A 108,428-nucleotide genomic window follows, 5' to 3' on the forward strand; every position below is an offset into this window, starting at 1 on the left:
GGATAAGATTCAAATTTAAACGGCTAAAATGAGTGCACGATTGGTTGTTGTCCACTCATGGTTAACGTAAGGATGTATCACAAAGGCATGCATAATTGGCCAGTCCTTTGAAGTAAGGAATAACAATAAGGCATTGAAGAACACTCTGCCGAGCTTTGAAGGAGGAAACTTAGTTGCTACGGCAATTGAATTATTTTCAGTTGTCAAGGCAATCGAGTTACCTCAACAATCAACTATTTAGACTTTCCATATAATTGTCATACCTCTAATCATGATAACCTAGCTTGCTCTTTTATTTGATCTCAGTCTACTTTTATTTACGTGCTTATTTATTTTTGTTTATTCAAACTCCTACTATTACCAATTTATTCCTTGCGAGAAGTTGGAATATAGAGTTACATCAATCCCTATGGAGATGACATCTTTTCTATACTATAACTTGTGACGTGTATACTTGCACCAATTGCGAAGCACTTATATCCTGCAACAAGTTTTTTGGCTCCATTGCTGAGGATTGACAATAGCGACTTTGATTTTTATTTCTTGCACATTAATTATTAGTATTACTTTTCTTCTTATTATTATTTTTTTCATTTCTTTTTGGATTCAAGGAGCTTATAATTTGTGGTTTCACATATGTGTATGACCAGGTCGAGACCAACATCACCAGAATATCCATTTGAACCTGAAATCGAGCGAGCTTTTCATAAAAAATGAGCAACGATGGGAGACCAACTTGTTGATCTAATTGGCGACCCTAATGTAATTGGCAACCAGATTACCATAAGGAACATGCCCATTCGAGACTACTTAGAGGAAGATCTTAACGATCTTAATCTAGGAGTTGTCACACCTGAAATAGAAGCCGCCTACTTCGAATTAAAATCATTAATGTTCAATATGATCAACACAATTGGTCAATTTGGCGGATCAACAACAGAAGATGCCAAATAACATCTCAAATTATCCCTAGAGATTTGCAACTCATTCAAGCAACAAGGAGTCTATGAGGATGTCCTAAGGCTGAAATTATTCTCCTATTCACTGAGGGATATGGTAAAATCGTGGTGGAATAGTATCTCATTCGAATATCTAGAATCTTGGACGGATTTATGTCATGATTTTCTTGTGAGAGTTAGTCCTATAAATATGACTGATAAATTACATAACAATATTACTTCTTTTCGGCAAGCAAATGATGAATCCATATACGAGGCTTGGGACGATACATGGAGCTTTTTATGCAAATGTCCCATGCACGGATTCCCAGTATGGACGCAAGTGACAATGTCTATAACTTAGTAAATACACCAACTAGGATGATGCTAGATACTTTAGCGAACGACATACTCCTCGATAAGTCTCTGGAGTAAGCAATGGAGATCCTAAATTGTCTCACCAATAATGATTATCAATTTTCAAATACAAGAAGATAAGGAGTCAGACGTAATGCCGTGATAAACGAACTTGATTCAACGAACACTATCTTCACACAGTTCGTTACCTTAACCAACTTGGTTAAGAATATGAAGAGACTAAACAATCCACAGGAGATCAAGGTAGTAAATTCCTTGTGTGAGTTATGTAACGATAACCATGGTTCTTTTGAGTGTCCACAGAACCCAGCATCTAGCTTCTATGTTGGAAACTGCAATCGAAACAACAATATGATGTCTAACACATACATACCAGCTTAGAGGGAACACCTTAATTTCTCATAAAGCAAACCGAACAATGCCCTAAATCATAACAATCAAAATTCACAAGAATCGGAATTCTAGCAAAACATGCCAAGGCAACATATGTCGCAACAACAATCAACACCATCTAGTTCTTTGGAAAATACTCTTAAATCTTTTATGCTGAAAACTGAATCTTACATGGTTGAGAATAGTGTTTTCATGAAAAGGACTGTCGCTTTCATTAACAGGACTGAGATGAGATTACAGACCCAAGAGGTAGCTTTGAAAATCTTTGGAGACACAGGTCAAGCAACTTCCCATAATTTTGAATACAAGACCACTAGGCGGTTTACCCAACGATACCGAGATCGCATAGGGAGTAAACCATGAGTAGTGTAAGGTAATAACCACTCCAAGTGGACGAAAGCTTACTAAAACTGATGCACAGCCTACGGGGAAAAATCAATAAGAACAAAATTTCATCTAAAAACATACAACCAACAGTAAGGCCTCAACAAATCCAGCAAATCCAAATGTCACTGCAGGTACATCCATCAAATTCCAACCAGACGAGAAGGACGAGGAGTTCAAAATTCCACCACCACTCCCTCAAAGGCTGAAAAGGCAAAAACAAAAATACCAGTTCAAGAAATTCTTGGACATCTTGAAGCAAGTCCACATCAATTTGTAGTTGGTTGAGATGATGAGAAAATGTCGAACTATGCTAAGTTCCTTAAATACATGGTCTTTAAGAGAACGAGGATAGACGAGTTTAAAACAGTTGTTGTGAAGGAGGAATGCATGGCCATGTTGCACAACGAATGCCACCTAAACTGAAGGATCTCGATAGCTTCACAATACCTTGTGCGATTGGTAACCACTACGTTGGGAAGGCATTATGTGATCTTAGAGCAAACATAAATCTTATGCCTAAATCGATTTTCCAAAGATTGGGTATCAGAGAAGCAAGACCTGCGATAGTTATGCTACAACTCGCAAACAGATCATATGTGCATTTAGATGGGAAAATTGAAGATATACTAGTAAGCGTTCATAAATTTATTTTTCCCGCTGACTTTTTCTGAATACAAGTTAAGAATGCCAAGTTTTTTGTATTATTGTTCAAAAACGGTAAAAATTTTGTTTCTTTTAAAATTTTCAAATCTAATCATTTAAACTCAAACTATTTAACCACATAAAGTCATAATGTAATATTTTAATTTCCATTTTACATTCAATCCCTCATAGTATCTAGGCAGTTTAATACTATTTCAAATCATAATCTAAAACTGCCTAATTTAAAACTTAACCAATTAATCTTATAATACAATATTTACTACCTTTATACATAACAATTTAATATATATCATATTTTCACAATTGTTTATTTCTTATACTATACAGTTTCCCGTTTGAGCACAATTTCTAGAATTTTCTTTTTACAACACTATACATAAAATATTTGTAACATCTATAATCAGATTTATTCTAAAACATATTTCTTTGGTTGTTGTCTACCACTACATGACCTCCCACTGACAACAACTTTTATTATATTATCTTTATTACACATATATACATATCATTTGTATGTAAATTCAAACCAATATAATTCATAGTCTATAACCATTCAATGTAATTTACATTATGTTTATAACATTTTACTGTAAAATGTAATAATTAAACTTGTATCGTTCCTTATCATACTTACTCTTTTTCCTGTACCAATCCTTTCCTTATATTATTATTTTTCTTGTATCGTTCATTTCACTGTAATGTTTTTTTCTATACTGATTTATTTATTGTATCTTTTCTTTTATTACATTATTTCTCTTATTGTATTGTATCTTTTACTGTTTTGTATCTGATGATGTACTATTTCATATAATATACCATGTATTGTACTATTTCTTTAATTTCATTTTATAGATCAGTACATAATCATGAGAATGTATGATACTCTAGTCTCATTGAGTGGTCTTTGCAATATTCAATTATCACTCCACCTCATGCACCACAAAAGTACACGAGTCATATGAGTGATCTGTACTGTATTCAATTATCACTCCACCTTATGCACTACAAAGGTACATGAGTCATATGAGTGATATGTATTGTATACAATTATCACTCTACCTCATGCACCACAAAGGTACAACAGTCATATGAGTGATCAGTACTGTATTCAATTATCACTCCATATCATGCACCACAAAGGTACATAAGTCATATGAGTGATTTATTGTATTCAATTATCACTCCACCTCATGCACCACAAAGGTACATGAGTCATATGAGTGATCTGTATTGTATTCAATTATCAATCTACCTCATTCACCACAAATGTGCATGAGTCATGAGTGATTTGTACTTATTCACTCTACCTTTTGCAATTAGCCTAGATGTAAGTTCTCACTTATCCGTTTTTTATTTTTTTTATCACTAACTAATGTATATATATAATGTAAAATTAAATCCTAAATATAAGATTTAGTTTATTGGTTAATGCAATCTTGATTACTAATTTTTTTGGAAATCCAATTAAGTTATTTTACTTTTTCTTTGCTTAAACTTTAACAAGTTATATATATATTATCTTAATAACAAGCGTGAGAATTAGCTCAGTAGTTAAGGCATACATCTTACCTTTGGGACCCAAGTTGGATCCCTTTGTGTGTTAAAAATCATTTTTATTTATTTTCACTTCAATTAAAAAGGTGACACGTCTAATTAGATTGTGACATGTGTCACAATTTGTTTGGAGAAATAAATTTATTAAATTAAATTGAAAGTGGGACTACAACATAATCAAGATTAAATTACATTAAATGAAAATCTAAGGAAACAAATCATACACAAGTAGTTAGCAAATGGAAGAAAACAAAGCAAAGTTCCAGCATCTCGAATACGTAACTTTACAAGGACTCGTGCCCTAATTTTATCAATTTTGTTAACTGCCACGTAGATATTTCTGTTAAGTGTTAACGATACATGTCTATATTGAAACTATTTAAATAGTTTAGTGGTCATATTGATGCAAATTTGAAAATGGTGGTCATTTCGTAATCCATCCCATAGTTGTGTGGCCATTTATGTAGTTTACCTTTTTTTTATACCGAATGTTTAGGAGTTTGCTTAATAGGGTGAAAGAAAACCAAAAGTATGAAGCATTATACGGGTAGAAAGAATGGATGATGAAAAATAATATTTTTTTATTCATTAAAGAAAATGTAATTTTATTTTTATTCATTAAAATAGTAATTTAAGTGATAGAACGATATTATTACCGTTTAATAATAAATATTTAAATATTTTGTAGTTGCTTGTACTCGAATTCGATATCTCTAAAAATCGTTTGATTCGTACTATTACTTAATAAATAAAAAATGAGAATAAAAAATTAATTTTAAAAAATACATGTATCAAATTAACTCGTAAAACTATAAAAAGTCACTCTTATAATTATTTTATTGGCAATCATTGAACTTTCAAATAAAACATCATCTGATTTCATAAATTAATTTTGAAGTTTCAGACTGATTATCATGGATGACTTTTAAAAATTTAAATTTCAATATAATTAATTTTTTCATATTTTCATCAATAATTTAATCTTAAAATTTTAAAATTATTTAATTCTATATTTTTTAATTTTATAATGTAATTTGTTAAATTCACGTCTTACATAAAATTTTATATTTATTTGTATTAATTATTAGGGATGGCAACGGGTCGGGTTCGGGCCGGGTATTGGTCCCCCCGTCCCCGTCCCGTTTAAAAAACCGATACCCGTCCCCGTTTAAAAAACCGCGGGGATTTAAACGGGATCCCCGTCGGGTAATCGGGGAAAACCGCGGGGAAACGGGTATCCCGTTTAGCATAAACGTTATTTAAACGGGTATTGGGCCGAGAATCAGGCCGGGTATATATATATTTTAATTAAATTATAAATATATATTTTTTATTTAAATTAAATTTATTAATATTATATATATATATAATAATTATTTTTAATATTATCGGTCGGGTATCGGGGGGTAATCGGGGCGGATAATCGAGTAATCAGGGCGGGGATTACCAAACCCGTCCCCCCCGTCCCGTTTAAAATAAAGAGTTTTCCCGTCCCCGTCCCCGTTTATCATCCCCGAACCCGACCCATTTAATTCGATTTTCGATTTTCTGTCGGGTTCGATATTTGCCATCCTATTAATTATAGAGCTAAAAGAAACCCTATTTTGCCACTTCGAAAGCTGATGACATGGCAATCGCATTCTTTAGTAATTATATATATTTATTTTGTCGACAAACAGAGGCCAAACCCTCACCGCTTATGGCGACGTTGCCCTAAGATACTACTTTCACAATCTCGCCGTATTAAAAGTTTTGAGCTTAGTACGCTTAGTGGCAAAGAGGGAGAATGGGGAGCCGTAATAATGGCGTCGCAGGCGGTAGCGGCAACGGGCCGCTGGATAAAGGAGCTGATTTTGCCAATTACTTCTGCACTTATGCTTTTCTTTACCATCAGAAAGAGATGCTTAGTGATCGAGTCCGCATGGACGCTATTACAATGCTGTTTTTAGGAACAAGCATCATTTCAAGGAAAGGTAACGCCCTTTCTTCTTTTGGCTTAAAGTTTAGAACTTGAATTCAAATTTGTATAAGGATAAACCCTTTATGTTTGGGTATCAACTTAGTGAGTTGGAAAAGTTATACAATGAACGAAAGGCAATTGGGTGTTGTTTTGGATGCTGAATTTTCTTTTTGTTTGTGGAGATACACTTGAGAAAGCAATGAAAGTTTAAAAGTTTGAAGCAGAAGCAATGGAGATGAGATAACCTGCAACGATTATAGACTAGTAAAGCAAAGACTATCAATAATTTTAGACAGGGTTGCTCAGTTCTGTCATTGATTACCTTGTTACCATTATATTATTGTTTTGGGAGGGATTGTTTTTGCAACTATGTGAAATACTGACAGAAACTAATTTGGTGAATCCTGGTGAAGACTGTGTTGGATGTAGGAACCGGAAGCGGCATTCTTGCCATCTGGTCTGCCCAGGCTGGTGCAAGGAAGGTCTATGCTGTTGAGGCAACTAAGATGTCAGAGCATGCCCGGACTCTTGTCCAGGCTAACAATCTTCAAGACGTTTGTTGAAGTAATTGAGGGCTCTATGGAAGAAGTTGTTTTGCCGGAGAATGGTGGTAACTTGATCGTCAGGTTTAAAACTTAGTTAAATCTACTTTGTTTTAAATGATTATTTATGTTTTTCCTCTGATCTTAAATTTTGGTTAATGGGAAGTTGATGTGATTATCTCCGAGTGGATGGGCTACTTTCTCCTGCGTGAATCTATGTTTGATTCTGTGATATGTGCTCGAGATCGTTGGCTGAAACCAACTGGAGTCATGTAAGGAACTCTTTAGAAGTCATTTCACCTTTTTATTATTTCAATTTTCTTTGGACGTCCTATGTTTTATTAGTTACGTATTTTTTGTTTATTTTATGAGGTTTGTTTTTTTTCTCTGTCCCTATATGACATGCTCTTCTTCATAAGCAACTTCCTATAAAATTGATGTGGCTCTGGCATCCAAACCATCTTGTTGGTTAGTTAAATTTTATCAATATGATAATACTTCCGAGGGATGTTGACTATAACTGGCTGAAATGCCTGCACATAGGCCTTCACTAAATACTAAGGTAAGGTGTAGGTTGATGTCTTGCCAACTAAAAATTCTAAAATGAACGTGTAAATGAGATATAGATGTGATGTAGCTTAATTTGACTCTGATAGAACCTTTACATTTCTGCTGCGTTAATGTACTATTTTCTGTAATGTAATATCAGCATTTTGCTTGAACAGATGCTTGTAATATTTGTTGAGCTCTTGAGCATTCTTTACAATTTTGCAAGCTTATTGTGTGACAAACAATTTCCATTTCTAGGTATCCTAGCCATGCACGCATGTGGGTAGCACCTATCCGATCTGGATTGGTGGATCAGAAGAAAATGATCATGAAGGAGCAATGGATGATTGGTATGGGTTTTTGGAAGATACAAAGGATTACGGTGTTGATATGAGTGTTTTGACAAAACCTTTCTCTGTAGAGCAGGAGAAATATTATCTGCAGGTGAGTTCTAAAAGTTTCTGATACCTTGGTGCACTTGATGATATTACATTCAGTTTATTGCTCAGACAACCAATATTGGCTGGTAAAGAAAGTACTTCTGACTCTTTAGGTGTTGAATCACTTTTTTGATGTTTTTAGGTGAGAGATAATGAGATCTATATATAGCTGTCATTAACTTAATTTCTTCTATTAGATACCCAAGGTTATTGGCAGTTATAATATCTTTAAGAACTGAGAAGGTTGTTCACTTGTTTGGTTCTTTGTCATATTCTTCTTTTTTTAATGAAATATATTCATTTATATAGACATCATTATGGAACAACCTCCATCCAAACCAAGTTATTGGGACATCAGCTGTTATAAAGGAGATTGATTGTTTAACTGCTTCTGTGACATCCTTCAACTCAAATCAAGTTTCTCATCAGCTATCAGCATGGTGCCACTCGCTTCTGTGGATTTGCAGGATGGTTCGATGTGCATTTCCGAGTAAGTTGATCCTTATTAATCTGGACTGATTGAATGATAGGGCCTTATGTGTGTGAGATAACTCTTCTTCTTATCTGGTGCAACAGGGAAGAGCGGGGATCCTGCTCAACAAGAGATTGAGTTAACAACTGCTCCTAGTCCAAATATGGCACTCATGGGGACAACAGGTCTGAATTGCTCAAATCCACACACATACTTCGGCTATAAGTATGCAATTGCTAAAACATCTAGGATCAATTTTAAAATCATGCATTAGAATTTCAGTTCTAGAAAGCCTGATCAAGCAATTATTACTTAGCCTTCTGTCCTAATTTATCCATGGATTAATAGTTGGTGCTTTTTTATATACAGGGCTTTGGTTTGGCAGTGTTGCATAATGTTTTGGAATTCTAGTTTGTGCATAAAGCATGCTCGTGTTTTTGCTTCTTCATTTTCGTAATGGTTCTTTTGTTGCTTTTTATTGTTGGAAAGGTTTTTTTCTTCCATCCTCCTCTTCATGTTGATGAAGAGACCAACCTCAATGTTTCTTTCTCAATGAACCGTTCCAAGGAAAACCATAGATTAATGGAGGTTGAGTTCGATGTGAAGATCAGCAAACCTTCCAATAAAGTACTTCCTTCAATTAAAGAAGTTCTACATAGAGTGAGAACATCACTGAATTGATGATTTCAACACTATGTACGGTATGTCTCGACCATAATCTGGGCTAAGATCACAATCATTATACTTTTCAGATGATAATGCATGAGTAGCTGGTACTTTTGATCTTGCATGGAAGAGCTTTCGAGTGAATAGATTCATGTTTTATTCATTCTAACAAACACGTTAGAAACTAGAAATCCACAAATTGTACTGGAACTTGTGAAGTTGTTGAGATGAACTTTTTGGTGCTAAATGTGTTATTCTTTTTATATATGAACATGGGTACAATTTGTAGATTTCCCCTCATTACTGTTCTCTCTTTTTACTACTAAAGAATGAATCAGGAACACCTCTCTAACCATGTTTTCTTTTGCCTGATTTTTTTTCAGTGTTTGCATGTGAGGGCACAACTTTTGTATGTCTAGTAATGAGGAGTGCTGACTATATATGATTCTCCAAATTCCCGTATATTGAATATCAGGGGCACTTTGATTTATCATTTCGCTTGAATATTTTGAGTAGTCCCATTGCAATTTTAAGTCATGTATCTAGTTTTAGAGTGTGTAGTAAGTCGGCTTTCTTTCTGCAGTTGCATTTAAAACTTGGATTCTGGTTTGCATACCTGCAATGTTGGTATACAGCAGGTATGGCTAGATTTGCGGCTGAAATTCCCTTTTTTTTAACCAGGATTTTCATACAGCGTGTGGAAAACTAATATATTATTGTTTCTGAATCATTTTTTGTCTCTCTCCGTAAAACTTAGTCCATTATTCTGTACGGATTTAAATCCAACGCTCTTCAATTTTGTTTAATATACTCATCGTCAACATTGCTTATAGTTTACTCGGTGGCTTCTGGGAAGTAATCATATCTGGTTGCCTGCATGATGCAGTGCAGGCGATGCTAAAATCCACCAGAAAAAAACTGTGGTCAAGTTTTGTCCCCAGCCAATTTTATCATTGTCAGTTAGGGTAACGAACAAGAGAGCCTTGTCCGATGCCAGCCCTACTTGATTTATGTGCTCGATCCTGTTCTTTTAAGAACAACCGTGGGGACCCGAAACAGCTTCTTTGTCATAGTCGCAAAACATTGAACAAGTTATTCAGCCGTCGATCATGTTACCATCTAACGTGAGATTCCATATCCTTGTTTCCCCCACTATCTTGTGAGTTCTAACAGGTAGAAGTGAAGCTTACTTTCGTTCACCGAGTCATTATGTTCTTATAATTATACCGTGGGACTAGAATCGGACTACCATGGAATTTGAAGATCATAGGTGGTAGTAGGTAAATATGAACAACCGAGTGTCAAAACAATCTACTCATTGGCTTATCATTCAGCCTTCCCTTAAGAAAATTAACTCCTCTGCCATTGTCTCGTTTGCAGCTCTCAACTCCCATGTGATCATGTCTTCTCAAATGGGAGACACCGATCTCTTTTCCGTTGACCCCTTCTCTTTTTCTTCGATTCTTCAAATTTCCATGCCATGAAAGCATTTATTTTCTTCCAAGAGAGGAAGTGGGCATGGTGATGGTAGAAAGGGGATTATATTCGTCCTATCATTCCAAGAACCCAATGCCCATTTGGTGTTGAGAACATCAATCAATGGCAGACCAAAGCCAGCTCAGGAAAATAGCATTGGTATCAAAGTAACATATTAATTGGAGACATCTGGGATTAAAACAAGGCATGTTTTCATAAAGGATATTACAAATGATCGAAATCTAATGGTTTACACTGCCTAGGTGTCTATCTATCTATCTATATCTAATTATTTATTATTATTCTTTTTTTGAATAAAGATGAGGCCATGGCCATTACATTAGTGCCATTTAAACGTGCATTGGAAGGACCAGAAATATCCCTAAAAAGTAGCCTAGTCAGAGCTAATGGGGGATCAAACAATGACAAGGGAACCATTCGTGTGGGTATCAAGTTTCGCCATAAGATCAGCAGCCATATAGGCCCCGCGGCGGACAAGGATAAAGTTCACGAACCACGCTTTGGCAAGAAGAGTTGAGATGGCAACCAATGCACGAAGACTCGTGAGAGAATGATTAGTAACATGCTTGCAAAATTTGTAGCTAACCCAGTTTACGTATAAATAAATTAAGAATTTGAATTTGGAAACATGCTTGCAAAATCTGTATATGAAGACAAGTGAAATGTAACATATAAACGCGATGTAAATATTGGGTCCACTGGAATGTTGATTTCGTGGTATATGGGTAAAGGTAGGGGGAGACATTTGCCTAGATGTCAATGTTGAGGGGCATGCATAAGACAAGGCACAAAAGAACAAGAGAAGCCCTCCGTTTACTATTAAGCCTTGGTTAACTGCTAATCAATAGAAATAATATTATAGTTTCCATTAATCAAATCATAGGGAAATGAGAACGTAAAACATATTATATTTTTTTTTATGTGTTTAATCATCAACCAAGTTTGAAACACACTTCATCAGAGATTAAGGTACGTACAAATCACTCGATTACATTAGTAATCTTATATAATACTAATGAGAATAGTAATCCTATATAATACTAATGAGAATAGTAATCCCGACAATCAAGTCATTAGCATCGTGGTAAGTAAGAGTGCATAATTAACTGAGTTGTAGATATTCTTAATTGATTGCAGAGGTTAGAGCATGAGAAGATCCCAAAAGTAAAGAAAATTTAAATAATACTTCTCTACATTACAACTCGGAAGACCTTAAACCTCGTAAAATACTATTGAGTAAATCAACTTATTGTTTTAAAAAGTGCATTTGCGTGATGGATTAAAGCAACCTTGCTCAATGGAACACTTGATGTTTTTGGATTCCGTAACTGTTGTTTCATTTAAAACATTCGTAGTAACCAAAAAAAAAAAAGAATCCTCGATTTGGTTCCTCTTAGAATAAGACAAGAAAACTTTGTAGTTGATATATGGCTCACAGTTAGGGGGACGCAAATCTTGTTATTTCCCATGAAATATCTCTCTTAAAAAGAATGTCTGGATTACAATATATTAGTTATCATTGTTTAAATTAATTAAACCTAAAATTAGGGTGTGAGCAGCTAATTCCATGTGCAATCATAGATACCAATATCATGAATTGCATGATATTACAAAACTGTGTTGCAACTTGCAAATATATTGGGTCAGTTCATCAGTTGTACGCAAGCCGAAAGGAATTGGCAAGATTTTTGGTGATACCTTTTGTCTTCATTGCTCTGATTTTTCTATACTCTAAAGGCAACTGGAGATGGGGTATTCTTTTTCGTACACATACGAGATGGGATGAAATCAGGACCGTTGATTCTGAGGTATAGGGATTCCGGCAGAGGTTGAAAGATGGGTGCTCCATATTGTGGGTAAAGCAGCATCAGAACCGTTGGTGCATGTCGATAAGACGGGCCAACCTGAAGGAGAAGCGTTGAAGCATGATAGAAAGAAACAACTTGGCCTGTAAGATGGCTAGGTTTTGCCCGATGCACGTGCGGACCCCGAGCCCAAACGGTATGAACCAACAGGATGTTTTGCTGCACGTGCCACTCCCTCGGAGAACCTAGCCGGGTGAACTCGTTAGCATCGTTCCCCATAAGGCTTGATCATGATGAACGGCCAAGATGGGTATCAAAAGCTCGGTCCACTAGGGATCACGTAGCCACCCAGCTCTGCATCAAATTTGGCCCGCCTGATCGTGGCTATCGTTGGTGGGTACAACCGCAGGGATTCATTTAAGATCATGGTCAGCTGCACACCACAAGATGTGAACCCAAAGTCAGAATGTTTTACTGATTTAGACCCTTTTTCTGAGTTAAAACTATGCTTAAACAAGGCAAAGAGACATTTCCTTCAATGCAAAGGGAAGGGGGGCTTAGGCTTTTTTTTGTTGAGAAAATCGCCTCAGTGACCAAAAATGTCTTATAATATACGATTTTAATCAACTTTTTTGGATTTGCCAAAATGACCAACAAAATCGCAATGCGAAACAAAAATCGCAACGCGTTTAGAAAATCGCCAATGTTGAAAAGAAATCGCAACGGTCAAAAGAAAATCGCAACGCGATCTTCCAAGAATCGCAACGCGATTGAAAATCGCAACGCGATTCCAGGAATCGCAATGCGATTGAGAAATCGCAACGCGATTCCAAGAATCGCAAAACGGCAAAAGAAAATCTCAAAAGCAAGAGCTTAAGAATTTTCTCTAAAAAAATAGTATCCGCGCGTACGTGTCGAAGACACGTATTACCACGACCACGACCACGACCACGACCACGACCACGACCCGAGACGAGACGGCGGCGGCGGCGGAGCGCGAGAGTCCCCCTTGTTCTCTTTCACTCAACAAGGAAATGAGAAATTCAAACCTTAAATACACTTCCCAATAGTATTTCAATACTATGTGGGATTGAACATTACCAACAATCTTCACATGTCAACCTATTTGCTAAGAGCTTGAGTGTGACTATAAGAGAGATTAGTTCATTTGGTATGCCAAAATTGTTTTGTTTAGTGAAAAAGGGTGGGTTTGCCGTATAAATATAATTTCTACTCGGTTATGCATACATGTGGATTTATACACAACAATTCTACATTCAAGACTCTCCTCATAGCTGATCAATTTCTTGTAGATTTTTTGTTGCTTTGTGATATTGGAGATAAGTACAAGTTATGATTTTAAATTCTCTACTGGATGGAACTGGAAGCATAGTTCAAGTTTTATTACAAGGTCCAAAGTTCCACCAAAGGTTGCAGGGACATCATTTCACGACAAATAAAAGCAATTTACTTGGCTTATGGTTTTATTAGTTACACTTCTTCAAATGAACTAATCCCAACAATTTTAGTGAATGGCACAGTCAAATTAAGCACACAAAATAGGTTGACATGTGAAGGTTGTTGGTAATGTTCAATCCCACATAGTATTGGAAACACTATTGGAAGTGTATTAAGGCTTGGATTTCTCATTTCCTTGTTGAGTGAAAGAGAACAAGGGGGACTCTCGCGCGCCGCCGCCGCCGCCGTCTCGTCTCGTCTCGTCTCGTCTCGTCTCGGGTCGTGGTCGTGGTAATACGTGTCTTTGACACGTTCTCGCGATTTGTTGGTCATTTTGGCAAAAAAAAAATTGAAAATCATATATTATAAGACATTTTTTGGTCACTGAGGCGATTTTCTCTTTTTTTTTTTACCGTCTTAAGCTTTACAACATCATCTTTGGAAGGTATGTCACGTGATCCACACACCCTTAGCACCTCATCACGTGCTTGCACCCACTGGGATGCATTGCTAGAAGAACGGTGGTCCACGTCAACAAATTGGATGTGGTCTGTTTGCCGGCAAGAAAAAGCTCTTGCACTCTCGATTATGTCATGGACTGTGATATTTGGACTCGATATGAGGCCTGCATCATTAATCCAGCAAATCCTCTGCTCCTTTCTCTTGCACTGTTCCCCAAGTTCTCTTTCCGTCGTTCGATTGCTTCTCAGTGACTTTTTAATCTCCCTGTCCAATTTCCAAAAGCTTATGTTCCTCTTGGTCGGCAAAAATCTGGATATTACAACACCACAAACTCATGTTCCGTCATTTGATACGTGGAAAAACTAGGCAATGGATGAAAAACTAGAAATTTGAACATTACCTATAACCGGGGATTAAAAACTTTTGAAATGCATCGGCTGCCAGCACCATTTGTTGGGCTTGTAGGCGAAAAATGGCCTTTCCATCTTCATAAAATGGTCCCGAACGCGGTACATGTAATGACATCTTCGGTGAGTGTTTGAAACCATTAGCAAACTTCGATTTCAATCTCGCCGGAGCCGGTCGACATTACCGACCATTTGTCGAGCATGTCGGTTACTCTTTGTGCCACCAATGGAACTAGCAACTACAATAAAAGCAAGAGTTTTGTTTTAATCAAAAGTTGATGTGAGAAACTAATGAAGTAATGAATGGTTATTAATTTTTTGAGATTCTCCATATGGACTTCAACCACTGCAAAACACCCTCCATTTTTCTTCAACATCCAACTAAAAAGAAGAAGAAGAAGAAGGGAAAGAAACAAATAGCTTTGGCTTCTCTCTTTTCGCACGGTCTTCTTCCTTAGTGTGGAGCAGCCTTTTTTTGTTTTTGCTTCTTATCTGCTTTAGATTATGTTGGTTTACTTGCTACCCTTTGTTGGCCTTTTATTACTACAACGAAAAGAAGAGAGAGAAAAAATGTTTAAGTATTTTAAAAAAGAAAATTACAAATAGGGTAAACTACAAATTATACTATTCAACTTTTATTTTATTCCTTCTTACATCATTAAATTTTGAAAAAAATCAGCATAATCATTAAACTTCCAAATTACTTTTAAATGCTTAATTGGATAAATAATTAAATACTACTAAATTAAATCTTGATGTTGAATTTAAAAAGCAAAATATATATTCATATAGAATCAAAACATCTGAGACAATGTTACAGTTGTTCTTTTTCATTTAGTATCTAGGTTTTCTTTAATCTATATTTTTAGGATTTATAGGTTAATTTCTCACTAAATACAATAGACTTTATTATTTCATTATAAGAAAAAAAATTCAAAATATTAATATGGATTAATATTAAATTTATCAACTGCTAAATATATAAAAGAACAGTCAAAATACGAAACACTCACCAACCTTGCTTTCCATTCAAAGGCTACAAGTCTTGATTTCCCCATTGGAAACCATAAAAAGATTAGGTCAGACTTCTAAAAAAAGGAATTAGGTTAGATTTAAAATGTTTTTAAATTAAATAGTTTATTTATCACAAGCTCTTTCCTAGCTTGGTGGATTTTTCTAATATTAAGGCATGATTGAAGGAAAACAAAGATGATGCGCGGATTTATTGTCTATATGTTAATGCTTATAGGCGTCTATTGTTAGAGTTTTGATCTTCTAGGTAATTGCAATTATTTTTGAAAATTAATCATTTCGTTTTGGTGGTAACTTAATTATATTTTGTTATTGTACGAACCAACATACCTCAGTAGTTAAAGTAATCGTTGTTGTTCTTAGAGGTCACGAGTTCGAACACCAACAATTGCAGCAGGGTGATTGAGTATTCATTGTCAAATGGTTTAGAATATTTAAAACATATACTACTTGTAATCACCTTAGCTTAATAATATATATATATATATATATATATATATATTATGTTACCATTTGATCTTTTAACATTATTTATATAGAAAAAATTAATATATAAAACGTGTAAATCAAATATTTATTTGGATATTATTTGTTTTATTTAAAGTTCAAACTCTAAATAAAAATAACATATGTTGACGTTGGGTATCATATTTATGATTTATACAAAAATAAAGACATGAAAAAGGCACGTATCGAACAGCATACGAGAGTAATTGATAACGTACAAGCAAGTCCAAAGTATTGAAGAGATCACATGCGGCTGAGAAGTCGAAAACTTCAATTTTCTTGATAGTTATGATAGGCATTGTCACGATGATGGGTTTGGAAAGATAGATCGAAATGTCCCATAAAAATAGATTTTGGAGAGTTAAAGATTGGCTGTAGACAAAACAAGGAACATAAGTATATATGTAATAATCTTCCCGTCTCTCGAAATTTTCAACTTTATTGGTTAGAAAAGAATTTTGATTTTATCCGATCCAATTACACGTATAAATATAGCGAACCAATAATAAATATATATTAGTATATATGTAAAATAAAAAGGTTTGTAAGTGAAAGGGAAGGATATATATTGTACCCAAAAAAATGGAAGAATATATAAAAAATTCCAAATCCTAGTTCCCAAAAAGATAGAATTTGAGGGAAGGAGGGGCACAAAGGGGGTAGTCAATTTGGAACGCTACTATTAAATCGACTCACATGGAAACAATGGCTTGTCTATTTTTAGGGTTCCCCCAACTTTGGTTTAGGGTCAGCTCATGCTTTTCCTTCACTCAACATTTGGGTACCCACTCAAGCACTCTCTCCCTAATCCACTCCTAATACACCCACAACATGTTGGGGCCATACGCTATAAACGAATATAGTTCAACCCTTAGCACTGTTTAATTGAAAGCTTCTTCTCCTTTTTCTTTTGGACAAAGGGTGTCTTGTCTTAAGAACACAAAGAAACAAAAATTGTTTGTGAGGTTTTTAATTTCATGTTTTATTATGAGTTTAGACACAAACGAACCATTCAAACATATATATATTTTTTAAGACAGCTTGATCCAATGAGTTTGCAAAGGTTTTGACCGATCCGTCTTGTAGAGATGATGTTTGTATTTATATCAAATCCTTTTTCGTTGGAAACAGTAGCAAAGATATCCTTTTGTCCACAAGTACATAGATGGTGATCATTCAACCATTTTTCAAGAAAATGTTATGGGGACATATAACATCATTTTTTCCTTGTCTAGAGTTAATCCAGAATAATTGCACACAACTCAACTATAATTTAACTTAAACCAGTATAAACCTATAACTTAGAGTGCAACCTAGCCAAATAAATTTGAGCACTCGTATCTAAATCCAAATAAATATGTGGAACTTAACATCAATTCATAAATTAAAAAATATTATATGAATTTTGTCTCACCACGTTATTCACAGTCTCAATTAATAAATATTACATTTTTAAAATTTTTCTTCATATCATTATTTTCAAGGATAAAATCTTCACTTTTCTTCTCCATGTAAACACGAAGTGGACAATTACTTAAAAGTTAGTTTTGAGTGAAATAATGACATTGAGGGGGAAAAAGATTTAAGCAAGTGGTTTTCATTGATCAAAACTATAAATAGCGTGATAAGAAGAAATCATGAAATAATTGATCTACTAGCTCGTAACGAAACTTAAATCTTAAATCTTGAAGTTACAATAATCCCAACCTTGTCATTAAACTGTTGGAAAAATAATAGATTAATTGAGTGATATTGATGATATTATAATAATGATTTTTTTATTATAAATATGGTTTTAAAAAAAAATCATTTCTCATTATTGAAATATATTATATTTAGAACACGAGTTATTATTTTATGTTCTCTATAAACCAATACAGTAGTAATAAATATGAGTTTAAACTAATGAATCTCTTCAATTTCAAATTGAATAGCTACAATAAGAATTCTAAGAGAGGTTTTATTTGAGGACTTGAGATAGTATTTTTTCTTTTTTAAAAGGTGAAGTTGTAAATAATGATTTTATTTATTACATTCCTGCATGACAAAGATACTAATGGACAAAGTTGTTGGAATATAAAAAAAAAACCTGCAGTACATTTGCTTTTTTTTATTTCATTAAAGCTGCCAACTTCTTCCATCTAATAACTTAAAAAAATAATCTACTAGTATTTCTTCAATTTTTGAAGAAATAATACATGAAATTACTTTTATTTTGCTATTAAAAAATCAAAATAAAACGAACCCTGACACTGGTATAGTTATGAAAATCATGCACTGACATGAAATTTGGAATATGATCAGACGGAGTTTATGGAAGAAAATAATTGAACACCAATCATAATTTTGGACTCATCTGCCAAGAAAAAAATAATTGGAGTAGACTGCTCGTTACTTTTTTCACCTCATCTCTGTGGAAGAAGTGAAAATAAAATAAAAGAGTATACCTATCCATCTGAATTTATATTTAACGATTAAAGGTATTTTGTTAAATTTAATATCATAATTGGTGAAGTAAAGAGAAAAGAAGGGATTTGCACATATGATTTGGTAGCAAATCCCTTGACAACTACCATATATCATATCATTAACCCTAATCCCTAAATTTAGCTACACAAATAAAAAGGGGTTTTTTCTACCTTTGAAGAATGGACACATGTAATTCCATTTATGGCACAATGTGAGGAAAATAGAAAATATAATAAATAATAGATAAACATTTGATATATCATAATTAAAGCTCTGAAGAATCCATATATACTCGATGTCAAATCCAATTTGAAAGGGAAATTGGACCTAAGCTTTCATCATGGTGATTTTCATTAATATTTATATTTATAATTTTTTTTTGGATAATTCATCAATTTTATTACCCAAAGAAGCATAAAATGCTACAAAAAAATACCGATCTCAACACCTAATGTACAAACTACATACAAAAAACATCAGATCGGTTCTAATATAAACCCCATGAAGTACAAAGGTTAGAGTTAACTCTATCAGTCCTATTAATGTTTCCCCCCCTAAGCTTGATTCCTACAAATTCTTTGATGCAAATCAGGAGATCATCATTGGCTCGGTGGTAACCTCTAAATATTTCGTCTGTTACGCTCCTCCCACAAAAGGTATAAAGAAGCACACCATGCAAGCTTAAGGATTGTACATAAGAGAGACTTTCCTTTCCAAGATCTAGAAGCCCAAACTAGCAATTCCTCCCATGTTGAGCATTGTTTATTGATGCTGCTGAGAAGTAGAATATTTTTCCATAAGAATGAAGCAGTATCGCAGTCAAAGAACAGGTGGTTTCTAGATTCCATTTTATCATTGCACAGCACGCAATTCCCTTCGGTGATAATTCCCATTCGCATCAGTCGGTCTCAGGTTGGCAGTCTGTCGAGGATTGCCATCCAAGCAATGAGACTATGCTTAGGAATATGTTGTGGGAACCAAATCAGTGAATGCCAGGGAACTTTGATTTCCTTCACCCTAATCTCCTGCCAAATGTCTTTATAGAGGATGCCCATTCGAATAGGTGTGGTGCTGCACTGCGTAATTTGAGGATACGATTGAAACTCCAGCTGAAACTGGCTCTGTTTTCCATTTGCCACAGATTTCTACCCTTTATTACATAAGCATGATTCCAAACAATCCATAGAGAACCCTCTCCAGCCAGTAGATTCTTTAAGAGTTTGATCAAGCAAGCTTTATTCCAATCTTTAGGTTTTTTCAGCCCAAGACCACCCTCAGATTTAATTGACAGATTTTAGTCCAGCTGACTCTTGCACCCGTAGCAGATTTATCTGAGCCTTTCCAGAAGAACCTAGAGCAAAGTTGTTCAATTTTGCTTATTATGGCTTGAGGAAGGGGAAGCTGCCGGCACCAGTAATTAGCAATACTGAACAAGACTGCTCGAACGAGTTCAAGTCTTCCCGCGTAACTCAGATTTTTACCAGACCATAGAGCGAGCCTAGCTTTAATACTTGCAATGAGGGATTCGCAGTCATTTTCAGAGAGTTTGCGAGTTATCAATGGTACTCCAAGGTATCGAACGGGTAAATGACCATAAGTGAACCCTGTAGCTTGCTTGATATGCTCGATGTGACTAAGAGAAATTCCAGCAGTGAAGAACATACATTTTGCAGCATTTAAATTCAGACCAGACATCTCATAGAAACTTTCAAGAACAGTAATGACACCAATTACTAATTCAACATTACCCTTACAGAATATCAGTAGGTCATCAGCAAATGATAAGTGAGTGATTCCTACTTTCTTGCATTTAGGATGATAATTAAAAAGTCCTCTAGTAGAAGCCATATTAAGCATGGAGGAAAGAATATTCATAGAAAGAACAAAGAGGATAGGTGATAGAGGGTCACCTTGTCGAATGCCTCTTGCTCCCTTGAAATAACCAATAAGACTTCCATTGAAAGAGATTGAGAATCGAGCTTGTTTAAAGCAAGCTTCAATCCAATCGATAAATCTTTGAGGAATATCCAAGGCTTTAAGAACATCAGATAAAAAAACCCCAATGAAGAGTGTCAAATGCCTTTTGAAGGTCAATTTTTAAAGAGCATCTTGGGGAGATGACTTTCCTTCCATACCCTTTAACAAGATCTTGTGCTAGTAAGGTGTTGTCAACAATGCTTCTTCCTTTAATGAATGCAGTTTGATTTAAAGAAACAATTCCTGGAATAAGGGGAGTCAGTATTTTACTAGAATCTTGGTAATATACTTGTAAATGACTGAGCAGCAGGAGATTGGTTTGAAATCTTTGATTTTACTTGGATTTGGGACTTTAGGGATAAGAGCAATTGTGGTAGCATTAAAAGCAGGAAGCAGTGAGGAATGCTGGAAAAAAATACTTGATTGCTCTCACTACATCTTCACCTACAATGGACCATGTCTTTTTGAAGAACAGTGGAGTGTATCCATCAGGCCCCGGGGCTTTGTCATTGCCTTGTTCAAAGATAGCTTCCTTGATTTCTTCTGTGGTGACATCTTTGATGAGATTTGAAGAATGCTCTGGAGGCAGTGAATAACTTAGAATATTTTTCAAGAAATTATAGTCACAGCCTTTGACGTTAGTATCTACGCTCCCAATTAGATTCTTGTAGAACGCTATCACCTCGGAGGCCATATCATCGAAGGATTCTAATCTTAATCCTTGATCATTAATGAGCATTCGAATAGTTTCCTTCTTGTTCTTTACAGCAACAGCAGAATGGAAGAATTTGGAGCATTTATCCCCTTCTTTTATCCATTGAATCTTGGCTTTTTGTTTCAAGAACATTAGTTCTGCTTCTTCAAGCATGAAAAGATCTTTTTGAATCTGGAGCTCTTTGTCAATAGGATTCGTTCCTTTTAAAGAGAGCATTTGTTGTTGTTCCAACTCAATTCTCTTAGACTTGACCCTATTGGATATCTCACTAAAGCAAGAGTTATTAAAGCTCTTTAGACTTGTCTTGAGGCGCTTGAGCTTGAGGAACAAGATTAACATCGAATTTCCAAAAATAGTAGGGTGCCAAGACTGTTTTACTACACTCCAGAAAGTAGGATGTAGTGTCCAAAAGTTGAAGAACTTAAACGGTTTGGGGAGGTTAGTAGGAGCATCTTTAGAGAACCATGCAATTACCATACAGTGGTCGGATACGCCCTATGCTAAGAATTCAACAGCAGATTTTTGAAAAATAGTAGCCCAATTGGAATTAATAAGAACTCTGTCCAGCTTCCTTGCAAGGTACAACCCGTATTGCTTATTGCTCCAAGTGAAAATAGGTCCTATGTAAGAATGATCATGTAGGTCTAGCTCATAAAAAACATCTTGAAAATCTTTCATTTCTGAAGTGGGGCTAGGACATAAGAATTCATAGTCGAAGATTCATCAGGATGTAAGATGTTAAAAAATAGCATCCAGGGGAGATGACCAATGTTTCTCTCCAGGAAATACAGCTGCTGCCATAGCTGTCTTCGAATAATGATGTCATTACTACCATAAATAGCAGATAAAACAAAAGGGGCTCCTAAAAAAGAGCCTTTGGCAGTAATGATCTGATCAGACGCTTGAAGGATAGATAATTCAATATTTTTCTTCCACAGTATCCATATTCTCCCATTGACAGCAAAATCATAATTCGAACTAACATGCCAATTTGACAATTTAGAATCAAAAATAGGAATGGATTTCTCCTCTTTAACTCTAGTTTCCAGCAAACATAAAATATCTACTTTATTTTGAGAAGCTCGAAGAAGTACCTTATCTTGCTTTAGAGGATTATTGAATCCTCTAATGTTCCAGAAGCTTACAATCATTGTGAGGGAGAAGTTAGAGATGGCCCTGCACCCCCTGCTGTTGAACTTGTAACTTTTCCTAGCTTGTTCTTCTTTTTCACTTTGAGCTCTTTGACTAATTCAGCTACTCCCTTAGATGCGGCTCTGCTTGTTCTAAGAGGCACATCAATGTTTGCAGCTTTTTCTTCAACAAAGTTTAGGAGTTCATATCTATTACATGAGCCAGTAAAAGAGGCATTTTCCTTGGCTGGACGTCCTCTAGCTCTTTTAGGGAGAGAGTTCTGGGGATTACATGAATCCTCTTTAGAAGGAGGAATATGTTCGGTTACAATTTCATTGCCAGGACTGCCATTAGAAGGTTCTGTAGTTTCTGCATTAGCATCTGCGCAAGTAGGTTCAGTAGCAGTTTCAATATTTTGAGGAGCTTCATCAGGAATTTCAGAAGCAACATGAGTGTGGTTCTTATCAGATCCTTCTGTGGAGTACGTAGTGTTATAATCATCTTTTTTCTTCCAGACTTGTGTTAGGCTAGGATTGGATGAAATTTTTACTAGGCAGTTCTTTTCGTTATGGCCAAACTTTCTACAATTCCTACATTTAGGAGGCAACCAAGGTATTTCAATGTAAATCGAAGTGGTAACATTTCCATTGAGGACTACATCAATAGATTTAGGGATGTCATCATCAACACTAACTTCCACACAGATTTTTACAAATTCCAGTCTGGTCTTGGAGGCTGTTACTGAATCCATTGAGATGGGGACACCAATACCACTTGCAATATAGCTTAGACCCGCTTGGGAATAAAGTTCTAACGGTACATTGTAGAGGTGAACCCAGATTGGTATTTTAGATAAATCAAAATGCAGACGTTTAAGACTAGGTTCCCATTTACGAAGAATTAGGGGTTTGTTGTGTATATGCCAGGGGCCATTTTCAATAATCCAATCCCTAGCTGATTCAGATGAAAAAGAGAAGATATAAAGATTACTCCCGGCTAGACTCACCTGAACTCGGGAACCTTGCAGAGCTTTTGTCCACAATGAATCAACAATCTGCTGCATTGTCGTAAAATTTGGTGTTGGCCCAAGGAACTGCCCCACTAATGATAGTTTCCATTCGGAAATTCCGGCTTCAAGGATCTCTGGGGGAGGATTAATTGTTGGAATCCCGTCTTTGATTATGGGAGGATGGTAATCTAGGGATTGGCTTGAAGAGCTCCCGAAAAGTTTCCTCCGGTCCATCCAAAATGTTTTTTCTTTGAGCTCAAATTTTTGAAATCTCTATAATTATAATTTTATTAAGGTCTGAAATGGGCACTAATTAGATGGTCGTGCAATCATATAAATAATCTTTTGACTATATGAAATTTTTGCATGCTTATGCGCGTACAAGCTATATAGCCAAAAAATAATACAAGTTTCAACTTTGTGATAAGGATCTTACAATAACTCCTAGAGATCTCCCCCTATTTATAAATCGTAATATTCCATTATCTATAATCTTTAACTACATTATTATTAATATAAAATTTACCACGTGTCAAATAATCATTTACCTGCACCCCAATGATAAAAATATACGATTTAACACAACACTAGATTAACAATCAAGACCCATCAAACGATCTCATTGACTAAAGAAAATATTATTTTTTAAAAGGTATTGAGTTCAATTAGTCACGTCCAGTAGCGAATGGAATCTCAAGTTAGGATGAGTATGTGCGCATCTTGAAATATGAATTTCTTTTAATTCGTGACATTTTTTTATTGATTGTGCTTACTCCACACAAAAAAATTGTGTAATTAATATATGTGTCTATCTCAGAAAAATTTACATACATCACTAGTTATATCTATGGAGTATGTGTAATAACAGTTTAACAACATGGGGATACTAAGATCATATACAAGTAATTGTTCCATTTTTTTTAATTATGTTTTAAGCATAACATATCCTAGTGTTAAAAAATCATGATATTGAAATCCAAACCCAAAAAAAAAAAGGAAATGCAAATACACTTTGTTTTGGAGGAAGTTTGGCGCATTTGTCTACTTATTATTAATGGTAAAAGAAATTAACATCAATGCTAAAACCGAGTACATTTGTTTATCTTGTGAAAAGAAGTTGCCATCAATATCAAATTCCATCACATCTCTAGTTCCATGTAAAGTTTGAAATTTGACAAATTCTAATCGGTGTTGGTAATGTCTCAAATATTGTCCAAATTCAGACACTCTGATTATTAACGAATGTATGTAAAAATAATTTAAAATTCTCATATAAATTTCTAGAGTCACCTTAGATGGTGATGCCTAATCAGATTGACTGAGGCACAAAGCTGACAAATAGCCAACTTTTAGGAGAGAGAGAGAGAGGAAATCACATGAATCTAAAAATAAATTAATAAATATAATATTATTTGGGATTACAAAGATAACAACCTCTGGCACCGATAACAGAAATTATCCACAGACCAAACCCGTACTTTTGGTTTCAGCCCTCGTGAATCCAGGGTGAAGTGCACAAACAAAATATTTCCTTCTGAAAAATAATTCAATTATCGAGTAACCCCTTTCTTCTATTCAAACAAATGGTAAACTGTATAAATGGTCTCCGACTATAAGATATTATTTTGTTGAGTCTATTGACGATTAAAAATTACAAAATAGTCTATAAACTATATAATGCTGCTATGTTGAGTTCCTCAGATATTAAAAGTTATAAACTGATCACCTAACTATTCATTATGTTCCAAACTCATCGTTCTCCGTTTTAAAAAATAATGGCAGTCTCAGCTAGATGTTAATATGTTGTCTAAGATACGATAGTCGTTTGAGATTCTGTGTTCAAATTTTATCAAATCTTGTACAACAGATTAACTTTTAACTCAGACCGCCGTCAAAATTTTAACAAAAAAAGGACGAATTTGGAACATAATGAATAGTCGGTGATCATTTTATAACTTTTAATATTCGAAAGACTAAAAAAGTAACATCTTATATTCAAGGATCATTTTGTATTTTTTTAATAATTAGAGAATTCAACAAAACAACACATATAGTTGGAGGATCACTTGCATACTTTACCCCAAAAAAAAAGCCCTTTTTCGGAAAGTTTTCTCTTTAAATAGTTCAAGGTGAATATGAAGTTGTAATATTCAAAATATTTTTATTAGTCGTTGATAATATACATACCCAAAAACGTAACCGCTCAAATTCAATATCTCTTATAATAATAACACTAAATTGTACATTTAAACAAGAAAAGTACTTTTTTTAAAGGAAAAAACACAAAGTTGTACATTTCATGCCATGTGTTTTGTCCCTTTAAAACCATCATAGTCTATTTATGTGTCTCTCAACGGCCATGTCCCTGTCTGCTTGTATTTTCCCTCCCATAAATGAGCCTTTTCCCTTCAATTATTCTTCAAAGTTTAAACAAACCAGCCTCATCTTCCTCTTATTATTACTTAGAATTACATCATATAATTTTGTATTACTAATACCAACACTAATAAACTTTTCCATTTTTTTTATATTTACTTACTAATAAACTTTTCCAAATCCGAGCAACCTATTAAATTTGAAATAGATTTAATATTTTTTAAAATATTCGAATGAAGATATTAGATAAGAACTTATTTAAAAAATAAATTTATTTAAATCTTATTTGGTTGAGTAAAAATAAAATTGTATTTTATTTTAATATTTAATATTTAATACCAAACATATCAATTGAAAGAGAATAATTTTCATCCTTTTATTTTTCTACCCTATAATCTTTCATCATATAATTTTATTTCCACTCTACCAAGTAAAATATAGATGGAAGGCGGTGGCATAACTATTCAGTGCTTGGGAGGGGTTTTGGATCTCTAATTTTAGGTCAAATGACACTTTTGATCATTGTCGCTTTAAGTATTAACCAAATTAAATCATGGTCTCTAAATTGTTGGGTTTAAATATATACTAGATTATTGTTCTTTTGAAGTTAAGCAAATTGGTGGCCCCTAACAATGTTTAGTTTTAATTTCTTCCCTGATCAAATGTATAATAACTAGTTGATATAGCGAGATGAGATATTAGGTTCTTCAAACATATTCATATTTCAAATAGTGGAGGGAGTCATCTCCGTAATAAATTTTTCTGTGTTTGATATAGACTAATCAATTAATAATTCAAATATCATAATCATAAGGCAAAAGAAAATCAAAGGCTTGCAAGGGAAGTATTCTGTTATTAATCATATGAGACACGAGTTTACATCAAATTTTTATTTTCTATGAATATTATTAAAAAATATATTAACTACAATAATTATGAACAGTCTTTTGTGTGTTTTATTCTCGGAAACGAATGTTTATTGTCAATGTTGCAACCATTGCAATACTTTCAATCTTGTTTTCTTTAATCACTCTTTAGATGCTCCGTGGAATTTCAATGGCAAAACGACATAAACGAGACAATTAAAAAAATAGTTTTTCATTTGAATTTCTTTTTTTTTTTTTAAATTGACATCATGTGGAATCGATTGGTTTTTCATAGTCCTGTCACTAGGTAGCATGGAAATGGGTGTGTCAATCCATGGAATAACAGACTATCAGTAGATCCTGCACTCTTCTGGTTAGCAACATTTACGTAAAGGATCATTTATATTATGATGGTAAAATTATAATGATACTCGTTTAATAATCAGGGTTATTTTTCTTAAGGTATAGGCATCAAACAAAACAAAGAAACAGGGGAATAGAAAAAGGACAGTTTCTTCCTTGTTCCTGCCCCGATGTATTGATGTCTGCTCCCAGTTATGTTGAAGCACTTGTCGCATTGCACTTGCACTTCCACAACATGTCGTGTCTGTTCCGAGTTTACATTATTCCACACACCATACTTTCTCAAAACGTTTTTTACTTTTCTTCTTCTTTCACCATTCCTCCCTTACCCTACATTCATCTTCTTTGTGCATTCATTTTCCCACATGCATGTTAATTGAATTTCGTTTAGGATGATGGTCGCAATCTGTAATAATTGCTCCCCCCTCCAAAATGAAATTACTTTGACGCATTATATTCGAATTTTACTTTCGAGACCAATTAGGAATCAATGAAATGAATTAGCGATACCGAGTCTGAAACTGTCTGCATACATGCACAGACAGGCATAATGTTGTATGTCAGGTCTTTTTTGGTATCATGCACATCTATTCATGTTGCTTCTTCGATTCTACAACCATAGTGAGAGAAAAACAGTGAGGAGTTATGAGAAGAGGAAAGGAAGGACATATGACAAGAGCAGGCCTGGAATTCACTCGGTAAGTTGGCCCAATCTGACCATACGATCGAGAGTAATTGCACACCTCCTGTCCGGCTGCCCCTAGTAGCTAGAAATTAACCCAATTTGGGAGTGGGGGTGGAGGGCAATTTAAGATGGGGTAATGAGCCCCTGAAAAATGGACAGTGTCGTTTTGAGCCCACCCCACCATGCTGGCAATGGCTAACCAGCTTTCATTTGCCCCACTCTCGGTTGGAATGTTGTGGATTGCCAGGTGGGCATAAATAGTGCCTGACCACAGTTTAACCCGATTGGTGTGTCTGAGCCGACACCGACTGAGATACTCCTTATCACTTGGGTCTAACTACCCAGTAGGGTTCCTTTTATAACCGAGGGAAAGGGCCCAGAGGAGCCTTTGTTTTTTTGTTGTTGTTGTTAATGCTTGCTATCACATGTCCGAGGAGATATGGTTGACTAAAATATTGTTATAAAGTTTATAAGACTCGTACGGCCACCCATTGATGCACCAAAAAAACCGAAAGGTGATTAATACGAGGTACATACAAAATAATAGATATTTAAACGCTCATATTTTTAATAATAATGTTGTTTGAACTCGACCATAAAAAATAATAATAATTCATTTATCATCGATGTCGCTTGATTCGTATTACGATGTGGATTAATTTAATTTGAATTTTATCAATCGTCTTGGACTTAATTTGACCCATACAATTTGGGCTAAATCCCCCCTTTTTTTCCCCACGGTTTCTTCCATTGGATCACTTGGACAATTTGGGATAAGAATCTGACAATGATCTCATGGTTGTTGTTTGATTCTGAATGGAAGGTTTGAATTGGAGAGTGGATAGGAGGAGAAGAAAGGAACATTAAAAGAGAACATTTTCATTATTATTGTTGTAATAATTTTTATTTATTAAACCATAGTTTATACATTTTTTATTAATGAGAACATGAACATCTTTAATCATTGGCTAATTAATAGCTCTCTCAAATATACCCTCTTGACTAGTTGTAACTCCGCATATTACATAAACGAATCTCTAGACTATTCAGCAAAATGAATAAACTCATATGGTACATAGATTATTAGTTTCTAACGAACACGAGAAAGAAGGTAATTTCCTTCTCAACAACGGAGCACATTCCTATTTAACATTCCAACATAAAAAATATGGTGTGCATTGCGATTTGCATATTATACTTCCATATCCTCAAACCCAGCAAACGGAGAAGTTGTAATCGGAAACATGTTGAAAATGGGGATGAGGAGATTACTGTTGGAATTCTATGTTGATAGAGTCGCAGCTATGTTGGTAATCCACTAAAAGATGTCTCGGAAAGACAATGGTGGTGGATTGAGTTGAAGGCGGAGACTGTGCAGTGGGAGCATAGTCGATGATCTTGACTTGGATGGTCTGGTCGGGAACACAAGTCCCAGGCTGCGAAGCACTGATGCACCGTACCAGGTATTGTCTCCTGCAGGATGCTCCAATTGTCCCATATCCCATCTCCAGCTGCCGCGAACAAATTGCTCGATGGAAACTGGGATGTCATGATAACTGTAACAACCCGGAATAAAATTTAGAGAAAAAAAAAATTTAATTAAGTAATTTGGCAAAATTTGAGGATTAAATCGAAAGTTTTCAAAATTGTAGGCCATTTTAGAAGTTAAAGGAAATTCAGGGACCAAGCCCTGCATTACTCCTTTTAGTGTCGGCAGAAAATTTCATTTAAGCGTATGAATGGTTTTCTGTTTTCAAAACAGAAAACAATTGTGAAATTCCTCCTCCCGCACTCTACTTCAAAGCCGATTCCGACGCCGTCCGAATTCCGATCGTTGTTTTGAACCACGTTGTTCATCATCGAGCGAGGAACAAACCCTTCAAATTAATTGAAGCGAAACGCGGCCAAACGTCGGGAATTTCCAGTCAAAGTAGCGACGGTTTTGTTAGCTCTATCGCCGAGGAAATCTTAAATTCACCGCTGATCGTGCTCTGTTTACGACACCTCCCGCACCATCGTGTTCCTTGTGCCTTCCGAGTTCACCGGTGTCAACCTTGTCCGCCGTAGATGGCGGCGCGTGAGGAGGTGGTGCAGTCAAGATTCGGCCGTTTGAAATCGAGCTCTCCGCCGTTCAAAAATTTGAACCGATCGTTGTAAGTATCTTGAAATCGCTCAAAATAATTTTTAGAAATTTTTCCGGGATTTTTAGGGCCCCGAGGACGCCTCACGCGCCACACGCGCCGCCGCAGGGCGAGTGGCTGCTGGAACCGGTTTAACCGGTTTTCAACCGGTTCTGACCGGTTTGACCGGTTTCAACGGTTCGAACCGGTTTGACCGTCTGAATCGGTTTGACCGGTCCGACCCGACCCGACCGTTGACCCGACCCGACCCGACCGTTGACCCGACCCGACCCGACCGTTGACCGTTGACCGTTGACCGTTGACTTTCTTTGACCAAAACTTAAAATGGCTTTGACCGAGCATTAAACGACCGTTATCTTTTCCGAGTATACCTATCCTGATAGTGTTCGACGTGCCGAATCCGTTTCCGTGGTCCGTTTTGTCAAATTCGAATCCGAAGGTCTCCAAATCTACGGTCAAAGTGGTTGACTTTGACTTTGACCAAGAATTTGAATTTTCGAAAAGTCATACTTTAGTTTTTCGACGCCCTGATTCCGATTCCGTAATCGTTTGGCCAAATTCAGACTCGAAATACCTCAAATTGATAGTCAAACCCTAAAAATGCGTATATACTTAAGAAGTTTAGCTTTGAACAATTAAATAGGATTTGAGACTGATAAATATTATTGTTTGAAGGTACAAGAGACTCTCCGGATCGTTCGACAGCTCGACCCAGCTCTTCTAGATCAGTTTAAACCACGTGTGCCAGTATTTACCCGTTCGAAACTGTAGCAGAGCGTGGTGAAACCAGCAATCAGTAGATTTGTTATTTGAATCTATTGTCGAGGTGTGTTCCCTACTTGTTATTGAACTGTTTTATTGGTTTTAATACGTGGTACACCGAATTCATTGGCTATTGTTTTATGGATGCACCAATTTAATGTGACAATTTATGGAATATGGCTGCTATCTAATTTTTGTTTTGAAATGGTATATGATTACCATTTTTGGATTTATGGAGTTTATGTCACGGTGCAATTGAATTTGGAATTGAAATACGATGGAATAGCTCTGATCAAGCTAACTGGGCCTAATGTGACTCTTGAGGGCCCCAAGATGTTTCATTAGGTCGGCTTTCCTTTGCTGTGCTTAGGGTAAGCTATATGGACTTATTGACTTGGGCTTAAGGATACAAGCTTCAGAGCCTATCCTTAAGTCGCTTCTTTTTGCTATGTGCATAATTAAGCTATATGGAAATAATTTTGGGAACTACTGATGGTGTACCAGAAAAGGGTTTAAACTATGATTTTCAAAAGTTAAACTCTTTTACAAATTTGTGAGATTACTGGAATATGATTTGTACCTATTGTGATTTTATGGAAATGTTGGGACACACTGAGCCTAGCTCACCTTTTGAAAATGTTTTCCCCTTTCAGATACTGTTGGGTAGATACCTTGGTTCGAGCACTTGGAGGATCAACATATCTCTTGAAGTAAATCAGATTGTAATGTTTTATCTGGCAAGTTTACTTTATTTTGGTGACATGGACCTTATTTTAAAATATCGGATTTTATAATGATAACACTTTTGCTACTACTGCTCGGTTCATTGTGATTTTGAATTTGAAGACATGTTTTAAATTAAATTATTATTAATTTGTACTATATTTACAAGTGGATTTTGATAGTATAAATTGTTTATAATTTCATGTTTTATAATGTGATTTTATATTGATGGAATAACGGTTGCGAAAAATGTCTTTAATAATTATAATGTGATCCACTAGACTTAGTCGAAACGCATAGGCCGGGTCTAGGGGTTACATTTATTGGTATCAGAGCTTTTGGTTTTTAACCCTCGGACTGTGTATGAGTCCACATTGAAAATACGGTTTTGAAATATTTACAAAACGAGTTACTAAGGCCATGTCACAAAGTTATTAAGATTTTAACTATGTTTGAGACTCCAAGTGCTTATCTAACCCTAAGTTTTATCTTCTGTAGTAAACTTGAGATCCATCAAAATGAGTGCTAGACGTAGTCGTCGAACTAGCCGTGGACGAGTCGAGTGGCTAGATTCGCAGATCCGATCGATGAGATACGGGTAGATCCCCACCTCCGATAGGTGATCATGCTCCTACGACCCCAACGGATCTGCCTCCTGCCGCTGGTATTGGCATGACTACACCGATAATAGGAGCGACCGATATTGAGTTAGAGTCTACCGGAGTTGCTTTGGATGAGAATTTTGGTAGACATTTCTGCAGTTAATACAGGAGCAGTCAGAGCTACTGGTGTTGTATCTGAGGTTCCTATTTCGCAGACTTTGATTGCCAATGGAGTTAGAACTTTTGGGGGACAGATAGTGGAGCTCCTACTGAAGCTGAGGATTGGCTCCAGGATACAGAGAACGCATGGATCAGTTGGGTTTGGACTCAATTAAGAGATATCAGGGTGCTGTGGCGATGTTAGATGGCAATGCCTACACTTGGTGGGAGTCAGTGACCAGTAGTGTTCCTACCGATCGTTTGACCTGGAATTTCTTTAAGGATCGCTTTCGGAGCCGTTTTCTGGGAGAGCGCTACTTAGCTCAGAGACGACAACAGTTTCAAGACCTGGTTCAGGGAGACATGACTGTTTCTGAATATGAGATCGAGTTCCTGAAATTGCTGAAGTATGGATTCAGTATGGTACCTACGGAGAGAGATCGATGTCGTAAATTTGCCCTTGGACTCAGATACGAGCTGCGTAGACAAGTTGTAACCCATCAGGATGAGATATTTGATGTGCTGGTGGGCAGAGCCAAAGATGCGGAAGAGGTGGAGTTTTTAGCTTCTGGTAGAGCGTGTTGATCAAGATCGATCTAAGAAATTTTCAGGCCCGATGGAGTCATCAACACAGTCCGGAAAGAGGACTCGTACTTCAGCTCCTCAGAGAAGCAATACACGTTTCAGGCCTGCAGCATCCTCACCTTTAGCTGTCAGTCGAGGCGGTTCCTTGTCGTATTATAATGGGCCCCTTTGTGAGTATTGTGGTAAACAACACTCAGGAGAGTGTCGTAAGAAGATGGGTCTTTGCTATCAGTGTGGATCTAGTGGTCATTATCGGAGGGATTGTCCTCAGTTAGTTTCGTTTGAGCAGACCACTACCCAAACTCCTGTGCGTTCGCAGACTACAGTACAGACCCCAATTAGAGATCGTAGTCAAGGAAAGACTCGAGGATCAGCGTCCAGGACAACAGTAGAGTCCGACCTCAGCAAATAGAGGGCCAACAGCTTCTGAGGCTAGACAGCCAGCTTTGGTTTATGCAACTAGACGTCGTGATGACAGAGATGAGCCTGAGGTTATTGCAGGTACATTTACTATTTATTATATCCCATACTTTGCATTACTGGACAATGGCTCCACTCACTCCTATGTATCGAGCTCAGTATCTCGAAACCTTCAGATTCCGATAGAACACTGAAAATACTGTTACAGTTACGAGTCCAGTAGGACAAGCAGTATTAGTGAATAAAGTATTTCGGCGTTGCCCTCTCGAGGTTCAGGGAGAAATTTTTCTCGCTGATCTTATGGAGCTTCCTCTAAGGAGTTTGATCTAATTCTTGGAATGGATTGGTTGAATAAACACAAGGTAAAGCTGGATTGCGAATACAAGCGGGCTACTCTGAAGACTTCAGATGGTCGGACTGTTGTGTTAATTGGGGAACGGCGTGGCTATCTCTCCAATATAGTTTCAGCGATGGAAATTGATTGTATGATCCGAAAGGGATATGAGACCTTCATTGCTTGTATTTTGAACACCAAAGGTGCATTGTCCACGATCGAGGAGATTCGTACAGTTAGCGAGTTTCCTGATGTTTTTCCGGAGGATTGCCTGGGTTACCTCCTGATAGAGAGGTAGAGTTCGAGATTGAGACTTATCCAGGATCTTCACCTATTTCTATGGCACCTTATCGTATGGCTCCAAAGGAACTTAAGGAGTTGAAAGTCCAATTGCAAGAATTATTCGATCGAGGATTTATCCGACATAGTACTTCACCATGGGGAGCTCCAGTTCTATTCGTGAAAAAGAAGGATGGGTCGCTAAGATTATGTATTGACTATCGGAAATTGAACAAGATGACGGTCAAGAATAAATACCCATTACCCAGGATGACTTATTTGATCAATTGCGAGGAGCTACTGTATTCTCTAAGATTGATCTTCGTTCGGGGTATTATCAATTGAAAGTTAAAGGATCTGATGTTGCAAAAACGGCCATTCGCACTAGATATGGTCATTATGAATTTTTAGTGATGCCTTTTGGTTTGACGAACGCTCCTGCAGCTTTTATGGATTTGATGAATCGGGTGTTCCGACCATATTGGATCAATTTGTGGTGGTCTTCATTGACGATATTCTGATCTATTCGTACGGAGGCAGAGCATGACGAGCATTTGAAGATCGTTCTGCGGACTTTGAGAGAGCATCGTCTATATGCCAAACTAAGCAAGTGTGAGTTTTGGCTTCAAGAAGTGTCATTTCTGGGGCATATTATTTCTGTGCGAGGTGTTCAGGTTGATCCCAGCAAGATAGAGGCTATTATGAATTGGAAACGACCTAAGAACGTATCTGAAATCCGCAGTTTCTTGGGCTTGGCTGGTTATTATCGACGTTTTGTTGAGGGCTTTTCGATCATTGCTTCTCCTTTGACAAAGTTGTTAAGGAAGAATGTGTCGTTTGACTGGGGTGAGGCACAACAGGAGAGCTTTGAGAAATTAAAGGCGGTTTTGACTCAAGCACCGGTGTTGATTCAACCACAGTCCGGGAAGGATTTACAGTGTATAGTGATGCTTCACATTCAGGACTTGGTTGTGTTTTAATGCAGGAAAGTAAGGTGGTGGCTTATGCATCCCGTCAGCTGCGACCGCATGAGTGTAATTATCCTACTCACGATTTAGAGTTGGCAGCAGTAATTTTTGCCTTGAAGATATGGAGACACTATCTTTATGGAGAGAAGTGTTACATTTTCACAGATCATAAGAGCTTAAAGTATCTTCTGACCCAGAAGGAACTTAATTTGAGACAGCGTCGCTGGTTAGAGCTTCTAAAGGATTATGATTGCGTGATTGATTACCACCCTGGTAAAGCTAACATTGTAGCAGATGCTTTGAGTCGAAAGACGGTATCGGAGTTGAGGTCTTTAATGGCCAAGATGAATTTATATGACGATGGCACTTTGTTAGCAGAATTGCAAGTTAAGCCGACCTTGGTTGAGAGATCAAAGCTAAGCAGCCCCTTGATAGCTCCTTGCTTTCCATCTTTGAGCAAGTAGAGCAGGGGACAAACACAGATTACGCAATTGATCAGGATGAAGTTTTATGCTTTAAAGGTAGATATTGTGTGCCTGATGACGCTGAATTGAGGCAGACTATCCTTACTGAGGCTCACAGTAGTCCATATGCTATGCACCCCGGAGGAGATAAGATGTACCGGAATTGAGAGAGAGGTATTATTGGACTGGTATGAAGAAAGACATATCTGACTTTGTGGCTAGGTGTTTGACTTGTCAGCAGTTAAGGCAGAACATCAACATCCATCAGGTTTGTTACAGCCTATCAAGATTCCTGAATGGAAATGGGAGCGTATTACTATGGATTTTGTTACTGGCTTGCCTATGACTCCTTTGAAAAAAAATTCAGTTTGGGTGATTGTTGACAGACTTACAAAGTCAGCTCACTTCATTCCTGTGCGAGTAAAGTATACTTTGGATAAGCTGGCAAGATTGTATATTTCAGAGATTGTCAGATTGCATGGTATTCCATTGTCTATTATTTCTGATCGAGATCCGAGATTTATTTCGAGATTTTGGAAGGCGTTATACGGCTTTGGGAACAAGATTGGATTATAGTACATCCTTTCATCCACAAACTGATGGTCAATCTGAGAGAGTAATTCAGATTCTGGAGGATATGTTGCGGGGTTGCGTAATCGATTTTCATGGTAGTTGGGAGAACTTTTTGCCGTTGGTGAATTTGCTTACAATAACAGTTATCAGACCAGTATTCGTATGGCACCCTATGAAGCACTCTATGGGCGTAAATGTCGCACTCCGATCTGTTGGACTGAGTTGCGTGATAGGAAAACGTTGGGACATGAGTTAGTGCGAGAGATGGAGGACACAGTCAGATTAATCCGTGACCGTCGAAAGAGGCATTTGATAGGCAGAAATCTTATGCAGATCAAAGAAGGAAGGATATACAGTTTGAAGTGGGAGATCGGGTCTTTTTGAAAGTTTCACCCTGGAAGAAAGTATTGAGATTCGGGCGTAAGGGTAAATTAAGTCCAAGATTTATTGGACCATTCGTATCTTGAAGAGGGTAGGACCTGTAGCATATCAGCTTGAGTTGCCTTCTGAGTTAAGTCGTATTCATGATGTTTTTCATGTATCAATGTTGAGGAGATACCGTCCAGATCCAGGTCACATTATTCAGGTTGAAGAAGTGAGCTAAGACCTGATTTGTCATATGAGGAGGAGCCCATTCAGATTTTAGAAAGAGATGAAAGAGTTCTTCGGAATAGGCGAATTCCAATGGTCAAAGTTCAGTGGAGTAATCGAGGCCCCTCAGAAGCTACTTGGAGACATTGGAGTCAATGGAGGCTCAGTTTCCTCAACTATTCTCATAAGGTAAATTTCGAGGACGAATTTCTTGTAGAGGGGAGAATTGTAACAACCGGAATAAAATTTAGAGAAAAAAAATTTAATTAAGTAATTTGGCAAAATTTGAGGATTAAATCGAAAGTTTTCAAAATTGTAGGCCATTTTAGAAGTTAAAGGAAATTCAGGGACCAAGCCCTGCATTACTCCTTTTAGTGTCGGCAGAAAATTTCATTTAAGCGTATGAATGGTTTTCTGTTTTCAAAACAGAAAACAATTGTGAAATTCCTCCTCCCGCACTCTACTTCAAAGCCGATTCCGACGCCGTCCGAATTCCGATCGTTGTTTTGAAACCACCGTTGTGTTCATCATCGAGCGAGGAACAACCCTTCAAATTAATTGAAGCGAAACGCGGCCAAACGTCGGGAATTTCCAGTCAAAGTAGCGACGGTTTTGTTAGCTCTATCGCCGAGGAAATCTTAAATTCACCGCTGATCGTTGCTCTGTTTACGACACCTCCCGCACCATCGTGTTCCTTGTGCCGTTCCGAGTTCACCGGTGTCAACCTTGTCCGCCGTAGACGGCGGCGCGTGAGGAGGTGGTGCAGTCAAAGATTCGGCCGATTTGAAATCGAGCTCTCCGCCGTTCAAAAAATTTGAACCGATCGTTGTAAGTATCTTGAAATCGCTCAAAATAATTTTTAGAAATTTTTCCGGGATTTTTAGGGCCCCGGAGGACGCCTCACGCGCCACACGCGCCGCCGCAGGGCGAGTGGCTGCTGGAAACCGGTTTAACCGGTTTTCAACCGGTTCTGACCGGTTTGACCGGTTTCAACCGGTTCGAACCGGTTTGACCGGTCTGAATCGGTTTGACCGGTCCGACCCGACCCGACCGTTGACCCGACCCGACCCGACCGTTGACCCGACCCGACCCGACCGTTGACCGTTGACCGTTGACCGTTGACTTTCTTTGACCAAAACTTAAAATGGCTTTGACCGAGCATTAAACGACCGTTAATCTTTTCCGAGTATACCTATCCTGATAGTGTTCGACGTGCCGAATCCGTTTCCGTGGTCCGTTTTGTCAAATTCGAATCCGAATGTCTCCAAATCTACGGTCAAAGTGGTTGACTTTGACTTTGACCAAGAATTTGAATTTTTGAAAAGTCATACTTTATGTTTTTCGACGCCCTGATTCCGATTCCGTAATCCGTTTGGCCAAATTCAGACTCGAAATACCTCAAATTGATAGTCAAACCCTAAAAATGCGTATATACTTAAGAAGTTTAGCTTTGAACAATTAAATAGGATTTGAGACTGATAAATATTATTGTTTGAAGGTACAAGAGACTCTCCGGATCGTTCGACAGCTCGACCCAGCTCTTCTAGATCAGTTAAACCACGTGTGCCAGTATTTACCCGTTCGAAAACTGTAGCAGAGCGTGGTGAAACCAGCAATCAGTAGATTTGTTATTTGAATCTATTGTCGAGGTGTGTTCCCTACTTGTTATTGAACTGTTTTATTGGTTTTAATACGTGGTACACCGAATTCATTGGCTATTGTTTTATGGATGCACCAATTTAATGTGACAATTTATGGAATATGGCTGCTATCTAATTTTTGTTTTGAAATGGTATATGATTACCATGTTTTTGGATTTATGGAGTTTATGTCACGGTGCAATTGAATTTTGGAATTGAAATACGATGGAATAGCTATGATCAAGCTAACTGGGCCTAATGTGACTCTTGAGGGCCCCAAGATGTTTCATTAGGTCGGCTTTCCTTTGCTGTGTGCTTAGGGTAAGCTATATGGACTTATTGACTTGGGCTTAAGGATACAAGCTTCAGAGCCTATCCTTAAGTCGGCTTTCTTTTTGCTATGTGCATAAATTAAGCTATATGGAAATAATTTTGGGAACTACTGATGGTGTACCAGAAAAGGGTTTAAACTATGATTTTCAAAAAGTTAAACTCTTTTACAAATTTGTGAGATTACTGGAATATGATTTGTACCTATTGTGATTTTATGGAAATGTTGGGACACACTGAGCCTAGCTCACCTTTTGAAAATGTTTTCCCCTTTCAGATACTGTTGGGTAGATACCTTGGTTCGAGCACTTGGAGGATCAACATATCTCTTGAAGTAAATCAGATTGTAATGTTTTTATCTGGCAAGTTTACTTTATTTTGGTGACATGGACCTTATTTTAAAATATCGGATTTTATAATGATAACACTTTTGCTACTACTGCTCGGTTCATTGTGATTTTGAATTTGAAGACATGTTTTAAATTAAATTATTATTAATTTGTACTATATTTACAAGTGGGATTTTGATAGTATAAATTGTTTATAATTTCATGTTTTTATAATGTGATTTTATATTGATGGAATAACGGTTGCGAAAAATGTCTTTAATAATTATAATGTGATCCACTAGACTTAGTCGAAAACGCATAGGCCGGGTCTAGGGGTTACAATAACTGCTACTTACGTAAATAGGGTGGCGTGTATCGGGCAGCAGTGCAAACATCGGCATGGGAGAAATAAAAAAGCTGTGAAAGAATAAAGAAGTAAGATACAAGTTGAAACACCGGCCATTGGCGGGTGTGCATCTTTGCCAACTGAAGATGGAAATGTATTTCCTGCTGGTAGGCCAATTTCACTCTTTATGACCAACCAAAAAGAAAGATTCGAGATGAACTTGCAAGTACCGAGGGGTTGAGGGCTTCTGGATGGCTTATATGATGGGCTTGAATTGTCAAACCACGGGGAGTACTCATCACGCCCAACGACATAATAAAGGCAGGCCATTGCATGAAAGTATAGTTTGAGGTCTCATTAATAGCTGTAAACACCACGCTTAATCTTCAAATTGACCACGCGCAAATGACTAAGTAATTTGGATAACCACGTGAGGGACGAAGCGATGACTACGGCGAGTCTGACGTGAAAATGACAGAGGAAGCTAACCCGGAACAGTTGATTGGGGCTTTAAATATTATTAGGGTAAATTACCAGCATGGTCACTTTCATTTCATAAATACCCACTTTTAGTCATCAAATTTTAAAATTTAACCATATCATAGTTTACCCGTATTTATTACATTAGACATCCGTCTAATCTAGTAATTACTAATACTTAGTGAAAAAATAATAGCTTTTTGGTTTTTATATATCCAAACAGGGTCTCTCTCGATGTTCGTTGAAATTCATGGCTTTGTGGAGGTGATGGATAGATGAGCCGGGCCTTTATCATTATTGTTAATGAGTTCCACAATGTGAAAAATCTGAATGGGCTAGTTCAATTTTCCCCTTAAATTTGTTAAGAAAAAAATGACTCCAGGGAGTCTTTCACTATAAAAGGAGACAAATAGCAGGATTTTATGTGCGCCTAGCCCCAATTTGGTTTTCGTCGCTCTGTGCCCAACTTTAGATTTCCGTAAGAACAACTGGTTTCTTTTTTCTTCTTAATTCCCTTTTTTTTTGCATCATCCGTCATAATCTTGCTCAGAGCTCAGGGTTAGGAGGTGTGGACTAACGCGATCGATTCCCAAATCTCACTAATCATATCGTCTTTCCCACCTGTATTAAACTACCGCCATTCCCTTTTCTCTTCGTTAAATCTCCCTCTCTCTGCGCGTATATTCTGATTCAGAAAAGTACCCAGAAAAAAATAAGTCCGAGTTGTGTTTTTTATTTTTTGGGGTTTGTGTAGATTTGCTAGAGATTAAGCAAAAAATTGTTTTCTTTTTCTTATTTGTTTTGATATTTTGAGTCGCGAGAAGAAAATGGATAAGAAAAAGGTTGTTGTCCCACTTGTATGCCATGGCCATTCACGTCCCGTTGTGGATCTCTTTTACAGTCCTGTCACTCCAGATGGATTTTTTCTCATCAGTGCCAGCAAAGGTAATTGCTATTTATTTGGTCCAAGACCATCGTTTTTTTTTCTTTTTTATCCGTTTACTTGCTCTTGAGAAGTTGTGATTTTTATACTGTGATCTGTTATCTTAAAATTGCTTGTTCTCATCTATTTTCAGGCTTACTTATGGTCTATATTTCATTGTTAAGATTTCATTTTATAAGTCTTCATATACATACGCAAATGGTGGGTATATATTATCAATGCTGAGACCGTGTTTTCCTCATAGGAGTGATATGTACTTCTCTGGAGGGATAATTTGGTGTTGATCTTATGCTTATATGAATGGGGTTTTAATTGTCTGGTTTAGATTCCAGTCCCATGCTGAGGAATGGAGAAACTGGAGATTGGATAGGAACATTTGAAGGACACAAGGGTGCAGTGTGGAGTGTTTGCTTGGACACAAACGCTTTGCGTGCTGCTTCTGCTTCTGCTGACTTTTCTGCGTATGCTATTTCATTTTTGATCGTTTTCTGTCACAAATCACAATATGGCTGTTGTTGTAATCCGGAAGTTGTTTAATTGTTTTTTAGTCAGTTTCTTATTTATATATGCAGATTTCGTGTTTAATGATATCAAATGTCTTGGAACACCTCAAGTGGCTTGTGTAAAATTCTTCATATTGTTGCACTTATGGAGTTATTTATTGATAAAAGGTTGACATATGCTGTGACATGGCCTTTATATGCAGGAAAGTGTGGGATGCACTAACCGGTGATGTCTTGCACTCATTTGAGCACAAGCATATAGTTCGAGCCTGTGCTTTTTCAGAGGTAAAGTTGTTTCTTACATTCTGTTGAAGCTTTAACTTGGGGGAATTATGGAGGCATATGTATTGTGGGATATGCTAGGAATTAAAAAGATAGATATGGTGTTTGAGATGTGTAACAGCTTGGTTTACAAACAATCCATTTTTGGTAAAATAGTATCTGTATGATAAAATAGCTAGGTTATTGAACATCTTTCTTGATTACTTTGGCTCTCATTATTAGCGTGCCAAAAGTATTTCCATTTCTTCTGGCAAACCCTGTTAATTATTGGGAGTAGAAATTCCTATTTCTAAATCAAAGCCAGCATTGCAACATTTTAGTTCTTAGTGCATCTCTTGATCTTTATTTTCGTTGATTGTCTTGAGAATTAAACCTTTACCATGTCTGGCTTTTGATGGCCTGATCAATTTGTAACAGGTGGTTTCACAACTATTATTGTACATATGCTTTTCATTTGTATTTTAATGAGGAGATGCTGACTACCACAACAGGTTTTTGAATTATGCCTTTAAATTTCTGCTCAACACCGAGGAAGTAATTCCTACCTTCTCTGCTATTAACAATAGAGATGGAACTTTTTAATATTCAATAAGGTCTTTATCACTCGTGATTTGGATTTACTTTTTTTCGTTAACAATCAATCAAGCAATCATTAATTTTTAGGATCGGGAAATAAAGACTATTCCAAATAATTCCAACCGAGCTTAAATATATCACTTCATCTTGTTGATAAAAGTTCCCTGCCCTTTGGGGTGGGAATCAGATAATCTTTAAGGCAATGATCTAATCACTCATTGATCTAAAGATCATTGACACATAGGATGGTTGAGTTCGTACCAAACATGTAATCACTCTCGTTGATCTAAGATCATTGGCACATAGGATGGTTGAGGCCGTACCAAATCTTGGACCATAATGGATTTGAACTGACCACTGCTAACCAAAATCCACCGATGGAATTGTTGGCATTTTGTACCCTTTGTTCATTTTTGGTGATCTATTTATTTTACATTTTGTTTCTTAATTTTAAATCTCATTCAAGTTTTCTGATACGATTGCAGGATACGCAGCTTCTATTAACTGGGGGAGTGGAGAAAGTCCTCCGTATTTATGATTTGAATCGTCCGGATGCGCCTCCAAGAGAAGTGGACAAATCACCTGGTTCAGTCAGAACCGTTACTTGGATGCATAGTGATCAGACAATATTAAGTTCTTGCACTGATATGGGGGGTGTCAGGTATCCATTTTCCTCCATGTTTGGGTGTTCTTTTGTGTATTTTCATGGTTCATTGTTTTTAAAGGTGAGCATTTTGTGTACGTTTTGATTATTTACTATCTATTACTATTATGTCTCTGGATACCTGTTCTTCTCTTATAGAAACTGTATGGTATTGCCTCACTTTTTCTCTTCTTTCTTTTACCACGACACATATGGAGGTTTTGAGATCAAAATCCAGGATACATTAATATCAGTGGGGATAAGGGTTTTGTGATGCTTGCTGTGTTGTTGATTTGGTAACTTTATATTTGATTTAAAAGACTTTTGTTAAATTGTTGGGGTAAACTACGCATTTAGTACCTAAACTGTCAGTTTTGGTCCGTTTTAGTACTAAACTTTCAATTTTTTCAAAATCATACCTAACGTTTGGTTTTTGTTTCATTTTAGTACCCACCATTAAAAACTTTACGCGTTATCAGTTTTAGTCCATTTTAGTAACTAAACTTTCTATATTCTTTCAAAATTTAACATTAAGTTTTTAACTGGTACTAAAATGAAACAAAAACAGAACTTTAGGTATGGTTTTGAAAAAAATGGAAGTTTTGTTACTAAAACGGACCAAAATTGATAGTTTAGGTACTAATGCGTAATTTACCCATAAATTGTTTGTAATATCTATTTTAAGTTTACCTAAAATGTCTGATATGAACCCGGTCTGATTCTTGTCTTGGTTTTCTATAGCGTTTCTCTCTCTGTTTTCCTATTTCTGGTTTTCTTTTGAGACTGCAGATTATGGGATGTAAGGAGTGGTAAAATAGTTCAAACGCTAGAAACCAAGTCATCTGTGACCAGTGCAGAAGTTAGTCAAGATGGTCGATATATCACGACTGCTGATGGATCTACTGTTAAGTTCTGGGATGCGAACCAGTGAGTTCTGATTTCCGAGCCAGATTGGTCTTTTGTGCTGGAATTTCTTTTATTGATTAGTGCCGTGTGTTTACTCAGCTATGGGTTAGTCAAAACCTACAACATGCCATGCACGGTTGAGTCAGCTTCCTTGGAACCGAAATATGGAAATATAAGTTTGTTGCTGGAGGAGAAGATATGTGGGTTCGCGTTTTTGATTTCCATACTGGAGATGAAATAGGTATGTTCTCAAAAACATAAGTTGGACCATACTCTATGATTTTAGTGTTGTGAATTTGGTGCCTGAATCCAGAGATGGTAGCATATTAGTTCCTTAAATGCTAGAAGGTATGTAGCTGTAGCTTGAATTCAAATGGACTTGTACACGTGCGATATTGTGTTTCTGATTTCTGTCATTTTTTACGTGAAGTTGGTAACGATTGATTTACATCTTGTTTACAGCATGCAATAAGGGTCACCATGGTCCTGTACATTGCGTACGTTTCTCACCTGGAGGGGAATCGTATGCCTCAGGATCCGAGGATGGAACAATTAGAATATGGATGACAGGCCCTTTGACTCATGATGACACTGAACCTATCGCAACCAATGGGTCGGTTAGGAAGGTAAAGGTAACTGCAGAAGACGTTTCGAGGAAGGTTGAGGGCTTCCGTATTGCAGAAGAGAGTAAGACCAAAGAGAAAGAAACGGGAAAGGAATAATATGTAACAAGGGGGATGATTTCTTGCTTTATCTTTGCAGTCGATGCATGACCGCATTTATCTAAGTAATTGAAAATAGTTTTTCTTGTCAGAGATAGAGACTATACCATGCTGTAGTTTTTGTATTGCCTATATAGTCTTCATGCATTTAGCATCAGTCATAAAAATGGCACCGATAGTATCATGGTGCGCTTTAATTAATGTTGGTTAATAGTCTTTCAGCTGTTGGACCATTTATTTCTGACGTATTCCTTTGCAAGTGGACTACTTTTGTTCTATAAGCGAACTTTGGCTACATTCATAACACTGTTAGTAATAGCACATATATGAGATCAGGAGCATCAGTCAACGATGCCATCCATAAGTTAAATCAGCTGCAACTTGCAAATCACAGTCTCAAACTACTTCCATTATAACTTAGAAACTAGACTACCTAATGCAAACATCCATGGGTCTTCTGGAATTTAGATGGTTGAGACCCTTGGAACATCGACTGGGAAATTATGGATCTCATCAATCCATGGGTTCTTCTCCTTTGCCGGATTTATCGTCCTCAAAGCTTTCCACACTGCACTGTTACACTTGAATCCTGAACCAAATGCTATTTGCCATGTCCTGTCACCCCTCCTGATCCTACCCTTAGCTTCAGAATAAGCCAACTCGTACCAAAGAGAACTACTCGAAGTGTTCCCAAATCGGTATAGAGTCATCCTTGATGGTTCCATGTGCCATTCGGACAGCTGCAAATTCTTCTCCAATTCATCCAAAACAGCTCTTCCTCCAGCATGAATGCAGAAATGCTCAAAAGCTAGCTTGAAATCTGGGATGTATGGTTTGACCTTCATTTTCAAAAGTTTCTTTCCGACCAATGTAGCAAAGAAAAGCAGCTGTTCAGACATTGGAAGAACCAGAGGCCCCAGTGTGGTAATGTTGGTCTTTAAAGCGTCACCAGCAACTGCCATGAGATCCTTCGACAATGTAACACCAATCTTGCTTACAGAATCTTCTTCCTGGGTAATACAGGAAAAGCATTTATCATCTGCACCCCTGTGAGTGCGAACAGTGTGAACCAACTGGTATTTGGACCTTCTTTTGTCAGACCATTTGTTAGAGAGCAAAATTGCAGCGCCTCCCATCCTGAATAAGCAGTTTGATACAAGTTTTGAGCGATCGTTTCCAAAGTACCAGTTCAGGGTGATGTTCTCCATGCTGATAACCAGTGCATAGGAGTTGGGGTGTACTTGAAGAAGATGTTTCGCAAGATCTATTGAGATCAACCCTGCACTACAGCCCATTCCTCCCAAATTGTAGCTTTGAATATTCCCTCGAAGCTTGTAATGGTTGATAACCATGGCAGACAATGATGGTGTTGGATTAAACAAGCTGCAGTTAACGATCAAAATTCCAATGTCTTTAGGTTTTACAGAGGTCTTCGCCAAAAGCTCATCAATAGCACCAAACATGACAGCCTCGGCTTCTTTTCTTGCTTCATGCATCGATGGGTTAGGGGGAATGTTGAGGACCGCCTCCGGAAGGTATGTTGAATCTCCAAGCCCTGACCTTTCGAGGATCCTACGCTGAAACTGAAGATTACCATATGTGAATGTACCAGTCATTTGTGATTGATCAACGAACATCCTTTTCGAGCATTTACGAGATTCCTTCGGTTTGTAGCAAGCGAAGTTGACAAGGTAAACAGGGCGAGGGCGGGTCAGAAAGTAGAGGGTCGACAAGAAAACAAGAAGCGTCGAGCAGATGATGACAGAAATGAGGTTGTATTGAAGATGCTCCCAAAGTTCATAAAGATCCTGGACAGAAAACGTGGAGAGCTGTGCCGCGATTATAACTACAAGCGGGGTAAGGAAGAGGTACATCCCATGGGTGATTAGGTAATGGTATCCAAGCTTCACATACTTCAGTTTAACTGATTTCTTAAAATCAGGAAGGTTCCTTGATGGTGGCGGGGTCAAAGGTTGGTCTGGTTTCGAGTCAGCCATACTTTCCCTGTGAACGATTCAACTCGATGTGTTAAATCAAGTGCAGAAAAGGAATCAGAAGTAAAGGCAGTTTAAAAACCAAGGAGCAAATCCAGCAAAAAAGAAAGAAAAGTAGGCTAGTTATTGATTCTGAACCTTTCAAGTTTCAAGTGATGAACTTTAAGGCTATCCAGGCCTCAAAAAGCTAAATCCTATATTCAGAATGATAAATCACACATCTTCTGATGTTTCACATCAAATCTAACTGGGATTTCGCAAACCCAGATCAGCATTTGCATAAAGAAACACTAATTATTTTCCATAATTCAGATCAATCGGCGAAAGAAAAGATCACACAACCAGATCACAATTCATAAGCAACTAGTAATGGATTTTTTTTTTTTAAAAAAAAGAAGACTCCGTATTTATAAACTCACCTGGATCTCCAAATGCAAATGAAGCTTAGTTGAATCTCTCCTTAAAGAACGGCCGCGGATACAGAGAAAGAAGAGACTATAAATACGAGGAGAGCGTTAGTGCGTCAAAGAAGAGAATAAATAACAAGATGAAATATAAAAAAGCACTAAATAATCCAATATGTTTTTTTAAAAAAGAAAGCAGAAGCTGCTGGAAAAAAAACCGAAATGAAAGGAACGTGACAAGAAATGGGAAAATGATGAACAAAGCTGAAGAAATGGAGATTGGAGTGTTGGAAACGCGTTTTGTGGAAGAGGCAATGCCGTCTGTAATCTCTCTCGGCTCGGGGATCTCGGACCAAGCACAAGTGTCGTTTAAAGCATCAAGGCGGCTGGATGTTTCAACCAATTTTTTGTTTCCACGTTTATTTTCAAACACATTGGTTTTTTTTTTAACTAATACCAATATTTAGTTTTGTTAAAAGAATACAAAATATAACAAAATCACAAATCTTAAAAAATCTATAATGATATAAATTAATTTTTAAATAATAGAATATGTATACAAATTAAAAATATATTATTTTTTTAAAATACAAACAATTATCACTATAGTGATAGTAGATAAACACCATCAACACTAATATAAATATTTATGTTCAAAACCGTCACTTGATTTGTGTTGATTACCAGCTTTAATTCACATGGATTTGTTCTCTTTCTTGTCTTCTTGAAACATGGCTCTTAAGGGTCCATGCCATGAAAACATGCCTGCTTCAGTTTTCTCTTTTTATCCATGCAACAATGGCTGAATGACAGTAGATATATAACGTCAGCTTCTAAGCTTGCATACTGTAAGTAAGGATAACGATATCTCATGTTCTACAATAAAGCAAAGGCTTTGCTGCTGGAGAATGTATACAGATGGGCTGATACTTCTAATCGGTCCATGGTATTGATCAGCTTTTACAAATTTCATTCCTGGATAGTTTAATTAGCTACATGTCTCTGACCATCCGCAAGTATAGAATTCTTTACATTGCAGGTTGCGTAGGTAAAGGAGATGTTCTTTCAGAGAACCAATTCTGTTTCTTCAATTACTGCCAGTCGATTCGAGTAACGATCCGTGGCGAGTGTTCTTGCTAATCCAAAGAGAATTCTTCAAGCCAAATTAGAATTTCATTTCTCTTCAATGCAATCAGACGAAGAACAAGGTCGAGATGGAATCAGTAACTAAGATGAGAATAACGTGTAATACAGCGACAAAACAATGTTACTGGAAAGTGCCTAAACGCATCTTAGAGTAACATGTACTAAATTAAAACAGGGAAAAGTGGACTGCACAAGTTCCTCAAGTCAAACAAATGGCATTTCCTTAGAATGCTTGAGAAGCATAATTGTTGAAGGAAAGTCGAAATCATACCATTGTAAAGCTCCATGTTCGTCCCGGATCATTGTAGCGTGCAAGCAAACAGCCTACCTTTGGTTTAAGACCATCTTTAATAAGACGAGCGCAATGATTTCTCTTTCTCACGAACAACATCCTCTGTCGGTTTTCAGCTGAACTTCGATGCCGCAGCAATCCCTCCTTCCACCTTTCTCAAGTTAACTGTTTCTTGACTAGGATCTGGTAGACTACACAAGTAAAATCACACCGCAGATATCTTTATCCAATTCGGAAATACGAAACTGTCTCCTGATGTTCCGGATCCCTATAAAACCGAGAAACCTCACCTGCTTATATCTTTCTCCAATGGAAGAACAATTTGGATGGATACATCAGACAATTCAGGATCAAGTGCCTGTGTGAACACGGGAGTAGTCATCGGTATCTTCTCTGTTGTAGAATTCTTACCGAAGATGTACCTACGCCAATGGAATCGATCGACCACATCAGGCATAAAGGAAAAGGTAAAACTTAGAATTGAAACCAACATATGAATTGGATTTTCCAGAAAAATACCCAGCAACAGCATTAAACCCGGTTGACTCAGAAAGCTTGCCTCCATTTGTTTCTACGACTATGAATGGTGCATATTTCCTTACCTACATAACACCTAAGTGCTACTCACTATAAAAATGCCATTTTGCAGAACTAAAGAGCCATACCTGCCTAAACACATCCCATAAACCTTCTAGTGAAAAATACTCATTGTTCTCTATAGAATCCCAAAAGTCCTACAGTACATTACATTTAACAAATCTCACAAAGACTGGACATCAAGGTTACCAAATGAAGAATTGTTTTTTTGGAGAAAGTAAAAGACTCACCACATGGGTACAAAACTTTCCATTGTTTGGGTTAATGCCCATGACAGAAGTTCCAGTAAAGACCAGTTCAGGCTTCCAAGGCAAAAGCATGGACTTTATCACCATAGTCCACCTCGTTGTTATCTCATAAGGTCCTGTCTATACCAACTCAACCAGTCAAATAAGCAAATACCCAAACTAAAAAAAGTTATGAAATTATAGGAAAAAAAGGTTATAATGAATCGAACCTGCTTGACCCAATGCAATTGAAACAGAGGCCTAAAGATATTCTTCAAGAAAGAAATGTTAAACAAATAACCACTAATGGTATCATGCTTTGTTATGGGGTCTCTGAACTTCACTTGGTCTTCGTATGCCGTCCGATCAATTCCTTGATCATCAAACAGATGGGGAAGATCATCATAAAAGAAACTAACTAACCCTTCAACATCGACAGTTGGTTTTGGAGGGCTGCTTTGCTCCACCTGGCTTAATTTACGTGCCCACTTTAACTTTTGGTTCCTCGGATTGAGTTCTTCTCTTGTCTTGAAGATTATTGCAGGAGGCGAAGGAGAAGTAGAAGGGACAACGGTGGTGGTAACACGTCGGAAACTGCAGCAGACAGGATGGATTGGCCGGAGAATTTGAGTTGAAAGGTGAGCGGTAGCCATTTCGAGTTTTTTTTTTCCTTCAAAATGTCAGCCAGGGAAATGATTGGTTGCCATTGGTTCAGGCCTCAGAGTAATATCAAGATTGGGCTAAATTGGGCCGTAAAGCATGTCTCATGGCTGTGTTTAAGCTAAGCCCGAAGTTGGGCAAAATTGATCCAGTACTTAGGCCAATACGGCACTAATTTTTTAATTTTTTTGGAAACTATTGCCATTGCTATAGTAATTTGGAACTCCAACATCACAAAATTTAATAAAAAATATATTTTATAGAATTCGTCACTTCCATGTGATGAATTTAAATAAAAAATATTATTTTGACAAACTCGTAATTTAAGCTTGACGAATTTTTCATGTACTATATCATTTGCCGTATATAATTTTGGAAATGACCGCTATTTTTTTTACCCACATGACATGGTGGGTAAAAAATAAAACCCAGAAGTTGTCTTGCACCACCAGCAGTGTGCATGGAAAGAAATGGCGACCATGATGACAGAGACCATGACTATGCCCCTACAGCTTCCCTTGAGGGTGATGATGGCAGCTATGATTATGCCCCTACTGCATGAGTAGATAAATATTAACAATATCAAACTCTAATTTAACCCAAAACTTTTACAGTTCTTTTATGGAGTAATGTCTGTCCGTATATGCAGGAGTGGTACCCCATGAGTAGGGATGGCAACGGGCCGGGTTCGGGCCGGGTATTGGTCCCCCCGTCCCCGTTCCCGTTTAAAAAACCCGGTACCCGTCCCCGTTTAAAAAACCGCGGGGATTTAAACGGGGATCCCCGTCGGGTAATCGGGGAAAACCGCGGGGAAACGGGTATCCCCGTTTAGCATAAACGGTTATTTAAACGGGTATTGGGCCGGGTATTGGGTCGGGTATTGGGCCGAGAATCGGGTCGGGTATATATATATATATATATTTAAATTAAATATATAAATATATATTTTTTATTTAAATTAAATTTATTAATATTATATATATATATAAATAATTATTTTTAATATTTATCGGGTCGGGTATCGGGGCGGGTAATCGGGTAATCGGGGCGGGGATTACCAAACCCGTCTCCGTCCCCGTCCCCGTTTAAAATAAATGGGTTTTCCCCGTCCCCGTCCCCGTTTATCATCCCCGAACCCGACCCGTTTAATTCGATTTTCGGTTTTCCCCGTCGAGTTCGGGTTTTTTTGCCATCCCTACCCATGAGAAGATTTGAAGCACCTTATGATGGTAGGTTTATGAGTAATATTAGTTTAGACATGCACCTTATGATGCATGAGTGGTCCTCATGTCTATCAGTCGTCTTTTACATTTAAATATTTACTTTAATTGAAATATCTGTTTTGATTTGTCGGATTCTGAAGATTGTATCTTCAGTCTCAGTAGTTAGAGTGCTGAGGATCAACGAGAGTGATGAGTAAAGTTGCCATAACAAATAACCGAGGATGAATTAGATCTAAAGTTAAATGGCGTGGTCCTGCTCTGAACTGGATAAAGGCGAATACCGATGGAGCTGTGGGTGTACCAGGGAATATGGTTGCTGATGGAGGAGTGTTGCGAGACAACCGAGGTGCGTGAACTTTTGGGTTCGCTCGAAGCTTAAGCAATTGCTCTGTTCTAACCACCGAAATGTGGGGCTATTAAGGATGTCTTATGTTATGCTTGGATTCAGAAAGATTAAGGTGGAAATGGATTGCGCTTTGACGGTTGAAATGTGGGTGTACCAAGGAATGACGGTAACGCAATTGTCATGTTTATATGCGAGATACTTCAAAAGGACTGGGAAATCAAAATTAGACACGTTCATCGGGAAGTTAATACTGTAGCTGACAAGCTTACAGCTCTGACGAGGGGCAATAGGATTGGGGTGGTGTTTCAACATGTTGTTGCCTGGATGTTAATTTGTTGATTAAGATATAATAAAATCATATATTAATTATATCTATTGATACCGTCGTTTTTTAGTCTCCGACTATTAAAAGTTATAAAATTGATCCACAAAATATATCTCAAATGATTATGAGATTAAATTTTATCATATCTCAATTAGCATGTTAATGTCCAGTTCAGACGACCATCAACTTTTCAAAGAAAAAAAATTAGCTTTGAATATATAAATAGTCAGATGACAATTTTATAACTTTTTATAATCGGAGACTCAATAAAACAACGTCCCATAATCAGAGTATCATTTGTGTACTTTACCCTAATTTTAATAATTTCAATCGATAATAATAAATATAATTTTCAACCTTCTATATATTATGTTAAGTTGATTATTTGTTTATTAAATAATTATAGAATGTGAATTATGTATTAAAATCAAACTATTGATTATTAGAAAACATTCATATTTTATAAATGATATCTTATCTAATTTTAAAATTTAAAATCATTTTTCTATCTAAAATTGACCGTAAATATCTACTGGGGGGGGGGGGAATCAAGGAAGGAATAGCCATCCGTAAATGTCCGCATGTAATATTGATTGTGTCATAGGCGCATAGTCAATTATCAGAGCACGCTCAGTCTGAAAATTCTGGAATCGTTCTTCTCTTGGTTTTTAATTGAGACGTGGGAAACAAGCGGCTCATTCCGCCTCCGCCTCCGCCTCCGCCTCTGCCTCTGCCTCATTGACCGATGTTCCTCTCACGATATCAACTAATCAAACAAGGGGATTATTCGCTACGCCTCTGCTCTTTCACAGCTAATTTCTATCTCTTGTTCACATCCTGTTATAATTCCCATTAATTCATATTCCATTGTCTAGTTTTTTCCGAGATATATTGATTGTGTCTTCAACATAAAAACATATCCTTTTTTGGGAAAAGAAAAATGCCGGCTATTCGATTTGATTCCACTAAGCAATATTATGCTACAAGCAGTTTGGTAGTTGTGCGTTTACATCGTGTTTTACAATTTTTGGACGCCTCGGGTTCAACGTAGAATCGAGCTCGGTATGCTGCTAGATGAGCATAATATGCCGGGGGCACTGCATAATGTAAAAGAAAACAGATTTCTTATGCTGTTACAGAAATTTAGCAAACTCCCTAAAGCAATATGAAAAAAAGAAAGTGATAGCAAGCCATGCAAATATGTTCAAGGATGTTATGAGGTTATGCAAGTGCTAGACTAGAAGTTACCAACTGAAACAAATCGTGTGCACCGAGCATACCTGCAGCAATAAAACGAATCCATTAATGTGAATACAACGAAAAGGTTGACCAATCTACCATCGAAACAAGTTGAAATTCTTATGTGTGACAGAGGTTGTTTGTTAGAGACAGGATTTCATCCGCTGTGAAGTTATTCTCATCCCAGAGAACATTATAGTGAGCCGGTCGACTTGTCCCCTGTTGATTTCCAGTTTCAACATAAAAAGTATTTGAGACATGAAGTGCTTGTGCGTAGTAGTATACCAACCAAAAAAACCCCGAATCTTAGGCTAAAGTATCAGTTTCTAATTCGAAACCATACCTGAATTCCAGCATGGCTACACAAATAGAAGTCGAACTCTTCCGGACGACAGATCTTGGAATCTACCACAGTACCTACAATTGGAAACTTCAAGTAGATATTCATCTTAACGTTTAATTAATCAAACCTTGAACCCCGAAAAGAACAAGAAGCATAAGCATTTACCAGGTAATATATTTCCACTCTTGTCGTTGCCGCGTCTGTCAGCAAACAACCTAGTATGATGCCTCTTCTGAACCACAATGAATACAACTGGAGGTTGGTAAGTGGATTCCAGTGAAGCACAGGCCTGGACATTAACACGGTATAAGCCTAGGATAAATACGGAAACCGGCACCAAATGCCTTTATGTATAACCAACCTTTCTTATGGCATCGAGTTCGTGTAGTAGAACCTAGTAGAATTGTCCTTCACTCACACCATCTCTAAACAATTTTTGAACAACATTAGAAAACCTTGAACTTATCAAGATGCTCTTTTTAATCATCACGGAGTGTACCTGTAAAAGATTATCCTCAGCGGCTTTTGTCCGGTGGCAGTGTTGAATGCAAGTAAGAGCTCCCTGCATTTCCATGAAGTTAATAAATTGACTTCAGTATACTTGTAGTTGCTCTCTCTGGAAATCAAACAAATGCTGCAGATTATGGTGCTTTGACTCTTCATTCCATGCCGACATATATATAAGATGGATATGATAAAACCATGTAAATGTGTAATATGTATTTAGAGAGTGATCGTGCTGATAAAATCTTAAATGAACAAACCTGATCATGCCTCCTGCAACTGTTACTCGCTGTGGATCCTGCCAGGTCTTGAATAGATCTTGAATAAGTTCTTGCCTATGAGACTGAGCACATACCAGGCCAGCATACTTTGTCACTTCCGGCCAGTCTTGTGAGGCCACAACCTGTATTTCAGCAAACATTAAGGGTAAGGTGTGGACTTATTATCAGGCTTTTAATATACAGGATTTCACTTACTTACAGCAGCTATCGATGGACTACAGTCCTCTCCAGACGCCGGATGGGTTACATCAGCTCCAAATATTATCGTTGGGGTATCATTAACCAAAGGAATTCTCCAACTTAAAGCGTCTAAGAGCACGTTGTTTCTTCCCCCCATCTTAAAAATCATGAAAAGCAGAATAAATATCATGCTTAATTAAGACAGTAGATTGTATAATTTATGACAGACCTTGACGTTTATTTTAAGCGAGAGATTTGCCAAGTATTGTCTGTTAATCTTGAAGACGTGCTTTGTGAGGCAGCATTGAGAAATCAAACCCAAATCAGTTTCATAAATTCGTTTAAGGTCACCTGAATGCAGGACAAATTGTTCTTAGTGTAGACAACAGCAGGAGCCTAGAGGGCATCGGTTTAAACCGAGTGAATGAGAATGGTGTGTAAAACTTAATGCTCAAAATGTTAATTCTCTACATTCACGTGCAGCAAAAGATGATTTATTCAAACAGTGTATATAGTTTCAAGAAGGGGCATACCATATAAGGAACCATTGTTGTCTGGAAGAATGGCGATGAGTAATTCCAGTTCTTTTCCTTCAAGTTTGTTTGCTGCAGCATGATATACATATCTCAACGCGTTCATAACTTGATCCGGCCTTGCTGAATATATTGGAATCTCAGGGTCTCAATTGAATCCCTGTATTTGGCAAACCAATTGATCAAACTGAAGGGTGTCCGTTCAAAGAAGTTGTAGAGATAAATCATACGACAGAATTCACCATGCCGGACATTTGGCACACTTGAACCAACTCCTGACAAAAACCAGATGCAATTCTTTCTTGAACACTTCGGGAGAAGATGATACAAGCCCAGTATGTCACAGTGCTTCCATTTATCACTTTCTGCACCACGCCAACAAAGAATTGCCTTTCTTTAAAATAAAAGTAACATGCAGTTGATATATAATGACATGCCATTACTGCTGAAAGTCTTGGTATTCTTTCACCCTTTTATATAGGCTAACCTTGTTCATCATATTCCACTGATCAAATTGGGGCAAATATTCTTTTTCTTTTCCAGTGTAGCTATACTTTAGCTTTAAAAGAAAAGAGGATAAAACCAACAAATTGTTAACAGATAGAAGCTGAATCAAATAGATCCTTTAAAGGATTGACAGTGACCGTACAGAGGGGGGAAATGACTAAAGAGTGATTTCAGCATTACCCATGGAGCAGGAAGAACCCGAGCCTCAATCGATGCAAGCTTGCCGGCTATATTAATGCTAAACTCTTTTGCATAAGGATAATGATCATGAGCATTCAGTTGAACTGTCTGTAAAGACACCAAATAACAGTTAGGTTAAATCCGTATCTGAGCTAAAGAAAACGTGCACTTTTCAATTTGTTTCATACGAGTATGATACAACAAAGGATGGAAAGATGGATATTATATCGGCATAGACCGATGATTTCAAAAGAAATATATGACTAATGGTAGCCTTTACATCCTATCAGTTTCATATGCATCTGTTTATATGAAAAAGACAGCAAATACTCCAAGGAACTATGTTTAGGACCTGTAAGATGTCCAATTCTTGTTCGTGGGGTCTTTGGCATGAAATTTTCAGCAGAGAAATAATCTGTTCCCTATTCAACCCTTTCGTGTATCTCTGTCCTCCAACTATCTTGCAAGCCTGTGATAAGATATACATTACTCCGGATGGAACTATAAATGCTTCATGCAAAGCTTAAAGAGAACTGGAATATGCATACCTCCATGGGGAAATACTTCTCCTTCTCATTTCCTACTTGAAGGCAAGGTAAGTGTGCATATCTAATGGCATATCCATACTTCTCTTGAAAGTAGTCAATGTTGAAAGTCAAGCAATGCACCAAATTAAAATCAAAGTTTGGCACCGCCGAGTATGCTTGTTTCAACAAAGTTTGGCAACGATTATGCTTGGTTCAAAGTTTGGTATAATTTTGTTGAAAATTTAAATAGGTTAATTATACTTTAGTCATTGGATTTTAGGGTATTTTCAAAGATTAGTCCCTAAGCTTTAACTATAAATACCCTAGCTCATTTAACTTCAAAATTATCCCAAAATCATTTCTTTTTCCTAATATTAGAGAGTTTTCTTGTGAGTGGTGAGTGTTTTGTAAACACTTGTAAATTTTCACTCTTAATAAAAGATCTGCAGCAGTCCGAAGACGTAGGCACAATTGACTGAACTCCGTTATCAATTTCAAGTATTATTTTTTCGTTTTTATTTCGCATTCTCACTAATCTAGTTATATGGAAATTACTCGTATACAGTTTATTTCCCAACAGTCATCAACTGATTTCATGTTCATATGGTTGTCGAGTGGGAAACTGATGAATGGAAACCATAAAAGTTAATTTTCCAGGAAAATGTCTGGAAGAAAAGAAGGAAAACTTCCAAATCTAAGAAATGGGAGGTAAAGTTCAAGAAATATATATGGACAAACATTAGCTCCCTTGTTGGCTGAGTTGTTAAGCCTGAAATTCGGTATTTCCTGTGAAAATTTACTCTGTGAGTCACTTCCACTTTTACACCTCTAAGTGCTTTTTTAACCTATAGAACATGGCCAAAAAGTTTAGTTTGCAAGTCTTAGCGAAGGATTGATTTAAACTTACATGTTAATGTGGTTTCAAAGTATCAAATTGTTTTCTTGAAAGTTAGAAGAAACCGGGAAATGCTGCTGTAGCAGTCATCAGTATTAGACATGATGTTGTTTTCTTGTTGTAAGCCATAACTGAATCCAGATCAGCAAAACCAGATTTTTCACAAGTCATTTAGTTTTGCGAATTGTGTTATAAATACTACAGTGTTTCAATGTGAAAAATACAGGACCTGTGTATGATTTTCCATGAATACCGATTGTGATAATATATATAGCATATCAAATAGTGGGACCACCAAGAGCCATAATATACCTTAACACGATCTGAACCTGACATTGGCCTTGAACAAACATCTTTACCCAAAATTTGAGCAACAAAATCAATTACAGACAGTGGTTCAATGAAGGCAGTCGTCGACATATCTGACACAAAATCTGATATTACTGGTAACGATCGGCTGATAAAGCAATGAGTCAACCAAATGAAAATGTTTAGCAGGGTGTTTTTACCAATATTCAGTGACAATCCCATCTGAGTAGGCCTTATACTCTGGTAGAAGCCACCCCTTGATTCTAGGCCACCACCTAATGCCCGTGGTTTTTTTATATCAGGAGAATAGAGGCACCTTCCAACTGATAAGTACCTGCACTCATCAAATTAATCGAAGAGTAACCAATGCCAAGAGTGAACCCCAAAAACAAGTTGAAACAAATAAGATTGCTACCTTTGAGACGGGAGTTCTCTTAACACCGTATCAAGAATTTTAAGGGCTCCTTGAGGGGTGTCAACTTGTTTCTCAGATAGAAGGTTGCACAACTGTGGCATACTAGCGACAGCTACAAACTTTATAGTCACTTTAAATTCTCTTTTCCTGATTAAACGGCCATATTTGCACCAAAATTCTCAGTAGCTTGAAAACTGATAAATTGGATTAAGGACACAAGTAGTATGAAACAGTTTTCATGAATGAGTTACCTAGCATTGCTTGTTTCTTCATCTTCCTCGGTCAATATTACATTGAATTCCTTAGAGGTAAAAGGCAGCGATCCGGCGGTATATAGGTTTTCCCTTCCATCATAAACAGGAAGCTTCAACCCCATGTCACTGTTTCTATAAAGTTTAACCAGCTCTTTCATTATAGATTTGTCCAGTTGACGAGAAGCAACTTCTGGGTTTATTTCTACCTGTTCCAAGAAACATTACACAACAATTATAAATTTATAATTCTCATATTTCAGTCTCAGCATTTCGAATTCAACCTAGTTTACTGTAGTATTGTATATTTTACTTACTCTATAATGACTCAAGTCAGATCCTGGTATCTCAAGAAGAAAATGGTTGGCTTTAACGATACACTTGGTTCCCAGAATGCCATAGCCTGGCCTTCTATGGAACATAAGACTCTTGCATGGGGTGCTTGGCTCAAGCTTCCCATCTTGTAGCCTATCTAATTTTTGCCATCGGCCTCTTCTTCTTCCATTTCTCCTTGCAAAACTCTTCTTGTCATCTTCAAATCTTTCCCCACTTTCGATGATCATTTGGGGTGATTTCTTCTGATTCATGGAACCCTTTAGAATGAGAGCACTAGAAAATGAGAGGAAAAGGAAAGGAAAAAAAGAGAAAGGGATTGCTGCACCAAAAGACGAGAGAGAGAGAGATCACAAAGTTTTAGGATGAGGAGCTAACTGATTTGTTATTAAGTTTGGTTAACTGCTGTTATATGGTTGTTAAGAGTCAATTTTACATCTGTTATCCAATTTTACTTTTCTTGATCTTTCTACTTGCTGACCCTAGCCGTTTTACATCTGTTCCTTAGCCTTCTTCTCCTTCTTCAGTTCATTTCTTCTTTCTCCTTAATCATCTGATCTTGACAGTTTATAGGTTAGTTCCACACAAAGTTGCTAAAAAGACTAAATTTGAAAGGTAATGACATAACATTGTACACATTTTCTGCAAGAATATTACTTCAAGGGATTCGTTTTAGACACCTGTGCGCAGCAAGCAGTGTATTTTTTTACTTATCCAGCTGCTGCTCTCAGATTTCCCATCCTCAATGCTCTCGGATCGGTCTCCTCCTCCCCTCAGGTAGGGCTCCGGTAGGCTATGGGCCTGTGAGGTGGCCTTGAACATGTGGAGTTGATGCTGGAGGGTGTGGTGGTGCAGCTGGGGAGGATTTAGAACTGGTGTTCCAGAGGCCGCCGTAGTGTAGAATTCTTGGGTCACAGGTGATGCACAGTAGTGAGGAGGTGCATGGGAAGCAACCGGGTGGTGAGCGCCATAAAGAGTGGATGCCCCACCGTGAGCGGCTGCTGCGGCAGTGGCATACTCTGGAGGAACCCAGATACCACCAAGGACTACAACCTGCTGTGTTGGGGCTCCTGGCGCTTGCGGACTTGGGCTTGGTCTCCTCGTATGCAGCCTATATTTCTGTATTTAAAAAATGTAAAGGAAAATTGTTACCACAAGATCCAAGGAGTCTTATCGGTAATTTTTTGTAGTGTTGTACTGTATCTGGTTTAGTACAAGTGCTCTCAGTTACCTGTAGATGAATTTTCACTTCATCATTGGTCAAACCTTCAACCTTCATCTGCTCCCTTATCTGTTTTGGTGAGGCAGCTGCGTGTAATCATCACCATCAGAACCAATGATTTTTTATATTGAGTCAATTCAGTGGTATTATTTTTCAACAACGATCAAATCAAAACAAGTAAACTTGATGGATACCTTGAGAACCTCCAAGCATCTGGAGAGAATTGACAAATCTCCTACGCATATCAGGTGACCAGCACCGCCTAGCCTTCCTATGAGGTTGACTACCATTTGTAGTAGCGTTATTATTGGTTGTTTGCACATCAGCTGCGTTAGGCATGGTTTCTTTGCCAGTGTTCTCTCTCCGTTGACAATCACTATCACTCAAGCATTTCTTGTCTTCCATATCATTATCGACAGATGTAAGAGCTAGCTCCGGAAGAGCGTGTAAAGTCGAACCAGGGCACGAGTTTGGGTCTTTGGAGAATGGAAGGAAAGCTCCTCCATTTCTCTGCTTGGTATCTAAGGCCAGCTTGGGAGTAACATTAAAACCAATATCGGTTTCTTCAGGGGATGTGATTGTGGGTTGTGGTTTCGTTTTGTTTCCCTCTTGGCTCCATAATTGTGCACTCGTCATCCAGTTTGCTTTATCTGATATGTTTTGCGATATGTCTGAGTTCTCGGAGCTGGAGTTTTTTAGGGGCATGAATTCTTCAAGAACCGCCCTTGATCCTTGATTCGCTCGGCATGCATGTAGCTGCTGCCTTGAAGCTTCCACAGTCCACAGCTGAACCCAAAAAAAAGTATAAACAAATGCTTTTAGTTCTTTAGAAAATGTATGCAAAGGTCAGGACCCTTTAAATTCAAAGATATTGAACTAACAAAAAGAAAGCGAGCTCTAACTTCTACAAAACAAAAAGGTAGGAGCTTGGAAACTAACACCTCAGCCGAAAGAACATGAATATCCACCAGTAGCTAATTAGAAAATACTATCTATTTGTAATTTCTTTGTGTGTTTACTAATGAAGATGAATCATTTAGTAAGAAAATACAAGTTATGATATTTACCATTGGTGAGAAGTTGCATGCAATAGGGAAGCTCACGCTTGAAAGCATCGATCTTAAGGCGTTCTTCCTCGAGACGAGAAAGGAAATCTTCAAGCTTCTGGGTTTGATCAACCTGCTGATCTCCAAATGATTTCAACAGCATAGAATAACTGTGGGGTTTGCAGTCAAGGGTAAGTCCAGAAGGCGATGCCATGGTCTTTTTTCTTTAGGGTTTTATAAAACAAGAAGAAACTGATATTTGGTTTTTTTTCTCAGGAAAAGTTGTTGTTTTGGAAGGATATCGGTCATGCTATAATAGCAACAAACGATAAGATTTGTTTGTATGCAAAAACAAACAAACAAAACAGAGACAGGACCGAGAGCAGTGTGGTTTGAGAGAAGGGGAGAAAGGGAAGTTATGTTGTGTTGTGAACACAAGGAGGATTCGTGTTGTTTTTTTTTTTTGGGGGGGGGGGGGGGGAATAGGGTTTTTAGAGAGAGATGGAAAAAGATAGTTAAGAGAAGGGGAGAAAGCACAGGGGTATGGTTACTTCTTGCAAAAAAAAGCATAAAGAAAAAAACATGAGAGAGAAGAGAATCAAGGTGGTCTGACAGCAAAAGGATCATGTGTTTAATCTGTGTATCATATTCAATACCACCATGTACAAAAGATGGCTCCTCTTAATACTATTTTTGCACTTTAATTTTTTTAATTTGTCACTTATTATCTAATAACCTTTGATTCTTATCCTACTTTATCAAAGAAGAAAAAAAGAAAGAACTTATATTTGATCTTGTTTATACTTAATTTCATTCGAATTCATTGAGCGATCTTATTAATAAAATAAAATATTATTTCTTATTAAAAAATAAGTTTAATTAAGAAATATTTTGAAAAGATATCATTCAAATTATTTTAAAAAAATTATATCCTTATTTTTTTAGTAATTTTTTAACCAACCATATTGAAGAGAGAGAGAGAGAGAGATGGGGGAGAACGAACATGAGAAGTATGAATCCAGCAATGCGAGTATGCAACTTTCTTTGTGGTTTAAAAAGGTTACATATCGGCCTAATATTGAGTGCAAATGAACACAGAGGGGAATATCTAATCTGAAAAACGAGACATTCATGGCGAAAGAATATAATAAATGGGGGCTAAGGAAGGAATATTTGGTTGCTTCACTTTTCTTGGCAGCTAATGTAAATATATTGTAAAAGGTCAAAAGTAGATATGTAACTATAACTTTATTGAGTATATACGTTATATGTGTCATATTGAATAGTAATTTCTTAAACCGGATCGATGAAACTCTTATTCTCATTAATTAATTGTATAGTAACATGATGCCATGCATGCATGCAGCGATGTGAGAGGGAGAGGGGAGGGTATCATATGGATGGAAACCACAGTCCACAAAAGATCCGGAATAAGCAAGAGAAAGGAAATATAATATGAGTTGATCAATGGGTATAAGAAATCCTTTTTCTTTATATCTAAGTAAAAGGAAAGTTGATAGAGTAAGAAAGACTGCTGCTGCATGCATCGAATTCCCTTGGCAGCAAAAAGAGAAAAAGGTTGTAATTACATGGATTAATACTAAAATAAGTGTTCATACCGCTTCTCAGGAATAGGTGCTTAAACTATTTTTTGAATCTTCCAAGTGTCTAACGTTACAAACATTATCATTTTAGGTACTTCGGCCGTTAAAAGAGCCCGTTAAGTGACACGTGTCATAATCTAGTAATTTTAGAAATTTATTTTAAAAAAAAACTTACAAATATTTTTTTAAAACCCCCAATTTTTTCTTATATATATGTATGTATGTATAACCAAACTCTCTAAAATTTTTATTCTTGTACTCTTTACTTCAACTGTCGATCATCTCCAACTATCTATCCGCCATCGACCGGACATAACATTTGCTATCATCTCAAAACTCAAAATTTTCAAATCTCTTACCCCTAAAATACCTAATCTTTTAAATCTCTTTGATCGATCGTGATAATTGACCTTTTATCAGGTTGTTGCAATAGGGCCCCTTAACCATTTGGTCGGTCGTTTGACTATAGAAAATGAAATCACGAGCATTGTAGGGGAGTGGAGGGAAAGGGGAGGGGTGCAACGGGTTGGGGTTTATTATTATTATTTTATTTTTTTAGTAATATTTTTATTTTTTAAGAAAATAATTTTTAAAAAAATTTAAGATTATGACACGTGTTACTTAATGGAGTTTTATAATTATTGTTACGGTCGGCACTTTAAGTGATAACATTAGTAACACTAAATATCTAAATAAATCAAAAATTAATTTAAGCATCTATTTACGAAATTGACACTTATTTTAATTGTAAGCTTAATTATAATGATGGGTTTAGGGTTAGGATAGTCGGACAGTCTCTTTCTAAAAAATCCAAAGGAAGAGTGTGTCTTGTGGTACAAGACTCCACTCCAACCCATGCCTTTTCTCTTCTATCGTTAACGTTTCCATGGGAAAAAGAAATAAAAAGTAAAAGGAAAGGAAAGGAGATTCTCCACGTGACAAGTGTCGCTAATATTCCTTCTGAATATCCCTTTTGTCTGCTGTTTTATGCATTTCTATATCATAATTACAATTATTGTAAACCCCACCCTTTCTTTCTAAGCGTCTCTCAATAAATATTGATATTCCTAACTTATAATAATACCCAATTTTGCAACTGCAAAATGCAACAAAAAAATGTAATTAATAATATTTATTGAAAAGAATAAACCAAAAAATAAAGTACTTTAATACGCAGAAGATAAAAAAAAGAGCATAGCAGTGTGTGTCTTTATCCTTTTAATCTTTACTTTTGTATCACTTGTGGCATGTTACTATATAGTATATAATAAGTTAAATACTTGTTGAAATGAAGATGAAGATGCATTGGTTGTGAAGTTGGAGACTCAAATGGTATGGGTTTGGTTTCTTTGTTGTATTAATTGGGAAACAGCCTATCCCCTACTTTTTATCATACAATTAGGACCGCTATATATATATATTTTTTTGGAGAAAAGGTTCACTTCAAAGGCAAAGTTTCCAATTGGGTACTTGGGAATAAACAAAGCTTAAAACTATATTAATAAAATAAAAAGGGGTATTAAAATTAATTAAGGGACTCAATAAGTCAGTAATCCTGATAAAAGTTTATTGTTTTCCTTTTATGAAAACAAGAAGAAGACCTAATTGATGCCGATGACTACTCATTTAAATAAACAATCTAATCAGTCGGAATCTACAGTGGAGTTCAGATACTTGGAAATTGGAATATAATAGGAAGAAGATCACCAGTATAAAATTCCATTCTTCGTGCGCTATGAGTACGATTCGAGAGAAGAATTCAAAGTTCCGTTCAGCATGGTTGATGAAAATAATGAAAAAAGAAACAGCGACGATGAACTGCATTAATTCTCTCAAAGCTTTCCGGAAAGCCGCAAGGTCTTGTTGTTTTTTATTAAAAGATGGAATCATGGAAATGGGATTGTTCCCCTAATTCACTTAAGGATAGATTCGTCGTCCTCTGCTTTAGCATCGGAGACTTGTTTATTGTTTCTGTATATATTGGCAGCTAGCTGTATGGATCTACATTATCTGGATTCTGCCTGCAAAGCTCATCTTCATGCATTAAAAGTCTGATTTTCTTAGATTTGTTTTGATCGTCTTTTAGACGATGAGAGCCGTAAATATACAATTCCAGATAATAAAAAAAATTGGAAAATTAAGAAAAATTTCGACAAGCCAATCGAGTTTAAAATAACTCAATCATCACTCATTTTCAAACAATTATCATAAATTGTATTTCAAACAATTTATTTATTCTCGTTTTTATTTTCGGAAAAACAGTAGTATTATTTTGAAAAAAATCAATCATCACTCATTTTCAAGAACTATTTAGATGGTACCATAAATTAAAAACAGAGAAATAAAAGAAAGAAATGGCATTAGCATCCGCAGCAAGAGAGTGGTGGATGGAATTAGAATATCTTCGGTTGAGTTAAAAAGGCAGGAATTAAAGTGTGGTTGAAGACAGGATTTTTTATTATTAATTAATACAAATCAATTTTGTTATTCTCCCAAGCGTCAACACAAAATACAGTTCCTTTCAATTATGAAATCTCCAAAATTTCTTACCCAACTTAGATCATGTCATAACCTTGGGATTTAGTTTAAATACTCTTTGGAGTTTCGGCCTGAATTTGTCAAAGATAAAACCTTAAAACCGAGAGGACAACCAAAAGAATTGAAAACTTTGGTTATATATAATTTTCAAATTTAAAAGGAGTTGTGTTTAAAGGTTAAAGGATGAAAAGTTTGTTTCTGCGGCTAAATCTTGACCGGTGGTAGGGAGTTTACATTTTCGGATATCGAATATTACTCGATTCAAAAATGTCAAAAAATTAAAGGCCGGATCAAATATATGATTTTTTTGGATCAAAACAACAAATCCATAGATTGGGTCGGTTAGATCATTTTTTTTTTTTTACACACCTCTAACCGGTGGGCTACGGGATTAAAATGAAGGCACAGGCAACAGGCTAGTCGGCCCTGTCTCGGTGTCCAATTATAGGCCCGTATTGAATAGTCGGCTCATCGTTAATACCAAAAAGGGTTGGATTTCCTGTCCATTGCTCCGTATTGGATTCCCCGTATTGAAAATTTATTTTTATCCGTACTAAAAATAAAAACCTTTAAATAGGCGTCGTGGGCCCAAGGCTCAATTCCATCACAAGTTAGATTGGTGGATAAACTTATCTTCTCCATTTGTTTAGTGAAATGAAAGAGTTCGTTGATTTCTAATGACAAAACTAACCTTCCCGCTTCCCCTTACAATATCCATATCCTCCCTCTTCTTTACTACTGCCTGCTTGCATGGCGTCCCTTTATTTCACAACCCCGCATTTCTCTCATTTCAAATCAGCAAAACCAATCAAATCTCTCAATTCAAACGAACCGATTCATCTCACCCAATTCAATGGATCCACCACGAATCATCAAACTTCGTACAAATCTTACTTTCACGCCATATCTTCACTTTGCAAAGATGGCCAAATCCAACAAGCTGTGGACTTACTCACCGAAATGGACTCCAGAAATATACCAGCTGGACCTGAAATATACGGTGAAATCCTTCAGGGTTGCGTTTATCAAAGAGATCTTTCCACAGGTCAGCAACTCCATGCTCAAGTTCTAAAGAACGGTGCTTTCTTTGCAAGAAATGAGTATATTGAGACAAAGTTGGTAATTTTTTACGCAAAGTGTGGTGCTTTTGATATTGCTAATGATCTGTTTAGTAGGTTGAGGGTAAAGAATGTGTTCTCTTGGGCTGCCATTATAGGACTGAAATGTAGAATTGGGTTAAATGAAGAGGCTTTAATGGGGTTTCATGAGATGCAAGAAAATGGGTTATTGCCTGACAACTTTGTCGTCCCTAATGCATTAAAAGCTTGTGGTGCTTTGTTATGGCTTGGGTATGGGAAAGGGGTTCACGGGTTTGTGGTGAAGGTGGGTTTCGATGGGTGTGTCTTTGTTGCAAGTAGTTTGATTGATATGTATGGCAAGTGTGGGGCTTTGGAGGATGCCAGGAAAGTTTTTGATGGTATGATTGAGAGGAATGTAATAGCTTGGAATTCGATGATCGTTGGGTACATTCAGAATGGGATGAATGAGCAGGCTATTGGGGTGTTCCATGATATGAGAGTGGAAGGTGTGGAACCTAGTCAGGTATCCATATCGAGCTTTTTATCTGCTTCGGCTAATTTAGGTGCAATAGGTGAGGGAAAACAGGGGCATGCCATTGCTGTCGTACGTGGATTTGAATTTGACAGCATTTTGGGTAGTTCTGTTCTAAATTTTTATTCCAAAGTTTGTTTGATTGAGGATGCCGAGCTAGTTTTCGATAGGATGCTTGAAAAGGATGTAGTAACTTGGAATTTGATCATTTCTAGTTACTTGCATTGTGGTTTGACTGATAAGGCACTCGATATGTGTCATCTGATGAGATCCGAAAATATGAGATTCGATTGTGTGACTCTGTCATCTATATTGGTTGCTGCTGCCAATTCGAGCAATATAAAGCTTGGAAAAGAGGGTCACGGTTATTGTATTAGGAACAGCCTTCAGTCTGATGTTGTTGTTGCTAGTAGCATTGTAGATATGTATGCCAAATGTGGAAGAATTGATTATGCCGTACAAGTATTCTGTTCCACAACTAAAAAAGATATCATACTATGGAACACATTATTGGCTGCTTATGCCAGAGTTGGCCATAGCGGTGAGACCTTGAAGTTGTTTTATCAGATGCAGTTAGAGAGTGTAACACCAAATGTAACATCGTGGAATTCTTTGATTCTAGGGTTTGTTAGGAATCGCCAGGTAACTGAGGCTAAAGAGTTCTTCTCGCAGATGCAATCCCTTGGTGTCCACCCTAACCTTATAACCTGGACGACTCTTTTAACTGGTTTGGCTCATAATGGTTTTCACTATGAGGCGCTAAAGATTTTTCAAGAAATGCAAGAATCTGGGATCAAACCCAACACTATAAGCACCAGCAGTGCACTCTCAGCTTGCACAAATGTGACATCATTACAGCATGGGAAAGCAATTCATGGATACGCTATAAGGCACGACCTTGGCTCACAGATCTCTATTTCAACAGCTTTAGTTGACATGTATGCTAAATGTGGATGTCTAAGTCGAGCAAAGATGGTGTTTGATAATATCGCAAGCAAGGAATTGCCTGTTTATAATGCAATGATTTCTGCTTATGCATTACATGGTCAAGCTGGAGAAGCTCGTGCAGTGCTTAGAAATCTAGAGGAAGCTGGTGTAGAACCGGATGGTATAACATTTACAAGTGTCCTATCTGCATGCACCCACACCGGGCTTGTAAATGAAGGTTTGGAGACTTTTGTTGACATGGTTTCTAAACATCATTGCTCACCAAGCATGGAGCATTATGGATGTTTAGTTAGTCTTCTTTCTCAATCAGGACGTGTAGATGAAGCTTTCAGGCTTATTCTCACAATGCCATATGAGCCAGATGCAGAAATAATCGGAACACTTCTTGCTAAATGCAGAAAGCATAATGAGATTGAACTTGTGGAGCAGTTATCAAAGTATTTACTAGAATTGGAACCAGATAATTCAGGTAATTATGTGGCAATTTCAAATGCATATGCTGCTGCAGGAAGGTGGGACGAAGTATCCAAAATAAGGGATTCAATGAAAGAAAAAGATTTAAAGAAGAGCCCCGGGTGCAGTTGGATTCAAGTAGGTGAAAAACTTCATTCCTTTATTGCTGGTGATGGATCACACCCCAGTACAGAGGAAATACAAGCTACACTGGATTTATTGGGAACTGATATGAATTCCAGTGCTTAAAAATCAGATTCGTAGGTAAATATTAAGTGCTCCAAGGAGACTCAAAAGAGGGTCAGATTTAACTGAAAAGAAGCAAACAACGGGTACTTTTGCTTCGCATCAAGAATTGACCAGAATGTTCAGCCTGGAATGCGTCACCGAGATGTTGATGCAGATTCATCTGGATTACCTGGCTGGATAGAGCTAGCCGCACTAAACATGTTGAAAGGATGGAGAATACACCTCGACTCAGTTTAATCTGTACAGCAACTTGCAAAAAAACCCAAGGTGTTTCTGTTCATATTCAGAAAAGCACAGTACAATGAATAATATAGCTGATCAGCAGCTAGGCTTTTTCAGTTTCTGGCTTTTCTATTAAAGAAGGGCATTGGAAAAATGACATAATTTGAATTCAAATAAAATTCTTTATACATTTTTCATGACCGTATAATTGACTACATGACTGCTTCAGGGCATTAATTTCCTCCCCATAATCTACAACTTCTCCTCTGATCACCTCAACAACCATAAGCATAAGCATAAGTAATTTCCCATGAAAGTGAAAGAATGCGGCTTTTGCTTCAGCACTGCACCTAGTTTCACGGGCAAGGGAAACCCAGAATGGAAGTTGTTTTCACAAGGCATCACATCAAACTAAAGCTAAATTATGCCCCCAAAAGAAATTAATAATCATCAAGCATATAGACTTAAAGATGTATTTGTTTATGAATATTAACTTTTTCTTTATGATCAATTAGATGTTCTGCAACGACCTTCTTTGATGGACTAGTACACCATATTATTATTATTAATTATTCAACGAATCCACTAATTTTGATTTGATCTAAATGAACTGGCGTTCAGTTACTTGCACCCGACATACGAGGCCGCTGGGGTTGGTGAGATTTCAATGCGTGCTCGTTTGTCTAACGAATGACATTTGTGAGAATATTATTATATTAGACCTATGAGGAAATGAACCTGGATGGAGTAAAAAAGTCATCTTGTCTGATCCAACAGAAATAGAGTTTAGGATATTAAAATTCCATGTTAGAGATGATTACGGTTTTGACTGTCATACCAAGTAAAAACTGTTAACCCAGCCAGCTTTTGATAGGGATTCAGAAAGATAAACTTAGAAGGCAAGAAACTACTTGGCTTGGGCTTTAAGATAACCATAAAATATTGCATTATATGAGTTCCCTCCCCCCCCCCCCTTATTTGGTTTCTTAGCAGCAAAGACCGGCGCACTAAACTAAAAAAATGGATGTAAATGTGCCCCTTAAAAGACCACAAGGGGATTTCATGAATAGGGTAAACGTTTAGAGGAATTGTATTTGTGAGGAAAAAGGAAGATTAGGTCAACTGAATGAATACTCGTCATTGTAAAATAAAGATAGCAATGACCTGTAATATTGGGTGGTGAGAGCAGCAATGGAATAAACTGGCCTGATGCTGTAAATCTGCATTGAAGGATGAGGAATCCAATGCCCCAAAAGAACATTCCTCTCTGGAAACTCAAAACAGATATATATCACTATTTTTGTTTCTGATCAATCTTTTACCATAGTAACATAAACTACACAAGTGAGACAGATTTGGGTTTTGATATTGCTTTCAAGGTGTCTTTATATCAATGCGGGTCCAGGGGGCCACTAAATAATTGATTTAAGCTTTCAATGCTCAATGGGGTTAACTAAGGTGCTTTCCTTTTCTTTGATTGAAATATCAAAGTATAGGGGTATATACCGAAATTTAAATTTGAATCAATTAAATAATATATTTTAAAAATATTTAATTAAGTTTTGAGTTTATTTTTAATAAATTATGTTTCTCTCAATCTTGACGATAGGCATTTTATTTTCAATGATTCTTCTCCCTTGGGTAGTCGATTTCGTTGATTATAAAAGGGCCCTTTTTATCCACTATTCTTAGCCTTGCATCTTTGGTAAAATGATGTGTCGCCAGGATCATTCACGGTGCTCATAATTTGAATATAGTCTGGGAACTTTAACCACTGTAACTTAATTTATCTGAAAACCTAATAATGTTCTAATGGACTGAAGGGCTTTGATCTCTACCGAAGTTTTCTCGAGTCAAAGAGAAGTGATGATAAGCGAAAGGAAATGTGATGGGATCTTTAACAATAAGTTACACACTTTATATGACCCACATGCTTTAAAATGCTTTAGGGTTGTGTGTGTTAATTAAAGACTACCGAAAGATTAGGTCAAACGTTAAAAAAACGAACAATATGTCGGAGGATCTTTTTCTTTTGTTTTGGCGGTAGTAATGAATGAGCAGAAAAGGCAAAAGATTTAGAAGAGGCGTCCGGCTAAACTCTCTCCATCGACTTTCGGTCCACCGAACTCTCTTCCGACGTGGCGACTGCCTATCTATATTTATTACCTCCTTATGTTACATGGTTTTGTGTTAAAATATTATATAATAAACATGTTATTATTAATTGTAATCATAATTTAAAATATTATAATTTTAAAAATAAATTTACACTGGAGAAACACAGGAACAAGAAGCCAAGCCTATACAACGTGATCCCATCAAATAGTACATACATCAATCGTCATGCATACATACAGACCAGCATGGCCACGACAAACATAATCTCAGAACAAATCCCCTTTATTTTATTTGTTTGTCTGGAAACATTAAAAAATAAAACCAGCCGGGCGGTCCCCAACTTCCTGTTTCTTCTCTCCGGCTCCATGGCCATGAACAGGCAACACTTCTCCACAGTGAAATATCAAAATCTCATCTGCTCATCGTTCGTCTATTGACCCTACACGTGTCTCTGATTACGGTTGGTTTGTTTATTCCATCATTAAATATGTTTATTCCATCATTAAAAATGTTTATTCCATTGGCGGCGTGCTGAAAGTAAAAAAAATGCATATTTGCTTTCTGCTTTCCTACATTAAACCTGTTTATTATGATGTTAATACTGATTAAGTGTGCTAATAATCGAGACTAACTCAAATCTTATAATGGGTGTAAATCTATGACAAGGCCTAGAGTTGATTTTTTTCTTTGTTTGAGATACAATTAGAAAGGAAGGACTTTTTTATAAAAAGGAAGAAGAAACATAAAAATGGTCAAATTCCGATAAGTTCCTAAGCACCAAGCTTCAAAAACATTTCAGATCCCTTTCAACTTCATCTATAAAAAAAATTGCAAATTGAAAATAATAAAAATAAGAATAAACCCAGGAAAAGGAAAAATAAGCACAAACTGGGGGGCGAACATTAATTACTTCCCCCAATCCACTGCGCACTTTATGACTCTTACTTACGCTTTGTGCACATTTTAAGGAGAACCTAAAGACCCCATTCCCCACTCTCCTTTTGCTTTTTCTTTTTCTTTTTCTTTCCCCTTTGGTTGTTGACATCATGCACGTTCAAGGAGTGGCAGACCTAGGTGTGGTCCTTGACTCCGTTGGGGGAGTCTGCCCGTCTGATCCTTTTGAGGGATCATCAGACGACTGCCGCAACCCATCGTCTGTTTCTACTCTATTCATTTCCTCGATCATCCGTACAACTTCTGGCAGGGAGGGCCTTTGATCGGGCACGGTCGATACACATGTCATTGCAATTTGTAACAGCTGCACCATTTCCTCTTCAATGCTGTGGTATCTCATCAGCTCCACATCGAAAACCTCGGCCGTCCATTCCTCCCGAACCACGGATTGCACCCAACGAGGAAGATCAATCCCTTCTTCTCCTAACGATGCTTGATTCGGTGCTTTCCCGGTTAACAACTCAAGCAACAACACTCCGAAACTATACACGTCGGACTTGAAGCTAACTTTCCGAGTTTCGAGTACTTCAGGTGCTCGGTAGCCCGCGACACGGCTAGGTGGGGTAGTATTGCCGAACAGAGGGTTCAGACCAAAGTCAGAGATGCAGGCTTCTTGGTCCGGTCGGAGAAGGATGTTGGAAGCCTTGATATTGCCATGGACCACCTTGCCTGAAACATGGAGGTGGGCTAGGCCCCTGGCGGCGCTTAACGCTATTCTCATGCGATTGTCCCAACCTAACGGAGTACGGCCTGAGCCTCTACTACCTGCATCATCACATAACCCTTCACTTCATTACCAAAAACGAAAAGCAATCTGCCTACTTGAGCTGTAGTTTTCATGATTGGCCAATATTAACCTACTTGAGCTGTAGTTTTCATGATTAGTGACCAGTTTTGCTTTAAGATTATACTAATTTAACTTCAAATAGTGCTCTAGATATATTCAGGTTCCTTAAATTGAAAGGAAAGTCGAAGAAACAACTCACAACTACAAAGGAATGTTGATTACACTGCAAAAAGAGAATACATGAGAGTATAATTTCAGGGAATTTGGTGAAAATAAACAAGGTACAATGAAACGATGTCGGTGGATCTATAGATGAATTATGAGAATGCTGGTGGTGGAATGTAAATGAAGACAAGAAAGACAGCTATTACTTCATAAGCGTAACTCATACTCTTGTAAGAATGTTTGTACAAAGGAATCCATAACCAGGACGCTTCTGTTTATTTAATTGGAGAAACATTTTAAAATTTCTCAAATGATTAAGTTCCCCCACTGTACCCTCAAGAAATTAAATATTATATTATCCCAGCAACATTCCACTAAAAATAGTATTATCACAGCGTAAAACGGGGAGGAAAATAACATAAATGCAGCAGCTGGAGTTCCAGTATAGACAAAATTAACTGTCAGGTTATGTTCTTAGTAAAATATGTTTGAATTTTTAAGAATAAATTTGCACGGATTATTTGACTCTCTAAGAAAAAACCCAGAAAAAAGAATAATGAAATACTGAAATGAAACAGTTTAACTTACCATGAAGCAGGGAAGACAAGCTACCGTCGCGCATGAAATCAGAAACCAGCAATTTCTCGTCCTTGGAGTAATAAAACGCTCTCAGAGGAACCACATTTTCATGCCTAATCTTACCCAGCATTTCCATCTGCATTTCGAACTCCTTTTTACTGACCGCCACGTCTTTTAACCGCTTAACGACCACCGTCGTCCCTTCTTCTAACACAGCCTTGTACGACGTTCCGACACTACCTTTTCCCAACACCTCAGCTGAAGCCCTCAACAAATCCTCCAGATCGAAGCTATAAAATCCAGCTTCGAAGAACACCAGCTTATTCCTTTCCCCTTCTGTTGACGCTCCAGTTATATCATCTTTCGACGAGGAAGTTCCCACCTCCGCCGGCGGAACCACCCTTGTACCAGCCACAGCAGACTTCTGCTGCTTAGACGGTTGCCGTTGCCGCTTACTTAGGCAAAGAATGAGGAATAATAGCAACAGTAACGCAACGATTGCTGACCCCACGGCAATAGCAATAATGGCGCCGGTGGAGAGATTTCTGGACTTTCTGCTCGAAGTTGTGGGCGAAATGGGCTCGGAAGGAGACGTTGCCGGTGAGGGAAAAAATGGGTTACACGGACGGAGTGGGCCACCACAAAGCCCAATGTTTCCGGCGAATGAAGACGCGGGGGTATTTTGTTAACGTATCGGGAATTGAACCGTTCAGGCTGTTATTAGCAACATTGAAATCATCCAAACCATCGGAGTCGATGCTGGGGAGAGAACCGGAAAACTTGTTGTTTTGCAAGTATAACCTGGTAAGATGAGTCATATTGTTTACCCCGAAAGGGATAGGACCGGAGAAATTGTTAGAAGAAAGATCAAGACGCGTCAAACGAATTAAGCTAGTCACACTGGGTGGGAACGAGCCGGAGAAGGCGTTATCTTGCAAATAAAGGCTACGGAGGAGAGTCAAATTAGAAAAGTCAGGTGGGATCTCACCGGCCAAACCATTGGCTCGGAGACTTAAAACTCGGAGATTGTTTAACCGTCCGATTGTGTTGGGTGGAATGGAGCCTACGAGACCCACAGCAGGAAGCCGAAGAGTGTAGACAAAAGAGCGGTTCGCATCGCATATGACGCCGACCCAATTGCAGGCTGAAGTTGATGAGTTCCATTGGATCCGGTTCGAGTGTTTAGTCTGTGAAAGGAAGGCAATGAGAGCTTGCTTATCTTGAACTGGCTCTGAGTTCACTCCCAGACTTAATAATATCACAGCTGAAACTAAAACAAACCAACCAAAATTTACAACCATTTTGGGATTTTGATTTGAAGAATGGAACACACAATAAAAAAAAAAGGAAGGATGGTTGGGTTTTGCGCTATTAGTATGTTGCTGTTGTCGGCGGCCCGTAAGACCCAAATACGATTTCCCGGTGAGAACCCATAAAGGAAACAAGAAATCGGAGAGACAAGTGCGAGGTTTCCTAAAGAAACGACAAATAAAAACAGGGCATAGTTAAGAGAGAGAAGTGTTCCTATGGCTTTGCTGTCGACTGGTAGCGGTGGGAAAGCGTTTTATTTCTAATAAATTTTCCTTCATGTTGGTGAACTGAAAAATAAAATCAGCGTTTCTCTCTTTTTCTTACCTGGTTTCTTTTAATGAACACTCGTTCGGAAGCGCGTGGAGTTTGAGAAATTTGATTATATCTACTATTTTTTTTATTAACATGACAAATGTATAAAATAGTATTTAGTTATATATAATTTTTTATTATTTGATATTAAATATTTATATTTTTTAATATTTGAAACCGATATTTTAAAGATTAATAACAATTTTTTTTATCATCCACGTTACTTAGTTCATAACGATGATAGCTACTCCTTTGATTGCTCCATGTGAGAGTGAATATTTGGATTTTAGAGTGAAGCAAGGGGTGGGTCCCCTGTCGTAAACATTTGCATGTTTACCAATCGTATCAGTTAATGTAAGGTGATTCCACGATTTTAAAGAGAGAGTAGGTTTGTTTTGTCGATATACGTATTTTTTGTTTTGCCCTTTAGATGGTGACACCTTTTTTTTAATCTCAATTCTAAGGAAAACTTTACTCCTTTTCTTTATGGAGTATATGATATTTTTCTACAGCATTTTTTTTACACAGACCGCCACCCAAAAATAGTAATTACAGTTCCAATTCCTATTCCTATTCCTATTGCATTATAAGAACTTACAACACCTCTATCTACATTATTAACTATACTAAAAAGAGGCGTAACTGGGTTTTATTAAACACGCCGACGAACACTGATTCAAAAATTGGAGAATCGAAGTTTCATTTTAGTTTGATTTTTATAGGATAGTTTGCATAATAATTACAGCTTAAATGTTGGACAATCGAAGTTTCATTGACCGTCGTACCTTGGCTGCCTCTGACAAGTGAGCTGAACGGCAGCGGTCATTTGCCATTTTTTCATCGTTGACAGCATCCATCATAAATGAAATGGAGTTAGATTTACTCGTGCCTTAAATTTGTAAGCAACGTTTCTAGACTTTAAACCCTATTTTGTACTTCAAATTTTATCCTTAGTTCCAGTTATGGATTATAATTTGATTTGTTTTAATTATTACATAATTTTTTGAAATTCTAAAATCACCTTCTTTTAAACATTAACAGGTGTTTTAAAACCCTCCTATGTTCTAAGAACAAATACAAGGTCCCGTGCGTAAATACGGTTCATTATTTTATTTATGGTCATTGTTCGGAAATTTAATTTGTTTAATTGAATGGAAACTCATTCATTAGTAGTAGGCGGTTTATATTTCAAAAGTACAAACGCTTACGCGGAGGACAGCAACGTCTTAATACATATTTAAGAAAATATAACACGCCGTAATTTATTTACTTCCTTTCAATAATAATTGAGAAATGGGTTGAGAAGGGCCGGATTTTTACTTGTTCACGTCGGCATAAACATCGGTAGGTTCAGCTGGTTCATTTATGTTAATTTGAATAAAAAAATCATGAATAATAATCATCGTAATACACATTTTGAGAGTGAATTAATATTTTAGGACTGGAAGAAGAGAAAATCCTGATAAATAATCACAAATATATTTTTAATGTAATTTAGGTTAAGCACTTGTCAATTTTATTACTTCCACGCTTATTTAATACTATTAACTTTACCCGTCTCCGTTCATTATAAGTAAATCATCCTTCCAAAAGGGAAGGAAAAGAAGCATACCATGTCAAATCCATGAAGGATTGGACTAAAGTAAATTAGCTCTAAGCAAGTGCCATAATACTAAATGATCAATCACCTTCCAACTATATTTTCCTATAGATTGTCCGATTTCAGGGATACGACAGATATTACCTCATATTAATAAAAAAAAAAATTCTAATTAACATATATTCTGTGGTAACTTTAGTATTTTATCCATGAAACTCAGACTTGTATTGAAGAATAAAAGAAACACCAGATTGAGGTTTTTGTACGTGTGTCGCTCTTTTAGGCCCAAACCTTGAAGTTCTGACCTAGCCTAGTCCATTGCCATACACCTTTTTGTTTTGTCTTAAAATGCCATCCAGTGTTGGACTATTGGGTTTAACGCTTGAAAACCTTCAACCAAATTCAACCGACTCCATTTATAATATGGTTCATTGACGAGTTGGTATGAATTGTCTTTGATTAAACATAGAATAAAATAATTGAATTATATTTGCAACCCAACAACTCAATGCCTCTGAATTTTTGCAGGCAATAGCAATGCAGTAACACCAATAATTTTCAGCCCAGCAACTTCATCTTTAGATACAAATATAAACCCTACTCGATCACAACTTGACCATGTTGAAGAAAGCAACATCAAACACTGCAATCCGAGCACCTATATATATTTTATACATGCATCTATCTATTGCCAACAACAGTTCCTCGAAGTGGTTAACAGGCAACGTGGGGAGCGGCTGGTTGTACGGGAGGGATAATGTTAGTAGCCGGAGGTTTGAAAGCTTGCTTCCAGCCGTTCCCATACTAGCTTCCTCTTCTGAGCTGATTCGATGGATTGAGAGTTTTCTAGTTTTCTTCCTCCAACTTGCGCCGACAGGCAAGCAGAAGCTCTTCATCCATCTCACTGAACATCTTTCGAATGTTCCGCGTCAGGTTAAGCACTGCCTGATTCCAATGATTCTGGGAATTCCACTCGAGGGATGGAAAGATAAGAGGGAAAATCGCATGGCGGTTGTGTAACAAGATTATGAGCTCGTTGTTCCAAAGCAAGTGAGCTCGTTCGGCCACCTGAAATAGTCGGAAATAGAAGTCGAAAACAATTTCACGTTTCATTCGACCACATAACATCCATCAACCATTTCTATTTAAGAGTAGATATACCACTCAAAAGTATCATCAAACGGTCACATAATGATATTAAGGAAATTTTACCTGGTAATGGGAGCTGTTTGAGCAGCATGCAATACACCGAAACACTGGAACCATGATCTTTTGGAACTCGACCATATTAGTCATCTCCAAAATCTCTTCTAACTCATAAAGATCAACTCCTTCAACTTCTTAGCAAGTGTGTTCCACCCCCCCCCCCATCCCTCACAAAACTCTTTTTAGGTTATTTTACGAAATCTTCAAACATAGAAGTGACCTCTCCTGAAGCTTCATCAATGAGGAGACAAAAAACCGCTGGAGACGATATCTGTTCCAAAGTCCGGATCAATGATTTGAGACAATGCTTTTAATACGTCGCCCTCGGCTGTTCCAGTTGTAGCAGCAGAACTAGCTGCCATCAACCAAAATTAATATTTAGATGACAAAATAGGAATCTAGAAGACACCTCAAACAATAACAGCAATTTTAGGAGCAAAAAGATGGGTTGGAAGGTATCTTTGTGCAAGCAATAACAACCAAGAAGGCGAAAAGGCGACTAACATGATAGGATCTAACCGCAAAAGGATGACATAAGTATTTTATTTATTGAATTAATTATTTCACTTTAAGTAAGAAACCAAATTAAGCATGAAGACATTCAAGCTTTACAGGAGCAATTTTAGGTTATAGATTTCTAATCATTTGACATTAAAATCTTGTACCCTAATATTTTAGTGCTAGAACTCGAGATCTTAATGAATAACACAAATTCATTTATCAATGAACTCGTTTGGTTCATACATTATTTATTTATTTAAATATTGGTTGACGGGTCGGTGGATTGACGGATCGGGTATTTTTGAACACCCCTAAATAGTATTGACAAAAACCAATATTTAAATAAATAAATAATGTATGAACCAAAAGAGTTCATTGATAAATGAATTTGTGTTATTCGTTAAGATCTCGAGTTCGAGCACTAAAATATTATGGTACAAGATTTTAATGTCAAATGATTAAAAAAAAATCTTCCCTGCTTGAAAAGAAAAGCACTACACGTTGGGTTTTTTACAATGAAGGAAAGGCGAGAAAGGTTTAGCCTTCCCGGTTTTAGCTTTGGATAAGATATGGAGTATTACCGTCAACTGAGGTAGCTTTGGGTGCAAAGAAGCTAAAAACGGACAGTTTATCCGATACCCATATCGACCTTTCCAGTTTTTGAGGCTGAAAGAAGCAGTTGGCAGTTGACGGTTGAAGACATTTCTCAAGTGAAAGCAATCCTACAGTAAAAGAAACAGAGAATTTCAAGTGAAAAACTGAAAATAGTTTCAGCTGTTGTTACCAACATGAAGCTTTCGTTGCAAGAAGAAAAAATACCTCTAGAATTTCGGTTTAAATTTGGAAAAGAGAGAGAGGGACAAGGTGGAGCGTGAAGAAGTTGCATTTTGGAGAATACTGAAGAAGATAAAATTTTTCGGTGTTAACAAAAAGAAAGCATAAGAAGTTAGCGGTCGGCTGTTGTGAGCCTCATGTTTCTGTTGCTGGAGTGATAAAAATTAATGGCTCAAAATCTAATAAGTTGCTCACTTGCCCCCCCCCCCGCCCAAAAAAAAAACCCCCACAAAACACACACACACAAACCAACAACAAAAGGGAGAAAAACTGTTTTGCCTTTTTATACGAATTCATTAACGACCATCTTCGGTTTCGTTGATTTATTACACTGAAGGTACCGTCGTCCCCTCAAAGATGCAATCCGTAAGTGTGCTTTTCTTGGTCTGAACCAAAAACCGCTCGCTTCACAGAGGTTCTTGCAAGTCCAACACAAGTAGTGATTGTGATAGAGGTAAAGAGTGCTAAAATATCATATCTTGGATGCAATGAATACTCGAGAATAATCATTCAAATTCTAGTATGAAAGACAATGAGAGAGGGACATCATGCAACATGGTTATTAAAAAATCACCATGGAAGGGTAGCAGCAAGTAAATCAGAGGACAAATGGGTGACTTAATTCATATACCCTTCATTGAATTTCAGAAGGCAATATTAATCTAAAGGATTCATGAATAAATATATATTTTCTCCATGCTTGAAAAAGTACTTGACCCCCACCCCCTTACCGGTAAACATGGCAGCAATCAGCGAACCAACAAAGACTAGTATTTAGAAAGTGGTCAGGGTAAAAAGAAAATGCATGTACAAGGTTGGTGAAACAATCAGGGGTAAGGGCGTAAGGCTATCACAAGGGAAAAGAATAAATCCAGGAGCAAATTGCAATGCTGTTGTTTTAGAATGGCCTGCACTAATTTAGTGCCATAGCTTGCTACAAAATCCATTTCGCATCCTCTTGCTAGATATGATATCTGAAAACGAGTCAACTAACTGCCCTGCCAAGCTACTTGGATCATCGATCAGGGTTTGAATAAATGTGTTTACCACCCTGCGTTCTTGCTCTGTCGACCTCAAGCTAAACCATGTTAGTAATTTCAGTCTGAATTCCTGGTTGATATGACCCTCGCATTCTAGTGATCTGATTACCTTCACACAGTACTCGAAATTCTCGTCCAAGGAACCTGAATCATTGGTGACTCGGAATGGTGAGCTATTAATAAGAGTGCTATCACAATCATGTGTCTCTTCATTCGAGTGTGTTGCTCTTTTCCTACACAACTCTGTATGGGAGTCAACAGCAGGCACTTCCCCCCTTGGCCCATTAGTCCAGGTCTGGGAATCTCCACTACCATGTGATCTTGCAAACCCGTTCTTCTCTATTTCAGGTGAAGCAGCATCATCGTAAGCCTCAACAGTCCGTTCTAAAGTGCAACCATTATCTTCATCCCTGGAGGACTCGAATGGAGGAGTTAGTTCTTCATTTAGATCAGGCACCGAGACAACATTTAAGTCAAGCCCACGGGAAACAGGTGGCATATGATCCTCTTCTCGAGTTTCAGGTTTAATCTTTTTTATTGCTCCACAGCATTTTTCTAAATCAGCACTGCGAAACCCTTCAAAGCAGCCTTGCTGCTGAGCCAAAGCGAGACACAGGATCTTTCCAAGCTCTCGAACCTTAAATCCAGAAGAACCAAGTGCTGGGAGCTCCTTTGAACCTAAAGAACTTCCTTCAATAAGGTTATTTTCATTCTTCCTATTCGTCACAACAGTTGAATTAGGATTTTTGTGAATTATTTCTACACTCTTGGTGAAACATTTAGCCTCAGAATGGCCCAAATCACCAGCTTCAGTATAAGAAACAATTCGAAAGGTGTACTCAGTACAGGGCTGCAGATTAGATATCAAGATCCTTCTCTGGGTTCTTGGAAAGATAGAGATAGGTTCGTTTGTATGTGTCTCATCTCTACTCTTGAAACACCAGAGCTTGTAGCCCTTAATGTCGTCAGACAATGCAGTGGACAGTTCAATTAGAATAATTACAACAGATGATGACTTCACTTCTTCAAATAGAAACTTGCAAGCAGCAGGACGTGAATCTGTGCAAAAAGGGAGAACAGGTTTCTCATACAACTAACTTCAAAATAACCAAAAAGAAATAAAAGAAGACATTGTTGGTTCTAACCTTGGCACTTTGGATTAGTGTTAGACATGGTAACCAGCAATTCATCTGTTTTTTCAATTGCAAGAGAGCATAGTTTCTGTATATCACCAGCAACAGAAAGCCTGCTCACTATTCCCCGTGCCATTTTAGCAGAAACTCCATTCACAGGACCCACTTCTGTTTCTAGTTTGGCCTTCGCATTTTTCACAAACTCATGCAGTTCTTTAAAGCGAGAAGTCTCCTCTAGGAGCCTGTAACTCAAGTATATCCTATAACAGAGTACATCCAAGCGGCGAGCCTCCCTAGCTATCATTAGCTGCTTCTTCCAACATCTGTCAGGAGCAAGTAAACCACATCAATCCCATCAGCCCAAACCTGAAAACCCTAATCAGATATAGAGAAATAACATTTTTCACCATATTCTCTGAAACTTTGATTCATCACATTTGTAATCATTTTCCATATATAGAGAAATAACAGTTTAGGCAGAAATAAAACAGGAGTTTGTTAGGTTTGGTAGAGAACAGAACGGAAAGCTGAATGTGGCATGACCTGCAAGCCAATACTTACCCAAGCATACCCGACACTTTACCACAAGAAGCACAACAATAACTACCGTCTAGCTGCATCAATTGTCCAAGATCAACAACCCCCACCTTCTCATGTTGAAGAGCACATTCAATATGGCATGACAACCCACAATAATCCCCCTCACCAGATTCAGAAGTGCATACCAACCAAAGACTCGGGTCCTTGTTGTCATCAAATAAGTGACAGATACAACATGAGCATCTCTTACAAAATGTGTCATCTATGGAAAGAACAGCTCTACAGGCAGAATTTTTACATATCCATGAGTTAGAAAATCCATGGTCCGAAGGCTGCTCAGTAGCCGGGAGCATTCTCATTGGGTTCTCCCCCTTCCTGTTTTGCTTCCTAGCAGAAGACTGACTGTTTGCACTGGCTAAAGCTTTTCTTGAGTCCGACTTTTTTATGGTTTTGTTACCTAACTTCGATTCAGACATTTTGCTCTTTGAAGAAGCTGAAGTTTTCATGTCTTTATGAAAACAGGTTCGGAGAAGCTCCTTTCTTGGACCAGATTTCAGGAACTCTTGCAAGAGTTCTGGACTTTTTGAAGCATCATCTGAATGACCATTTTTCTCTGGAGTACTTTGCACACTGGAAGAAAGACTTTGTATGCCATAAACTGCATTATTGGAAAAAATCATGATGGAAGTTGGTATCAGAACTCATTACCTAAATTAACTATTGAGAGTTGCCAATAAGTCTAACCACAAAAATGTTGAGAAAAATAAAAAGATGAAAGAATCCCATATTAACATCTCAAAAGGCACTTGATGCATGTAAAACGAAGACGAATGCTTATGCATTAATCACAACAGTTTTCATTAAAGATTAGCATATGAATATATCTATCTGTGATCAATTGATGTTTGCAATGTATCCAATTTCCACCCAAAATTAACAGAGAAAGGAAGATGATGGAAAAAGAAAGAAAAATACAGACACAACAAACAATTTTAAATAGGAATATTTGATAGCATCCAAGTGAACCAGATATTCATTGTATTTAATAATTTAGAATAATGTATAAAATGATAAAAATCTTGAGATGAGAAAGTGAGCCTTATTAAGAAAAAAAATCTGCTAAGAAAAAAGAAATCAGATATTTTAAAATTGAAAAAAAGAAAGACAGCAACATGCACATATATGTTGCAACAAAAGTTTGCAAGAAAGATAATTCTATTATGCAATTAAGAATAGATACAAAATTTTCAGTCCAATTAAAAATGACCAGCAGATACTGGTAGACAACAGAACCTTATATAGAATGGAAAGAATGTGAAAAGGAAAACAAGTTAGAAGAATCACACACTGAAATAGCATCCAGGGTGACTTCAGCAGAGGTTCACGAAGCAGCCTGAGTTAAGTTTTTCAACATAGTTAGGGTTAAAAAGAATATCTTATGTCTAAATGCTTCACAAAAACAAAATATCTATTTGGACTAGATTTTAATGGTACTGGATCTGGTGATGTAAAGATCCATATGCAAATAGTCAATGGTTCGAACAAGTTTCAACTATCGTTCGAGTCAAATCAGTAACCTAATTGATGACAAAAATATCTGATTCACAATAGTGTGAGAACATTCTACAAAAAATAGAATCATAGAGAAATATTAAGCAGATTACTTGCATAAACAAGTTGCTTTAAGTTACTGGTAAACATGCATACCTTCAAACTTTAAATCAAATAAAAGAGACGTAAGTGAGATATTTCCAAGGAATTGCCCGAAAGAAAATCCCCCAACTCAAGGTGGCAAGAACTTAAATGTGATTAAATCTATAACCACCCTTCTTACACCAGCAATTTCCAATGTATCTATGGTTGGTTTGATTCATCCACTCATGTACCTAGTGTATCTTGTTTAAAAGGCGATTTAGAATCCTGATTTGGCATTAAAATTAGTCATGATATTTTCCCCTCAAAAGCATGGAACTTATTGAGAAAGTAGAAGCATTTGCTAACACAATTAGATTAAGGTTCATCCAAAATATAGGAAGTATCCTTTACCAATGTTTGAAGTCAGTTAATGGTACTTCGAAGTTCCATCACAACTTGAAGCAAGAGGTATACAACTATCTTTTTACTGTGGATCAACATATAATCACTTCTAAGATCAGGGGTTCGTTGAGTAACAAATACAGATAAAAAAGGGGGAGGGGAGGGGTTAGTAAAATGAAAAAAAAGTAGTAGATATGAATATCATACCTTTAGCAAGGTATTTATCCTCTAAATCCATAATTTAAATTCCGAAAGCCACAATGCTTAGCTCTTCCCCTTGTCGAAGTTTACCAGTGTTGAATTCAGCAGCACCTGCAAATGAATTATCAGTACAAGACGTATTCATTAAATCCCAACTGACAGAAAAAAATCAATTTCCGCATTGTAGAAACAAACAAGGAAAAGATAACAAAACAAAAGCAGTAAAAGCTTTCCTACAGTCTGCATGTGGAAGAAAATTTCATATTCATTTAAATCTTATTCTTCCATTTCTTGTCTCTGCAATGTAGCTCAGTATCAACCCAAAACATATATACAATAAATACCAAATTGAAAACTTCCCACCAATACAAAAAAATACATTTTTATCCATAAAAACAGAATACGAGCCAAAAGAATCCTTTCCTCCTTGACCCCCCCCCCAAAAAAAAAACCTTGCAAGCTCCATTCAACATTAAAGAAAAATAAATTGACTGCAAGTAGAAAAGTAAATAATAAATTCCAAGCAAAAAAGCGTATCTAAAAAACAAAACAACACCAGTGCCTGCGAATGTAACATGACTAAGTTAAAGGAGAAAAAACAAACAAGTAAAAACCAAATAATAATTGAAAAATATGGAAAATCAAATGTAGGATATAGAAAACAGCGTAAATTTAAAGCTGTTAATGTACGAGAAAAAAGGAGTGTATTTTGACAGAGCCAAAAGCAAGTCAAGAAGGGAAGAGCCAAGCCGAAACAAGGACGGATCTGAGTAATTTAAAAATCAAAAAAAAAATTAAAAGAGAAAAACAAATCTAAGAGCAAATGAATACCTTCGCGTAATGGGAGGAAACTAGGGTTTTAAGGAAGCCAAAATAACAGCAAAAATAGAAAGAAAGAAAAAAAGTTTGTTTTTCTTTGAATCCAAACAGAGAGAGAGAGAGAGAGAGAGAGAGTATCTTCTTCGTTGTGAGTTGGATTTTGAAGATAGAAAAGAGAATGCTTGTACGAGTTGCTAACACTTTGGAGGTAAAAAGTTCAGGGGACAGTCACGCGCGAACGGGAGCACGTCTTGTTTTGTTTGGTATTGAGCTGTAACTTTTTATGGTTGAGCAGAAAAAGTACGTTAAAAAACTGTTACTACTTTTCTTGATTGATTCGTGATTCAACAGTTACCGGCTTAGCGCGTGATTGGTTGTTTCATCAGTAGGGTTCGCTGTAAAAAAAATGATAAAATCAAAATCCTTGGACGTTTAGGACCGTTGGATCGGTACTAATTTTTATTATTGAGTTGTTGACTAAATATTAATGGTTTTTAATTATTGGCCCATTAAATACTATGCGGAAGGGCTCCGTAAACATAAAACGTAAAATCTCTTAGATTCTGTACGAATTTTCGCATATTAAATATTCCAGTTTTTTATAATTAAAAACAATTAATTTCAGCATACTGGAATATATTTTTATTAACTTTTTGTGCAGTGTTGATATTTTCATAAAATAAAGTAATTATTTATGCCTAAACCTATTTAAAATTTAAAAATAAAAATAAATTAAAACATTAACAATAATATATAATAAAAAGAAGTCAATTGTGGAATTTAATGATCTTTTGAGATTGAGAAGCCAAATAACAGGCCGCCATAGAATCTTCAAAACAATGAAGCCGAAAAAATCAGTCAACTAAAATCTGCCACGTCAAATACATGAGAGGAATTCGATAATCAAAGTTAACGGTGTTAAGTGTTCATTTATTTTTATTAATATGGGGTAATATCTTATATTTGGTATTTAAATTCAAAACCTTAAAAAATAACAACAATTTATTTATTACTGAGGTCGCTCGATTCGTGTCAAGTCTTTAGATTAATTAATACTCCACATTCCAAAAGTAAAGGAGCCAATTTTATAAAATTAAACTATAAGGATCATATCCCAAAATTAAGTATAATAGAGGTACTAAAGCCATAATCTGACCACAAGTCATCAATCAACTTTACTTATGTTTCATTATTAATTGGGTAAATGCAGGAAGTTGTTGGAGATTAATTAGGAGAGGTTTGGAAGTAGGACATTGTCCAATATTAGGTCGTTCAAGTCCTTAAGTAGACCTAGAAAACTTAATTTTAACCCGATTACCTTAATCGATTTATTCGACCTAATATATGATATTAACCCGAACATAATAATTAAATTTGATCTGATACCCGAACCAAACCATACTCGATCCAAAATTTAACGAAATCGAAATCAACCCAAACCGAAACCGAAATTAACTCGAACCGAATGAAACCCAAACCGAATTTTAACCCGATCCGAAAGTAACCCGAATAGAATTTAACCAAACCCGAAAGCAATCCGAACAAATTGAGTTTGATAAAAGTTATTAAACGATAAAATTTATTTTTAATAATAAATTAATTTAAATAAAATTGATAATTTATTTAAAATTATTATATTTATAATAAAATAATAGAAATTTAAGATGGTATAAAAATAAGAATCTAATTGTAAGATTCAAAACAATAATAAATAAAGTTTACTTATCTTACTTGTTATAAAAATATTAGATTTATAATAAAAATAATAGAAAACAACTAAAAAAAGGAAATAATATTAGATTTATAATAAAATAATATAAAGTTTATTTATTTTATAACTAAAACTTAACAAATAAAATTATGTATTATTTTTTAAAAATTTAATAAAAATATTAAATTTATAATTAGAAATAAAAATTTTAATAAAAAATATTTCTTTATTATAGTTCTCATTATAAACTTTTCATACAATATCAATATAAAATTTTGATAACAAATTCTAACAAGTATTATAGGATCGTATTTGTGTCAAATTATTGATTTATCATCTCTAAATGATGGTTTAATTCAACATGTTGGACGATTGAGAATTGAAATTAAACTTGAATGATAAAATTAACAAATAAGAAGAAATATTTTTACAAGCATATATCAATTATTCTATATATTCTTGATTTTGACTAGACTCATAACCAATTCAACCCGAATTGACTTAATCTAAAGGTTGACATAAACCGAAAATCAATCGATCTGATATTGATCCAACCTGAAATCTAATCGATCCGATATTAAACCGACCCAAAAATCAATCGATCCGGTATTGACCCACCCGATATTGACCTGATCCAAAAATCAATCGATTTGATTGATCCGAACCGGAAAAAAACCGATCCAATAATCACCCGATACCCGACCTGATACGATTCACCATACACCCAAACTAGATCCGAACCAGATTCGATCCAATCTGAACAAAATTAAACCAAATTTAATCTAGACCCGAAATAACCCAATCCAAATGACCTGTTTGTTACCTCTATCCTTAAAAGAGTAGTAAAAAGGAAGGATAAGACAATGTTGTTCTTTATTTTTTAGAATTTTATTTGTATAATTAAAGAAACTCATAAATGATTAACCAAAATTTTTGATTTTAAATTAAGAAAAGATGGGATTATGGTCATATTTTCGATGAGAGATTCGGTGATGGTTAAAGTAGGGCTGTAAATGAGAGACAGATCGCGAGTTACTCGAGATCGACTCGATCAAGGCTCGATAAATACTTGGATCGAATGGACTCGACTCGAGTTCTTAACGAGCCGAAACGAGCTACTCGATATTCGACTCGAAAAGCTCGTGAGCTACTCGAAAAAATTTTATATTATAATTTTAGATTTTTTTAAAACTACATTATTAAAAATATATTTAAAATACATTATTGATAATTATAAAATTTTAAAAATATATAAAAAATTCTATAATACAACTACCATCAAATTTTATTTTTTTAATTAATCACCCCAAGTCCAATTGTTACATTGTATATTACTAAGAGAAAAATAAAAGTCCATTTAATTAAGCACATGTTAAATTACACGTGTTTGGTTGATTTTTTTCTTTCTTTTTTTAACTTTTTACTGCACAAGTACTTGACAACGTAGAAAAATAAAATAATAAAATAGAAAACAATAGAAAAATTGAAAATTGTTAAAAATTATTTTTGAATAAATATTCTTATATTTATTTTAAATTAATAAAAAATTATTTGTCTAATGACAAATATTTAATATATTTCTAATGATAATATTTTTAATAACTAATTTTTTAAATTGTTGTTATATTTTGAGGTTTCGGGTTCAAATATCAAGGGTTTGAGCATTTAATATCAAGATAATATATTGTAGTTACCTCATAAATCATTACCAAATCGATTAATTAATGTATTTGACTTTTTGTAATGAGCCTTAAACCCTAATTCCTAATTCCTAAACCTTAAACACTAAACCTTAAACTGTAAACCCTAAGTCATAAATACTAAACCCTAAGCTCTAAATCATAATCTTTAAACCCTAAACTATAAGCACTAAACCCTAAAACCTAAACCCTAAACTCAGTATGATAGGGGTTAAGTTATGCACATGAAGGTAACATACAAATTATGCAAAATGATGTTATGTGACTCCTAAATAAATCATTTGCATACTTATACATAAATATATCAACATGCAAAATAAATATACACAACTTGCTGATTGAGACATGATTTTATCATATCTTAATGATGACTATCGACATTGTTTATAATCGTCTTTTTATTTTAAATTATATCTTTCAAGTAATTTCTATAGATCTACCTTATAAAAAATGGCCGAGAAAGCTAAAACCAATTAACCGGCTTTTCTCCATGGAAAATACGAGCTTGGTCGAATGCCATGAACTTTGCCATGAAAGTTGTCATGAAAGTTTTCTACAAATCAGTAAGGAATCCATGTAAAACAATTAAATGGATTAAGATCTACAAGAGAATCAATCTAATAACTTACGTGGAAGGAGCCTGCAGCAAGCAATAAGCAAGAATAACTGCAATCATTGCCCATACACCCCTATAAAAAAGCACATGGGAGATACTTGATATATGTCAGCAAGTAAAAGGGCTAAGACATTACAATGGCATTAGAAATATATAGAAACCTTTTACAGATGTTACAAGATCACCAGATTCGTTTCTCTCAGGATCAAGGGCTCCACTTGCCCAACTGTTAAACATATAGAGACCAAACAAATGAGTCTTAAATATAATTTAAATTTAAATTTAAAGGAGAGAAAGACGTTTCTTCTTAGAAAAAAATGACAACCAAATGATTCACACAACTCAAAACAAAAACATAAGCACGAATTCAAACCAGGAAATAAGAATTCTAGCAACAAAAGAAGATTTTGTGTGTTATTAAAAGATAAGTGACCAACAATATAAATGATATATGTAAATCGAAAAAGGGACAAAATGCAGAATTTACAGTCAACCATATGCTAAAAGGAAGTATATATTAAGCAGGGAACTTACATAAGAAAGCATGCACCAATGAACCGGCATCTTCCGACGAGGAAGAGCGTTGCCATGAAAGTTGTCGGCAAAGAGAAGGTGATTAGAGTCGGGATGATGATTCCGTCATGAAGATGGTGAAACATCCATGTGCTGGACAAAACTGCCACCGCCAATAATGCTCGGGACCTCGCGAACCAGAGTACCAGACAATCCATGGGAGATTTTTGAATAAATATTCTTATAGCTGCTGACACCTTTCTTTTTCTTCTTTATTGCAATTCATGGGAGATCAATTGGAAGTGGAATGTTTGGAACCAGGATTTATTAATTCAGAGCGTTGAGTTTCGGGAGAGAAGAAGAGGAGGAAGAAGAAGATGCACAATATACTATATTTAGCTTGAAAGAGGGATATCCCACATCGATAGTTTTGGGGAATAAGGGGTAAAATCGAGTTTATAAAAGGGATGGGTTTCAGCAGTTGAAATTAACCCGTTTTTAAACTTGAATCGAGCTCGAAATCGAGTTTAAATTGAGTTTCGAGTTTTAATTGAATTCTTGATTTTTTTTTTGAATTCGAGCTTTTTTGAGTTCGAGTTGAGTTTCAAAAATATATTTTGAGTTCGAGTCGAGTATAATAATTTTTAACTCGTGAGTTTTTGAGTCGAGTCGAGCTTGCGTTTAAAGTTTTTGAGTTTGAGTCGAGTTCAGCAATATTTGAGCTCGACTTGGCTCGATTGCTAAAGTATGAACAACCTAACCATAACTTGTCTCTCTGTCCTGCTTTACTACAATTTAGTGTAGTTGCTGTTGAACGTTGAGTCCTCCAATGTCCAGAAAAAGCCAACGTGTAAGGCCTAAGTGCGCAGCAATCTCAGCCGAGATGCATCGCTGTACCTCGATGGATGCCTTCCTGCCTGCTTCTGATCTGTCAGTTGAACAATAAAACATAAACAACTGTTTGTAGCTCAAGTATATTTATTCACCTTCCATTCTGCTAATAGTTTGCATTTCTTCATTGTTGAAGATCATACTTGCAAATGATAATTAAAAACATGGGAATATACAACATTCTTGAAGAACTTATAATTATCTTTCATAATTTTAAAAGTTAAATCATAGTCTATTTATAAACGTGATCACCAAAAATTCTACGGCAAAAGAGATGGCAATCGAGTCATTTGGATTGGGTTCGGGTGGCGTCGTTTCGAGTTACTTCGAGTTAGGATTGCATTCGATTTGGATTCGGTTCGGGTCAAATCAGGTTCGAGTTTAATTAGAGATAACAAAAATTCAAGTTGGGTCGGGTATCGGGTCGGGTCAAAATCGGATCGCTTAGTGTTCGGGTCGGGTTAATCCCAAATCGGTTAGTGTTCAAGCCGAGTCAATATCGGATTGGTTGGTTTCGATTCGGGTCAATTCGGGTTGGATTCGGATTGGATCAACCTTTAGATTTTCGGGTTGGTTTTGATTCAAATCAACCGTTAGATTTTCGAGTTAATTCAATTTGTTTCTGTTTAGGTCAACCGTCTTCACTCTTTGTCTTCTTAATCATCGGTGTTGCTCTTTATAACTTGTAATTCAGAAAATTTATGTGACTATATATTGTCACATCCCAAATTCGAGGCTAAAAATTTTATTTTAAATGAATTAAATCAAATTGAAATATTTGAAAGTATAAAAACAACATTATAAATTATAATAAATTTTAAGATTGATTGTAGTATTAACTTTACTTTTGTTATAACCAATTATTATTTATCATATTTAAAAATACATTATATATATATAAATATTTCAATTTAATTTTTTATATTATTTTACTAAAAAAGTAAAAACAAATTACATATACCCAATTCTTAACCCCAAAATTAAAAAATTACAATCTTTAGTTGGCTAGTTCCTCACGGCCAATATAAAATAAGAATTAAAAAAATATAACATTCTACTATTGATCTAATTACTAAAAATAGATAATAATAAAAAAAATTATTTGTTCACTTAAACTCAATTATCGGGTTAAAATCGGGTCAAATTCAGTTCAGATCAGATATGGATAAATTATATTTGGTTTGCTTTCGGTTTAAGTTATTTTTCAGTTCAGATTGATTTCGGATTAAATTGCTTTCGATTCGATTACTTTCGATTCGGTTAATTTCGATTAAACTATAACTGAGGACGATTTTGATCTGACTCAAATTTTTTGAGTTTCGGATCAATTTTAAGTTATTATATTCAGGTCTATATCGATTATGGTTCGGGTAATCGGTTCTGAGAGGTCTGTTTAAAAATTTAAATGCTGGATCCCTCTCTCACTGAAACCTCCTTTTTGGAAGTACGAATTACAAACAGAAGTTTCCTGCTTTGGTTAATTATCTTTTTCAAAGTTGTAGAAGTGGCCCCATTTCCTTTAAAGTGTCAGTACCAGAAAAGTCCTTTCAATAAACTCTCTCCTCAATAAGTAGGAAAAAGAATGCAAAATGTATATGAGGCCTTGTACTTAGAAAAAAAAAATCAATGTAGTCTTTCACTTTATTTTTGCACCTAATGTTAGCTCTCTAGGTCAGAAAAATTCAATGTGATCATTTGATCAATGTTGTGATTAACGACTCTGTTATTTTATGTTGACATGGCATGTTAAGTAAGCCAACATATTATTTTTTCTCTCAATCTGGTAATCAAACCCAAGAAAATAACTCAATTAAGCCCTTTGATTTTTCTCTTTTATTTTGGTCACTAAATTTTGAAATTTTCAATTTAATTACTCAACTTTTGAATTTCTTCTATTTTAATCATCATAATTTATTTTATTAATATTTATGCATAATGTGTCATTTTTTTCTTTTCAACCAAAGATTTTTTTTATTTCATTAACTGATTCAGTGAACCTAGATTGAACTTGCAAAAAAATTAAAAAAAACTAGGGATAAGTTACTTGACCGGTAATGGAAGAAAAAATAAATCTTTGGTTAAAAAGGAAGAGAAATGAAATGAGAGGATAAAGGAGACAATTTTTCTCTTTCTATATATCCAAAAAGCAATGGTTTGCTTTAGAAATACTCTCATAGAGTGTTGACTTGAGTTGAGAGAGGAGTAGTATCACAAAGTTCGCTCCATCTTTCGGGTGTATGAAATTTGGAGAGCCGTGTTAATTTGGGGGTATCCGTCTATTGTAGCGATTACATACATCGGGACAAATTTACTTCTAAGGCAGTGAATTACCACGACACTGTTATCATTCTGATTGATTATTTTATTTAATATTTTACAGTTAGTGCTACGTCTCGTTTTACAGCTGTATATTTTTCCAACATGTGACAACAAAAAGTCCTCAACCAGCCAACCATGCTTTTAAATATTTGCTATTACTACTACTATACTATCAAATTTATGAAAACTCTAACCAGAAAACTACAAGCTATGTTGGTTGTAAAAGCAACTCAAATGCAAGCTTGTGTTTTTTCCTGCCCGACACATTATCGGTAACTGAAAAAGAGGTTGGGAAAAATTATGTCAAAGAATCCCTGTGACTGGAATCTTTATCTTTCGGTTATTTTTTAGTGTTTGGTGCAAATCATGCTTAACAGATGGAATATCAAATGATTTGTCATGATAGGCATACTTTTTTTTTTTTTCTATATGAGTTGCTTAATTGAAAATAGTTTTTTTTTGTTTGTTAGCAAATCGAGTACACCAAAAGAAAAGGGAATTAAGGAACATGCATCTACACTAGTGAACATAGGAAATGATCACGTGCGACGGTCTTAATATACGATTAAAAAAATATTATCGGTTTTTTTATCATTTAAGTAACATGACCTCCCAATGTCAATAAATTTAGCCGTTGGAGAAGTTATTCTACGAAGTTGAATATCTGATTAGTATATGTTTTATAAAAGCGCCGTATGAAATATAAAATACTGACCTGAATTATGGAGTTGAGGAAAATAAAATTAAAAGGTTTATAGTGATATTGTTGGTGAAGCTGAAAATCAGTGCATGACAGCAGGAATATGGTGTGTGGATGAGTTGGTGGCATTGCCACCTGGCCTCAGCTTTTATATGTAATTGCATATTTGGAAGTAGAAGGCTGACAGCGTGTAGTTTGAGGTTGTTCAATCACCTCTAAACCAAACAACCTTCCTAATCCAATTGTCAAATTGCAATAAATAAATATGGTTCACTCAAGTTCTGTATTTTTGTGGGCTTTCTATAAACCTTATCAGATTGAACACATGATAATGATAACAACAATTGGGCCTTCTGCAGGGCATGGCATGACTATTGATGTATATAAAATACGATTGAATTACAAGCTGAGTAGACGGAAGGATACAAAATCTATAATATTTTTCCAACATAACTATTATCTCATGTTGCTCATCCTTTTACACAATAACAACTACTTGGTCTTCCATATAAGCCAGCCTTGTCTTTTAAACAATAGTTTGGGCGCCGTTTGAGGATTCTTCCATGGTCGTTTTGTTAGAAAGGAGTGAAAACCGACAACTTTGGACTGCATCTTCAATAGACAAGTAGAAGGATTCCTTCCCAATGGCGTCTGTGAATTTCGCCAACGTCAGTTTCTCCATAACTTCAAGCCTGGGGTTCACAATTATTAACTGCAATATTTTTTTTAAATCAAAACGCAGATTCCTCGTTCAGTTTCTTCCTTACGTCTAAAACTCCAATTGCTTCTTCGATGTAATTGGAAACATATTAACATGCAAGTTCATGTTTACCTTGATACCCTTTGAGCCCAGAATTCTACGTAACTCGACAAACGTTTCGATACCCGTCATGTCAATGGATGAAACCCCTGCAAACCCAGTCACTGTCATGTTGCATGTACTCGCTTAACATGGATATGATTGATGCTTAGTTTTACCTAGATTTTCGGTCGTCGATTTTAGAGGGAAAATTAACTCACCTGACAAATCTAATAAAAGATGCTCTATCACATCTGTTTTAGAATCTGAATCACCCTGTTCCTCCTGTATGTACCTCATAACCCTGTTCGAAGTTCACTCGAAACAAAATAGAAATTACCATGATTGATGGCCATGTTTACCAGGGTTCTAATTATATCTTGTATTTATTATTGTACAAAGATGATAAATAAATAAAATATATGAAAACCTTTCTCTTATGTAGGTGGAGTTTGCAAAATAAATAGGGGAACCAAGTTGAAGAACAAGGATTCCTGGTATTGGAGTTGAGCCATGGTACTGTTGTGTGTCACGATATAAGCTGGAGTTTGGGATTTTTCCAAGCTTACAAGCAGCAGGCCTTGCCACATACAATAGTGCTCTGAGTAACGCAAGTCCCACCTGCGATGAAATGATACAATACACTGGCTGACTCGGTTTCAGAAACAAGAAGCATACAGTACTAGTTAGTGGAAGAATATCTTACGGAAAGCATGAGGCCGATATCCATGCTAATGAAGCTGACACCTAGGAAAGCAGCCATGCAGATGACGAAGTCGAATTTATCTACTTTCAAGAGGTGAATCATCTCCTTGTAATTGATCAGTCCAAGCATTGCAGACATGATAATGGCGGATAGAGCAACGAGAGGAGTGTAACTGAAGAGAGGAGCCAAGAAAAGGAGTGTCAGCATCATGCAAAGCCCCATTATGACATTTGACATTGCCGTCCTGCACCCGGCTTTGAAATTCACTGCTGTTTTCGAGAACGGCCCTGCCAGTTCAAACATCAAAAAACATCAGAATGTCCTTATATAATTCATTCACAAATAGTTTTTTTTTTTAAAAAAAAACCTGAAATAAGTTAAACTTAAACATACCCGTTGTCAAGTAGCATGAAGTGAAAGATCCAATAATGTTCATGAAACCAAAGGCTATCATTTCCTTGTTCCCATCAGTTTGTTCATTTTTCATTATGGCAAAGCTTCGTCCTATTGCTATCCCTTCCTGCAAGTTTCATTTTAATGATGATTCAATTATCTGGTTTTCACAGCTTATATAAATATATATATATATATATATATATATATATATATATATATATATATATATTGAATGATGAAATGGTTGGGATTCTTACAGTCATTGCAATAAGACCAGTGACAATACCGGCACGCACAGTTACGGGAAGGTATTGGCGATCGAAGTTCAGATATTGAATTGAGGGAGGATTCAATCCCTTCTTCAAGTCACCAACCTGATACCCCAATAAACAAAGGTTAATTTCCCGTAAAGATCAATCTGTGGTTTGAAAAAAAAGAAAATAATCAAAAAGAGTTTGTAAATTTAGTAGTAGAAGTGATTAAAAGACGAACTTACGATGTCGATTCCATGTTTCTCTGCATGGGCAAAAAATGCAAAAAGACAACCAACCACGACAACCACCATTGGACCAATAGCTGACACCCAAAATAGTGTTGGCCTTTTTTGTCTCTGGAAATACATGGCAACATCTTTACTAACGGGCAGAGAGCTAAAGAAGCGAGGGAGTTGTTTTCTGAATTAATATGGCTAATTTTTTTTTATATAAATGATTCAATTATCTTTGTGAATTCACATATGGTAATTGATCATCATATGGTATTCTTCATACTATAATTGCATCACAATCTTTGATATTTGATTTATTTTCTGACTCAGTATTACATCAGATGATAACGATGATTATATATAAGTCAATATAAAGATTAAAAAAATCATCACTTCTTTCCTTAATGGGAATGGGCAAGCTCACCACGTATCGAGTGAATTGGAGGAAAACAAGGAAGATGATACCAACCACAGCACTTTGCCACCTCCACTGCTCTCTCAAATATCAGTTCAAAATTTATTAGAATTTTCAAGCATTAATGGTGTAATTAATGGCCTACTTAATAGAATTTAATATCGCTGAAACTAATGTTATCCAAGATCACCAACCTCGTCCCTGTGACGAAAAACTGCTTGAAGAACGGACACAACATCGGTGTGAGTGGTGAAATGTTTTACACCAAATATGCCTTTCAGTTGTTGGAGGCAGATTATTATAGCCGTCCCTCCCATGAAACCAGTGATGGTAGAATGTGATAAGAAATCAACCAAAATTCCCAGCCTGAAAACCCAACAAAATGAAAAATTGAAAGAACGAAATCAACTAGTATTGATGAATGGTTATGGACTTATCATGTGTTAACCTCAGAAAGCCTAAAGCAGTCTGGAAAACCCCGGTGAAGAAAGTGGATGTGAAAATCAAGTGAAGATACAATGTGGGATTATCTTTCGGTGATGCTTTGGCTCCAATGGTTTCAGATAAAAGCAGTGAACATGCCGCCACTGTTCCCACTGCAAGATGCTTTGAACTCCCGAAAATGGCGTAAACAAAAGGCGGTATAAAGCTCGAATCTGCATTACATAAGCATCGATCCAACACGTTTTTCTTCTTCTCAGAAACATTTGAACAAAGCGGTTTTATAAAGAAACTGAAAATTAAAAATACTAACAGAGGCCGTAGATTGGAGGAATATTAGCGAGTTTGGCGTAGCTAATGCCTTGAGGGATTGCAAGGGCGGTAATGGTGATACCGGCGAGTAAATCGTATCTGAACAGACGTAGATTATAGTTGGGTAACCATTCAAACAAGGGGATGAAGTATTGGATTGTTTTCTTGAGTTTGCTTAAAGGCTTTTCATGTTTCGACTTATGGAAGGGGTCATCGGGGAAGAATGTTTCTTTGCAATCGGCTTTCAGGGCAGCGGCAAACCCTCTGGGGGCCGCGAAATTCACCGCCTGGTGCTGGATGGGATTCGTCATGCCTAGCAACGATGAGAGAGTGGTGGTGTGATAAGGGAAAAGAGCGTTGCGTTTATATATACACACCAGTCATCCAAAAAGTGCCAAAACGGTGTAGAGTAAACGGCAATTTCACAAAAACAGCTTCGGATAAAGTCTTCTTGATGGTCAACGTTGTTGTAGATTTATGGCTCAAAATTTTCACAACCAAGTCTATCCAAATAGTACTCTCCATAATTACAACCATTTAATCTTTCATTAACTTGTATCGTGCTAATTTAGCTAATTTGTTTTAAAAAATTGATTCGGATAAATCGCTTCGTAAATTAAATGTATTAAAAACTAATCAAGTAATTATTTTTTATTAAAATAAATTTTATTTGACACCAAATTTTCATTTTGATCGTTGGACGATCCTTTCCTTTTTTATATTTTCATTACTATTTTAAATCAGAATCACTAATTAACAACTAATGTATTTTAATTTACAATTAAGTAATTATCATAAAAGTAATAATATATTATTTACATATGTACGTAAAATCAATATGACAATCCAGGGAGCTGGATGTTTGCCCTTTTTTTCTTCTAATCTTATATAGGGATGGATCGAGGGACCGGTTGGGGGTATTTGCTCTCCCTAAAAATTTAAAATTATCATATATTTTAGATTTTTTTTATATATTTTCTATTGAAAATCTGTTTTCCTCCAAGTTTAAGTTCGCCCCTAATATAAAATTGTGTGTTCATCTTGTAAAATGGCAGTCATGAGATTCGGATCGGAGATGTCTATATTAAAATTTTAATATTGAGAGATTGTTCATGCACATTGCATGCTTCACGATTTTGTTAAAATTTTAATAAAATATATATGTTTGAATATCTTTTTTTTTAAAAACTTGATTACAGATATTTTCATTCACTTATTTAATAATTTGAATACAAATTAATTTCGTTATAACGAACGAGGTCATAGAAAGAGGATTACATAACCCCCAATGATGTTTGATGTATTTAATAAGTTTCTGCTTTGTTTTTGTCAGTTGTCAAGAATCCAACCTCATCGTGTCTCCTTACATGTCTCAATATATGTTTAATCAAAGATAAAAGAGAAGTGAATGATTTGGTATATCTTCCAAAACATCAAATTGCTTGTTCGGGGAGGATTCGTTTAGCTAATCACCGTTGAATGAGATGTTAAAAGCTCGAAGCTTTTCTGGGGATGGTAACAAAAGGGGGAGGGAAGACGGAGGTTGTCTATCCACAAAGTTTAGGTTTATGCATGTCAATTTCTTTATATGTTAACGATTATCCTTAACTTTAAAGATGTGATTTTATTTAACTCCACATAAACATTTTCCAAATGAAACCTCCCTCAGTTATCGATGGCACAAGGCTTCACCTGCTTCACATGGTGACAATGTGCAAAACATGAGTGGACAATCGAGAGAGAAACTTACATTATTCACCTCTCAACCTCCATTATTTATATATATTTTGGCGACTTCCCTCTCAAACACTAAATTTTGAACCATCATTTCAACACCCTAAATCATTAATGCTTGTTGCCTCCCCAATTGGAAGGGAAAGCATTATAAATAAATAAAAACAGTATAGGAAGAGAAAGCGAAATTTGAGTGCGTTATTTTTTTTGCATTTCTGATTTTTAAAGTGTTATCTTGATTAATCAGAATCAGTCTGGGTTGTATATTGATGAGTCTTTTAGTGAAAATTTTCTATATGCACAAGGATATGAACTCGAGACTTATTTAAACGATATCAAATTGCTTACCGAACAAATCAATCGGTAAATTTGAGTGCGTTCTCATGCATCATTCATCCTCCCATTACCCGTTTCCAGGGACGAAGCTACTTTATATATGGGAGGGGCAGCTCCCCCCATTGACGGGTTAACTACATTTTAGGCCATTGAACTTTTAAAACTATTACAATAAATCCTTGCCACCTAATTTCTTGATATAATTATTTTTGGGATACTATCAATTTTAAAATTAATATAATTAAGTTTGACTCAAAATTTATATGATTTAATTATTTTTTAAGACATTTAAATTTTAAAATTAGTAGAATTAAACCCTCACTCTCTTATTTTTCTATGATTTAATTACTTTTAATATCCTATTTATTTTAAAATTAAACAATTTATCCAAGAATTTAAATTAGTAGAATTATTTTTCTATGACAATAGTGGATGCTATTAAGGTATCATGATCGCACAATAATAATTTCAGATTATATCGTTACCGCTATATAATAACCGTAAATAACAAACCACTGTTTAAATTCTTGTTTACACTCTCATAATTTAATTCTGGCTCCGTCCATGCTCATTTCAAGAAAATATGCTATACATATATATTGAACAAAATTATAGTAGACTCATCAATTATTTCATAAAGCAATGTGGCTGAATGGTAACTACTCCTTTATATTTGTTTTAGCTGAGTGGAGTTGTTTAGCCCACGCCACATTTACTACTGCTTGAGGTGACATCTTTTAATTTGCTTTTTTTAACAGTATAATTAGAACGAACTAATATATTTTAATGGTTAAAATAATTGTTATTATTCTTAAATATTACGTGTTTGAGAATCGATGGCTATAAGAGTGATTGAACATTCATTATGATTGAGAGAATATTCAGAAGTTACTTCTTTATAAAAAATACTGCTTAGCTGTGTTAATGATTTTGTTGATGCCTCAGCCTCTTACATCTAGTTTAATTTTAATTACGTCAATGTAATAATTATGCCATCTATAATGGTGGATGCTATGCATTTGCTTGTATTTTTATATTATTTAATATTTAAATTAACAAAAATAATCAATTAAATTTTAGCTTGATTGATATTATTATTATTATTATTATTATACTATTTAAAAAGATATATGGTCAAATATACTTAAATTTTTAAATATTAATTTGGACTAGACAACTTAATAGAGATTGTATAAAAAAAACTCAATAAAGCGTATTTTTAGTTTAGTTGTAAATAATGAAAAATTAATATAAGATTAAATTTTAACAATTTTAAAAAAATTGAGTTCAATTCATTACATCTAGTTTAGCAGAATTAGAGTCATGCAAAAATGCATTAAATTGTATGTAGTTGTAATTAGCCATAGATATGAGATTTGGATCTAATGATTTTTGATATGATCTAATATTATAAGATAAATTTAAAAAAAATCAAATTAGGCTGAGTTTGATTAAAATTTTAATAATAGAATTGAGTCGGGTCGAGATTGACTTTAACATAAAATAATTTCGATTCGACCCACCTAACTATTATAATATAATTACCCCTTATTTATTTAAGAATAACTATAATTAGGTTCATATTTTATCTAATAAAAAAGTTATATATCTATATATATATAGCTCACGTTAAACCAAATAAAATTTATTGTTCTAAAAATTAAAATATTTTGTTCTAAAAATCATGTTAGGTGGAGCCTTCCTAAATTTGGGTTAGGTCAAATAACAAGTGAAAGGGTATAACACTCGAATCAAATTGGTATAATATCAAAATTAGTCATTAACGTTTATCAAAATGATCATCTTAGCCCCTATTCTATTTTTTTGGAGAATTGTGGCACCCAGTGTTTCATTTTATGGCAAAAAAGCCCCTAACATTCAATAAAATAATCACTTTAGTCCTTATTTTGTTCTTGAGCATTTTAGTCATCAACGTTTCATTTTAGGTTAAACAAATACTCTAATTTCGGAGTGTTAATCGTGTGTTAACTAATGTTTCTATCTATAGAAGGGGCTTTCCCCCCCCAAAGTGAAACGTTGGGGGGCCAAAATGCAACAAAATAAGAATAGGGACCAAAATGAACATTTTGAAAAACATTAGGAGCTATTTTTGACATTATGCTAATCAAATTCAAATTGATTGAAAACTTGATCTAACTCGACTCATACTCATCTCGTAGTTGTTATAATAAATTTACATTTTGTTAAATAAATTTATCATAAAAAGAGTAGGTTTTTATGAGAAAGTGTGATCTAAATCTTAGATAAAACTGTGTAATATTACTTAATTCATTTAAACAATGAAACTAATGTGACAAAAAGAATACGGTTGGCTTTTGAGTATAACCATGCCTAATCAAGTTAGTGCTTGTTTAGGCATATCTATTACAATAGCGCCAATCCGATTTAGAAACAAAATATAGATTGGAGCTGAATGTTTTTATGATTTACTTCAAATTTCAAAATTAGTTTACTCAGCAATTCTAGTGTATTAGCGATTAAATAATATTGAAATTCGGTGATTTGGCACCGTTTGGTCTGGTATACTTTTCATGTTCCTCCACCTATAAACCAAACGCTCGTAACCTATATATCCCTCGTAGCAAGGTGGAGGAACAGTGCGTGCTTTGTGGTGGTGAGCTTGAATATGGAGATCACATTTTGTTGTTGTTGTGGTTTCTCTAAAGGAGTTTGGTATGATGTTTTAGAGCTGTGTGTGATCCGGAGGGATGTGGTTGGCTGGCGTGAGGAGCCTGGTTGGGCTATTAGGGTGCTTAAGGGGAAATCCCTTCTTACATGATCACGAAGCTTGTTTGGAATTCTTTTATATACGCTATTTGGAGGGAGAGGAACTCTCGCCTGTTTAAGAGGAAACAGGTCCAGGGGCATAAGCTGGTAAGGTGCATTAAGGATGTTGTTAGATGCAGATTGTGGGGTATACTTGTAAATAGGGATAGTTGGATTAATCTTGGGGTGGTATAGGTATTAGGTGGGTTGGTGTTTAAGTCTTGTTTTTTTATATCAATGGCTGTTTGAGGACCGTCACAGTTATAATTACTGATTTTCGGATAAATGTATACACGTTTATCTTAAAAAAATATTGAAATTCCTATAAGTTCAAGTTTATCCTCCTCCAATAATTAAATATAATGACTCATCCGCTGCATAGAATTTCCATAAAAGATGCAAACAAGAGAGAGAAAAAGAAGAAGAGAATTCACAGGCGGGATACGTGGAAATACGCGTGGCCTCCATTTATATATGTTTAATTCTTGAATGGGATATATACAACGAGATTTGGCCACCATTTTCCACCGACCATACCAACGTCATCATGAATCTTACAACATTATGTTGGTTACGGTTCTAGATATAGCAAGGCTTTGTTTGTACAATTTTCTGTCATGTTTAGAATATGTCTTATACTGTGACGTAAGTGTGTTTCTATTTACAATTACAATTAAAATTCATATATTCATATTATTATAATTAAAACAAATTAATACTATAGTGTAAACGATAAACGAGTAGATTGAAAATCAAAATATATTTAGATTTAAATTATAATAGCTCTAAATTGGATCAACAAATTTCAATCAATATGATATTCATTGATAATTATTTAATTAATCATATTATAAAATGATTCAATTATATATTTTCAATTCTATAATATTTTATATTTAAATTATTTTTTATAAATAAAAATAACACGCTTATACAAATACAACACGTGTATCAAAGAATCTAATCAGGATAAGAAAGAAATAGTTTGTTTATGGGTCCAAACACGACCTTGGATTTTTCTTGGTTTTGACCGACCTTAGGAGAAACATACGACCTTGGCCCTTTTTGGGTTTTGTCCGACGTTAATCTTTAGGTGCGTTTGGTTCACGGAATGTAAGATTATCAGTGGGAATAAAAGATTATCAGGGAATAGAATTATTGTGAATGTTGTATTTTGTGTTTGGTTGGTTGAGCAGGAATGTAAGATTACCGTGTTTAGTTAAAGGAATAAAAGATTATTCTAATGTATATTTGACCAAATTGTTCTTATTATATATTTGTATAATATTACAAATTGCAAAATATTTATATATTTTCTTTAAAAAATTAAATTCATAATATTTATATAATTTTTTTTACAAAATTAAAAATATAAAAAATGTTTAATGAAAGGGGTAAAAAAAATTTAACCCCTGAACTTCATATAAAATTTTAATTATAGACTTTTTTTATAAATTTAAAATAATTTAAGGATAAATATGTAATTTAACCTTCGTAGAATTTTTATTATTCAATGACAGAATAATGATATTTTTGAAAAAAAAAATAAAAATTTAAGGGCATTTTAGTCTAAAACGCCGGTAATGTTACAATATCTAAGGGAAGGGAGTTAATGACATTCCCGGTAATATACTCTAAAAAATCTACTATTGGTAATAAAATATTACCGGGAATGAGATTCCCGGCCAACCAAACATGAGAATGTGAGATTCTCATCTCATAGAATCCCACAATCCTTGAACCAAACCCCCTTAGCGTATGGGAAAGACAATATTGTTTGAACTTTTTGATTTGCTTAAATGTAAGTGACAACCCATTGAAAAATCTAGAATTTAAGAGTAAAGGGCGCTGTATTTTTTACAAGTTTGCATATTCTCCATTAATGGGGATAACGTTAGCAATTACTTATAATTCCATTAATTATCAAAAGTTGTGTAAATCGTAATAAAAAAAAAACATGACACGGCATGCTGAGCTACTCTTTGGTTGGATTCAAAGCAACAGTTTGATTTCCTGGGAATAATGTGGGAGTTGAAGTGGACATGGGTCAGCTATATGCATGAAATCAAATCAAAGAAGATCAATTGATGGGATTCAATTCATAGGCGTTGACTGGGATGAAATTGCATATCCCACGGCAAGAAAGCAGAACAAGGCTTTGACAGGGTTGTCGAAGTCCTGACAAAATAAAAATTGATTTTATTAAACTAATTTGTAGCAATAACCAGAGGTTAAGAGTAGGTCGAATTCTAAGAGAGCTGAAACTAGAATCATAGAAGTAAAAGGGGGGGGGGGTTGGTTTATGAAACTAGAATCAAGAAACAAAACTAAAAATAAAATAATAGAAATTGATTCTTATAACTTCCAATTCAAAGGTGTGTTCTTCAACCGACTATAATTTTGATCATAGGCTTAAAAGATCGATTTTTTAATATCTAAGTAATTAGTCACTTGCTCGGAACCGTAACAAGTATGAGTTTCCCTTTTATAATTGACTAGCCTACTCATTTGCAACAAGCATTCAAATCAAATCATAACATTAATGATAACATTAAGAATCGTGGGAACAACTAAAACAAAATCAATTAATTTTTTACCTTTATTTCCTCAGAGACTATCACGTGCGATTCGAAGTTCGGATAATAAACGTAACTTTATTTTGTACCTTTAAATTATTTCCCCTTGCTACTTGTGATTAGCGATAGAAAATTCAATATCGAATTAAGTCGTCAGTTTAATCAATACCAAGAATTCATAAAATAAGAACAATAAATAAAGATTAGTTGAATTAAAGGAGAAATATTAGTTTAGCACAAGCCTCACAAAATTACAGCGGAATCTTTTCACTCTTGAATCAGAAATAAAAGGTTAGCCACTTTTGGTGGGATAGAAAATACGAAAGAGAAGAAGAAGTTGTGATGCAAAAATATAGATAATCCCTAAAGAGACTAATGGGCTCTTTATATAGACAATCAAAACCTTAAAAGAAAGGTAGATCCTTTTAATAAAGTCTAAATCAAATAAGGAAAAAACTAAAATAAAGGTAACCTAAAATAAATAAGTCCTAAAAGAAAAGAGAATGATTTTTGGTTAGATACTTTCAGAATAATGAAAATATTCATAAAAGTGAGTTTCATTTTGTATTTGCTTTCAAAAAGTGGGAGTCTTTATATCAGACAGCTTATCGAAAATGGTCTTCTGCCTAGTTTCATATCAGACATCAATCGCATGATCTTCATAAAACATGGCCACACCTTATCAAAGATAGTCTTCTGCTCAATTCCACATTCTCTGTAATACCCCAAAATTTAGCCAGTGACTAAAATGAAAGTTTTAAAAGTTTGGTGGTTAAAGTATAAACTTTAAAAAGTTTAAGGACCAAAAATGTATTGAAAAGTTATATATTTTAGCCCGTAAATGAAAAATTTGTCATAAAACAAGAATTTTCGTAGTAATCAGATTTTCAGTACGAGATTTGTGTTAGAAGCTATAAAGCGTTAAAGTTAGATGTAGAAATCGGATCGAACCAAAATTTTTCAAAAATTTGAAGGGTGTTAGATAATTGTTGTAAATATTATTTCCATGTTTTAGATTAGAGAAATTTAGCTCAAATCAGTGTAATTTCATATTTGCCCAAACAGTGAAATTTTAGTGACTAAAATGCAATTTTCAAAATTTACATGACTAAAGTAGAAAGTCAAAGCTAAGTTAATTCATCTTTGACTATGAATATTTTAATGGAAGATAATGCAATGACATTTGGTAATTATCAAGTTTCATTAATGGCAATTTTGGAATTTCTCATTAATTGAATTTTAAATTCAATTATATTTTGAATAAGCCATGCGTCAAGGATTATAATACTAGAATAATTAAGATATTTAGCACATTTTCATCCATCTTCAAGCTAGAGGCCAAAATCACCATTGCTTCAAGGTAAATATTTCATTTTTATTTTTAAGCTTGTATGAGTGATTTTTGGACAAAGTTGTGAAATAAAGAATTGATCTACATCAAATTCTCTATCATTTGGTATAAGAAATTCATGTAAAACATGCTTGGATGTTGAGATTTGGTGATTAGGGTTTATGGATTTTGAGGATTTAATGAAAGATTATTATATTTTTTATGTTGGAGATTAATTATAAGGCTTGTATGACGATTCAAACTATGTGTAAAGCCTTGTATTGAATTCGACCATGCTTATGGATTTAGGAGATTGATTGATTTTGATTCACTTTGATATTATGATGGTTGAAATTACATGAAATTGATCATAGAAGGTTGAATTCATGCTTGAAAATGAATGAAATCCTTGCCTTGGTGCATTAATTAGGTTCGGCCATAAGGAAAATTTGGGGGGGGGGGAATATTGAAAAAATTCCTATGGTCTAGAATTGATATTAGAAGTATTCTATGTGACTTGGAGATCAATTTGGAGCCTTGAAATAGTAAAAGGTCTTATTTGCAAGTTTTGAGAATTGTGAAACATTATTGATTAAATGTGAGAATTGGGATGTTCAATGTTAAATTTTAATATTTAAATGTTGGAATTTCAAGTTGTAGAATTGGTTGGAACCAAATTATAAGTTTGGTAAATTTTAGGGGTGGAATTTGAAAAGTCTCAAAATTTAGGGACTTGTTTATGAGCTTGAAAACATGTTGGTATTATTTTGAACAATAAATAATACAATGCTGGAAATTTTGTTAGTATGCTGATTTTTGAGTTTAAATATTGAGTTGGAATCAAATTTCAAGTTTATAAAGATGGATGGTTGAATTCAAAAAGTCTAAGAAAGTTTAGGATGAGATTGAATTTTTGTGAATGTTAAAGTATGGATTTGAATATTTTATTAAGCTGCTGGAAATTTTAGTAATTAATGTGCAATGATCATAATGGTGAAGGATCATTATGAATTTAATGGAAAAGTTAAGGTGAATTCTAGAAAGAATTCATAATTAGAGGCTTGATTGTGTAACTGGCAAAAGTTTAAGGGTTGATGATAGAAATAAATATTTATGGAATTTAATGAGTATTTTGATAAGTTTGAAATTTTGATGGAAAATATGATTTAGTTTTATATCGATTTTATTTCTATCGAATTTTACATATAAGCTTAGACTATGTTAGTTAGATACTAACATATATTTTGGATATTTTATGTTATTATATGGCGTCGTTAGACCTCGATAAATCTAATGATTCAAGTAACTCGGAAGATAAGAAAAAGTGTGGGATCGAGGACGACTCGCGGTAAGTCAACCTCATTATTTTTCAAGTATGTTTTCTACTTTAATTATGGATTATTTCTATAATGTTTACATAAATGTTTTATGGTATGAATTGCCCGCATTCTATTTTGACGATAATAAAGTAAAAATGATTCTGAATTGGAAATAATGATCATGAAACGAATAAGATATGTTATGAAAGCCCATTGTATGTTGCATTGAGAGTTATAGGTACAATTGGCATGCCATAAAGTGGAGTGTTATGATTATGATCTGGTACATTTGTGTACACTATGTGTAGTATCGTTGGTGCAAATGATATGAATGCACTTGGAGTGCATGTTCTGATTACGATGATAGTGTTGAAGTGTTTACTGCGCACACTCCTCTAACTCACGTACCTTGTATTCTCTTACATATACATTGGGCTATAAAAGTAAATGTGAAAGTTATGACAAGTATATGAAGGAAAATAATATGAATTGTTTATGATATTTGATGTTGATTTAAATGATTTTGATAAAATCATAAGATAATGATTTTTAGGTTTCCAAGAGAAAAACAACTTGAATAGCTCGGTTTGAAAGTTTTAATGTTTTCGGTTTAAATTACAACTTTATGTTATTAATACTTGAAGAAATTTAAGTATTATTTCACTTTGGCTATATTATTGCCTCACTAAATTTTACTTAGCGTGTGATGATTTTCATGTGTAGGTTCAGATAAAGAAAGGAACGTGAAGTGAGGAGCCTCTTAAGCATATTTTCAGAAAATCATACCTAATATCAAAATCAGTAAGACATCATATCTTTGACTTATTAGTGACATGTATATTATATTTGTATATTGCTTTATCAGATTTATCTTTAAATGGTTTCATAATTAAGCAATGTTTAGGTAGTTATATATAATTTATGAAACATCACTAAACTGCCTAATTGTGGCATAGAGTTTGATTCATTTTTGTTGGGTTCAATGAAGCTCGATCGATCAACCGAAATATGTCAAGAGGGGGTGAATTGGCTTTTTGAAATTTAAGGAGTAATGGGTATAAAGATAGAGAAATTTGCACAATAATTTAGTGGTTTGATTTATCAACCAAGTCTACATCCACTACCTAAGCTCCTCACTTAGGATTTTCCAACAAATCCACTAATTTGTTCTTTCTTTTTCAAGGATAAAGAGTAACCTTTACAACTCCCTAGTTTTTCACTTGGCTAAACTAGAACCAAAACTTCTTGACAAAAGATAAGAGATGTAAACAAGAAAACCCTTACAAGGTAGGTGTTTACAAAGTTTAAGCTCACTAAAACACTAATATTTACAAGAAAAAGAAAAATAAGATTGAAGAACTCTTCTCTTGTGTTTGATTGCTGGGATAGGTGTTGTTCACCTTCTTCAAGTGTCTTGAACTTGTTTTTATATGTTGGAATGAGTTACTAGTCGTTTCTAGCCGTTGGGGATCAAAATAGTCGTTACCTGCAACTTTTAAGGCACAAGTGATCGATCATTTTTCAAATATTTCGACCATTATACTAAAGGGATCAATCCTTTTTTGGGAAGGGATCGATCACTTACCTTTTATATTTGTACACTTTTACTTGCTAAATTCAAAAAATTCAAACTTTGGTCACTCATGTTATCATTTTATTAAGTTTAGTTTTTTTTCATTTTAGTACATCACCATTAAAAACTTCAGTTTTGTTTTAGTTTAATATCCACGTTTAAAATTTATCGTTTAGTTTTGAAAAATTGAAAATTTATATACTAAAACGGATAAAATCTGATAGGTTAGGTGTTAAACACAATAAGTTTTTAACGGTTGAGAACTAAAATAAAATGAAAACTAAACGTTAGGTATGATTTAAAAAAATGAAAGTTTAAGTACTAAAATAGATCAAAACTGATAGTTTAGGTCCTAAATGCAAATTTACCCTTTTTAGATTTAAAATAAAAAAACTTCCTATGTCTTCCAATTACAATCCCTACAAGCGATAATTTATTTTATAAATCCTCCTCACCACATAGAATATGAACCAAATCAATAAAATTATAACATGGCGGCATATTTTTCTTAATCATTATTAAATTTAGGTTTAATTTATTATTATTTATTTATTTCTATATTCGCATTAATTTATCTTCTTTGTTCAACCTCTTAACTCTCTCACTCTCTCTGCCTTGGTTAAACCATATTCACCATGGCTACATGCACTTTTCCTCCGTCTCGTGCTTGCAACTTAAATCATTTTATCATCAAAATCTATTAAGTTAAATCATAATCAACTTTGTCAAAAAACCGTCTCTGATTGAGGATCCGATTGGTACAATTTTTCAATCATAAATTTTGAAATTGATGGTTGTGGGGGTTATTTTAAGGTTTAATAGAATTAAATTTTGTATTAGAATTAAATTTTCAACTTTATATCATAGGAATTAATTTTTTTTAGCAAAGTTGATCACTCCATGGTTTTAGATAAAAGCCTATTTAAGCGGTGCGGAGATATCTCTTCGACAGTTTTTATTAGAAACTTAATATTGGACAAATTTAGCCTTTCAAGTAAGGGTGATGAAAAGTGATTTTTAAAAG

The 108,428-nt window shown here is 35.7% G+C and overlaps 8 protein-coding genes and 5 pseudogenes across 10 annotated transcripts; 3 read left to right on the plus strand and 10 right to left on the minus strand.

Annotated features, from left to right (window-relative positions):
* The first annotated feature begins 6,002 nt into the window (after positions 1-6,002).
* LOC120137247 lies at positions 6,003-9,669 on the plus strand (annotated as a pseudogene).
* Positions 9,670-12,163: 2,494 nt separating this feature from the next.
* Positions 12,164-19,472, minus strand: LOC120137343 (annotated as a pseudogene).
* A 15-nt stretch (positions 19,473-19,487) lies between these two features.
* On the minus strand, positions 19,488-21,748 carry LOC120137444. Its single transcript, XM_039153212.1, has 3 exons — positions 20,976-21,748; positions 19,888-20,659; positions 19,488-19,724 (listed from the first exon to the last, which is right to left on the minus strand). The coding sequence occupies exons 1-3, from the start codon at positions 21,746-21,748 to the stop codon at positions 19,488-19,490; spliced, it is 1,782 nt and encodes a 593-aa protein (XP_039009143.1).
* Positions 21,749-39,836: 18,088 nt separating this feature from the next.
* Positions 39,837-44,093, plus strand: LOC120139628 (serine-threonine kinase receptor-associated protein-like). Its single transcript, XM_039154821.1, is given in 8 exon segments — positions 39,837-40,372; positions 40,696-40,831; positions 41,077-41,158; positions 42,217-42,392; positions 43,164-43,301; positions 43,380-43,452; positions 43,455-43,521; positions 43,743-44,093. Coding segments are annotated over 8 exon segments (1,050 nt in total). The 5' UTR covers positions 39,837-40,254; the 3' UTR covers positions 44,003-44,093.
* A 339-nt stretch (positions 44,094-44,432) lies between these two features.
* LOC120139424 (3-ketoacyl-CoA synthase 11-like) lies at positions 44,433-46,568 on the minus strand. Its single transcript, XM_039154660.1, has 2 exons — positions 46,416-46,568; positions 44,433-46,006 (listed from the first exon to the last, which is right to left on the minus strand). The coding sequence occupies exon 2, from the start codon at positions 45,997-45,999 to the stop codon at positions 44,467-44,469; it is 1,533 nt and encodes a 510-aa protein (XP_039010591.1). The 5' UTR covers positions 46,000-46,006; positions 46,416-46,568; the 3' UTR covers positions 44,433-44,466.
* Positions 46,569-47,178: 610 nt separating this feature from the next.
* Positions 47,179-49,334, minus strand: LOC120139527 (annotated as a pseudogene).
* A 2,788-nt stretch (positions 49,335-52,122) lies between these two features.
* LOC120138996 lies at positions 52,123-58,002 on the minus strand (annotated as a pseudogene).
* Positions 58,003-58,227: 225 nt separating this feature from the next.
* On the plus strand, positions 58,228-67,674 carry LOC120138904 (pentatricopeptide repeat-containing protein At5g55740, chloroplastic). The gene is made up of 2 exons (XM_039154308.1): positions 58,228-58,257; positions 64,865-67,674. Exon 2 carries the CDS (start codon positions 64,874-64,876, stop codon positions 67,382-67,384), a length of 2,511 nt encoding a protein of 836 aa, XP_039010239.1. The 5' UTR covers positions 58,228-58,257; positions 64,865-64,873; the 3' UTR covers positions 67,385-67,674.
* Positions 58,386-60,423, minus strand: LOC120137543 (myb family transcription factor EFM-like). Its single transcript, XM_039153302.1, has 4 exons — positions 60,003-60,423; positions 59,130-59,714; positions 58,945-59,021; positions 58,386-58,832 (listed from the first exon to the last, which is right to left on the minus strand). The coding sequence occupies exons 1-4, from the start codon at positions 60,193-60,195 to the stop codon at positions 58,386-58,388; spliced, it is 1,302 nt and encodes a 433-aa protein (XP_039009233.1). The 5' UTR covers positions 60,196-60,423.
* A 2,898-nt stretch (positions 67,675-70,572) lies between the features above and the next one.
* LOC120139325 lies at positions 70,573-73,683 on the minus strand (annotated as a pseudogene).
* A 2,622-nt stretch (positions 73,684-76,305) lies between these two features.
* On the minus strand, positions 76,306-78,057 carry LOC120140224 (fe-S cluster assembly factor HCF101, chloroplastic-like). The gene is made up of 4 exons (XM_039155261.1): positions 77,959-78,057; positions 77,721-77,861; positions 76,645-76,993; positions 76,306-76,500 (listed from the first exon to the last, which is right to left on the minus strand). The coding sequence occupies exons 1-3, from the start codon at positions 78,023-78,025 to the stop codon at positions 76,875-76,877; spliced, it is 327 nt and encodes a 108-aa protein (XP_039011192.1). The 5' UTR covers positions 78,026-78,057; the 3' UTR covers positions 76,306-76,500; positions 76,645-76,874.
* A 475-nt stretch (positions 78,058-78,532) lies between these two features.
* LOC120139095 (VIN3-like protein 1) lies at positions 78,533-83,992 on the minus strand. Of its 3 annotated transcripts, none has more exons than XM_039154452.1 (5): positions 83,756-83,992; positions 82,931-83,035; positions 80,708-81,344; positions 80,159-80,469; positions 78,533-80,072 (listed from the first exon to the last, which is right to left on the minus strand). In XM_039154452.1, exons 2-5 carry the CDS (start codon positions 82,959-82,961, stop codon positions 78,892-78,894), a joined length of 2,160 nt encoding a protein of 719 aa, XP_039010383.1. In that variant the 5' UTR covers positions 82,962-83,035; positions 83,756-83,992; the 3' UTR covers positions 78,533-78,891. The 3 variants fall into 3 exon arrangements, with proteins under 3 accessions (XP_039010383.1, XP_039010481.1, XP_039010434.1); XM_039154550.1 differs by having other exon boundaries at positions 82,931-83,000; positions 83,756-83,814; XM_039154503.1 differs by lacking the exon at positions 83,756-83,992 and adding an exon at positions 83,162-83,292.
* An 8,583-nt stretch (positions 83,993-92,575) lies between these two features.
* On the minus strand, positions 92,576-96,096 carry LOC120140413 (probable sulfate transporter 3.5). The gene is made up of 12 exons (XM_039155430.1): positions 95,751-96,096; positions 95,445-95,652; positions 95,191-95,362; positions 95,006-95,071; positions 94,591-94,704; positions 94,352-94,468; positions 94,092-94,218; positions 93,699-93,985; positions 93,423-93,613; positions 93,214-93,296; positions 93,026-93,102; positions 92,576-92,905 (listed from the first exon to the last, which is right to left on the minus strand). Exons 1-12 carry the CDS (start codon positions 96,058-96,060, stop codon positions 92,720-92,722), a joined length of 1,938 nt encoding a protein of 645 aa, XP_039011361.1. The 5' UTR covers positions 96,061-96,096; the 3' UTR covers positions 92,576-92,719.
* Between the last annotated feature and the right edge of the window lie 12,332 nt (positions 96,097-108,428).

Source organism: Hibiscus syriacus, unplaced genomic scaffold (genome assembly GCF_006381635.1).
Source record: "Hibiscus syriacus cultivar Baekdansim isolate YM2019G1 unplaced genomic scaffold, ASM638163v2 tig00000170_pilon, whole genome shotgun sequence".
Lineage (NCBI taxonomy): Eukaryota > Viridiplantae > Streptophyta > Magnoliopsida > Malvales > Malvaceae > Hibiscus > Hibiscus syriacus.

Coding starts and splice junctions, on each gene's coding strand:
- LOC120139095 (XM_039154452.1), bottom strand. CDS start 82,961: ATGGATTTAGAGGATAAATACCTTGCTAAAG. Junction 81,345..82,930: donor GGATAAATACCTTGCTAAAG/GTATGATATTCA, acceptor CCAATAATGCAG/TTTATGGCATACAAAGTCTT. Junction 80,073..80,158: donor CACTAATCCAAAGTGCCAAG/GTTAGAACCAAC, acceptor CTTTTTGCACAG/ATTCACGTCCTGCTGCTTGC.
- LOC120140224 (XM_039155261.1), bottom strand. CDS start 78,025: ATGCAACTTCTTCACGCTCCACCTTGTCCCTCTCTCTCTTTTCCAAAT. Junction 77,862..77,958: donor TTTAAACCGAAATTCTAGAG/GTATTTTTTCTT, acceptor CTTTTACTGTAG/GATTGCTTTCACTTGAGAAA. Junction 76,994..77,720: donor CAAAGCTACCTCAGTTGACG/GTAATACTCCAT, acceptor GGTTGATGGCAG/CTAGTTCTGCTGCTACAACT.
- LOC120137444 (XM_039153212.1), bottom strand. CDS start 21,748: ATGGTAATTGCATGGTTCTCTAAAGATGCTCCTACTAACCTCCCCAAA. Junction 20,660..20,975: donor GATGTAGTGAGAGCAATCAA/GTATTTTTTTCC, acceptor GACCTTCAAAAG/GCATTTGACACTCTTCATTG. Junction 19,725..19,887: donor AATCTGCTACGGGTGCAAGA/GTCAGCTGGACT, acceptor AATAAAGGGTAG/AAATCTGTGGCAAATGGAAA.
- LOC120138904 (XM_039154308.1), top strand. CDS start 64,874: ATGGCGTCCCTTTATTTCACAACCCCGCATTTCTCTCATTTCAAATCA.
- LOC120137543 (XM_039153302.1), bottom strand. CDS start 60,195: ATGGCATCGCCTTCTGGACTTACCCTTGACTGCAAACCCCACAGTTAT. Junction 59,022..59,129: donor GATGCTTGGAGGTTCTCAAG/GTATCCATCAAG, acceptor GATTACACGCAG/CTGCCTCACCAAAACAGATA. Junction 58,833..58,944: donor AAGTGAAAATTCATCTACAG/GTAACTGAGAGC, acceptor TTTTAAATACAG/AAATATAGGCTGCATACGAG.
- LOC120139424 (XM_039154660.1), bottom strand. CDS start 45,999: ATGGCTGACTCGAAACCAGACCAACCTTTGACCCCGCCACCATCAAGG.
- LOC120140413 (XM_039155430.1), bottom strand. CDS start 96,060: ATGACGAATCCCATCCAGCACCAGGCGGTGAATTTCGCGGCCCCCAGA. Junction 94,219..94,351: donor CTGGTCTTATTGCAATGACT/GTAAGAATCCCA, acceptor TGAAACTTGCAG/GAAGGGATAGCAATAGGACG. Junction 93,986..94,091: donor TTCATGCTACTTGACAACGG/GTATGTTTAAGT, acceptor TTGAACTGGCAG/GGCCGTTCTCGAAAACAGCA.